The sequence below is a fragment of the Salvelinus alpinus genome, chromosome 19 (genome assembly GCF_045679555.1).
Source record: "Salvelinus alpinus chromosome 19, SLU_Salpinus.1, whole genome shotgun sequence".
NCBI classification, from domain to species: Eukaryota; Metazoa; Chordata; class Actinopteri; order Salmoniformes; family Salmonidae; genus Salvelinus; species Salvelinus alpinus.
This window is the reverse complement of record NC_092104.1, coordinates 20193689-20336728: the sequence shown is the minus strand read 5'-3', so window position 1 is coordinate 20336728 and position 143040 is coordinate 20193689. Positions and strand designations below refer to the sequence as shown.

Sequence of the window (143040 nt, the reverse complement as noted above, 5' to 3'; positions counted from 1 at the left end):
AGTCATGTTATTTTCCACTTACTGTATATAGCCATGTTATTTCTACTTGTTATTTTTATTTGTTATTCATTTCAATTTTTTTAAATTTCATTTTGTATTTCTCAATCACTCAATCTTCAAGAAAAATCTAATGAATATCAATATGCAGATGGTTTATGCCCACTAGTTGACGATCATCTTACTCTACATAGACAAAATATGTGTTTGAGTCATGAGTCCCCCTACCATCTCTGTTGAGCATGTGCACAATAATAAAATGTCAAAAAATGATCATTCATTCATGGAGCATTTAATATCCTATGGTTATTTGTATGACTTATTCAAACTGTCCATGATACATAGCCTCATATAATACATTTAAAAATACAAAAGTAGGCATCAGATTTCAAATATGTGATTACACTGGCAAAATTGGGAAGAAGTGGAATAATAAAATACGTGTGGGGAATAACAGTAGTGTTCTTGCTGACAAGCACAGTAATTACCCTATATTTTAACCCATTGTTAAGAATGAGAATTGTTCCACAGATCAGACTAAATAAAGTAAATACATAAAATCTGTCCCTACACCCTAACCAAATAATTGTTATATTTATTGCCCCCCCTCTAGAATAGAACTTTTGGGTTCACAATCTCTTAGACAAAAATTATTTTCATAGTTACAAATCAGGTCACCCTACCAAACTTCCCTGCTAAAACATACAGGTCTCTGTCTGCTGCCTTTTCGTTGTCAGAGATCCCTTACATAACTAAGCCAATCATATGCTTCAATGTGTCGCGGTTCACAGTGCGGTGGCAGGACAGGACAATGATAAAGGCTCCTTTCCTGATGTTAAATTGCAGGCGCAGATGCCCCTATTTCAAAACGATATGGAGCACAATTAAAAAGTTAACGCGCGGACTAATTCGAAAAAATGTAAGCAGTAGGCTACTGTTGATGATACATTTACTAGAAGAGTGAGACCAAGTTGAGATGCTGGACCAGGTGGATAAGGTATGATATAAGGCAGTTTATTAAAGTGTAAAGATATCTGAAATAGCGTGCACGGTCTCTTTCATCAAGCTCAAATGGAACTATCTGAAAGACGCCCAGATAACAGAGTGCATATACATTTTATACAAAGATAGAAAGTAGGTTGAGTCTGGAAGTTCTTGTCCTCTGGTTGGTCCTGATGAGTTGGGCGAGGTCCCCTTCAGGCTAGTATCACTGTCTCATTGGCTCTGAGTAGATTTCTTTGTCTTCAGAAATGTTCAGCTAAAACAGGAGATTAGGTGTGTGCGTAGATGTTCCTATTTTGACATTTCTGTGTGTCTCTGTAAAATGTTCAGACTGAAGAGGAGATTTTGTGTGTGCGTAGATGTTCCTGTCTTATCAGTGTTTATGAAAGGTTTACGTCAGCCCTCTGTCCTTGGGTATGTGTGTGTCTCAGTTTCTGTGATATGCAGTACCAGGCAACCTTTTCTTATCAGTTTTTATGAAAAGGCCTGTGTCAGCCATCTGTCTCTGGGTGTGTGTGGGTCTCCGTATCTGCTTTTGAGTTTGTGAGAAACCCTGTTTGGAAAGAAGTTAGTTATAACAATGTAATAGCAAATATGCTTGTGTTATAATAAATGATATTTATTACACTACTTTTCAATGCGTGAAATAAGAGGTGTGCCGTGAGAGCTTGAGAAGAGGGTCAAATTGTTGTGCCTCACGGCTAATGCATGAGAGTTCACAGCTCTGGGCTAATCTTTTGAATACATGTAGTAAAAAATAAATTACAGCAACAACATATAACATTAGCTAGATATATAAGGTTAGCAAGCTAGCTAGCTAGATAATGCTAGCAGCATGCTAGCTAGCTACACTGACAACTATTAGTGCCCTATATGTTGATGTTGATTAAATCCACATGGAAATAAACTGGGAAATTCCCACACACAATTCGTGCCGAGTCAAAACAACTCGGAACATTTATTTTCAGTTGTTTTGAACGCGGCATTAAATGCAGAAATATAAGTAGCCTTCGTCGTTCTTCGGAGGTGGAACCTAAAAGTGCATTTCCTCTTGTTGAAATAGTGACGGCAACTTGACGCTAATAAAACTATGACGCTCATATTTGTGTAAATTCTTTGGAATTGTAAACTGTGGTTGTCACTGAGTAGGCTGCCCATTTCATGGGTGCACACTCCATAGATAAGACTATACAGTCCAATATTAATATTCAATACGCACAATAGAAGAGCTAATGTGGCTCATTTCACAGTGTTTGCTGTCCTGCAATAAGAGTTATAAGAGGTATGACGCTCATATTGGTGCAAACTACATAGTTCTGTTCTGTGGGTGTCAATAGGTAGACTGATAGCCCACTCCATGAGTGCACACTCCATAGGTAAGGCTTTACAGTCCTATATGAATGTTCAATACGCACAATAGCAAAAGTTACCGGTAACATTCTGTTAAAGGTCCCCAAAGCACATACATCCCTGGGTCAATCCTCTTTTCAGTTCACTGCAGCTAGTGACTGGAATGAGCTGCAACAAACACACAAACTGGACAGTTTTATCTCAATCTCTTCATTCAAAGACTCAATCATGGACACTCTTACTGACACTTGTGGCTGCTTTGTGTGATGTATTGTTGTCTCAACCTTCTTGCCCTTTGTGCTGTGCCCAATTATGTTTGTACCATGTTTTGTGCTGCTACCATGTTGTGTTGCTACCATGTTGTTGTTGTGTTGCTACCATGCTGTGCTGTGTTGCTGCCTTGCTATGTTGTTGTCTTAGGTCTCTCTTTATGTAGTGTTGTGTCTCTCTTGTCGTGATGTGTTTTGTCCTATATTTAAACATTTTACATTTTTAATCCCAGCCCCCGTCCCCACAGGAGGCCTTTTGGTAGGCCGTCATTGTAAATTAGAATTTGTTCTTAAGTAACTTGCCTAGTTAAATAAAGGTTAAATAAATAAAAATATTAAAATAAAATAGCTTGACTGGTGAGCTGTGGCTCATTTCACAGTGGTTTCAGAGTCGTGCAATAAGAACTATGATGATAATATTTGTGTAAACTCTACATAGTTGTGTGCTGTGGGTGTCACTGAGTAGGCTGGTACCCCATTTCATGGGTGCACACTCTATAGCAGTGGAGGCTGGTGGGAGGAGCTATAGGATGAGCGGAGTCAAATGTGATTTCCATGTGTTTGATATCATTCCATTAATTCCACTCCAGCCATTACAATGAGCTCGTCCTCCTGTAGCTCCTCCCACCAGCCACCACTGCTCTCTATAGTTAAGGCTGTACAATGCATATGCCCCAATGCAAGTATGCAGTCTATTACAGCCACAGTGGGATCTGAACAGTTTGTTTACTATTTATTGTCAAATAAATACATTATTGTATTTATTATTAAGTTATGTAACAACATTTCAACCTTGTTTAGCATTATCTAATCCAAATATGGAATTATTCCCCTATTTGTTGCCGTTTGGATCAGTTTCAATTATGGACTTTTATTTTGAAAGCGAACCGCAAATTCCACTATTGTGGCTAATCCCTATTGTGGTTAGCTTCACACATAGTCGTATGAGTTCTACAATAGGGAAGGGCATGGTAACATGGACTGGAGTTTGACAGGTAAGATCCACCACGCCGGGCTGAATATCGGGAACCAAACTTTGTAATTGTCCGGCCAGGTCTGGACAATTTGCAGACAGTTTTTTGTCAAGCGATTTGGTTTAGTTGTGTCCAATAGCCTACTCTGTTTATAATTGGCTATTGATGTTGAAATGAATTGAGCGTCTCCGGTTGAGGTTTTTCGTGACGAGCGTATATGTTGCGCAATCTCAAGTTGGTGAAGTTTATTTTAAATGGAGTTTACCATCGTCAGCCTAGATAGATTTGTATTAGCCTATAATCAAATGCTGGGCTTCTTTCTGTCGCGTTTGAACTTGTCATTTCAGACATGCGCCATGGATTTGTTGATAGTAGTCCTACTTAGCCCATTATTATACTGAACAAAAATATTAACGCAACATGTAACAATTAACGATTTTACTGTTACAGGTCATATAAGGAAATCAGTCCATTTAAATACATTTATTAGGCCCTAATCTATGGATCTCACACGACTGGGCAGGTGTGCAGCCATGGGAGGGCATAGGCCCACCCACTGGGGAACCAGGTCCAGCCAATCAGAATTATTTTTTCCCCACAAAAGGGCTTTATTACAGACATAAATACTCCTCAGTTTCATCAGCTGTCCGGGTGGCTGGTCTCCGGTGATCCCGCAGGTGAAGAAGCCGGATGTGGAGGTCCTGGGCTGGCATGGTTACACGTGGTTGTAAAGCCGGTTGGATGTACTGCCAAATTCTTTTAAATGAGGTTGGCGCTAGTTTATCGTAGAGAAATTAACATTTAATTCACTGGCAACAGCTCTGGGGGACATTCCTGCAGTCAGCATGTCAATTGCATGCTCCCTCAACTTGAGACATCTGTGGCATTGTTGTGTGACAAAACTGCACATTTTAGAGTGGACTTTTATTGTCCCCATCACAAGGTACACCTGTGTAATGATCATGCTATTTAATCTGCTTCTTGATATGCAACACCTGTCAGGTGGATGGATTATCTTGGCAAAGGAGAAATGCTCACTAACAGGGATTGTAAAGAAATTTGTGCGCAACATTTGAGAGAAGCATTTTGTGCACATGGAACATTCTTGGAATCTTTGATTTCACTTCATGAAACATGGGACCAACACTTTACATGTTGCATTTATATTTTAGTTCAGTATAGTAGGCCTATTTCAGCTTCCCTTGTGTTTTTGATCTAATAGATTGCACATTCTATGTTATTCATATATATTTGTTTCATTCTGCTTTACATAGTCACACACCTACCTGATTTGTAGCTATGTTTTGTGTTTGTCCTGAAATCTGAGTGGTATCATTTTCCACCCTCTCTAGCCTATAGTTAAAGGGATAGTTCACCCAAATAACAAAATTATCCAAATGTTTTCCTTACCCTGTAAGCAGTCTATGAAAATGGTATGACAGAGATCCATGCTTTGGTTTTCTTTACCTGGCTACTGTCTCCAAAAGCTAAATTTTCTTTCTTTAAGGAATTTGTGGAACAAATCCAATGCAAGTCAATATCACTGATATTAGCATTTTTCACATGTCATATGCAAAGCATCATATTATTGATCAAAGCATGGATTTAATTTGCTGTCTCACCTTGTCCATAGACTGCTTACATGGTAAGGAAACCAATATGTAATTTGGGTGAACTATATATTTAACTGTAGCAAATGACGTAGTACTGTCAGATATTGAACCAACAACACCCTGAGCTTCTGTGCCATAAAAGTCCAGGCTTCATGACAGACTTGGCTCTTACATACAGAGAGGCTATTCTGACACCCTTCAATGTTGGTTCAATGTGTGTGTTTATGTCCCTATCTCCCATAGCCTACACATAAGCTTGCTATGCTATTACTGCTATCAATCTCCTGTTGTTGTTTCTGCAGGGTGGCATACTGTAGAGAGGTCTGTAGCGATGGAGGATTTCTGGGTGGTGTTTCTGGCAGGGCTGAAGGTGTGGGTCTACCTCATTGTTGCTCTTCTCATGGTGCCTGCCATGTTTGGCTTCTCCCTGGGCATCTCTGAGACATACATGAAGATCCTGGTCAAAACCCTTGAGGTAAACTGCCTCTGTTCAGAAGTAGGCAACCAACAAACTTCCACAGACTTGGGGTGGGTGGGGGTACAACAACATGGGAAAGAGGAAACACAATACTTACACACTCTGTAAAGTCTGGTAGACTGCATCACTCAGACAACGTGATGGGCACAGCTTCATGTGTCTATAGTTGTCTTAAATGGTATCTATTCATCATGTCCTAAATATAAGACTTGTGTCCTTAATGTATGTATTTCTACTACACTCATTAGTGAGGGAGAAAAAAATCGATACAGTTTCATATCGCAATATTATTTTGAGCTGGTGGGCTGTACCTGCACCAAAACTCCAGTAATTTCCCTTCATAGCATGTTCTCATCTTCTTAAATATGGAGCCAATTTGTTTTCAGCACTTTTATTTCCATGACTGATCAAAACTCGTTTTCTCATGGCTCTTGTCCCTCTGCAGCAGACATATGGTGAGCAATATGTTTGGAACATTGAATCGCAATAAATGTATAGAACTGACATGATTTTTGACAGAAAAGCACGTATGTTCTCTACCCTGCACTTTTCCATCTGAACATCCTGTAACCTTGTGGCCTCCTGAAAAAAAAACATTCAAACGCTGTCCAGGGGCTTATCTGGGGTGAGAGTTCAGGGGTGAATATGTGTATGTCCTTTCTCTCCTGTCCTGCTGTGGGTCATGGGGTGAGATGTCAAAGGCTAAAAATGTTTCTCATCTCTCCTGTTCTCCAGTGGGCCACGTTGAGGATTCAGACAGTCAACAAAGAGCAGCATATAATCGAATCCTCCTCATCCAACGGTGAGTCAACGAGCAGAGCTCATTGGATTAATTTGCTTGATCGATTGATAGGATGAATGAATGGATAGAGAGATGTATTTTCTCATTGGTCTCTGATAAGGAAATGATTGTGGGGATTCCCTAAAGTTGCATGGTTGATATTGTAGGCTTACAAGTCTGGCCAATGTGTGGGAAAGAGAAACCTCAACGTTTTCAGTCAGTCCCTTTGCCTTTGAGAAACTCATAAAGAAACATATACAGTATGTTTCTGTTCAGTCTGTTTCTCCTCTCTCTCAACAACACTGGTTCCAAAAGCCACTGTTGTTTATCTGCTGTGTTCAGAAGCTAATTTACATGTATTTAGAACAAATCCTGTATGTTAGTGTACCATAGTAGTTAAACAGGTTTTCCTCTGAGTGCATTGAAAATATCATGTCAGGACTGATTTCAGTCAGCTGTCAATGGTTGAAATAGGTTGTATTTATAATATAGATATTTTCAATGTGCTCAAGGCACGTTAGATGGGATGGGGTAACCTATATGAAATTATAAAATGGATGGTTCAAGCCCTGAATGATGATTGGCTGACAGTATGACAATACTTACATTTTTACTGCATAATTACGTTGGTAACCACTTTATAAAAGCAATAAGGCACCACTGGGGTTTGTTGTATATGACCAATATACCACGGCTAAGGGCTGTATCCAGGCACTCCGCGTTGCATCACTCAAGAACAGCCCTTAGTCGTGGTATATTGGCCATATACCACACCCCCTCGGGCCTTATTGCTTAATTATACCACTGAGAACCTAGAGACAGTGTAAACCTGATTTAAAAAATATATATTTTTTTTTTATAGTGCTTGGCAGTGGCTTGCAGTTGAGAAGGCTTGGAGCAGTCTCTGTTAATTAGCAGACTGTGATCGTGAGCATTTACAATGTTCTGTGCTGAATGATGTGGCTCTGTGCTGGCTGCCTATCTATCCACAATCACTTCACAATCAGCAGTCTTATAGGTTTGTCAGGGGGCAATTCAATCAAACTCACAGCGCTGTGTTCACTAACCAGCACAGCACATCAAGATGCTCTTTTAATTTGTTATATATAAACTCACAGGATGGTTTCTGTATTGTACTCCCCTCACTGTAGATGCTGGTTGTAGTTTTCAAAGAAAACAAATGGGTCACAGCATAAACATTGCTTTAGCAGGATTGATTGAATTCAGCATAAAGTCAGTCACTGTCTCTCTCTCCTGAACTTTGCCTCGTGCGTCATCAGATTGAGTGTCCTCAGCTGATTTCACTGCCTTCAGACCTCTAGGAGGAACGGATACACTGTGGTGGGGTAATCTGATCCTAGACCTGTGATTACCTCAAGATGACAGACACACAAAGGGCCGTTTACTACGTTTGATGGCCTGTCATTTCTTATGGATTCTGTAGGAAAATGGTATTGGTGATTTAACCTGATTAGGGTTGTGGTTAGTGATTCTTCCACTCAGCTATCAGCCCAAGATATCTCTATTTCTCAATATGGTGCAACAGTGTGAGTTAGTTGGTGACACTCTCTTAAATGTGTTGCAGTTCTGTGACTCATTTCCTTCCTCGACAGCTCCTAACATGTCCATGGTTGTTTGACATATTTGTCATTCAAAATTAATAAACTTATTGGACTTTGAAGCTCTTTGTTCGTGACTCTGTGAATGTTGTCTGTATTGATGGTAAAATATAAAACGAATTCATCTTTATCAACTACAGATAGCGGTACGATATGATCACATCTGAAAATGATATAGGGTTGACTAGGTGATATCTTTGTGTGTGTGGATTTCCAGGCCTCATCCAGAGGGATGATGGTTCTATGGAGGAGGAGCTGGGGGAGTTGAGACGCAGTCGCCCCAAACCACCAGTGGGAGGGGACTTCACACTCAGCGACTGTTTCTACTTCTACAGACGAGGCATCGAGGACATCGTAGAGGATGAGGTGAGATCACAACTAGAATAAGATTGCTGCCTAATTCCAAATGTACCCCTAATGCTAGATATTCCATGATGGCCCCTGATAGATCTGAGCTATACAGTAATGCCTAACCGTCTGGTAGGATAGATGAGTAACATGAGTTTCCTATTTATTGCCTTTACTGCACACATTCATATTCATATATATTCACACATTCATATCAACGAAGGGGCATCAGGAAGTGTTTAGGGCCAGGGGTTGATTCAGGATTGGGAAAAACAGTACAACATCTATTCAAAGTCCAGACATTCTTTCTGTACCGGTAGGCCTACATTATTTGTGATGTTCTTCTGATTTCAAGGTGACCCAGCGGTTTTCATCAGAGGAGCTGGTGTCGTGGAACCTGCTAACTCGGACCAACAATGTCTTCCAGTACATCAGCCTCAAACTGACTATGGTCTGGGGGCTGGGCGTTTTCATACGCTACTGCATCTTGGCTCCACTCAGGTAACACCTGGGAGTGTGAAATCATTCATAATCACTGTTCCCCAATAGCAAGGCCTCAGTTCTCCTACAGTTCACATCCCTGAACCAAACATACATGCCATACACCAGTAATATTAAATGCAGTGCTTACCACAAATAATCCAGCTAGTGGCTGAATAGACAGGATGCACAACCACAGATATCAATAAAGTGTGGAGCACAGGTGGGTGCTGAGGGGAAAATGGCTTATAATAATGTCTGGAACAGCGCGAATGGCATCAAACACCTGGAAGCCATGTGTTTGGTGTATTAGTTACCATTCCACTGATTGCGCTCCAGTCATTACCACGAGCTTGTCCTCCCCAATTAAGGTGCCACCAACCTCCTGTGGTGTGGAGTGTTGGCTCATGACCAGCATAATGTGTTGTAGTGTCATGTATGTTCCTGAGTGAGAATGTTTTCTTTCAGGATCACGCTGGCATCTATAGGCCTGACCTGGCTGGTGATAGGAACCACTGCTGTAGGATTCCTCCCTAACTGGAGGTACACTTACACAGCTTTGAATCTACAAGTTCACACAGGATTGTTTTAAAGACTGAGACATTCCTCTCGTCATTGTATTTTAGTCATCTTTAAGGTAGCATCTTGTGTGTCCGTGTGGCCGTCCGTCTGTGTGTTCTGTAGGCTGAAGTCCTGGCTGAGCGATTGGGTCCATGTGATGTGCTACAGGATCTGTGCCCGAGGCCTCTCCTGCACCATCCACTACTATAACAAGTCAGTTAACTGACCTCCCCTCTCACACATCTCTACTCAGCAAGCTATTACACACCATCCTGTCCCCAAGTGACCCTACTGTTGGTCCTCATGATGTGTGCAGAGATTATCATTTTTTTACTTTAACGTGTGTGTGTGTGTGTGGTCTCGCTTGTTTTACAGAGAAAACAGACCCAGAAAAGGAGGAATCTGTGTGGCCAATCACACCTCCCCGATTGATATCGTAATTCTCTGCAACGACGGGTGTTACGCCATGGTACGTGAAATATAGCTGACGTCAAGCCTCGCTTGAAATGGCTGAACTGTGTGAAATTTGTTGATTGACGCTCAATTGACTGCTTTCTCTCTGTGTAGCCTATTTTTATTTTGTACACCATTTTATACATGTTTGTGTACCTTACATGTATCTGGCAATTTACTACTTTATACTTCTTTAATCCTAATCAGATGAATTGTCTGTGAAAGGAATTCTGAGGACTTTATCGTTTGATTTGATCTGATGTGTTTTAGGTGGGCCAGTCACATGGTGGTCTGATGGGAGTGCTGCAGAGGGCCATGGCCAGGTCCTGTCCTCACATCTGGTTTGAGAGAGCTGATATGAAAGATCGCCACCTGGTGGCCAAGAGGTGAGCTTACCTGTTCACTGTTATTCCTATCTCTACCTACAATGTTCAGACAAGCAATGACATGCCCATTGAAAATGGCTACAGACAAATAATCAGTCATATCTCATCATATTTCCTCATCCAGATAATATACTCCTGCCAGACAGCTTACTTACAGTATGTTCTCTGCTTTATAAGTGCTTGTCAGTAAAACCAAACTCTAGCACATTCATGCACAAATGTATTAGTCACAAGTCATTGCCATTGACAATTAGGGATATAATTTAACACTGACATTTTCTGATAAGGACATACATTATAGTTCCAGTTGGAGCTATGTTCATACTCCTCCCAGATATAAAGTTTGGTTTTCTAACTGTTATTAATGTTTACAGGTTGACGGATCACGTGAATGACAACACAAAGCTTCCTATATTGATCTTTCCAGAAGGTGGGTTCTATTTGATTTGGATAGTCAGTCCATCTGTAGATGCTCTACAATCTACTAACCCTAGCTCTAACTTTAACCCTAAGCTTAACCCTCACCCTTATTCTACCCCTAACCCTAGCAAGCAGTTGCTTATCAACAGATGGTCATGCTAACAACAAACTATCTGTAGAGCATCTACAGATGGAAAATCCGGACTATCCGAATAAAGTGTGACCGGTAAGTGCTACATTGGCCCAAATGGATTAGCATTAAGTTGCCCTTAGACACTGATTTAAGCCAGTGCCTTGGTTAGGTAGGGTAAGCTGATCCTACACCTACAAATATGCATATGCTGTATACCAGGTATTCCCAAACTGAAATAATTTTCTTCACATTTTCAAACAGTACATTTGTATTGTCCAACGGGGCTATACATTTGGGTGAGTTTATTTTCTCGCCTGAGTAGCCTCGTTTCACTGCCAAAAATAAATTTAAACCATCTAGTGTTCAGCGAAATAACAACACAATGTCAAATACAGGTAGCCTAGTCAAATAATTAACATCCAATCACATTAACCGTTACTCTCTCGTGGGAAACCTTCACTCTTGCGCAGACATTTAGAAACGAAACATGACCATTTGAAAAATAAGCCACAGGAGTTTTTTTAGCAAAAATAAAGACGTTTGAGTAGTAAGACATGTATAAAAGCAACAGGTACCATTAATAAGAAGGGACTAGAAGCGTCTTATATGGTGAGCTACTGAGTGGCTAGGACAGGCAAGCCCCATACTATTGTGGAGGACTTAATTCTTCCTGCTGCCTCTGATATGGCTGGGACAATGCTGGGGGAAAAGGCCCAAAAAACTATACAGACAATGCCTTCATCAAACAACACTGTTTCACGACACATCAGTGACATGGCAGGAGATGTTTTGAAACAATTGCTATGCGTTTCAGCTGGATGAGTCAACAGATGTGGCGGGCCTGGCACACCTCCTGGTATATGTCTGTTACATTTATGGGGGGTAAATTAAGGAAGACATCCTCTTCTGGAAACCAGGACAACATGAGAGAATATTTTTAAAGTACTGGACAGCTTTGTGAAATCAAATTGAATTTGGTGGTCAAGATGTTGGTATCTGTACTGATGGTGCAAAAGCCATGACAGGGAGACATAGTGGAGTGGTAACACGCGTGCAAGCAGTTGCTCCCGACGCCACTTGGGTACACTGCAGCATCCACCGAGAGGCTCTTGCTGCCAAGGGAAATCCTGACAGCTTGAAAGACATTTTGGACACTACAGTGAAAATGGTTAACTTTGTTAAAGCAAGGCCCCTGAACTCTTGTATATTTTCTACATTATGCAATGATATGGGCAGCGACCATGTAACGCTTTTACAACATACTGAAGTGCGCTGGTTATCAAGTGGCAAAGTATTGACACATTTTCTTTTATTGAGAGACGAGCTTAAAGTTTTCTTTACTGACCATCATTTTCACTTGTCTGACCGCTTGCATGATGACGAGTTTCTCACACGACTGGCCTATCTGGGTGATGTCTTTTCTCGCCTGAATGATCTGAATCTAGGATTACATGGACTCTCCACAACTATATTCAATGTGCGGGACAAAACTGAGGCTATGATTAAGAAGTTGGAGCTCTTTTCTGTCTGCATTAACAAGGACAACACGCAGGTCTTTCCATCATTGTATGATTTTTTTTGTGTGCAAATGAATTCAAGGTTACGGACAATGTCAAATGTGATATATCGAAGCACCTGATTAAGCTGGATGCGCAATTATGCAGATACTTTCCTGAAACAGACGACACATACCACTGGATTCTTTATCCCTTTCATGCCCTGCCTCTAGTCCACTTACCGATATCTGAAAAAGAGAGCCTGTGAAAATCTTCTGTGAAAATTAAATTTAATCAGAAGCCACTGCCAGATTTCTGGATACTACGCTCAGAGTTTCTTGCCTTGGCAAATTGCACTGTTAATTAAGACATGTACCTATGTGAGAGTGGATTCTCGGCCGTCACTAGCATGAAAACTAAATACAGGCACAGACTGTGTGTGGAAAATGAAGTAAGACTGAGACTCCAATACAACCCAACATTGCAGAGTTATGTGCATCCTTTCAAGCACACCCTTCTCATTAACCTGTGGTGAGTTATTCACCATTTTCTGAACAAATAAGGTTTTATATGTAAGATGGCTAAATAAAGAGAAAAAGTTATTGATTATTGCTATATTATTTGTGCCCTGGTCCTATAAGAGCTCTTTGAAACTTCCCACAAGCTGGGTTATGACAGAAACTCACACTCATTCTTATGTTTAATAAATGTATCTTATAGTGTGTGTGGCAGGCTTACAATGATGGCAAAAACAACATTTGAGAGTGTGCTGACCCTGGTGCTAGAGGGGGTACGCAGCTGGAGGTTGAATGTTTGAAGGAGTACGGGACTATAGAAAGTTTGGGAACCACTGCTGTATACAGTATATGCAAGTCACGTGTGTGTGTGTGTGTTATATATATATATATATATATATCTCATATACAGGGCCTTGCAGTTTTCACCCTTTTCTGTCATTTTGGAGAGCATTGTTATCATAGGATCTTTATACTGTATGTTTGTGGAGGTTGTGGCTTATCTCCAGTCCATATTTCTGGTGTCCTCAGGGACCTGTATCAACAACACATCTGTCATGATGTTCAAAAAGGGAAGTTTTGAAATTGGAGGAACAATATATCCAGTAGCCATAAAGGTGAGGCATCAATATCACTGCGTCTGTTCAGTACTTTTCCCTAAATCACACAAAGATGGCATTTGGAAAGTTGCAAGAAAATGTCAGCACATCTTTGAAGAGGTGTTCTGTCAACTGTGGAACCATCTCCCTCCCGCAGTATGACCCTCAGTTTGGGGATGCGTTCTGGAACAGTGCCAAGTACAACATGGTGAGCTACCTGCTGAGGATGATGACCAGCTGGGCTATAGTCTGCAACGTCTGGTACCTGCCAGCCATGACCCAACAGGTGTGTGTATACAACACACACACACAGACACACACACAACCTGCCAGCCATGACCCAACAGGTGTGTGTATACAACACAGACACACACACAACCTGCCAGCCATGACCCAAGTGCCACTGATCTATTTCCTCTTTTCACAGGAAGGGGAGGATGCTGTCCAGTTTGCCAACAGAGTCAAGTCTGCCATCGCACATCGGGGGGGACTAGTGGACTTGTCCTGGTAAGAATATCCTTCCGTCCTTCTATAAGGATTTTCTGATACATCTGAGGCATAAACATTTGACAGCCTAACTGCCTCGTACTGGACTGTCTTTGACCTAGGCAGTGAAGGCATTGGGGACCTCTTTGCTGAGGAATGGGATTGTTTCTCTTGAGTGTGTTTTGTCATCTTGTAAATGTGTATAATGTTTTATTTGTAAATTGTGTATTTGCTCCTGAGTGGCGCAGCGGTCTAAGGCACTGCATCTCAGTGCTTGAGGCGTCACTACAGACACCCTGGTTCGAATCCAGGCTGTATCACAATCGCCGTGATTGGGAGTCTCATAGGGCAGAGCACAATTGGCCCAGCGTCGTCCGGGTTTGGCCGATGTAGGCCGTCATTGTAAATAAGAATTTGTTCTTAACTGACTTGCCTAGTTAAATAAACAATAAATATGCAGGGCTCCCCTGTAAAAGAGACCTTGGTCTCAATGGGTCTCCTTGCTAAAATAAAGGTGAAACAAAAAAGGCACACATAATTGCTGTAGATTCGCTTGAGCACAGATACGTTTGTTTCTTAGAAAATGTGTCTCATGTGGCTCAGTTGGTAGAGTATGGCGCTTGCAACACCAGAGTTGTGGGTTCAATTCCCACGGGGAACCAGTTTGGAAAAAGTATGAAATGTACAAAAGTGTCTGCTAAATTACAAATGTAAATGTTTCTTACGTGTGTTTGTTCCTGTGTAGGGATGGGGGCCTGAAGAGAGCCAAGGTGAAGGATATGTTTAAAGAGGAGCAGCAGAAGATGTACAGCAGCATGGTGGTTGGGAGTGAGGAGGACAACAGCAGTCACAGTGACTGACACCCTCCACTACCACATGAAAGGGGGAGTATGGACATCCCTGCCTGACGACTGACTGACTAATACCGATGACCACGGACTAGACTGCCATCGTGTGGATGAACCATTCAGTGATGTAACATTTACAGTGTCTTGCAGACTGTATGATAACTGATAAGCCAATGGCATTACAATGGAAAGACTGCGTCAACACTAGTGCAATGGAACTGTAAAGGAGATGAGGTGACCGGTCTGATTGGAATAGCTCTTTATTGTGCTGCTATAAAAAATGGTTCTGCTAGAAAATCACTATGAAATCCTGTTTGGCATTTGAATAAATGAATAACCTTGCAAATAGTCCATTTATGACCGTATAACTTTTTTTGTTGTTTAATCCCAAAGTTCTGAATGTCAAAGTTTTGTTATGCATATACAATGACTGTTTATTTTTTGTCCAAATGTTTTTTCCGTAGTTTTTCTTCTGTTTGTTGAGCCCAGTAGATCAATCAATGCTGCTAATTGTTTGAAAATAAACATTAGTCTACAGCTGTTCCCTCTTTTAGTGGTGTGTTTATTAACAAGCTCAGCTACTACAACAAGGTAGTCAGAATCAGTAAAACACTGTCAATTGATGATTTTAAATGTTTTATAAACCGTACTGTGACTAGTTTTGCATGGTACCACGATTTGATATCACGGTAGTGGTGATTTTAGCATGTAAATCTTGGTGGGGCAAAAAAATATAAAGTGGAATGCATTCCAGCAAAGCCACTACACAACACGAAACAATACATTAATTGCACTCAAACGGTGCCCACAAACTGTTAGGACCTACATAAAGCTGTCCTAACATCTTACCACTGCCTACACCTGGCTATCAGCGGAGCCTTTTCTGGCAGCAGAACAGTTCATTCAGCCTCTTTTACTGCCTTGTAAAAAACATGGCTGACTTACTTGAACAAATGTGGTTTGTAATGACAATTAAGATGTACAAACTATGGCATAGGGGGACGACAAGCAGATAGGAAGCAATCCGTCATTTCGATTAAGACAATGAGCGAGCTAGGACAGATGTAACGTTAGTCAATATAAATATTTGTTTAGCACTTTTAAAACATACAGCGACAGAATTCAGAACATGGGCTGTTCTTACAGTGCTCTCCCTGTACACCAAGTTAGAACCGTAGGATAAATACATTATTCAATGATTAAATTGCTCTAAAACAGGTTATAGGCTACAGTAGAACAGTCAAAAATAGGCAAAGTTAAGAGGTGTAAATAGACAATTATTAGGGTGATGCACATGGGCTACTGACATCTTACTACACAACATACTTAGTATTACTTTCTTAGTTACAGTATACATATCTCCCTGGCATATTACATCATTTATGAAGCAGCATACAATACATTTTTGGACTAGCATTGTTGTGCTCGGCTCACTTGAACAGGAAGGTGGCGCGGCGGTCCTCCGAGTTAAGTTGTTTTGAGCGCGGCACAAATCATGCTTCATTGATTGACAGCATGGCCAATGTTGAATGTTTATAATTTTAAATGTAGACAAGAGCCCCTTAATCCTAGATTTGGGACCACACAGCCACTGTTACTGATTCCTTCCAAACCACTTGTTGAATTTGCGATTTGCAACTTGTGTTGGATGACCGATGAGCACCGATACATTTTATCTGTAATTTATTTTCATAATTTCTCTTCCTATGACAAGGATTAAAAATGATTTGCCAGTAGATTGTTGACATGATTCATGATGATGACTGCTAGCTGAGATTGTGAAAGTATGACGTTGACATGATCAGTCCAATCAAAGCTACTGTACATATAACGTGATTTGACGTCATTTTATCTGTGGCCAATGACCTTGAGCCTTCTTGGATGGGCACTTCTAATGCAACTCTATGGCAGCACCCAAGGGGCTAGAATTTTCAAAGTCTACCCTTAGACTTGGCGGTGACGTAGTGTCCCCATGAGAGACAGAACACTGAGCCAATCACGGTGCAATGCTCCATATTTTCTGTTGGCTTGCCCCACCACCACAGAAAGCACTGAGCTAGGCTGAAACACCTGCATTTTGGAGCTGCCTTACTCAAGAAAACAAAAAAGAGACCACGTTTGTATGCAGCCTTGTTAACTCAATGACATATATTATTTTTAACATAATTTTCAAACTGATATGTGACACGGATTAATCCCAAAATAACATGCAAAACAGGCAAGCTCCCCCAAAATATATATATTTTGCAAAAAATGTGGGGCTCAAAACCCCACCTGCCCTGAATGACGGGTTGCACTGTATGTATCATGGTACCAAAACATACATTTATACCAACATTTTAGAATACCCTAGTACCGTCATATGATATTACCGACTTGTTCAGTCCTACCGTTCTAAAGAACCTGGTAGAGCCTGTTATAAAATGTTTATAAAGTCTGTTTTTATAAATTAAGTTGAATTTAAGCAACAGCCACTAGTCTCTTGCATGAGCAGGTCATATCACGTGTGGCAGCTGTAATCAACCAGCTCTTCGCGTCTATTCTTCCGTCAGTATAAAACATATATATGATTTAGCGGGGATGCTGACCCAGACCCTGATGAGTCTTCTGTTAGATTTTTACATTTGTTACAATGGAGCAACCAAGACCACGACCAGTCTGGGTAGACTTTGCAAGTTCACTGTCATGCAGCCTCTGAGTGTCAGAGAGGGAAAATTGCGCACAGCTTCGCGACAGGCAAGCTCGCAGCTTTACAGCAAATAAAGCGTATCGTCTCTAGGCTAAACGGTTAAAACAATATGACCCATGTTACCGGATGTGCCTTTTTTAAAATTTCTATCGTGACTCGCGCGCATTTGATATAATTTCACAAACCATGTCGCGGGCCGTTTTAAACCTATCCCAAATAGCTAATTATGATGTGCTTCAAAATTTATGATTTATATAGGCGTAATGTCAGCCAAAACAATGTAAAAAGTCTTATTTCTGGTGCCTAACGTTTTAAAAGTTGTGTATGAGGGAGACAGAGAGAATGTGTGTGTTAAGGTTGCATGCAGAGTTTTCCCTTTACTGCCACAGACCATTATGCAGATCATTATGCATGTATATCACAGGAGGTTGCTGGCACCTTAATTGGGGAGTAGGGGTTCGTGGTAATGTCTGGAGCGGAATCAGTGGGATGGTATCAATCATGATTTCTATGTGTTTGATGCCATTCAATATGTGCCGTTCCAGCCGTTATTATGAGCCGTCCTCCCTTCAGCAGCCTCCACGATGTACAGTTTATTCCTTCCTCCCATTCCTCCAGCCAAATCACAGCTAGGCCTGTGCAAATATGAGCAATCAGCCATTCTATGCAGTATTATATTATACACTGAACAGTTTGAAGTTAAATTAAATGTGTTGTATTGAGTAGAAGTGTGATTTCAGTGACCAGGTTTTTGGAGAACGTTTAGAAAACGTAAACAAGCGTCCGGGGCGAACAGGATGATATGCCACATATTTTTTCCCACAGTGGTATCACTGTACTACTTGGTATCGTCATTCTTGGCCTGGTATCGTATAGTTTGTAAAATGTATCATGACAAGCCTAACTGTGACATTATTCAACATTCTTATGGTTATGAAAGGGAGCCAAACAGTACAATCAATAACACTGTATTATTTTGTATTAAAATTGTTCAATAGACAAAGTGATAGGCATTGATTGCAGTGACACAGTCATTCCCAAATGAAAGATATTCTCCCTATTCCCATGCAGTTTTTATGATTCATCACAATAACAGGCAAGGAAGAGAACTTGGTGATCATAAAGACTACAATGTGATTATATGGCACTTTAAGTAAAACATGATGGTGTTCAGCATCAATGCACCAAGTATGTGAAGTCCATTCATAGGTTTATGACTCTAAAGAAGGGTACATGTTTTAGATTGTTTCAAGCTCTCTTCCTTGGGTTCTTTTCCTGTGATGTTGCTGTCACCATCACTGCCTCCGTTCCTCTGTTGTGTGTTAGGATCCCTACTCACACCTGGAAGAGTTGAGCCAATTTAAGTCATTAATATTTAGGTAAAACTTATAACACTAGCATATAAGGTGCATAAAATGTCCTCTTCCTTACAAACGTACCTGGTGACGACGTGTCCATGTTCTCTCCATCTGGACCAGCAAGGTGTTGATTGGCATTCTGTTTATAAAATTAAGCAAACTTTATTTAATCATATGAAAACACAGGACAAAATCTTGTTGATTCATTGTATCAGTTCAGTTAATTGTATCATTATAACACTGATGACACGTACTCCCAAAATGTTGCTATTGTGCTTTTTCTTCCTTGCATTGTTTTCCTGATACCTGTTAATATAATGTAAGGATAGAGCAGACTTATTAAGTATCTTGTATTACAGAGTAAGTGTACTGTAGCTACCTTGCAGTCCAACCAAGGTGCACAAATTAAATAACAAACTTTATATGCAAGAGATGTTCTACCATTGTCTGAGGAAAATAGAGCTTGACCAGAGATATTCTACCATTGTCTGAGGAAAATAGAGTTTGACCAGAGATATTCTACCATTGTCTGAGGAAAATAGAGCTTGACCAGAGATATTCTACCATTGTCTGAGGAAATTAGAGCTTGACCAGAGATATTCTACCATTGTCTGAGGAAAATAGAGTTTGACCAGAGATATTCTACCATTGTCTGAGGAAATTAGAGCTTGACCAGAGATATTCTACCATTGTCTGAGGAAATTAGAGCTTGACCAGAGATATTCTACCATTGTCTGAGGAAAATAGAGCTTGACCAGTTGAAAAATGAATGAGCCTTTTTAGTGCTTTTAAGACATTCCCATCTCCTCCTGCATAGTTACCTTGAAACAGAGGGTTCTGTTGGATGCACAGGGAGAGGCAGCACTAAAACAGCTTATATTGACCAGCAATAACATGCCTCAGATGAAAACAGGAAAGTTGTTTTTGCTTGACACATCCACAAAACCATGCTTTCGATGGAAAACATCCATAGATGCTGTTAGAAATAAATAGCCTAAAATGGTGTGAGGCATGGTTTTATTAAATAGTTGTATTATTGTTAAATGTTAATTGACCATTTTAGCAGAGAGAACTTGATGCATTGCAAAAATTGCCAGATATCCACACACATGGAAATCCAAAAATATGTTTTGCTTCATCAGGATGCAACATTTGTTTTAAACAAGATGTCTCCTTTAATTCAATAGAGTAAACATCATTTCACCCACCTTCTCAGATAGGAATCACAGTTCTTGACAGGTTTTGCCTCTTTCTTCACGCCATCTGGTGCCAATGCTATGGATATATCTATCCCCACATATACTCTGCCTGCAGCTCCAGAAGATATAGGCATCTCTGCTTCTTCTAAAATGACTACATCTCACACTGCAAAAACTAAAACATCGTACAAACACCTGTCTAGGGACTTAGAAGAGTATAGCTGCCTTGTGTACAAATTTGTCCGTCCAGTTCTGCATCTTTTTTTGACCAGGAGAATGTGGTGGCTGTCTGGCAGTGGATTTTACAAAATGGTTTGTTGTTGTATCCACGACAACCAAGGCCTAAATGACTGGAGCCAGAGTCACATATAAATATATGTATAAATATATGTCTCTGACTGGAACTACACAGCCTCGTTGAAGTGTGGCCCTTTCTCCTGAATGGGCCTAAAAAAAAGTCCTATTTGGGGTATTAATCTAAATCTTGCACTGTTTGAGGGGGATATGGATGTGGGGGATTAAATATGTTGAATTGAGTATGTTTTGCTTTATTTTGTAGTGTTCAGGTGTAGTTTGTGAGTTTTGTTTACGGTTCCGTGTCAGACAGCTGTCAGAAACAAGAGTTTGTACGACTATAACGATGACAACGCTTTCATTGAACTGCAACATCTAAATGTGACCTGGACTTCCTAACGGGTCGCCCCCAGGTGGTAAGGGTAGGCAACAACACGACTGCCACGCTGATCCTCAACACTGGGGCCCCTCAGGGGTGTATGCTTAGTCCCCTCCTGTACTCCCTTTTCACCTGTGACTACATGGCCAAACACGACTCCAACACCATCATTAAGTTTGCTGATGACACAACAATGGTAGGCCTGATCACCGACAACGATGAGACAGCCTATAGGGAGGAGGTCAGAGAACTGGCAGTGTGGTGGCAGAACAAGAACCTCACCCTCTATGTGAGCAAGACAAAGGAAATGATTGTGGACTACAGGAAAAGAAGGGCCGAACAGGCCCCCATTAACATCAATGGGGCTGTAGTGGAGCGGGTCGAAAGTTTCAAGTTTCTTGGTGTCCACATCACCAACGACCTATCATGGTCCAAACACACCAAGACAGTCGTGAAGAGGGCACGACAAAACCTTTTCCACCTCAGGAGACTGAAAAGATTTGGCATGGGTCCCCAGATCCTCAAAAACTTCTACAGCTGCACCATCGAGAGCATCCTGACCTGTTGCATCACCGCCTGGTATGGCAACTGCTCAGCATCTGACCGTAAGGTGCTACAGAGGGTTGTGCGTATAGCCCAGTACCTCACTGGGGCCAAGCTTCCTGCCATCCAGGACCTCTATACCAGGCAGTGTCAGAGGAAAGCCCATAAAATTGTCAGAGACTCCAGTCACCCAAGTCATAGACTGTTTTCTCTGCTACTGCACGGCAAACGGTACCGGAGCGCCAAGTCTAGGACCAAAAGGCTCCTTAACATTTTCTAACCCCAAGCCATAAGACTACTGAACAATTAATCAAATGGCCACCGGACTATATACATTGACCCCCCCCCCCCCCAACCTCCATTTGTTTGTAACACTGCTGCTACTCGCTGTTTATTATCTGTTCATAGTCACTTCACCCCTACCTATATGTACAAATTACCTCAACTAACCTGTACCCCGCACACTGACTCGGTACCGGTACCCCCTGTATATAGCCTCATTATTGTTATGTTATTGTGTTACTTTTTATAATTTTCTACTTTAGTTCATTTGGTAAATTTGGTAAATTTTCTTAACTCTTCTTGAACTGCACTTTTGATGCAGGACTTGTAAGTACGGTAAGGTCTACACCTGTTGTATTCGGCGCATGTGACAAATAAAGTTTGATTTGATTTGAAACAAGCATAAACATTTCACAGACAGGTGTTGATTTTTGAAAATTTCTTTAGTGTATTGGCAAAAGACGAGCACAGAGGAGATTCCAGTTCTGCCCTATCAGGTGTCAGAAGGTCTTTAGGACTCCTCCTTCTCGTCTCCGTGTGTGATGATGTAACACAGTGACTTGTAGTCGATGTTGCCGGCCACGTCAATTGGAGCCACAGAGAAGGCCTGATCCACCTGAGGATTTCATCAGGGGAGGACAGTGGGGTTAGGCAACTCATTGGGAACAGATCAAAATAAATGTGCACAGATATTGATTCTACTGTCCATGTAGGACTGCACTACTGATTGAATGATTGATCCCTCTCTTTCTCTAGTAATTTGTCAACTGTGTGATTTTTAAAATGTATTATTCTTGTTAAAGAGGTAAGAAGGAGTTAGACATTACCAACCTCATCTGCTGTGAATTTATCAGCCTGGTTCATCAGTAATCGTCTAAACCTAAAAAAAATAAAAATAAAAGACAGAACAAATTGAATAAACTAACATTATACTCTACGTCATTGTACAGTTTGGCAACCTATGAAGAGATTCAAATGATACTGACTCATCCTTGTTGACGAAGCCTGTGCCGTTTGGGTCAAAGAGCTTGAAGGCAGCGAGGATGGTGTCCTCAGGGTCTGTGCCTGTAGGGGGAGAGTTACGGTATATTCCACAGTTCAGCTAACACGGACAAGCCAGCCACACACACACACACACACACACCATCCAGCCTACTAACCAACAGTGTAACCCACATTAAATTACATAATATCATAACATTGATATCACAACATTCATACAGAGGAAACACTGATGAATGACTGTCCCTATGGCAAGATTAAAAGAGTCTCAGCCTTCTAATTGTGAAGTAGATTGTGTGAGATGCGGAGGGATGTGGTCTCACCATTGAGTTTCTCCCCAAACAAAGAGAGGAAAACGGTGAAGTTGATGGGACCCTTCCCCTCGTTCAACATCTCATCCAGCTCCTCATCCTTTACGTTCAGCTTTCCTGGGAAACAAAAAACCAAATAAATATACCAACATATGCACATGAACGCATGCACGCACACACACAGACATACACACATTTGTAAAGAGACTGAATACCTAGCTGTCCATAGGTTTCCCTCAGATCCTGTTTTTTGATGACACCATCTCTGTCTTGGTCAATACAGCCGAAAGCCTGGAGACAGACACAGTACAGCCATAAGTTAGTAACAGTGGTGTAAAGTAACTAGTACAAATACTTTGAAGTGCTACTTAAGTACTTGACTATTTATATTTTTGAGAACTTTTACTTTTACTCCTATAAATTATCCCTGACATCCAAAAGTACTTGTTACGTTTCGATAGCAATATAATCCAATTCACGCACCTATCAATATATCAAGTTATGTAGCACTATATATGGATAACTCCAATATGGTATCCTTCCACACAGCAGCATACATTCCGAGTAAGGAATGCAGATTATTCCTGTGTACCGGGTAGTGCTGAGGCTGACCCTCTTAAATAGCTGCCGCCGCACTACTTCCACCTCTTCCTTTTTTCAGCTCATTCCAGAGTGGATTCGCTTGGTAAGAGCTCTATGTTAGAGTGTATAGGGGCAGAAGTATACCCATAGCTATTCAATAGCTTGGAGCAGCTAGCTAGCTAGCCTCTCCATCTGGGTGCTCTACTGCCCCCGAGGCTCGAGGCTGTAATCGCTGACAAAGGTGCTTCAACAAAGTACTGAGTGAAGAGTCTGAGTACTTTTGTAAATGTGATATTTCCGTTTTTTTGTATAAATTTGCAAATTTTTTAAAATCAATTTTAGAATAAGGCTGTGATGTAATAAAACGTAGATAAAGTCAAGGGGTCTGAATACTTTCTGAATGCACTGTATGTATAGAGAAATGCTTGTGTTCCTAGCTCCAAAAGTGCAGTAATATCTAACAAAACACACAAATCTAAAAGTGAAAGAATGGAATTAAGAAATATATATATACACATACTCTGGACTCCGACATTGCTCGTCCTAATATTTCTCTATTTCTTAATTCCATTCTTTCAATTTTAGATGTGTGTGTATTGTTAGATATTGTTTGATATTGTTTGATATTACTGCACTTTGCTTTTACTCAAGTATGACAATTGAGTACTTTTTTCACCAGTGGTTAGTAATATTGCTTTTTTTTGTTTGGTTTTATCTTCATCATAAAACAAGTAATTATTATGCAAATGTACTTTAGAGCAGTTTCCTCTGATGTCTAATGTCTATGAACCAGCAATCCAAACTACCAATATGGCACTTTTATGAATTAGACAGTGAAAGTGTAACTATACCTCCTTAAACTCCTGTATCTGGGACTGTTCGAACATGGAGAAGACATTGGAGCAGCTCTTCTGGGCTCCCCTCTGTCTCTTATTAGCAGCCTTCTTACTGGCCTGAGACACCAGGAAAAATAGACAGACAGTTACACATGATCTTTACTGTCACTCAGTCTGACCAGAGTGAGAGGAGAGAGGGAGTCTAACAAAAGCAGTTACATCAACATGTAATAATTGAACCATGTATTCTACGTGAAAGAATAATGAGTGATAAATTCAAACATGTCACATATACATTTTAGCCTCTTCTTCTTACACTAAAACATCCTAGTTTTACTTGACCAAGGTCATCCAAAGTCGGTATGATTTAAATTAAAATCAGCATGATTTACTTTCTAAGGACTTATATTTGTAATTAAAATAGCAGTATATTATAAAAGCGCTTTCAACACTGTAAAAGCAGTTCCAATAGAAACCTAACACCAGATTTACTCTCTACATAGTCAAAAACGCTTCTAATATTGTATCACAACAATTAACTCAATTCCAGATCAATATTACAGAGATATATTGCTCATAAGAAAAGTTAGATGGCAAACGATGAATAATATGGAGAATGTCATTTTTCTACTCACCATGTCTGTGTGTGGTGCGATGTCTCTCTTGGTCCAGGACTATGTGTGATTAGTGGGGAGGGTTTATATGTATGGCCCATGTTATCTTCTGCTCTCCTATAATAAGCCTGCAGTGGGTACCATAGTCCCTTACATGGCCATCTCTAACCTCTCTCTCTCTGTGGGAACACGATAAGGACCCAAGGACCAGGATTCCACTGGGGTGGAATTAGGAGATAGGGAGAGATATAGTGCAGGGGGAGGAGGGGTGATACAATGAGAGAAGAGAAGGGAGAGAGAGAGAGAGAGGGGAGGTGGATGTGCAGAGATACGGTGAGAGAGCGGAGATGGCGGAATATGGCAAACGAGGAGGTGGGATTTAGAGGATTGTGGGTATTATGTGATGCAATGTGAGTATAGTCAGTAAAATCTCTACCGATGAAAAGTTGAGATGTTACCCATTTGTATGGCTGTTGTTTATACTCTTATTTCAGTTGTGTTGGGTGTTTGCCTGATTTTGTGTTACTCACCTACTCTTAGGCTTTGCTGAACAGAAACTTTACAGTTTTTTATGACACCAAAGTGTGTGGTCATGTACAGCAAAAGCTTAAATGTTTTATGATGATAGACACACCAAAAATAAATTTTAAAAATGTTATGTTATAGCAACTTTATTTACAACAAACAAAGCACATTCTCATTCTTAGATATACATATTAGCAATTAAGACCTAAACTCATCATACATACTTTTATAAAGAAGCATTTCATTTCCCCCTAACAGTAAGTGAAAGACTAAACTGCAATACATTTGAAACGTATAATTCTTTACTTTTGAGTTACTGTATCTAAGGCAACATCTCTGGATTGTACGGACATCAGCAAACTAAAAACATACAGATGTCATAAATCAATGTCAATGCTTTTCACATGAACGTTATATTACAGTACTAACCAGGCTTCAAACACCTGCAATTAGTGGTAGCTTGAGAACATGTTATAACAACGGTTCAGTACTTGCTGTGACACACCACCTGTGCATTGTGGGTACTCCAGGAAATGTACAGAGACTCTGTGTAATACTGTACACTAGGAAAAATACTGATTTAACCTGCCTCTTTGTTTTCCATATTGTGTGTGCTGTGTGGTAGGGTTATATGTCAGTACAATGAGTTCTCCACACATACATATATTCCCTCTCTCACCAGTGAGGAGGCATGCTTTACTCTGTGAGAGCCTCGAGAAAAGGCCAGAGTTGGGTGACCTTAGATGGGGGGGATTCTTAATTGGACAACAGTCCGTCCTCTCCTCGACTCCTCTGTCCTCCTCTTCTCTGTGACTTGGAAACCGATAAGTGGTCAAGGAGAGAGTTCATTTGTTTGTAGGCGAACAGAGGAGTGTCCTCCTCACTTCTATAGCTTCCTCTCGCGAAGGATACTGAAGTGCGTCCTCCGCGCCAGAGTTTTGAAATCTGCCCCTTTTGATTCAGCTGTTGTTCACTTGGAGGAGAAAAGCATGCACATATTTCAAAACAATACTTGTAGTTTTATCTATAAAATGTCTAGCACAACGAGCTACATTAGTTTTTACTACTTTACACCCCTGTAAACGTAATTTGTATGATGACGCGCTAGTGAAGAAGGAGAGACTCATTTCATACAAATGCATTTGTTTCCATGTTTCCTGGATGCGAGTTGAGCAAAACCAATTGAGATTCTCCAGAGGAGTCATTTACTGTAGGGGTTCAGTTCAGCCTGGTTCACCTGCATCACCCCCTATAGGTGGGAGGCTGTTACGACCCTCTCACTGTGTCAGCATGCACGCTGCCATCTTACAGGCTACTGCAGAGATAAGTGCTGCCCCCCGTCCACTCCCTTCCTCTGATTGGATGAAGGTGATGTCACAGTGAGGCGTCAGCTCACGTACAACTTTGTGGAACCTGTCTTGGAAACTGTGGAGGGAGATCAACATCAGGGTTAGAATAAAATCCATGACATTTTCACTAGATATGACGAGCATCGTTTGTATGTTACAGACTTAGTGACCCTCTCTGTCTCTCTCTCTCTGCATCTCCCTCCCCCTCCTCACCAGGGGTGGAGTTTGTAGACGGAGCCATCGATGCCCACGGTGATCTTCAGCACCTCCTGGCTGCGGCGTTCTCTCATGCGATTGATTACGGCGGCTAACCCCGCTCCACACATGTGTGCTGCCCGCGTGGACACGCTCTCACACGCCAGACGCACTATGTCACAGTCCATCTCCGAGGGCAACACGCCCAGCGTGGACAGGATGTTGTAGATCTGCTTCCTGTCACCAGAGTCACTGAGAAACACACCGGGAGAGAATACACACTTAACACTTACTAAGGAACCAAGACTTACTGAGCGTAGCTTTACTGCCTCACTCCGAAGACAATCACTGACACAAACTGTGTTGCTGTAATTCTAATAGTGTTGACAGATGTTATTGTCATTTCACGGTTGTGTCTTGACCCCTCACCTCTCTATCTGGGAGACGTAGCGCGTCTCCAAGCTACCGCGAGTCTTCAGCAGGTCAGAGGCTTCCCCGTTAAACAGCAGCTCTTCATTCACCAGCTTCAACAATACCAGCCTCACCAGCTCTCCCATGTACTTCCCACTGATCAACTTCTCATAGCTACAGACAGATGGAGGGGAGGGGGGCAGAGCGAGGGGGGAGAGGAAGGTGGACAGAGGCAAGAGAAGAGACAGTAGAGGGAAGCCGCAGGGCAGAGGAGGTGGATGGAGACAGAGAGTCGTGCGTCACATAACACGTGAACCTATATATCCCTGTCATCATCATTTCCCAGCTAGGCTGAAGAATAAGAAGGATTGCAAAGCAGGAGAGCGATCTCTCCATCTCTCTGTCTGTGTGAGTGGAGAGAGAGATAAAGTGCTAGGGTGAGTGAGGCTCAGCTCCTCGGTTGCCTGTGTGAAGAGACTGTCAGAGCAAACGGTAAACAGCCATTAGCCTGGTTGAGCACTGGACAGGAACTCATTAATCTGACCCTGACGTATATGGGCTTGCCACTGGCCACAGCCAGGAAAACAACCTGGTTACCTAGCGACCACACAGGCTGCAGGTCAGTCAGGTGAGCGTCATAGACAGGTGAGGGAGAGAACAAGAGAGAGAGAGAGAGAGAGAGAGAGAGAGGCACGTTTCCACCTGTGCTTATCCTCAGGCTGCATGTGCAGTGTGTCACAGAAACATGTGCAGTGTGTCACAGAAACATGTGCAATGTGTCACAGAAACATGTGCAGCTCTCAGAAACTCATTGGACTCTTACTTACTTTGAGCTTCTAAGAATGGGCACGTCTGGATACACGTGCAGTATTAGCTGGAACTACTGGTAAAAATATAGTGAAAGCAGGTGCTTCCACAAAGGTGTTTCCTTGGTTAATTAAGCAATTAAAACATCCCATCATGCTTAGGGTCATGTATAAAAATGCCCAGTTGCCCGTTATTTTGTCTACCATGGCTAGAAGAAGAGATCTCAGTGACTTTGAAAGAGGGGTCTCAAAGGACCATAGGGGGTTTAAAGGGTGTGTATGTGCGTGTGTGTGTAGGCGTGCGTGTGTCTCAGTCACCAGATCTCAACCCAATTAAACACTTATGTGAGATTATGGAGTGGCGCCTGAGACAGCGTTTTCCACCACCATCAACAAAACACCAAAAGATGGAATGTCTCGTGGAAGAATGGTGTCGCATCCCTCCAATAGAGTTCCAGACACTTATGCCAAGGTGCATTGAAGCTGTTCTGGTGGCTTGTGGTGGACCAACGCCCTATGAAAACACTTTATGTTGGTGTTTCCTTTATTTTGGCAGTTACCTCTAGGTACTACTTTCAAGAATCGATTCATTTAGCCACTTTTATGTCCATGAAAGGTTTTATCACCAGTGGAGATTGGAACACCCCCTAAACTTAGAAGGGCCTGGTTGATTCTTTGTGAAACAGACAGCTCTCCAGTACTCACAGTTGTTGTCCAGGGTTGAGTGATGTCTCATCCACCACCCTGTCGTACTCCAGTCTGAATTCCTCCAGCTCTCCGTTGGCACCGAAGGCCCCCCACTCTGTGTTCACACACATCCTCCCCTCTTCTCCCTCCACCAGCTCCACTGTCCGCATCTCCTCCATGTAGCACGCGTTACACCCAGTACCTGGGGACAGGACAATGCTCATATTACACTTGATTTGTGTGTTGTATTACAGACAAACACAAACATAGTTGGCTTTAAAGAGGGGTAGGGAAGGTGGTAGGTAACAGGAGATTAGTGGATGAGCAATCAATTTGTGTGTGTGTGTGTGTGTGTGTGTGTGTGTGTGTGTGTGTGTGTGTGTGTACTCACCCACAATCATTCCCACTTCGCAGCTGCGGTCCTCATAGTAGCAAGATATCATGGTAGCAACTGTATCGTTCACCATGGCAACTATGTCCATCTCAAAGTCCTGAAGAGTAAAGGAACATTTCAGTACGGCTCTACTTACATGAATCTACTGCGCATGTTTTACAAATGTCTCATAGCATGTCTATCATAACATATCTATAATTGTGTGTATCGTAAACATAGAATCCTTATCCTGTAGTAAAAACCCTACCCCTCTCCTCTTGATGGCATCTCTCAGTAGTCCCACCACGTTGTTACCCTCGGCTCCAGACGCCTTGAACCCTTTGGTCCAGTTCAGTAGGATGCCCTGGGAGGAAAACACAGGGTTAGAGTTAGGGGTAGGGTTGGTAGCAGAGCTCAGAGGATGCTGGTAGGCAGAGCTATAGGATGACAGGCTTATTGTAATGTCTGGAATTGAGTAAATGGAACGGAGTCAACCTTGTGGTTTCCATATGTTTGATGTGTTTCATACCATTCCATGAGCCCGTCCACTTATAGTTCCTCCCACCAGCCTCCTCTGACAGACACTAACTCAGACAATCAGATAGTCACTGAGGTCAACTCTCTAATCTGAAGTCTCTAAACCTGTGTGGATCTTTTACTTAGTCCACGTCATACCTTGTCTATGTCCTCATGTCGTACGGGGAAGGAGAAGGTGAAACCCAGAGGAAGCTTCCTGTGTTTGATGTGATGTCTGTCCAGGAAGTCTGATATACACTCTGCAATGTAGTCAAAGAGCTGAGAAGAGAGAGGGAGGAGGGAAAAGGAGAAAGAGGGGAAGACGGAGAAATGGAAAGACAGGATTAATGGGCACTAATTACACTGGTCAGCACAGTGCACTTCTGAGTGAACACTTCTAGGTACACTAGTGCTGCACGCTCACCATCTCAGCCGTGCCTGTCATTGCGTCTTCAGGGATGGAGTACATCTGGTATTTGGTCTCCACCTTCCACCCCCTCTCCTCATCCTCCCCCACCTTCACCAACATCACACGGAAGTTAGTCCCCCCCAGGTCCAGGGCCAGGAAATCCCCCACCTCTGACACAGCGCAGCATAGAGAAGGTTGTCATAAAGGATCAAACACACACTCACACATCCAGTTTTTTTTGGAATACAGTCTTATTGTGGAATATGGTATTTCAAAAAGCCCTAGACACTGAATGTAAACTAGATCTAATAAGAAATGTAATGTTATTTCATGTTCCAGCTCTCAAGACATTACCATTCGGTACAAATAGACTAGCTATCATGAATTTACATTGTTATTTCACAAGAAGGCATTGAATAAATGGGTTTTTGAACCAAATCGGTGCCTTATGCGAAGTATAACTTGGTAAAAAAAACTTCATAACTTCACAAACTTCATAAAAAACATGTTTTCCAATCTCAAGAGGTAAAAAACAATCAAGTTTACCAAAGTAAGTGCCTATAAAGAGCCAAATAAAGTAACAGTGTTGACTGTAACAGGTTTGACTGTAACAGGTTTGACTGTAACAGGGTTGGTGATTTCATCTTAAATCAGCCTTAAATACACTTGTGACAGGGAGAATGGAAGCTTGTTGTGTGCAACAGTGAGGGGCAATTGAATGCAAGCTTATTTTTTTTAGGGGAAATTGTTCAAACCTTTCTAGCCTGTATGGACGTGTTATGCCTGACCCGCTCAGTTTTCCACCACAAGACACCAGAAAATGGCCCAAATGTTTAAAACCCGCTCACTTTTTTTTACACTATGATTTTACTATTAGATGTTACATTTCTATAGATTTTTTTTTTTAAAGGAATAATTTCACCATATTAAAACAAGAGTTCAGTTCACGTAACAGGGTTGACCTTAAAATGAGGGACCGATGTGAATTAATCAGTAATCACATGAAATAATTTATAATCTTCAGAAATGACTGTCAAAGCAACAAAATAACTAGAGTTTTACATTGATGGTGAAAACTTTGAGAAATGTTGTGGGTAAGTGGGTTAAAACCTTCCTAGAAGTCACAGAGGATGTGACTTCTATTTCATATTGAAATTCAGATAAGTTGAATTCTCCTTGTAGTCTATATTAAAGGGAACTTCATTTAACCTCCACGGGATCGGTGTCCCTATACCGGGACGGTTGCACTAATGTGTGCTAATGTGATTAACATGACAGTTGTAAGTAACAGCAAACTTTCCAGGACATAGTCATGTCTTATATGGGCAGAAAGCTTACATTCTTGTTAATCTAACTGCACTGTACACTTTACAGTAGCTATTACAGTGAAGAATACCATGCTATTGTTTGAGGATAGTGCACAACAACAACAAAAACGTATCATGGCAACCGGTTTGATACATTCACCTCTGAAGGTAAATAATGCACTTACATTCTGTAATCTTGCTCTGATTTCCCAGAGATAAAATGTAGCGTAGTTTTGTTTAATAAAATACATTTTTATATTCAAATGTAGGAACTGGGTTCTACAGTTTGAAGCCCTGCTGTCTCTGGCTCCACACCCACCCCGCCTGGCCATCTAGATGTGTGAAAGTTAGTGTATAAGCTAATGATCCATCATGTAGAACATTCCTGGGAGTGTGTAAACTTACACTTTGTATTACCATATAATTTTTGTATGTTCTCTATAGTTATGTACTTGAAAATGTATCAATTGACCAATTCGGCACATTTGGGCAGACTTGATACAAAATATTGTCCAGTATTGCAATGCTTCACTGGATCAATCTGAAACTTTGCACACACACTGCTGCCATCTAGTGGCCAAAATCTAAGTTGCGCCTAAACTGCAATATTATATTATGGCCTTTCTCTTGCATTTCAAAGATGATGAATTTTTTGTTTTATAGAAAAGTATGTTTTTTTGTTTGTATTATCTTTAACCAGATCTAATGTGTTATATTCTCCTACATTAATTTCACATTTCCACAAACTTCAAAGTGTTTCCTTTCAAATGGTATCAAGAATATGAATATCCTTGCTTCAGGTCCTGAGCTACAGGCAGTTAGATTTGGGTATGTCATTTTAGGCGAAAATGGAAAAAGAGGGTCCGATCCTTTAATATAACAAGCTTTTAAAAATGCAATATTGATGCACAATTTCTACTTAAAATATGAAAGATATGCAAAAGGCACTCATTTCGTTGAGCGACCCAAATGAGGTAAATGTCTCTACCTGATCCCTCAGGAGTGGAGTAGACGTAGGTGGGCAGCATTTTGACGCTGGACTCCTGGTGCGTCTCTACACGCAGTCCCCGGTCCATCTCCCTCATCATCCTCTTCATCACCTCCTTCAACTGTTCCTTCTTCAGCCTGAACTCTGACAGGATCTGCTCCACCTGGGGAGGGAGGAACGAACAGGGTCAGAGCAGGTCTCATTCATAAAATACCTTTAGAATAGAATAACATGATTTCCCCCCAAGGGAACGTCAGGTGTGGCATTTCTCAAGCCCAAGGACACTTTACATACATACGTCACAAATAAAGTACAGCAGGGGTTCCCAAACTTTTGTAATCAACGGTCAATGTTTACTTTTTAAGTTGAGTCTATTACAGTCTATTACAAATCAGTCTGATAGTACTTTTGACGGTATTTCAATCTGAAGTAAGTATGGTTTGAAGGGACTGAAATGCATCAGAAAGGTATTGAAAAGTTCAGAAGATCATCAGGCTATAATGTTCTATAAACGTCTGTGTAGAAAAGAACATTATCATTGATGATGTTCTTTTCCCCCCAGTCTGATTTAGTGCCTGGTCTCATCCACTTTGTTCTAATGTGTCCTACGCGGCTTGTGGGATTGTAGAGGGAAACTGAAGACACATACGTGTTCCTTCTCTTTCAGTGATGGGGGTCATAATATTTTGTAACTTAAACCGTTCAAAAGAGTGAGCCACATTTGTAGGAAGAAAACAGACACCGCTCTGTTATTACAACCGCATCTAGCGGCTACCGGAGGTTACTGACATAACCCCGGTTCTATGAACCAAGCACATTTTTTTACATTTGATTTCAGAGTTTCTCTCGCAAACCCATTTTAAATCAGGTGACCCCACATGGGTCGTGAACCCTAGTTTGGGAAACGATGGAGTACATCATTTATAGCACAATAAAGCAAATTGTGGAAAAAAAAGTGTTGTGAAGGAGAGTAAGGGATAATGAAGATGTATTTAATATTTCACTTCAGCCCTTTCTCTCCATTTTTATTCATCTAAAATGTGACCTGCTGAAACACAAACATTGAAGACAAATAAAATAATGTAATCGGTTGAAAGTCAAAGAAGTTGCTATTTGCAGTATGCCCTGTTTGATGGTTGCTCTGAAAAACATCACCACCAAGATACACAGAATTTCATCCAGCTATTTCACAAAGAGGACAAAGTAGTGAACTGAACATCTGACAAAGCTTCTCACCCATAATTTCTTCTCAAACAACACGGGGCAGTCTGTGTGTGAAGACGAGTTAATTCAGACAACATTCATGCAGAACAGTATGAGTAATAATAGTAGAGTTGAAAGTCAAATTATAACATTATTAAGTCAATAATGTACAAATTATTTGAAAATCAATTCAAGTAACTCAATCCAAAGTAAACTATTCTGACGTTAAAACCTAGACTGGATACCAAAATTAGTTCTCATCTAAACTCTTCAGAAATGTGTGTCTTACCATGAGGGCAGTCTCTAGCACAGAGCTGAGGCTACAAGGCATCTTCCCCATCTGGCCCGTGTAGGAGCTGACACACGGCATCTTTTCTAGCCTTACAAATGACTCTGCGTGTGTATCTAGGTGTATGGTGTGTGTGTGTCTGCAGAGCCAGTGGACTGTAAATACAGTTGAATGAGGACCTCAGCTGTTTTTATGCTCTGGTAAAAGGGGCTGGCCTGAGAAGATGGTGGCCTCTGTACACACACAAACGCCCACACCCTAATGCCTCATCCCATCTGGCCAAGGACATGTGGTCAGATGAAATATCTATGACCTGATTTCAGGAGAGCTATAGACTGAGTGTACAAGACTGACTAGGTGAATCCAGGTGAACGCTATGATCCCTTATTGATGTCACTTGTTAAATGCACTTCAATCATTTTAGATGAACGTTAAAGAATGATTTTTAAGCATTGAGACAATTTAGACATGGATTCAGACAAAAGATTTAAGTGCCTTTGAACAGGGGTTGATAGTAGGTGTCAGGCGCACCAGTTTGAGTGTGTCAAGTACTGCAACGCTGCTGGGTTTTTCACGCTCAACAGTTTCCGTGTGTATCAAGAATGGCCTGTGTGTATCAAAAATCTAGCCAACTTGACACAACTGTGGGAAGCATTGGAGTCAACATGGGCCAGCATCCCTGTGGAACGCTTTTGACACCTTGTAGAGTCCAGGGCCCGACGAATTGAGGCTGTTCTGAAGGCAAAAGGGCTGCAACTCAAGGAAGGTGTTCTTAATGTTTTGTACACTCAGTGTATATTATGCCTTTCTATTATCATCACAGGTCAATTTGAACAGCAAAGTCTGGCTGTGACTAAATCTGTCACATGTGTAATGACCAACAAGATCTCACTGTTTTACCAATTTGACTTGGTAATGACTGGTAATGACAAACCCCAAAAGCAGGCAAACTAAATAAACGCCTCAGACAGAGGTAAATGTTGATCTAAACTAAAAGGCACTGAAAATACATATAGCTAAACTATTTTTGTTGCTTTTCAACAGAATTTTTTATTCCATTAAGTTCATTTCCAATCTGTATCTATGCGATGACCTGACTTTTATTTAGTAGAATAGATAACGTAATTTGACCTAGAAATAGTTGAAATGCAGATTATTGTCTTTGCTTTGAAAACGTGGCAAAGATGTGACCTATGTCAGCGGGTTTAAGAGTAGCCTTTGTCATTGGGTTCAACATGCACATGATTTGTGCCTGTATACGTGTACCTAGGCAGATCAGATACTGGTAGATGCAGGTTAATTTTGCGTTACTCAAAGTCTATCATTATTTAACTAGATAAATATACATCTAAATTTAGCACACTGCAAAGTTGAATGGCCCATAAAATCAATAATGGAGCGTTGTAGGCAAAGGGCTCCTGTGCTTATCACTCAAAGGTTATCAAAAACTGCTCCAAAAATAGCTGTGGTGACCCTTTCCTCGGTGCCATGACCTCCTGGTTTCAGAGTAAATGCAACAATAATCCAGACAAACAAGTTGACACACACTGGGTCCACTACAGTTCTTCTTATCAGGAGACTGTTTAAGAATGTCTGAATTTAGTTTATTCAAACATTCTTTATTCTCTAACAGTATAAACTTGTGTAATAATTAATAAATCATTCAAGTTTGATTGACCACACACACACACACACACACACACACACACACACACACACACACACACACACACACACACACACACACACACACACACACACACACACACACACACACACACACACACACACACACACACACACACACACACACACACACACACACACACACACACGCATGCTGCTGTTTGAGAAATCCAGCCATGTTTGATTTGTGTCAGGTCCTTTTATGGATGGAACTTGAACGTGTGCCAAGTGCTTCTCCATAGCTGATTATGCCAGCTTATTGAACCCAGTTAGAGCTCTCCAGCTAGTTTGTTTGCTGAGATGGCCTGATGGGCGAGGCTTCCATCCACCTGCCTCACTCATCAGATAAGACCACTGACTTAAAAATAAAACAAATATGTTCTATATTCAGAATATGGTGAAAGTAATCACTTAGAAGTAAAGCTAATATAGAACTAATTGTATAATGACGCATTTAGAATGCTGAAGACAAGTTAAATATCCAGAACATATATCCAAATACCTGCTAATTCAATTGCTCATAACCCCATTATCTGTTACACTGTTTCATGCTTTCGTGGACTTTTGCAGTGATTTATTCTTAAACTTCTGGAAACTCAGTTTGCTAGATAAGTAAAGTTTTCCATTGCCCTGGGAGGAGGTGAGATTTCTGAGACAATTTTAAAGGGCACTTTAGGGAATTTTCCATTAATGGATTAGATTATCACAATGACAATTTGTAACATTAAAAGCACATGGTAATAGTTTTCTGTTTTTACCTTGTCCATCGTATGGGGGTCCATATCATACATTTCCTGCCGGTCATGGGTGCTGTCTGCTGTGGAATAGTAAAGTGTTGTCCAGGTGGGCGACAGGAGCAGGTTAAACATTAGCGGTTCGTTTTAAAGGTGCTACATGAAGAACGCAGAAAACGTAAAGATAAATAACAAACTTAGAAAGGATTGGTCTTCATCTGTAAATACATACATGTTTTTTTATTATTCTTTTTAAACTATTTATTTAACATGTGTTGAACAGATGTCCAGTCATTTATGTCCAACCAATTCCTCCCTGCTGAACATTTTGTCTGCTATTAGGCTAGTTATTTTGTAAAATAATCATTTCAAACAATAGCTAATTCAGTTAAAAGTGTTCACTCAAAGGCCTGGAAACTATTTTTCTTAATTCGTGTGCTTTTGCAGTTAATGATCCATCCACTGCGGCCATTAATATAAGTGTACTGGCCAAAAGCAAACTATTCAACGTCAGGTTAAATCAAGTCCTTCTCACCTTGGTCCTCAGATCGTAATTTTCAACCAAATATGAATCTCAATGTGTATCCAAAAAATTAATGTTTTATTGCTTTTCCATTTGAGAAAACAGTTGCGTACGGTTACGGTATACAGCTCCAAAGCTACGTCTCATTGACTAGGCAGGGCTATTTTTTCCTGAATATCTATGGCAACCAAAACTATCCTATTCAAGGGGGGGAAAACTCCCCTCATCCTGCCACAACCACCCCGTCAACAGATGCTTCCAAGAACTCTCTTTCACAGTCTACATGCTCAATGTTTTTAATCCGTTGCCCTGGAAATCAATTTATCTGGACACTTCTGGTATGGAAAACACTTAGCACTGAGGAAAGTGGCCAAGTCTGAATTGTTAAATGGAGCAAAATTACTTAGGGAAACAAAGACTGGGGGTGCTGAGAAATGACAGTACCCTAGGCGAGGCTTAGGTCATCATGGCCTGTCCTGTTGTTGACATTTTACCAGTGTTGGGAAAGCTACTCTGAAAATATAGTTTACCAAACTACTACCCCCTGGGCACACCACGTCATATCAACGTGGACCACTGGATAATATTTAATTGAGACATTGACCAATGAGATTACAACCTACACTGAGTGTACAAAACATTAGGAACAGCCTTAATTCGCATGGATTCTACAAGGTGTCAAAAGCATTCCATGGAGATGCTGGCCCATGTAGACTTCAATGCTTCCCACGGTTGTGTCAAGTTGGCTCTAGATGACCTTTGGGTGGTGGACCATTTTTCTTACACACGGAAAACTGTTGAGCATGAAAAACCCAGCAGTGCTGCAGTTCTTGACACACTCAAACCGGTGCACCAACTACCATACCCTGTTCAAAGGCACTTAAATCTTGTGTCTTGTCCATTCACCCTCTGAATTGCACACATACACAATCCATGTCCCAATTGTCTCAAGGCTTAAAAATCATTCTTTAACCTGCTCCTCCTCTTCATCCTCACTGATTGAAGTGGATTTAACAAGTTGGATTAAAGCTTTCACCTGAATTCACCTGGTCAGTCTATGTCATGGAAACAGCACGAGTTCCTAATATTTTGTACACTTGGTTTATATTCACCCTTTCAAAAAGACAGCCAAACATATTCTGAATTCCGAATGTGTTGTCAATACGCTGTCAACCATCTGAAAGCACAACCAAATTCCAATGAAAAACAATGTCAGATTTTTGGGTTAGTTGTCACCTAAATGTGCTATCATTGCAATTTCAGGCATTTAAAAGCACAACAAAGTTCAAATAGGAATACGAAGTCAGATAATTTGTTTATTTATACAACAACTTAATGTGTTATCACTGTGCTTCATCTAATAGCACCACCAAATGTCATGGATTGCAGTTCAGATTACATAAAACGTACATCAATGCTGTTCGAGATTCTATGCAGATTATTATAGCAATTGTGAAGATCTCCACAGATCTGTGACTTTGCATGCTATCTTGAACATGCACACATTCTATGATTACATTAGAGGACAAATATAGTTACGTTAACCTCAATGTGGCCATGGATGGTCAAATAAATAATGTTATGTTAGTTGGTAAGAAAACCTTAACTTTAGGCTATTTACTATACTACAAAAGTAATATTGAATTGTGTTTGGTTGTCAACACATCCAAATATCAACATTTGAAGAACATGCATCTTCTGCTTGGATAGTTACATCTGTGCCACTGATTTAGTTGCTTTAATTTCAGATTGTCTACAAATAAAAATTGACCAGTTGGATTCACGTCTCCATCTCAACCGAAAATAAAAATGTAGGAATAGGACTAAATCATGATTTGACATGGGGGAAACAGAGGGAACATATACAACATGTAATTAGGGAATTGAAACCAGGTGAGTGTGAAAACAAGACATTTATATTTACATTTAAGTCATTTAGCAGACGCTCTTATCCAGAGCGACTTACAAACAAAACAAATGGAACATGAAAAATGGATCGGGGATGGCTAGAAGACCGGTGACGTCGACCGCCGAACACCGCCCGAACAAGGAGAGGAACCGACTTCGGCAGAAGTTGTGACAACAATAGCACATTGGTAATAGTCTGTGACAAATATCAAAGCTAAGCAGGGCTTAGTTAAAACCTTGGATAGGAGACCAAAGGGATAGCTGTAGGTAGATCAATTATCCAGTAGGAGGTGCTACCCATCATTATTCTTTCTGGTAGTGGACATAACATTGAAGATCTGACGTTGTTTCAGAGGCACAAATTGAAATTCTATGTTGAATATTTGTAACCATGATGACAACTTTTAGCAAATCCAACGTATTTTACATATAGATTCCACGTCACAATATGTTGACAAATTATGTTGAAACCAGGGGCGTCATGCACCAATTATTTTGAAAGGGGCATGAAGTAGATGAGGATCGAGGGGGGTGCTACGAATTTATTTGAATCTTACATTTTTAAAACACTGGAAACAAATCTTTCCTGCAATCTAGAGCCATAATCATTATGCCTAATTCTATGTACAAATCTGTATATTTTTCTACATAGGTTATCTAAGCATACTGTATATTTATAGAGAAAGACCGAACAGGCTACAAAGCTTGACCAAATTAATTTACAAACATAAAAGCCTGGGTTTTCTGCACGTTAACACTAGAAGTTTATTACCTCAAATTGATCAATTGAAAGTGTGGGTCCACAACTCCAATCCAGATGTGTTGGTCATTACTGAGACGTGGTTAAGTAAGAGTGTTTTGAAAACTGATGTTAACCTTTCTGGTTGTAACCTTTTTCGGCAAACAGATCTTCCTAAAGTCCTAAAGCAACGGGACTCCCTCAATCTTTCTCAGATTATTACCAATTCCACAAGGTTTGAGTCCAAACATCCGGAAAAGGCTACTCTCCTTGATGTTATCCTCACAAATAATCCTGATAGGTATCAGTCTGGTGTTTTCTTTACAGCCTGCGTTCGTAATGGTTGCTCAGTTAAATGACCTGTCCTGATTTGTCATAGACGCTTGCTAAAAAACTTTAATGAGCAAACCTTACTTCAAGACCTGGCCTCTGTAAATTGGTATAGAGTCAGCTTGATCCTCTGTCAAAGACGCTTGAACCTTCTTTTTTGATATTTTCAGTGGTATTGTTATTAACAAGAAAATTACAATTAAAATGAGAATTAAAAATAGGTTCAGACCCTGGTTTGACCGTGATCTGGCTGAGTTACTCCACCTCAAGAATTGCATTTGGCGAAATGCTCGGCACACTCATACTCAGGCTAACTGGCTCTCGTTCAGGCAAATGAGAAATAAGTGCACCCAGGCTATCCGGAAGGCCAAAGTTAGTTACTTTAAGGAGCAGTTCTCTCTCTGTGGGTCTAACCCAAGACGTTCTGGAAAACAGATAAAGACCTGGAGAATAAACCCTCCTCCTCACAGCTGCCCATGTCCCTTAATTTGGATGATGTGGTTATGACTGACAAGGAGCACATGGCTAAGCTCTTTAACCACCACTTCATTAAGTCATGATTCCTATTTGACTCAGCAGTGCCTCCATGCCCATCCAAAATGTCCTCATCTCCCACCCCTTCTAATGTGACTAGCCCAGATGCTCCTCCCTCTTTTTCCCCTGCCCCGCTACAAAGTTTCTCCCTGCAGGCAGTCACTGAGTCTGAGGTGCTAAAGGAGCTTCTTAAACTTGACCCCCAAAAAACATCTGGATCAGATAGTTTAGATCCTTTCTTCTTAAAGGTTGCAGCCCATATCATCGCCGAGCCTATCTCTGACCTTTTTAACCTGTCTCTCCTCTCTGGGGAGGTTCCCATTGCTTGGAAGGCAGCCAGTGCATCGTTTATTTAATTGGCCTAACTATCATAGGCCAATTTCTATTTTGCCCTTTTTATCAAAAGTGTTGGAAAAACTTGTCAATAAACAACTGACTGGCTTTCTTGATGTCTATAGTATTCTCTCTGATATGCAGTCCAGAATCCACTGAGGTTTCTTTTTTTGAATTTAACTAAGTAAGTCAGTTAAGAACAAATTCTTAATTACAATGACGGCCTAGGAACAGTGGGTTAACTGCCTTGTTCAGGGGCAGAACAACATATTTTTACCTTGTCAGCCTCTGTGGCCTCTCAAAGAATGCAGTGTATAAAGTCAGAACATCTGCTGTCTTAACCACTGCCTGTCACAAAGGCAATACCCAAATGCTCAATCCTGACCGTCCTACCCATGCTAGATTACAGAGGCGTAATTTATAGATCGTCAGGTAAGGGTGCTCTCGAGCGGCTAGATGTTCTTTACTATTCGGCCATCTTATAGGACCCATCACTGCACTCTATACTCCTCTTTAAACTGGTAATTTCTGTAAACCCATCGCAAGAACCACTGGTTGATGCTTATTTCTAAAACTATTTAGGCCTCACCCCCCCCATCTGAGATACCTACTGCAGCCCTCATCCTCCACATACAACATGTTTTTGCTGTGTGTTGCTGCCATGCTGTGTTGTTGTCTTAGGTCTCTCTTTATGTAGTGTTGTGGTGTCTCTCTTGTCGTGATGTCTGTTTTGTCCTACATATTTATTTTTAATCCCAGCCCACTTTTGGAAGGCAGTCATTGTAAATAAGGATTTGTTCTTAACTGACTTGCCTAGTTAAATAAAGGTTCAATAAAAAAACATAAAAAAGGGATATTCAACGTCTGTTTTTTTACTCATCTACCAATAAGTGTACTTCTTTGCGAAGCATTGGAAAACCTCCCTGGTCTTTGTTGTTTAATCTGTGTTAGAAATTCACTGCTCGACTGAGGGACTTTACAGATAATTGTATGTGTGGGGTAGAGAGATGAGGTCGTCATTCAGAAATCATGTTAAACACTTATTGCACACAGAGTCAGTCCATGGAACTTATTATGTGACTAGTTAAGCATATTTTTACTCCTGAACTTATTTAGGCTTGCCATAACAAAGGGGTTGAATATTGACTCAAGACATTTCAGATTTTCATTGTAATTATTTTTTTTTATTCTAAAACTCTAATTCCACTTTGACATTATGGAGTATTGTGTGTAGGCCAGTGACAAATACATCTCAATGTAATCCATTTTAAATTCAGGCTGTAACACAACAAAATGTGGAAAAAGTCAAGGGGTATCAATACTTTATGATGGCACTGTATAACCCAAAGTATACAAGGATGTACCCTTATTCTCTCGGGACATTCATTTGGGACTTCTTCATCTGCAGACAGGGTTTCACAGCTCTCTGTATCTGATATGTTGAAACCCTACATCCCAACTGGAGCACTCCGTTCTGTCACCTACGGTCTCTTGGCCCCCCAACCCTACTGGAGGGCAGCTCCCGCTCAGCCCAGTCAAAGCTCTTCTCAGTCCTGGCACCCCAATGGTGGTACAAGCTTCCCCCTAGCCCTTGATCATGACTCTCAGTTCCATTACATTACACATAAGAGTCATTCGATAAAGATGTCTTTTGTACGGGGGAGTTTTGTTAAGAGCCCCGATGCTCGGTCTGAACATTAACACACATCACTTGTGGTACGGTTTTGGAAGCATAAGGACCTTATCTTTTGAATCAGCGAGAATTTTTTTTAAACACAAGGTTGATATGCACCTTTATAGGGTTAGGGTTCCCACATGGCCATATTTCCATGTTACTGCGCTTGTTTACACAAAACAGCCTGAAGACTGAATGTACTATCTGTTTTAATTAGCTATCTGCGTCTCCGAACACCAGTGTGTAAAAGGAAGATGGATGCCACAAACGTGTTGTCACTGAAAAATACTGTTGACTGCAACTATGTTAAAACTGGTTAAGGATTAGCCCCTTTTTTCAATTTTCGTCTAAAATGACATACCCAAATCTCACTGCCTTCAGCTCAGGCTCTCAAGCAAGGATATGCATATTCTTGGTACCATTTGAAAGGAAACACTTTGAAGGTTATGGAAATGTGAAAGGAATGTAGTAGAATATAACACAATAGATCTGGTAAAAGATAATACAAAGACAAACCAACTGCTCTTTTGTATTTTTTTTTGTGCCATCATCTTTGAAATGCAAGAGAAAGGCCATAATGTATTATTCCAGCCCAGGTGCAATTAGGTTTTGGCCACTAGATGGCACAAGTATATGTGTAAAGTTTTAGACTGATCCAATGAACCATTTCATTTCTGTTCAAAAGTTTGTATCAAGACTGCCTAAATGTGGCTAATTTGTTTATTAATAACTTTTCGTGTTCAAAATTGTGCACTCTCCTCAAACAATAGCATGGTATTCTTTCACTATAATAGTTACTGTAAATTGGACAGTGCAGTTAGATTAACAAGAATGTAAGCTTTCTGCCAATATCAGATATGTTTATGTCCTTGGAAATGTTCTTGTTACTTACAACCTCATGCTAATCACATTAGCCTACGTTAGCTCAACCGTCCTGTGGAAGGGACACCAATCTCAAAGAAGTTTTAAAACAGTGTACAGTTGTGTATTTTGTGTTTGTGAAATTATTTTGTTGTGATATGAAAGTAGAGGGATCTAGGTTTCTAGAACTGTACCCGCAATTGAGAATCGATTCACAATAAGATGGAGTATTTGGATGTTTTGGCTTCCAGAGCCAATTCGCCTTTAAACAGAACATGAAAGGTCCTTGGACTATAAGGAGTAATATTAGGCTCCTTTAGTCCATTATTGGGCTAGCTTCCCTCTAAAGTCAGAACAGCAGAGTCCCTGCCCATCTTTCAAAAACTTCTGAAACCCTACCTCTTTGACGTGTAGTCTCACGGCGCACCTGACCCCCCCCCCCTGCCACCCCTCCCCCCCAAAAAGGCACTTCTCATTCCCCACTTGCACTTACTTTGCTGATAAATACTTTTTTAAGGGAAAATGTTCTTGAATAAGATTGTGATGTGTTGTCCCACCTAGCTATCTTAAGATGAATGGACTAATTGTATGTCGCTCTGGATAAAATTTGAAAATGTAAAATGTAGGACAGAAAACATCACAAAGAGACAGACTTGATTATACTCAAATGAGACAGGACTGAATATGGTGTTGCCATATCTCTCTGTTCTCATAGTTATCCTTGCTGACTAGAACTGGAAAATATTTTCACATAGGTACCTGCCCTATCCAGAGTAATGTTAGCCTACCCTACTCTCTCCCTTCTCTGACAGCTGAAGCTGCTAATCTTTTCACCCTCTTCCATGGTTGTCAATTAGCTAGCTGCAAATGCATTTGGGGTTCGTGTTTTTAGTTTACAATGATATATACATCAAGATAGCTAGCTAATATGAAGCTAGCTAGCTGGTGATATTTAATTCACTAAAAGGTGGGACACCTAGAATTTCTATGAAATCCTCCCCTGTGTGGAAGCTAGGTGAATTTCAACAGCAGTAGGCTGCATTCAAAACCAATCTCCCCCTCCCCCACATCCCATTTCCCTGTAATATGGCCAATACTCCCACTTGAGCCTTTAACTTTAATTTTTGTCCACCAGCTTCAAACAGCTGTAAAAACAATGTTTTATGTTTTTGAAAATATATTTCACAGCGACTTAGATGTCACAATAATTCCCTACACTATTCAATGCTTGTTTTTCACCTTAAACTGAAATAGAGCGAGCAGTGTAGAATTGTATCAACCAGGAAATGATGGAGCGATTTCTACATTGGCCACCTGACCCGATTTCCACTAGATAAATAAAATACAATTGTATTTGTCACATGCACCTGTCGTGGAAATTCTTACATCATGCTCTGATCCAAACAGAGCATGATATCAATTGCACATCACAAATAGCCTACTAATCAGCACTTTGGACAAAACTTTTTCAATACCTGGTTTGCCTACACATTGTTGCCTTAGTTAGCATTTACTGGTAGATATCATAAGTTGAAAGTCTTTCCTACTCTACCAGCTACCGATGTCATTCTTATGTGAGCTGCTCCATGCCAAAACCAGTTGAGAGCTGCATACTCTTGCTGCCTGCAGATGATATTCAGCTGAAACTAGGCTGTGTGTGCGATATTTCACGTGCTTTGCGATTATGTAGGCTACTTTGTGTATGATTTCTCTATTGTACTACATAATTGATAAATCGTACACCACAACTACACTACTTTGATACACATCAGTAGGGATTGAGAAGTGAGTATAAGCAATGCCTGCATATACCCTCCACTACACCACTGGCCCTTTGGGTTTTACAAAAAGTGCACTCTCCTACTTGCGCCAGGATTACGGTTTCTGTCCTTTCAGACTCACAAACATGTCACACACTGAAGGCCTATAGATTCGCCACTGCGCAAAATAAAATATAAAGGCTGTTAAGATAGTCATGTTTCAAGAAAGGAGTGTATATATTTGGTCTGGCTAAGCAGTTTTATGCGTGGACTGAATGGAAGCTAATAATTATACTGTAATGACCTGACAAGATCATAAAGGAACAATTGTCCAGACAGAGGGTTGAGTTTACGAATTGACGGTTTATTAACCCAACTTTACACAGGCTGCTGTTTGGCCGTAGCCCACGCCAAATAAATGAAAGATACCCCACAAGCCAACCGTGACCTTCTCTTGTGAAGCCCAGACGTAAGAGAGAGAACAATGGCTAAACCTGGTCTTAACTTCCAATGCTCCATCCCCCTGCCCAACCCCCCTCCACCCCACTCCGCCAAACACCAGGATGCCCGGCATCAGAACATTCCAGGCATCCCCGTGATTGGCAGATAGCAGATTGATTGGCATGTCGGACCCCGCGAACACTAGTAAGTACAACACAACCCACTAATAGCCTACCACATAACACACCGCTGTCTGTGCGGGTAGCTACACAGCCCCCCTACCACAAAGTCCCTCGTCCCTGAGGGAACAAACAAAGTCTCTGAAGCGACCCGGAGGTCTCCTTTGCCTGCGTGGCCGTGATGGTCGCGGAGTGTCCAGATATGAAACAGGGGGCTCCATCCGTGGCAGGGAGCTGCCTCTCTGGGACCCAGGGGATGAAGGAAGGGATATGAGGGACAAGGAAGCGGGAACAGGGAATACAGTCCGTGGCTCCGGGGAACCACGCAGTGACACAGGGAGGGAGACAGGGGGAGTGGGCTATCTGGAGCCTTCTCTGCGGCACCTGGGGTTGGGTGCCTGGAGAATGTCATTGCCAGAGAGTGGAATTGTGGGGGTCCCTGGGGTTTGGGGAGCAGAGGCCCCTCTGTATGGGGCTAACCTGTCCCGGTGCAGTGCCACATTTCTCCCCCTGGGAGGAAGCTGCACCCGGTAAACAACCTCCCCTACCCTCTCCAGGACGCTGCAGGGTCCCACCCAGTGACTGTCCAACTTGGGGCATCTGCCTTTTTTCCTTAGGGGGCTGTAGACCCAGACCAGCTCCCCAGCCACAAAGTGCCTTCCCCGGGTGTGCACGTCATAGTTCATTTTCTGCCTCACACCTGCATTCACCAGCTGCTCTCTGGCGAAGGTGTGGGCTGTCTCCAGGCGGTCCTGGAGTCTCCGGGCATACTCCGGCCCTGGGGGAACATGAGGGTTATCCAGGGGCCGACCAAGCGCCATCTCCGCAGGGGTGCGGATCTCTCTCCCCAGCATGAGAAGGGCAGGCGTGCAGGAGGTGGAGTCTTGGACGGCGGAGCGGCATGCCATGAGGACCATAGGCAGGTGTTTGGCAGAGACGATGGCCAGCTGCTGTCCAAGCATTTTGTTGAAGCTCTCCACAAGGCCATTACTTTGAGGATGGAGAGGAGTAGTGCGGGTCTTGTGTATACCCAGCCTCTCACACATGGTGGCGAACACACGGGACTCAAAGTTTCTGCCTTGGTCGCTGTGGATGGACTCCGCAGCTCCAAACCTGCTGAACATCCCCGCTGTCAGGGCGTCGACGATGGTCTCTGCCTCCTGGTCAGGCAGAGCATAGGCCTCGGGCCATTTTGTGAAATAGTCCATGGCTGTGAGCACCCAGCGGTTTCCACTGTCTGAGGTGGGGAACGGCCCAACTACATCCACTCCCACCCTCTCCATGGGAGCCCCCACTGGGAACTGTTGGAGCTGAGCATGAGAGCGGCCTGGGGGGCCCTTTCTCGCTGTGCAGTTGTCACAGCGGAGGCAAAAGTCCTCCACACCCCTCTTGTGCTGCCCCCAGTAAAAGCCCTGACGGAGGCGGCGCAGTGTTTTTGTGACCCCAAAGTGTCCAGTCCCCACCCCCCCATGAGTACTCTGGAGCACAGCCTCCCGCAATGCTTTTGGGACCACCACCTGCCACCTCTCCTCTCCCGTAGCTGACTCCTTCCATGCCCGCTGTAGCACGCCATCAGCCAGCCGCAGTCGCTCAAACTTTGACCACAACCCTTTGGTCGCGAGTGAGAGCGTTGTCACCTCTTCCCATGGTGGCCTCACCTGCGCCTCTACCCACTGTAGCACTGGCTGTAGGTCTGTGTCCCGTCCCTGCTGCTGCCCCCATTTAGCCACGTCGACAGTCTGCAGCTCACAGCAGACAGGCCCGCTCGCCCGACACACACAGACCCCCTCCTCTGCACACAGCTCTCTCCCGTCCCTCTTTCCGCTCACAGTGGCGGCAGCCGTCAGCAGTACAGAGCCGACGGGACATGGCGTCGGCGTTGCAGTGGCGTGCCCCTGCCCTGTGCACCACTGTGAAGTCATACGGCTGAAGCTCCTCCAACCAGCGTGCCACCTGCCCCTCTGGCTCTCTGAAAGACATGAGCCACTGGAGAGCAGAGTGGTCAGTCCTTACAGCAAAGGGCAGGCCACCCAGGTAGTACTTGAAGTGTTTGACGGAAGCCACAACAGCCAAGAGCTCCCGCCGGGTGACACAGTAGCGGCGCTCATGTTTGTCAAATGTTTTGCTGAAGTACGCCACCAGTCTCTCCCCCTCTGGCCCCACCTGGGCCAGCACCCCACCCATGCCCACATTGCTCGCGTCTGTGTCCAGGATAAAGGGCAAGGTGAGGTCAGGGGGGGCGAGCACGGGGGCCTCGATCAGTGCACGTTTGAGGGTGTTGAAGGCCTCCTCACACTCCACTGTCCAAGTGAAAGCCTTGTCCTTCGGCAGCAGGCGGTTCAGGGGAGCAGCGACGCTTGAGAGGCACCGTACAAACCTCCTGTAGTACGAGGCCAGGCCCAGGAAGCTCTTCAGCTGACGCTGGTCGGTGGGGGTGGGCCAGTCTCGGACAGCCCCCACCTTGTCCTCCATGGTGCTGATCCCCTCCTTCCCCACTCGGTGGCCCAAGAAGGACACCTCTCTCCTCATGAAGTGGCACTTCTCGGGGTGGAGCTTCAGACCTGCGGCAGCCACCTGCTCCAGCACACGCCGTAGCGCCACCAGGGCTGCCTGGAAGGAGCTGCCATGGGCCAGGATGTCATCGAGGTATACCAGACACTGCTGTTGGGGGATGCCATCCAGCACCCTGTCCATCAAATGCTCAAAAGTAGCTGGAGCGTTGCACAGGCCGAAGCACAGGACCTTGAACTGCCAGTGTCCTCTGTTAGTGGAGAACGCAGTTTTGGCTCTGGCCTCTGGGGAGAAGGGCACCTGCCAGTAGCCACTGTGGATGTCTAGTGAGGAGAACCATGAGGACCTCCTAACCAGGTCCAGCGACTCATCGATACGTGGTATGGGGTATGAGTCCTTCCTGGTTACCTCATTCAGCCGCCTGTAGTCCGCACAGAACCTCAGCTTGCCCCCTTTCTTCGGAACCATGACGACTGGCGCCACCCAGGGGCTGTCTGAGGGCTCAATGAAGTCTGCCCGCTGCATCTCCAACACAGCCTTGTCTGCCGCCTCCTGGCGTGCCAGCGGGATACGGCGGGGACGCATCTTGATGGGTCGAGCATCACCTGTGTCGATCTCATGCTGCACCAGATGAGTCTGACCCACCTCTTCCTCACTCAGCGCAAAGCTGTCTCTGAATTCAAACAGCAACTGCCACAACCGTTCCTGCTGCTCGGGGTCAAGACCAACACAGTTCCTCCCCCATATCTCCCTCACTGCAGACAGTGTCCTCTCCTCTCCCATCTGGGGTAGCTGGGGGGGCGCGGCCCGGGCTCACAGAGGGCTGTGTAGTGGAGGTAGCTGGGGGAATGTAACACACAGCCGTATGTGACAGGGGGGCTGGGGAAAAGTCACACACAGACGTGGGGGAGGGGGGGCAGCCATGAGTCTCTGCTGCTTTAACTGTTGGAGTAAAGGGTTTGTTGGGTTGAGTGAATGTGACATTAGGGGGGGCCATGGTGAATGCCGGCCCTCCCTGGAAGCTCAGTGTGCCCCCATTTAGGTCTAACTGGCAGCCTGTGCTCCTAAGAAAGTCCAACCCCAGTATACAAGGATCCTGCACATCCACCACCCACACAGGATGACGCACAGACCTGCCCCCTACTGTCAGAGTCATTATTCCCTTCCCTTTCATGGGTGCCAGCTCACCTGTGACTGTGCGGAGCTGCACAGTTGTGGGCTCACACTGAGTCCAACCTTGCACAATATCTGGCCTCACCAGGGTTACTGTGGACCCAGTGTCCACCAGGGCAGAGCAGGGCACCCCCTCCACAGTGACAGGGACATGACAAAAGTCCCCAACACAGGCCCGGCCCACCACAACAACAGGCTCCATCCGCTTGCCCTCGTCTGCTTCTGGGGGAAGTGGAGCCTTGCTTTCTTGTCTGTGCCGGTGGGCTCCTCCTGAAGAAGATGGTGGCTGGGATAGAAAGCCAGGGGTCCGCACTACCCGGTCTATGCGGACCCGAGCCGTTTCTCGGCGCAGATGGCCTGGCTGGCCACAACCCCAGCAGACCCTGGGACCAGGGCGTGTGTTTTGTGCCGCCTGTAGCGACACGGCATGAATGAGTTCTGTCATTTCAGCCACCCATGCAGGCTTTTCCGGCTCCGGGCTGCTCTGCCCCCCAGCTCGCACAGAGGGTCTGTCTCCCTGCACCCCCACCAAAGTCGCAGCTGAAGCCCCAGCCCAATCCAGCTCCCTCTCCAAAGCCATCTCCAAGGCTATCTGCAATGACTCAGGATGGGCCAGCTGGGTCTGTATGCGCAGCTCCGTAGGAGAGAGCGCCTGTATGAACTGGATCCGTGTTAGCTCGCTCTGCACGGAGGGGGGCATGTGAGCATATGCCCGCCGAGAGAGGCTCTCAATGTCATTTTTATTTCTTTTTTATTTTATTTCACCTTTATTTAACCAGGTAAGTAAGTTGAGAACAAGTTCTCATTTACAATTGCGACCTGGCCAAGATAAAGCAAAGCATTTCGACACATACAACACAAAGTTACACATGGAGTAAAACAAACATACAGTCATTAATACAATAGAAAAAATAAGTATATACAACGTGAGCAAATGAGGTGAGATAAGAGAGGTAAAGGCAAAAAAGGCCATGGTGGCGAAATAATTACAATATAGCAGGTAAAACACTGGAATGGTCGATTTGCAGTGGAAGAATGTGCAAAGTAAAGTTAGAAATAATGGGGTGCAAAGGAGCAAAATAAATAAATAAATACAGTAGGGGGAGAGGTAGTTGTTTGGGCTAAATTATAGATGGGCTATGTACAGGTGCAATAATCTGTGAGCTGCTCTGACAGCTGGTGCTTAAAGCTAGTGAGGGAGATAAGTGTTTCCAGTTTCAGGGATTTTTGTAGTTCATTCCAGTCATTGGCAGCAGAGAACTGGAAGGAGAGGCGGCCAAAGGAAGAATTGGTTTTGGGGTGACCAGAGAGATATACCTGCTGGAGCGCATGCTACAGGTGGGTGCTGCTATGGTGACCAGCGAGCTGAGATAAGGGGGGACTTTACCTAGCAGGGTCTTGTAGATGACCTGGAGCCAGTGGGTTTGGCGACGAGTATGAAGCGAGGGCCAGCCAACGAGAGCGTACAGGTCGCAGTGGTGGGTAGTATATGGGGCTTTGGTGACAAAACGGATGGCACTGTGATAGACTGCATCCAATTTATTGAGTAGGGTATTTGAGGCTATTTTGTAAATGACATCGCCGAAGTCGAGGATCGGTAGGATGGTCAGTTTTACAAGGGTATGTTTTGCAGCATGAGTGAAGGATGCTTTGTTGCGAAATAGGAAGCCAATTCTAGATTTAACTTTGGATTGGAGACGTTTGATGTGAGTCTGGAAGGAGAGTTTACAGTCTAACCAGACACCTAGGTATTTGTAGTTGTCCACATATTCTAAGTCAGAACCGTCCAGAGTAGTGATGTTGGACGGGCGGTCAGGTGCAGGCAGCGATCGGTTGAAGAGCATGCATTTAGTTTTACTTGTATTTAAGAGCAATTGGAGGCCACGGAAGGAGAGTTGTATGGCATTGAATCTCGTCTGGAGGTTAGTTAACACAGTCTCCAAAGAAGGGCCAGAAGTATACAGAATGGTGTCGTCTGCGTAGAGGTGGATCAGAGAATCACCAGCAGCAAAAGCGACATCATTGATGTATACAGAGAAGAGAGTCGGCCCGAGAATTGAACCCTGTGGCACCCCCATAGAGACTGCCAGAGGTCCGGACAACAGGCCCTCCAATTTGACACACTGAACTCTATCAGAGAAGTAGTTGGTGAACCATGCGAGGCAGTCATTTGAGAAACCAAGGCTGTTTAGTCTGCCAATAAGAATGTGGTGATTGACAGAGTCGAAAGCCTTGGCCAGGTCGATGAATACGGCTGCACAGTAATGTCTCTTATCGATGGCGGTTATGATGTCGTTTAGGACCTTGAGTGTGGCTGAGGTGCACCCATGACCAGCTCGGAAACCAGATTGCATAGCGGAGAAGGTACGGTGGGATTCGAAATGGTCGGTAATCTGTTTGTTAACTTGGCTTTCGAAGACCTTAGAAAGACAGGGTAGGATGGATATAGGTCTGTAGCAGTTTGGGTCTAGAGTGTCTCCCCCTTTGAGGTGGGGGATGATCGCTGCAGCTTTCCAATCTTTGGGAATCTCAGACGATATGAAAGAGAGGTTGAATAGGCTAGTAATAGGGGTTGCAACAATTTTGACAGATAATTTTAGAAAGAAAGAGAGGGTCCAGATTATCTAGCCCGGCTGATTTGTAGGGGTCCCGATTTTGCAGCTCTTTCAGAACATCAGCTATCTGGATTTGGGTGAAGGAGAAATGGGGGAGGCTTGGGCAAGTTGCTGTGGTGGGTGCCAGGCAGTTGACCGGGGTAGGGGTAGCCAGATGGAAAGCATGGCCAGCCGTAGAAAAATGCTTATTAAAATTCTCAATTATAGTAGATTTATCGGTGGTGACAGTGTTTCCTAGCCTCAGTGCAGTGGGCAGCTGGGAGGAGGTGCTCTTATTCTCAATGGATTTTACAGTGTCTCAGAACTTTTTTGAGTTCGTGCTACAGGATGCAAATTTCTGTTTGAAAAAGCTAGCCTTAGCTTTCCTAACTGCCTGTGTATATTTGTTCCTAACTTCCCTGAAAAGTTGCATATCACAGGGGCAATTCGATGCTAATGCAGTACGCCATAGGATGTTTTTGTGCTGGTCAAGGGCAGTCAGGTCTGGAGAGAACCGAGGGCTATATCTGTTCCTGGTTCTACATTTTTTGAATTGAGCATGCTTATTTAAGATGGTGAGGAAGGCATTTTTAAAGAATAATAAGAATGTTTGCTGCCAAGATACTTTGTGTATTAAAAAGGTGGATTTTGTTGCGTTCTTTGCCACAGTTATAAACTGTACGACACACGTCTCAAAGAAGTCTAAGAAACTGGACGTTATTGTGGCTGCGGCAGAAAGGTTTTTGGGACCTAAGGATTTTACATCTGAAGACTTGCAAGGGGTACTGACGCCGGAGGACCCGTCCTACCAGGTTCCCCTTGAGCCTGTGTAGGGACCAGATGTTTTATTTTTTAACAGAAAAGTTGTTTAATTTAAAAATGTATATATTTTTGGTAGTTTGTTCAGTTTTTTGGGAATCCTGATTCCATCTCGCACAGTAGGTGGCAGGATGCACATTAATTTGTGCGATCGGCAATATACCATAGAAGAATAAGATGAGGCGGTAGAGCAATCACTCCATTGATGTTCTTCTCATGGTACCACCTTACCAGGCTTAAATCTCTGATTTACGCATGTGCGAAAAAAGTGCGCATTTTTCTAACAGGAAGAAGATGGATCAGCATTGCAGGTGACCGATTGTTTGACCACAAGTGAGAGTTGTTTGATATCTTGAAACTTGTTTTGTTATTGCAGAAATGTGGTAAGAGGTTATTAATGGGAAATGAAGGCGAGTAGTGTGGACGAAATGGAGGAAATGGAGAACAAGTTTGAGAAGCAACAGCTGTGCTGGAATGCGAACAATATGGGTGTCAGTTCTGATGGTATGGAGCGGGAGGATGAGGGTCAAGGGCCGGAATGGTCGGTTGTGGAAAGACATAGGAAGAAGAGAGATCATGATACAGAAAGCAGTGGAGCGTCTAGTAAAGAAAGCATAAAGAGGCAAAGGTGGGAAGCAAGAGTAGTGATGTGTTGGAGTGGAAAGTGGTGATAGTGTTGGATGAGACCACAGGTCCTCACTTACACCCTGTCCAACTAACTAATGCCTGAGAGAAAGAGGTAGGTGAAGTGAAATTAGCAGTCCTCCATAGGAATGATTGAAATTCTACAGTATTTCAATTACATTTTTCAAGGACAAAGTTACATATATTTAAATATGTTTTTGTTGTAACATTAGTCATCTCCAAAAAATTCTACTGGAAGGAAAACATTTTATTTTTCATTTTTTTTTTTTTTATGTTTAGCTCACATAATATAATTTAAAAGTATGCATTTAAGGTGTCTGTAGTAGAATACATGTGTAAAAAAACAAATGTAGACATTAATAAATGCATTTCTATAGAAATGACACTTTGAATGAATAAAGTTGACTTCATAGGTTTTATTGGTAAGGTTATCAATATAACTGTGGTTGTGGAAAGCAGAAATGACAGGTTGAAGGTTATTGTGGAGACTCCAAAAGAGATATTGGGGGTAACAGATGTTACTGTTGAAATGGTTGTTGACATACTGAACAATCCTACAGGTGGAGTGTTTCAACATGATATAGATCTAGTTCTATGGGGTTGGGGAGGGTGTGGTAGAAGTTAGGGATTTATTTGGTTTTGAATTTTATTTTCATGGTAGTACAGAATTGGGCAGATCATTCCAGCACAGTAGGTGGCGGCACGCACTTTAACGATTGTTTGCGGACCGCCATGATATCCTAGAAGAAGAAGATGAGGCGGCGTTGCATTCCGGAACTATTATCCTGTGGGACATTGCTTATATCGTGACGTGGTTGGAGTGGCTAGAAATAAACTACATTAGTGAACGTTCTGTAGTTATGGACTAATTCAGTTGATATTGTATTCTCAACATATGTCAAACAGTGCAGTCTTATCTGGTAAGTAAGTACGAGAAATTAACTTTAGCTAACTCCGTCGTCGAAAGAACATAAGTTGTTGTTGTAACGTTAGCCAGCTCTCTATGAAGTGGGATCGCATTTCGATTCATTCATCCACTGTCAAATTGCTCCTCATCTCGCCAGGAAACTAAAATAAATAATTTAGCTATCTAGCTAGCAATCGGTGTGAGCTAACTAACTAACCAGCTATATTGATGAAGATACAGTATATGACGAAGCGGTGCATGTCGACTTATTTCAAAGATATGATTAACTAACCCTTGTTCCGTCTGTGATTCTATCGTGGTAATGTTAACTAGTTTAGCAGTCGTTTAGGTTGTAGAATATGTGGCACTGTGTGTAGTAGGCTATCTTACAGAGCATGTCCTTTGTGGCTATATGCTTGGTTTGCTTTGGCTCATGTGATTTGAATTGTTTCCTTTTCTTGGCAGGCAGGCATTGAGACCTCTTGGCATTGTGGTTGTTGTTGTTTTGAGGCTTCTGCGCGGGGACACGCCTATCATCCCTAGCCCTGTGACTCTCTGTCCCTGCGTCATCATGAAGCTGTACAGCCTCAGCGTCCTCCACAAAGGAGCGACTAAATCCAACCTCCTTAAATCTGCCTATGACCTATCCTCCTTTAGCTTCTTCCAACGCTCCAGGTGGGTCTTCCTCTTGGCACCTGGGTGCATTTTAATAGTCTAAAGGGGATTCCTTCCCTCAATCTCCACTGATCTGAAGACAAGATATTTGAAAGCAATGTGCGATGGACTCTGACTGGGAATATTCTGTCACCTGTCCAGTTCTTGTACATCAGTGCAGATGAAGGAGAAGATGACTTCCCTGTCATTAATAGTATCCTATCTTAAACCTGTCATGGTTTAACAGAATTCATTAGAATTGACAAGAACACCAACACTGTTTTCACCATTGTCTGTGTGTTTGGTTTTGGCAGTGTGCAAGAGTTCATGACCTTCACCAGCGCATTGATTGTGGAGCGTTCTGCACACGGCAGCCGAGCCTCAGTCAAAGAACAAGGTGAACTCCTTACACACTGGGTCATAACATTTGGCGGTGTTCTGATTATTATAATTTTTAACCTTTATTTAACTAGGCAAGTCAGTTAAGAACAAATTCTTATTTACAATGATGGTCTACCAAAAGGCAAAAGGCCTCCTTCCGGGGATGGGGGCTGGGATTGAAAATAAAATAAAAAATATTGGACAAAACACACACCACTACAAGAGAGACAACACAACACTGCATAAAGAGAGACCTAAGGCAGCAACACATGACAACACAGCATGGTAGCAACACAACATGGCAGCAGCACAACATGGTAGCAGCACAAAACAGGGTACAAACATTGTTGGGTACAGACAACAGCGCAATGGGCAAGAAGGTAGAGACAACAATACATCACACAAAGCAGCCACAACTGTCAGTAAGAGTGTCCATGACTGAGTCTTTGAATGAAGAGATGGAGATAAAACTGACCAGTTAGAAGTTTCTTCTACTTGTTGCTGAAGCGATTGTCCTGTTCTGCACTTGTGCTGTGGGAGAACACCGCGTCTATGTTATAAGCTAAGAAAGATGTAAAAGCGAGTGACGGTGGAGTCTGGAGAAAGACGTGCTGTCTTCGACCTGCTAACAGGAGGTTATTCCTATAATTCCTACCCTCTCCCTCCAGAGTACCTGTGCCACGTGTATGTGAGGAATGACAGTCTGAGTGCAGTGGTGATAGCAGACAGCGAGTACCCTCAAAGGGTCGCCTTCACACTACTAGACAAGGTGGGTAGAGATGATGTGCAGAGAGATACATTATTCCCTTAGCAACAAGTGGAGAATATTACTCTGGTCTGGGTCTTGTTCGTCTCAAGTTTTCTTCCAGAGTTATTGCTCCTCACCATGCCCTTTCGGTATCTGTTTCAGCATTTAATGCAGGGGTCCTCCAAATTAAGAAGAAATGGTGTATGATTATAGATGTATTCTCATAATTTGCAACCCACCTCTCACATGACCAGGACCCACTTTGGGTCTCGACCCATAGTTTATGAAATCCTGATTTAACGGTTTGATGTTTGATCATGCAGGTGCTAGAGGAGTTCTCCAGACAAGTGGACAGCATAGACTGGCCATCTGGAAACCCCGAAACCATCAACTACAAAGCTCTGGACATCCACCTGGCCAAGTACCAGGTACACATGACATCCTGTCTCTAAAATGACACACAACAGACATTACACATTCAATTAAATAACTTTGAAGAACACTTGAATATCCATAATTGTGATAGTTTGACGGAGTCTGTTTTCTCCTCAGAACCCCAGAGAGGCAGATGCTATGACCAAAGTGCAGGCTGAACTGGACGAGACAAAGATCATTCTGGTAAGTCTCTTCAGTCGACACTCCCTGACATAACCACATCTCTGAGAATCTCTCACATAATGGGCAAACTTGAGATAAGCTCATATAATTGCCTCTAGCGTAAATCAACTGTTTGTCAGTTGGAGATTTGTGTGAAAAACTGGCTCTACTCTGGATTCTCAACCTTACTTTCTTTTGCTATGGACTCTAACATGATTTTCCCCATATAGGAAGCTGAAACTTGCACTACTGCATGTCTAACACTGCTAGTGCTTGTGGTTGGTGTGATGCTGTATATGAAGTGTGGTGTGATTGTCTCTGCAGCACAACACCATGGAGTCTCTGTTGGAAAGAGGGGAGAAGCTGGATGATCTGGTGCAGAAGTCTGAACACCTGGGGAACCAGTCTAAAGCCTTTTATAAGACTGTAAGTACTGTAGTGACTGTGGACTGAGCTCTCCGGTTCAAACTGTCATTGCATGTTATATGAAACTTGGGCTACTTTTAGTGCAACTTTCATTTGCAAGGCTTTATATAAACGGAGTGGCTGCTGATCCGACTTTTCTTCTTGACAGTTTAGAAGCTTCTGCAATGTGAAGGATTCTCTACTTTACTTTCTACTGCTCCATTCGTTCGGTAGCTCAGAGAACAGGCTACTCTAGCGAATGGTGAATGGTGCTCTGTTAGTTATATCAAAGCTGAATAAATGTCTGCAAGATCACATAATGATAGTATCCTACATAACAGAACCAAATATAATTGCATAGTATAATGTTACTGTAACAACACCTAATTTCTTTAGATTTTAGGATGATTGTGCGAATCGTTGCATTTTTCTCTCGTGGCCAAAAACTCAGCAGCGCGTGTCACTAGGCAAAGTATGTGCGTTGATTGAAACTAAACACAGGTATGCTACAGTTGAACACCATTTGCTATTATATTTGCTCACTGTACATAGTTCAAAACAACAATGTAGGCTACTTTGAAACAACACTGTGGAACTCAAGATCTAAATGCATTTCCTGATGAAACTGATTGAGATCAAATAGTTGGTGTGCAGATGCTGCATGGATGTTTCACCTGTAAAACTTGAAGAATTATAGTTCCAGATCGACAGTTAGAAATGTGAAGGGAGGGTGACCACAAATGTGTGTGTAAAGAACGTGATTCGGATCTTCAGCTCTGATGAAAAGGGATCCGTGACGGGGCGGTTACTTACAGATCATCTGCCTTTTTAAAACTCTTTATTACGACTCATTTTCATCACCGAGGTAGCCTCCTCAGTGTGCAATTGATATAGTAATTGCTAATCAATCACTCTGTTTTCTATCCCACAGGCACGGAAGCAGAACTCATGCTGCGAGGTCATGTAATGACTGTGAACCGTCCTCTTAGACACATCTCTTGGCCTTTCTGCTCATCCTACAACTCCCATCATGCCCCAGCCTCCAGGAGATAGAATGGCCTCTGCTCAGTCACTGGGAGGGCACAGAGGCAGTTGGGGGGGGGGGGGGGTTGGCAGAGGAAAATTATTAATTATTATATTTATTTGCTTCATTATAACCTCTCAAAAGGCATTTTGAGGTGGTTCATAGCCAGCCAGGGCGTGGTCAATAATCAATAACGTGTTTGTATCTTTGGTGGTTTGTTCTTTGAAAAAAGTCTTTAAGCGTTTCCTGATTTTCAGACTGTATCAGAATCTTACGTTTTGAAGGAGGAGAGATTAAGTTCTCATGCTTGGCTTTAAAGCAACCCTGACAATCTTGCTTTGTTCTATGTAGTAACTCACAGCTAACGTTAAACAAGAGACTTCTGGAACCCAAGATCTGCTGGTGTTCTCGTAAAGGTCTTGTAGTGTCGTCGTATTTTATTTTCCCACTAGATGGTGCTGTTTCCTCACATTCGTAGTTCAGGTATATTCAGTTACATATTTAAAGGGCCTCTGTATCCTGGAGGAATTATATTCTATGTAATGTGATTTGGGTGAGCAGTGGCTGTTTGTAACTGGGTCTGAGACATCAGAACTCCGTGATCAAATTGCTCATTTCCACAGAATGGTTTAGGGTAGTGATTTAATCGTATTAAATCATGTTGTTTTTTTGTGGAGGCAAGTGAAAACTTTGAAACATTTCCAGGTTTTTGATTGGTATTGCTCGTGCGGATGGGCTTGTTAAACTAAATTGGGTAGCCTGTACTTAGAAAGCAGTGTGTAGTGATGTCTATGGACTCGTCTTGAGATACTAAGCCTTATTGAATTATGGGTTACATTGAAGTCTTGCTGTGTATGAGTATGTGGTATGAAAGGCAGGTCTTGCAGTGTCCTACTGGAGTTGCGCTGTAATCCCTCCAAAGCTTTTTTAAATTTTGTTTTTCACAAAGTTAGCTAAACAAACCAGTGTTTCTTGTCTGGACCAATGATGTATACAAAAACTGGATTGTTGACGCTATGTATTGGCTATTGAGAGGCTTTGAAGCCACTGGTTGGCCATATTGGTACTCCCCAGTAGGAGCAGTCCTCCATAGGAATGATTGAAATTCTACAGTATTTCAATTACATTTTTCAAGGACAAAGTTACATATATTTAAATATTGTTTTGTTGTAACATTAGTAATCTCTAAAAAATTATACTGTAAGGAAAAACATTTTATTTTTTTCATTTTGTATTTTTATGTTTAGCTCACATAATTTAAAAGTATGCATTTAAGGTGTCTGTAGTAGAATAAATGTGTAAAAAAACAAATGTAGACATTAATAAATGCATTTCTATAGATTCCAAAATATTTTTTATACTGCTGGGGAGCGCCAAGATGGAGACATGCTGGCTTCAACACAGCGCCCCCTATCAGTCATGTAGTGTTTATCTAAATCATTGGTCTGTCTGGATGCAGTCTTAAGACATGGTTCTCACAATGAATCAGCCATCACCCACCCACCAATGGGTTCTGATCATAGAGATAGATATAGGACTCCTCTTTATAGCTGTTTCATTATAGCGTCTGTCACAGCATGGGCAGCGCCATTGAGGCTGCAACCCGTAGGAATCCCCACCCAGTTGACTACTTTAAAATGGCAGTAGTATGGTGGAAGCCCTCAATGGCATTGCCAATGCTAAAATGGCATTTTGGCCACTAGAGGCCTTTATCATTCTCAATGGTTATGATCCACCATAAAAGGCGATTTATGCTTGATCAGAAAGTGTGGTCGGAAACTCCGTATGGAGGGTGTGACATAATTGCAGAGCATCCGGAGGCACACTGAGGCCACATTGAGTTCCGTACCGCATTGCTGTGGGCCTCCCAAATTTTGAAACAATGCGAAGGGCACTGAGGTGGCAGGTAGCCTAGTGGTTAGAGCGTTGGACCAGTAACCGAAAGGTTGCTAGATCGAATCCCCGAGCTGACAAGGTAAGAATCTGTCGTTCTGCCCCCTAACAAGGCAGTTCCTAGGCCGTCATTGAAAATAAGAATTTGTTCTTAACTGACTTGCCTAGTTAAATAAAGGTTAAATAAAAATATCTCTGCATTGACATGATTGGTTGATGCTAGGTAGTGGCGGGAAGTCCTGTAAAAAACACAAACTCACTTCCGCAAGTATGAATTGCCTGATTTCTGCAGAGGCCGTAAATGCTGCATGGCCATTGCAGATGACGGATTGACCATGCAGCGCCGTTTAAGCTCTGACCCGTCATGGACGTGCTTGCTCAGCTGTTACATTGTTGCAACTTGATTGACGAGGGACTATTTGTAAAGAACAGTATAGAACAGACAAGATTCCCCTTTCAGCATAACACTGAATCAGGTGTGTTCGACAAACATTTCTATCAAAGCATTCTGTTTCATTTAACTGGCTCAGCTTTGTGTGAAAAACACACTCCTCACAGGCCAACATCCCAGATAGCACTCCTTATAATCAGTACCGTAACACACTCATTTGGCTTTGGATGGTTTTTCATTGTGTTCCCAGACTCCAGAGGACGAGTTGTTGAACAATGTGAGATGGAGAGAGGCCTTTGATATTTTAGATGTCGTTTATCTTGCTGCTTTATTTTGTGTCTTATGACCTGAGTGTGTGTGCGTGTGTTTGTGAACGTCTGTGTGCAAATACATAATTAGTCTGTGACCTGAACTGCTCTTATTGCTTTATGGCAAAACTTCTGTGCAATAGTAGGCTGACTACACTCCCCATAATGTTGGATCTTAACCTGCTTCTCAGTTGAGTGGGGCAAACCGATAGTTAACTTGACACCAGTGTTTCCAATGAAGGACACTTTGATGACTCTTGTACACTTATGATCAACTCCCCAAATGAAGTCAGCCAAGGGTGAACAAAAAACATTTGCTCTGAGGAATTTTGTTCTGTAAACGTCTAAGTTGTGCTGAAAACTTAAATACTGTTACAAATGCTGTTAAAGTTAAGCTGTAGCTATTTAGTGATTTGTTTCTCCACTTTAAATATCATGTCTTAATTGGGAGAGAGATGTTCTGTAATTTATTTAGTTAAATAGCACATCATGGAATTGGAAGCAAACATTGAAGATGTTGTATTAACAAATATTTTGGACATTTATTTTGCTAAAACACTGTTTACAGAATATTGCCTAGATAAAATACAAAAGGCCTTGAACAGATGTGTCCTGTAAATTCATTGTTTTAAAATGTAGTGTTATAACCAACCTGTGGGAATCATTTTGTAATAAACCAATCAAGCAAACCAACTAGGCAAGTTATAACAACTAATAGTAATGGTAATCATGATAGTATATTTAAAACCAAATACTTTTTGACTTTACTCAAGTAGTATTTTATTGGGTGACTTTCACTTTCACTTTTACTCAAGTATGAAAATTGGGTAGTTTTTTCCACCTGTGTGGATAGGGTAAGCCTATTAATACAACAACTAGAGAAACAGCATCAATCTGATTACATTATTTGTATACATCACAATAGGTATTTTTATCAGAAGAATCAAGGCTGTACGTCCCATGAACCCAACTCCCTCCGCCCTCCTGAAGATCGCAGTCAGCTGATGAAAAGTGTTTTGAGAAAGTTCGCTGGCGGAGCAAAACTACGAAGCGACAGAGGGTTTCCTGGTGAGCTCGCAACCAACCAGCGGCAAACGAGCGTCATCACTCCCTTTAATTTCACAACACGCGTGCAAAAATGTGGACGGAGGTGAAAAACCAGACCAAAATTGTATTTAGCGATGGAAACACATCGGAGGTAAGAGTTAGACAAACTCATCGTAGGCGAATAAACAAATAAAAACAGGTAGGTCATCCAGTATATTTACATTCGATATTTTTAAAGAGACATTTGTAGCCTGCATGTTTTCGTGGACGTGCTTGCTCAGCTGTTACATTGTTGCACCTTGATTGACGAGGGAATATTTGTAAAGAATTAAAGTAATTTACTGAATCTATTTTTTTTTCCTACGATGAGTATCCCTGCATATATTAACGTGTTTTATATTGGTCTGCAAACTGCCTATGCGATTATTCGTATTTCTTGATGGGAGACTTTCATGCAGGCTGTGAAAAACCCTACAGATGTTTTGGAAACTGTCGCTGGCTCAGTTCTTATCTTGGACAAACAATCATGGCGCGCCATAGGCCTACTTTAATTTTCCATTCTGCAAGACTTCCTCCAATGTTTTTGCTGAAACCCAATTTTATGTGTTTACAGTGTCTTTTTAAAAAGTGGCCAAGGGCAGTTTTTATCATTTTTCTCCAGAGAAGGGTGAATGCAAGCTGACTTAAAATCACACTTTTTTTTGTGTTGCCTGAGTTGAAGTAGACCTCTGAGTTGGATCGGAGTGCAACTGTCAACGGGAGATGAGTCTGACTACATGCACAGACAAGCAGATGCTACTGAACTTTTGTCTCCACTCTCCAGCACAGGAGGCCGCTGAGGGGGGGATGGCTCATAATAATGGCCAGAACAGTGCAAATGGAATGGCATCAAACATATGGAAACCATGTATTTGATACCATTCCACTGATTCCGCTCCAGTCATTGTCTGGAGCCCGTTCTCCACAATTAAGGTGCCACCAACCTCCTGTGCGCACCAGTACTGTGTTTTCGTTGGGATTGTGTGTGTGTCCTGTATTTTTTCAGTCTGTCTCTGTCTTTCAGAGAGCTGTTCCAATGCACACATGGGTCCTCACTACATATGAGCAGCGCAATGGTGAGTGTGTATCAGTCAGGTTTGGGGTCAATTTCATTAAAATTCCAGTCAATTCAGAAAGTAAACCACATTTAAATTCACATTTTTCCTAATTGAAAAGCTTTGACGATAATTGGAATTTCAGTGTACTTCCTGAATTGACTGGAATTGGGCCCAGGTGTGGTGTCAATCTCCAACACACACAGTAGAAATGTGCATGCCCCGCCCACTTCGGGAACTGTCCCTTTCAGCTATCTATTTCCTGTGTTTGAGGGGTCCACAAAATCCACTTGTCACTTAAATATTGTTGGCTTGATTGCTCACATTTTACTCCTGCGACTCATTCCTACTCTTGCTTGTGTCTAATTCTTTTATGTTATGAATGCGTGAATGTTTGTAGTGACCTGTCAAACACCCTGGTAATGGCTGAAATGGGCTCAATGGAAAACATTGGCTTTCCATTGCATCTATAAAAACGCTAAAGCTTCGTCTGGGATTTAACACATCTCCTCGACACTTAAATGACAAGAAAGATAACTTTATTTTGTTGGGTGTTCATTTTTTTGTGGAATTTAAAAAAGTAATTTCATACATTTTGAAATGTTTACAAATTAGGTGCGCTGAAATGAAAGCAACTTCCGAAAAATAAACACTTGGATTATATTGATATGTCTGATCACACAAATAATGTATAGATGGGTATAATCTAGAGCCAAGGGTGTTGATTTTAAATCTGAGGTTCTCCTGCTATTGAAACACTTGTTGAATTATGCAAGAGGACGGGACAACAGTAATTTGAGGCAGTCAAGACGGCACAGGTGAGAGCAGATGGGCCTAGAAGACAGCAGGTGGGCAGACAGCAAGTTTTTGGTGGTTACAGCCCTGTTCCACCCATTTATGTTAATATATTCATATATGCAAACTCATTTAGCCATATGCAAATTAGGCACACCAAAATTTTAACACATGACATTTTAAGCTGAATAACTGAATTCCCACAAATCCCTGAATTCATGATTTGTCCGTGCCAGTAAAATGTTTAATGTGCTATAATTCTGTCTATCTAAGGGATTTTAACAATTCTAAAAGTTTGGAGAATCTTCATCTCTTGTCCAACTGTTGCATTTATTAGAAACAGACTATCTTTTAACATTTTTGATGACTGTTACTACACACAGCAAATCTCATTCAAGCGTTTTTTTTTAAGAGTCAACGGCCATCCCTCGTCCCTCACATACAGAAGGCCCCCAGGCCAGAGGCAGTGGCATCATCCCAGGTGAGACTCATCACTTGTTTGCATTGACAAAGGCTAGTCTGTTACCTTGGTGCATTGATGTGTCAGGCAGATTAAACAAGCTGTAGCTCAGTTCACCTCTCCCTTCATCTCATCTTCTTTGGACAGTCAGTAAGTCTATCTGGATCCATCTAGACATAGACGATCCAGATAAATGCTGACCAAATGTAAACCTCTGACCAGTCAAGTAAAGACCAGGCTGAGGTGACCTCATTGTGTCACCATGGCTCCTGGCTTTTTAAGTGTGCTTTTAGTCTAAATTGGGGAACGTTTAGCATTCCTCTCTCTCTTTGCCTTTTTTGTTGTTGAGAAAAACAGTGTTTGGGGTGGGTCATGACATCGCTCTCTTGCTATCCTCTTATCTGATTTTAGGGTTTCAGTTGGAACATGCTCAATATTTCCCTGGTGGAAAATAAAGACACTTAATCAGACACGTGTCAGGTGGTCAGACCCAGGCAGGCCAGAGGTTTGAAGACAGCGTGACATTCCGCTAGCCACGGTAATGGTCAGTAATAGTTAATGGTCAGCCAAGGGGCAGTGCAGTTGGCATTGCACTGCTAAGTGTCGTCTATGTACTGCTGCAAACAGTTACATGTCCTGTAGATGAGTTTGATTTGCTCTGTTAAGACGCCTTTTCCATTTCATGTTGCAGGACGTGACCGGGTAGTGTGAGGGTAGCATATTGTATGTGATGGAATTTCACTGAATTTTTCTTTTTTTTTCTTCTTTTTGACACTCAAAGCCATCTGTGACAATGTATACTTCCTAAATGTGTGAACATAGATTTCTCTCTGTAAATCTGTCTGTGTGTAGGAGCCATTGCAGCAGCAGTGTTCATTGGTTTCGTACTGGGTCTCTATGCAGTTCTGTGGAAGTGTATGGTCTCACCACCCCAAAGGTAAGGAACAAGAAACCAATCTGAGCATTCTCATGTGACATTGGTTTGAAAAGGAATACTTGTCCAGGCTTGATAGGATAACAGTGGCATCGCAATCTTATCTCCAGTGGGTCAGGTTTTGGATCTAGTCAGACATTGCCACCATAATAATCTTTATTTCTCAAATAGTAACCAGTAATGTGAGTTTATTTGAAGTGAACTCTAATTACTGTCTGATGTAATCATCTCTGTTTAAACACAGAATTGTTCATTTACTTATTTGGACACCATAGTTTAAGATTAAAGTGGATCATTTTACCCAAAATGAAGAAAGAAATAATAATCTCAAGGGATTCAGAAATGATTAACATTTTATATTTAACCTATAGCGCATTATGAGTTAGTCACTAAGTAACAGCTGAACACTCAACATAGGAAGAAGAGGAGGGTGAGGGTTCGAGACAAGAGGAGCCAAGTATGCTGACTGACCATCAGGATCTCATCTAGGCCATCTGGCCAGAGGATCCAATGGATCCAACTCATGCATCAAACCCCGGCCAGTCAAACGGACCCGAAAAGATCCACTCATACTGACTTGAGTCTCTCATCAGGATGTTCCTGGACATCAGAGAGGAAATGGAGATTCAGAAACATTTGCATAGAGCTAGAGGATGGCATATTATGGATCTAGCATATCATGGTCAGAGGATGGACCGGATTCTAAGGATCCGGTCAAATGGATCTAAAAGGATCTTCTAAATTGCCTTACGAGGATCCACTCAAATGGCTAAAGGATCCAACTGAAGTGCATCAGAGAGCATGAACAAACAATCTAAATCAGTTAAGCTGGGGTCTGCAGACCCATCAAATGTAAACATTTTTGTATGTAATTAAAAAAAATATATATATATATGAATATTACTAACAGGTTAAACATATTTTTGCAAGGGATCTGTTGAATTAGTTTAGAGTGTAATACAATAAAATGTCATATTATTAATATACAATTTATGTTAAACCCTAGACGACATGGGCCTGGGAGGCTCACAGGGATATTGGCATCTACAGTACTCCACCAATTATACATTTTTCAGCTCAATAACCCAAAGTGTGTGTATATATATTTTAAACTGCAGTTTTCTTTCTGCCTCGTGGGAAAATGTGTAGAATTGCAGAATATTAGTTTTAAAGCTGCAACAACACAAACTCTTTGCCCCATGACAAAATATGTAGCAATATAGGAAATGTCAAGAGGCTGGTCTTTTTAAAATGTTCCTTCCCAGGACCGAGCCTTGGTTCATCCGGCCATACACTGCCGAAGTCATAGTAAAACACCTTGTATGCTATTTTTCTCACTCAAGTTGTTCTGATTGAGGGCGTCCCTTATATATTTGCTATCACAAAAGGTGTCCCCGGACCCCAATAGTTTGAGAGCCTGGTCTAAATGATTCTAGGATCCGCTGTATGCCACAGTGCTATGCCTCCGTGAGATGCTGACTTTAACTGAAGCGTAGTTACACTGTTAAGTGTATACTGTTGTGTCTGCGGGTCACTGACAGTTGACAGTGAAATCTGTACTACTGAGGGAGGCAGCACAGGTCACTGTTCTTCCTATCGTCAACAAGCGTGTGTGTGTAGCTTTTGATTAGGGTTGACTACATGTGTTGCAAAAGAAAGTGTCTATGAATGGGAAATTTGCTAATACTTTTTATATTTGGTTGTGCATGTGATATGAGGGCTTTAGGTGAATGATTGAGCTGGAGTTTTAGTGTATTTGAAATTCTTTGATTTGATTGAATGGTCTTATGATATCCAGGTTTTGTCATGTTACATTTCCTCAGGATGTGACTTACTGTTCCTTTCATTAAACTGTGATTTGTGTTCTTGCACTTTTACAGTTTTCCCTTTACTTTTATCAGAGTTAAATCTGAATTTACACATGAATTACTACTTAGTGTTGGGATGAATGTACATTCACTGATTAACAAACAATGCAAATTATGCAACAGAATACTAGGAAAGGAGAGTTTAAATGAGTCAGCTCAAAATTAGCTCTATCAAATAGTGTTACTGGGAGGTCCTGAAGTCATACAAAACTAGATGAATCTAAGGAATTCAAGTCTTAAGTCCTTTGGGTTTTATGTAAATAATAAATGTGTAAAATTTTCAAACGGTCCTGTTGTAATTTTAATGGAGCCTGGCCCTCAACCACAAAAAGGTTTGTTTGGTCTCTGCTGTGTTTAGCACAGTGGGTGCACGGGGTGAGAGGTTCCTGCAGGGCAGTGGGGGATTTATCGTGGTCTGGTGTGGATCTTAAAGTGGTGTGGGGTGTTCTTGTTGCTCCCTCCTGTCCATCCAGACTCCGCTCCACTGCATCCAGCGTGGAGAAACTAAACTTCTAGAACATACTGATAAAGAACAGGAAAAGCTCTATCTGGCCAGGCACACATGCTTACCTAGGGATGACACACACCCTCTTTAGGTGAGGTTAAGATTACTTGCAGAGAAGACCATACATGCATCCCGCATACTAAAGTGTCCGTCGGCATCCAGAAAGTGTTGTGGGTTGAAGATGTCTGGTGTCTCCCATTCAGCCTGATCAAACAGCACTGAGTTCAGGTTAAGCAACAACGTTGAGCTCTAGAAGCAAAAATATATGAACACTAACACACAACTGCCCTACACACACACCTTTGGTATGAGGTACCATCCAGCATAGTGTCTCTCTAGGCCATCCAGGGTGCGTTGAGAGATATAATGTTGCTCATCCTCTGGATTGCTGGATGACATCTTCCGTGTAGGGAATACTGGCTCTGGTAGACATGTTAGGCCAGCCCAACACTTTCTATCTAAGCCTGGACCTTGTGTCTGTGTGTCACAACAGAGGGCTTAACACTAATCGTCAACAGGTCCAATAATTGTTAATATTAACTCATCTTTCATGAGGGAGGCACATACTAGTTTTAAAATGCCAATTCAAGTAGTCACATGCTCACCCTGGTATGTGTGTGTGTGTGATTATGCAGAGCAGGGCTCAGAGCAGGGTGGTGGAGGTGGTCTCAGAGCAGGGAGGTGGAGGTGGTCTCCGAGCAGGTCTCAGAGCGTGGAGATGGTCTCAGAGCAGGGCTCAGAGCAGGGTGGTGGAGGTGGTCTCAGAGCAGGGTGGTGGGAGGTGGTCTCAGAGCAGGTCTCAGAGCAGGTCTCAGAGAGTGGAGGTGGTCTCAGAGCAGGTCTCAGAGCAGGGTGGTGGAGGTGGTCTCAGAGCAGGTCTCAGAGCAGGGTGGTGGAGGTAGTCTCAGAGCAGGTCTCAGAGCAGGGAGGTGGAGGTGGTCTCAGAGCAGGTCTCAGAGCAGGGAGGTGGAGGTGGTCTCAGAGCAGATCTCAGAGCAAGGTGGTGGAGGTGGTCTCAGAGCAAGGTGGTGGAGGTGGTCTCAGAGCAGGGAGGTGGTGGTCTCAGAGCAGGTCTCAGAGCAGGGTGGTGGTGGTCTCAGAGCAGGTCTCAGAGCATGGAGGTGGAGGTGGTCTCAGAGCAGGGTGGTGGTCTCAGAGCAGGGCTCAGAGCAGGGTGGTGGAGGTGGTCTCAGAGCAGGGCTCAGAGCAGGGTGGTGGAGGTGGTCTCAGAGCAGGTCTCAGAGCATGGAGGTGGAGGTGGTCTCAGAGCAGGGCTCAGAGCAGGGTGGTGGAGGTGGTCTCAGAGCAGGTCTCAGAGCATGGAGGTGGAGGTGGTCTCAGAGCAGGGAGGTGGAGGTGGTCTCCGAGCAGGTCTCAGAGCACGGTGGCGGAGGTGGTCTCAGAGCAGGGAGGTGGAGATGGTCTCAGAGCAGGTCTCAGAGCAGGGAGGTGGTCTCAGAGCAGGGTGGTGGAGGTGGTCTCAGAGCAGGGTGGTGGAGGTGGTCTCAGAGCAGGGTGGTGGAGGTGGTCTCCGAGCAGGTCTCAGAGCGTGGAGATGGTCTCAGAGCAGGTCTCAGAGCAGGGTGGTGGAGGTGGTCTCAGAGCAGGGAGGTGGTCTCCGAGCAGGTCTCAGAGCACGGTGGCGGAGGTGGTCTCAGAGCAGGGAGGTGGAGATGGTCTCAGAGCAGGTCTCAGAGCAGGGTGGTGGGAGGTGGTCTCAGAGCAGATCTCAGAGCAAGGTGGTGGAGGTGGTCTCAGAGCAAGGTGGTGGAGGTGGTCTCAGAGCAGGGAGGTGGTGGTCTCAGAGCATGGAGGTGGAGGTGGTCTCAGAGCAGGTCTCAGAGCATGGAGGTGGAGGTGGTCTCAGAGCAGGGAGGTGGAGGTGGTCTCCGAGCAGGGTGGTGGAGGTCTCAGAGCAGGGAGGTGGTCTCAGAGCAGGGTGGTGGAGGTGGTCTCAGAGCATGGAGGTGGTGGAGGTGGTCTCAGAGCAGGGTGGTGGAGAGGGTCTCAGAGCAGGGTGGTGGAGGTGGTCTCAGAGCAGGGTGGTGGAGGTGGTCTCAGAGAACACAGCACCAGGTTGGCCAGGTCAAACCCTGTGCTGTCAGGAGAGGGGTTCATCAATCCCAAATGAACATTTTCAAAATTCATCATCGGGGGTAAATAACGTCAGAGTAACAGAAAGAGCCGCTTAAATTCTCTGTCTCTATGAGGAAGGTGTCTATGTAGTCTTGTGGTGCCTGGGGTCCAGGTCCCGCCTGTGTCCCTCCACCTCCTCCCTGATGAAGGCTGCCATGGCCTGGTAGTGGCTGAAGACGGCATTGTGAGGTCCTTGGAGGTGCTTCATCACGCCAGGGATTGTCTCATACAGCTACAGGGATTAAACATGGAGCTTCAGTGGGTTTGTACTACAGGTGTCATGCTGCTGGTGTTCTACTGCTGGTGTCCTCCTGCTGGTGTCTTCCTCCTGGTGTCTTACCTGGGTCTATAGGGATTCCTCTATCAGCATGGCCTCAGACAAGTAGCTCAACAGGGTCTGGAAGCTGGGGTCGCTATAGTCAAAGCGGCTCCCAAACATCAGCTGGCAGATGATATTAAACAGAGCGTTGTTCAGGAGATGCAGATGCACAAGCGAGAGCATCCTGTCGGGCTGTATCACAGCCTGGTACGGCAACTGCACCGCCCTCAAACGCAAGGCTCTCCAGAGGGTGGTGCGGTCTGCACAACGCATCACGGGGGCAAAGTATCTGCCCTCCATGACACCTACAGCCCCCGATGTCACAGGAAGGCCAAAAAGATCATCAAGGAGATCAACCACCCGAGCCACCGCCTGTTCACGCCACTACCATCCAGAAGGCCAGGCCAGTACAGGTGCATCAAAGCTGGGACCGAGAGACGGAAAACCATATTAAGGCCATCAGACTTGTTAAATAGCCATCTCTAGCCAGGCTCCACCCAGTACTCTGCCCTGAACTTAGTCGCTGTCACTAGCCGGCTACCACCTGGTTGTTCATCCCTGCACCTTAGAGGCTGCTACTATATGTACATAGACATGGAACACTAGTCACTTTAATAATGTTTACATACTGTTTTACAGTTGAAGTCGGACGTTTACATACACCTTAGCCAAATACATTTAAACTCAGTTCTTCACAATTCCTGACATTTAATCCTAGTAAACATTCCCTGTCAGTTAGGATCACCACTTTATTTTAAATATGTGAAATGTCAGAATAATAGTAGAGAGTGATTTATTTCAGCTTTTATTTATTTCATCACATTCCCAGTGGGTCAGAAGTTTACACACACTCAATTAGTATTTGGTAGCATTGCCTTGAAATTGTTTAACTTGGGTCAAACGTTTTGGGTAGCCTTCCACATGCTTCCCACAATAAGTTGGGTGAATTTTGGCCAATTCCTCCTGACAGAGCTGGTGTAACTGAGTCAGGTTTGTAGGCCTCCTTGCTCGCACACGCTTTTTCAGTTCAGCCCACAAAGTTTCTATAGGATTGAGGTCAGGGCTTTATGATGGCGACTCCAATACCTTGACTTTGTTGTCCTTAAGCCATTTTGCCACAACTTTGGCAGTTTGCTTGGGGTCATTGTCGATTTGAAAGACCCATTTGCGACCAACCTGTAACTTCCTGACTGATGTCTTGAGATGTTGCTTCAATATATCCACATAATTTCCATCCTCATGATGCCATCTATTTTGTGAAGTGCACCAGTCCCTCCTGCAGCAAAGCACCCCCACAACATGATGCTGCCACCCCATGCTTCACGGTTTGGATGGTGTTCTTCGGCTTGCAAGCTTCCCCCTTTTTCCTCCAAACATAACAATGGTCATTATGGCCAAACAGTTCTATTTTTGTTTCATCAGGCCAGAGGACATTTCACCAAAAAGTACAATCTTTGTCCCCATGTGCAGTTGCAAACCGTAGTCTGGCTTTTTTTATGGCGGTTTTGGAGCAGTGGCTTCTTCCTTGCTGAGCGGCCTTTCAGGTTATGTCGACATAGGACTCGTTTTACTGTGTATATAGATACTTTTGTACCTGTTTCCTCCAGCATCTTCACAAGGTCCTTTGCTGTTGTTCTGGGATTGATTTGCACTTTTTGCAGCAAAGTACATTCATCTCTAGGAGACAGAACGCGTCTCCTTCCTGAGCGGTATGACAGGTGCGTTGTCCCATGGTGTTTATACTTGCGTACTATTGTTTGTACAGATGAACGTGGTACCTTCAGGCCTTTGGAAATTGCTCCCAAGGATGAACCAGACTTGTGGAGGTCCACCATTTGTTTCTGAGGTCTTGGCTGATTTCTTTTGATCTTCCCAAGATTTCAAGCAAAGAGGCACTGAGTTTGAAGGTAGGCCTTGAAATACATCCACAGGTACACCTCCAATTGACTCAAATGATGTCAATTAGCCTATCAAAAACTTCTAAAGCCATGACATCATTTTTTGGAATTTTCAAAGCTCTTTAAAGGCACAGTCAACTCAGTGTATGTAAACTTCTGACCCACTGGAATTGTGATACAGTGAATTATTCGTTTTGGCAAGTCGGTTAGGACATTTACTTTGCATGACACAAGTCATTTTTCCAACAATTGTTTACATACAGATTATTTCACTTATAATTAACTGTATCACAATTCCAGTGGGTCAGAAGTTTACATACACTGACTCCCGCCGCAATCAGACACATCGACGGCCCTGAAAGAACTTCATTTGACTATGTAAACTGGAAACCACATATCCTGAGGCTGCATTTATTGTAGCTGGGGATTTTAACAAGGCTAATCTGAAAACAAGGCTCCCTAAATTTGATCAGCATATCGAATGCGCGACCCGGGCTGGCAAAACCCTGGATCATTGTTATTCTAACTTCCGCGACGCATATAAAGCCCTGCCCTCCTTTCGGAAAAATCTGACCACGACTCCATTTTGTTGCTCCCAGGCTATAGACAGAAACTAAAACAGGAAGCGCCCGTGCTCAGGTCTGTTCAACGCTGGTCCAAACAATCGGATTCCACGCTTCAAGATTGCTTCGATCACGTGGACTGGGATATGTTCCGCATAGTGTCGGACAATAACATTGATGAATACGCTGATTCGGTGAGCGAGTTTATTAGCAAGTGCATCGATGATGTTGTACCCACAGCGTCTATTAAAACATTCCCCAACCAGAAACCGTGGATTGATGGCAGCATTCGCACAAAACTGAAAGTGCGAACCACTGCTTTTAATCAGGGCAAAGTGACCGGAAACATGACCGAATACAAACAGTGTAGCTATTCCCTCCGCAAGGCAATCAAACAAGCTAAGCGTCAGTATAGAGACAAAGTAGAGTCGCAATTCAATGGCTCAGACATGAGAGGTATGTGGCAGGGTCTACAGTCAATCACGGACTACAAAAGGAAAAGCAGCCCCCTCGCGGACCACAATGTCTTGCTCCCAGACAAACTAAACATCTTCTTTGCTCGCTTTGAGGACAACACAGTGCCACTGACACGGCCCGCTACCAAAACCTGCGGGCTCTCCTTCACTGCTGCCAACGTGAGTAAAACATTTAAACGTGTTAACCCTCGCAAGGCTGCCGGCCCAGACGGCATCCCCAGCCGCGTCCTCAGAGTATGCGCAGACCAGCTGGCTGGTGTGTTTACAGACATATTCAATCAATCCTTATCCCAGTCTGCGGTTCCCACATGCTTCAAGAGAGCCACCATTGTTCCTGTTCCCAAGAAAGCGAAGGTAACTGAGCTAAATGACTATCGCCCCGTAGCACTCAATTCCGTCATCATGAATTGTTTTGAGAGACTAGTCAAGGACCATATCACCTCCACCCTACCTGACACCCTAGACCCACTCCAATTTGCTTACCGCCCCAATAGGTCCACAGACGACGCAATTGCAATCACACTGAACACTGCCCTAACCCATCTGGACAAGAGGAATACCTACAGTGGGGAGAACAAGTATTTGATACACTGCCGATTTTGCAGGTTGTCCTACTTACAAAGCATGTAGAGGTCTGTAATTTGTATCATAGGTACACTTCAACTGTGAGAGACGTAATCTAAAACAAAAATCCAGAAAATCACATTGTATGATTTTTAAGTAATTAATTTGCATTTTATTGCATGACATAAGTATTTGATCACTTACCAACCAGTAAGAATTCCGGCTCTCACAGACCTGTTAGTTTTTCTTTAAGAAGCCCTCCTGTTCTCCACTCATTACCTGTATTAACTGCACCTGTTTGAACTCGTTACCTGTATAAAAGACACCTGTCCACACACTCAAACAGACTCCAACCTCTCCACAATGGCCAAGACCAGAGAGCTGTGTAGGGACATCAAGGATAAAATTGTAGACCTGCACAAGGCTGGGATGGGCTACAGGACAATAGGGAAGCAGCTTGGTGAGAAGGCAACAACTGTTGGCGCAATTATTAGAAAATGGAAGAAGTTCAAGATGATGGTCAATCACCCTCGGTCTGGGGCTCCATGCAAGATCTCACCTCGTGGGGCATCAATGATCATGAGGAAGGTGAGGGATCAGCCCAGAACTACACGGCAGGACCTGGTCAATGACCTGAAGAGAGCTGGGACCACAGTCTCAAAGAAAACCATTAGTAACACACTACGCCGTCATGGATTAAAATCCTGCAGCGCACGCAAGGTCCCCCTGCTCAAGCCAGCGCATGTCCAGGCTCGTCTGAAGTTTGCCAATGACCATCTGGATGATCCAGAGGAGGAATGGGAGAAGGTCATGTGGTCTGATGAGACAAAAATAGAGCTTTTTGGTCTAAACTCCACTCGCAGTGTTTGGAGGAAGAAGAAGGATGAGTACAACCCCAAGAACACCATCCCAACCGTGAAGCATGGAGATGGAAACATCATTCTTTGGGGATGCTTTTCTGCAAAGGGGACAGGACGACTACACCGTATTGAGGGGAGGGTGGATGGGGCCATGTATCGCAAGATCTTGGCCAACAGCCTCCTTCCCTCAGTAAGAGCATTGAAGATGGGTCGTGGCTGGGTCTTCCAGCATGACAACGACCCAAAACACACAGCCAGGGCAACTAAGGAGTGGCTCCGTAAGAAGCATCTCAAGGTCCTGGAGTGGCCTAGCCAGTCTCCAGACCTGAACCCAATAGAAAATCTTTGGAGGGAGCTGAAAGTCCGTATTGCCCAGCGACAGCCCCGAAACCTGAAGGATCTGGAGAAGGTCTGTATGGAGGAGTGGGCCAAAATCCCTGCTGCAGTGTGTGCAAACCTGGTCAAGAACTACAGAAAACGTATGATCTCTGTAATTGCAAACAAAGGTTTCTGTACCAAATATTAAGTTCTGCTTTTCTGATGTATCAAATACTTATGTCATGCAATAAAATGCAAATTAATTACTTAAAAATCATACAATGTGATTTTCTGGATTTTTGTTTTAGATTCCGTCTCTCACAGTTGAAGTGTACCTATGATAAAAATGACAGACCTCTCCATGCTTTGTAAGTAGGACAACCTGAAAAATCGGCAGTGTATCAAATACTTGTTCTCCCCACTGTATGTAAGAATGCTGTTCATCGACTACAGCGCAGCATTTAACACCATGGTACCCTCCAAACTCGTCTGAGTCTCGACCCCGCCCTGTGCAACTGGGTCCTGGACTTCCTGACGGGCCGCCCCCAGGTGGTGAGGGTAGGTAACATCATCTCCACCCCGCTGATCCTCAACACTGGGGCCCCAAAAGGGTGCGTTCTCAGCCCTCTCCTGTACTCCCTGTTCACCCATGACTGCGTGGCCATGCACGCCTCCAACTCAATCATCAAGTTTGCAGAAGACACTACAGTGGTAGGCTTGATTACCAACAACGACGAGATGGCCTACAGGGAGGAGGTGAGGGCCTTCGGAGTGTGGTGTCAGGAAAAGAACCTCACACTCAATGTCAACAAAACAAAGGAGATGATCGTGTACTACAGGAAACAGCAGAGGGAGCAGCCCCCTATCCACATCAACGAGACAGTAGTGGAAAAGGTGGAAAGTTTTAAGTTCCTCGGCATACACATCACGGACAAACTGAAATAGTCCACCCACACAGACAGCGTGGTGAAGGAGACGCAGCAGCGCCTCTTCAACCTCAGGAGGCTGAAGAAATTCGGCTTGTCACCAAAAACACTCACAAACTTTTACAGATGCACAATCGAGAGCATCCTGTCGAGCTGTATCACTGCCTGGTACGGCAACTGCTTCGCCCACAACTGTAAGGCTCTCCAGAGGGTAGTGAGGTCTGCACAACGCATCACTGGGGGCAAACTACCTGCCCTCCAGGACACCTACACCACCCGATGTCACAGGAAGGCCAAAAAGATAATCAAGGACAACAACCACCCGAGCCACTGCCTGTTCATCCAGAAGGCGAGGTCAGTACAGGTGCATCAAAGCGGGGACCGAGAGATTGAAAAACAGCTTCTATCTCAAGGCCATCAGACTGTTAAACATCCATCACTAACATTGAGTGGCTGCTGCCAACATACTGACTCATCTCTAGCCACTTTAATAATGAAAAATGTATGTAATAGATGTATCACTAGCCACTTTAAACAATGCCACTTTATATAATGTTTACATACCCTACATTACTCATCTCATATGTATATACTGTACTCTATACCATCTACTGCATCTTGCCTATGCCGTTCGGCCATCGCTCATTCATATATTTTTATGTACATATTCTTATTCATTCCTTTACATTCCTTTGTGTGTAAGGTAGTTGTTGTGAAATTGTTAGGTTAGATTACTTGTTAGATATTACTGCATGGTCAGAACTAGAAGCACAAGCATTTCGCTACACTCACATTAACATCTGCTAACCATGTGTATGTAACAAATAAAATTAGATTTGGGAGTACCACAGGGTTAAATTATCGGGCTGACTTTTTCTCTGTATACATCAATGATGTTGCTCTTGCTGCTGGTGATTCTCTGATCTACCTCTATGCAGACGACACTATTCTGTATACTTCTGGCCCTTCTTTGGACACTGTGTTAACACACCTCCAGATGAGCTTCAATGCCATACAACACTCCTTCCGTGGCCTCCAACTGCTCTTAAATGCAAGTAAAACACTGTCGCACGCTTTATCTTGGCCAGATCTCAGTTGTAAATGAGAACTTGTTCTCAACTGGCCTACCTGGTTAAATAAAGGTGAAACAAAATAAAAACAAAATTGGATCAGGAAGTAACATTTTTGGCTATTATGGCATTATCATGAATAATACTTCATTTATTACTGTATACAGTAATGTATGGGATTAGCAAATTAGAAAAATAACCATTATTGAGAAGAAAAAGAACAGACAATGAGGGCATGACAAACACACACACACAGGTGTGATTGTGACACCTTGTGATATGCTGAATCATGTTTTTTATTGACATGATGTGGATAACTGCCCTCAATGTCATACACACACCTACCAACTGCTTATTCTATTCACTCAATGGGTATGCTTCTTCTCTGGTCAAAACGTGTTGTGTGTGGGTGTGCCATATTCTGATAGATGCATAGCCGCAGGAAGTAGTTTGGGGGTGCTGAGAGTTTTCTGGGACTGCTAATACAGAACTAGTAAAGGCTTTTGTGTTTTTTTTATTTTTACTTCCCGCTGCTATGGATAGATGCACTCATTCCCTCTATTAACTTAACATAATCACTCCTCCTTACCATAGCAATGGCCCACTGCCAGTGGGCATACATTCAGAAGGAAGTGAGCTGAATAGTTTAGAGCAGGGCTCTCCAACCCTGTTCCTAGAGAGCTACCCTCCTGTAGGTTTTCACTCCAACCCCCAGTAGTAACTAACCTGGCTCAGCTTATCAACCAGCTAATTATTAGAATCAGGTGTGATAGATTAGGGTTGGAGTGAACACCTACAGGACGGTAGCTACAGGAACAGGGTTGGAGAGCCCTGGTTTAAAGGACGTATAATAAGACGTTCAAGAACTCAACTCAGTTTTGACCTTACAAACATGTCTGAATGTTTTGTCTGTTACGTAAGACGTTGTGCAACGTCGACGCACGCACCGGGTAACAGTCACATTTAGCGGGAGATATCTATGCTATGGTCTTTTGAAAGAACAAACTCCTCTCCACAAGTAAACGTGCATTTCAACAAAATCGCATTTTTGTCACGAATAAAAGGCCAATAAAGGTAATGTAAATACTTTATTTAACGCATTGACGTTTTTCTGTTTTCGCAGGACACTGCTTTTGTTGGCAACAACAAGACGTTAGCAGCTAGCTTAGGTAGCTAACTAACGGAAGCTAAAGTATTAGCGAGCTAACGTTAATAACCACACTCACATTTGCAGATCAGGTTACAATCATTGTAACAATGTAACTATTCTTGAGTTGAGTTTTAGCTAGCAGTTGTGGAGATGGCATATGGACTGTGTTTAAGCCCTGTTCAAACTACCACAACTAGCAAGGATACCGTGCTCATTACAGCTGCAATGCAAGATCCCATATCATGTGTAACTTAATAACTGTCTCCCAGGCAGCCATGTTCTCTGAGGTAAGCGCCCCTCAGGAGGGTTCCTGTTCTCTTCTGTTGTGTCGTCCTGGCTCCGAGGACCAGGAGCCCTCTGTGTTTGACAGGGTCAAGCCGGCATACTCACCCTGCTCTGAGCGTTTCAAGCTGGGGGAGCGCAGCTTCAACCGCCAGTATGCGCACATTTACGCCACACGACTCATGCAGATGAGCCCCCTGCTCACGGAGAGGGCCCAGCAGAAATGGGGTAAGTGCAGGGTTGACACCTAGCTCTCCAATTTGCTGCAACAGTTCATACACCAATACCTTGCTGAGAGTTAACTCTGTCCTGACTCTCTCCCTGTCAGGTGCAGATGTACGGATCAGGAAGTTGTGTGATCTGCAGATGGGTGAGCAGTGTTGCATTGTGGGAACCCTGTTCAAGCACATGGAACTGCAGCCATCCATTCTGAAGGAAATCAGTGAGGAAGTAAGAGGTTGCTAACATAAAATCAGACTTTGATTGTCATGAAACAAACAGGATTGTTTGCCAAAGTCTGTATACTGGTTCTGGTAGTAACTCTTCAACTACATCTCTCTCTTAGCACAATCTGCTGCCCCAGCCTCCGCGCACCAGATACATCAGCGAATCAGATGAGTTGATACTGGAGGACGAGCTGCAGAGGATCAAACTAGAGGGCAATATTGACGTGGACAAGTTTGTCACAGGTTTCTGTCTCCTCTGTACCTTCTACCTATTGTATCAGGATAGACAAGCTTGTCTCAGTTCTCATGATCATGTAGTATTTATGACCGCCTCCTTTGTTTTGTTGTTTTTATTATTTGTTTCTCGCTCTCCTTTCTCTCTCTTAGGTAGTGTTATTGCTATTTATGGTGCAGAAAAGAATGATGGGAAATTCACAGTGGATGATTTCTGTACTGCTGACCTCCCCCCGCAGTCCCCCAGAACCACCCTCAACTCAGACAGGTACACACACACACACCATACCTAACCTTGTGAAATGTCAAACTTTAGTAGTGTACCAGTATCACAACACTACAAAGTAAGGAAGCAAAGGAAACTTAACAGGAAGCGGACCTAAATTCAAGAGGAAAACAGTCGTAATGTTGGATTAAACAGCCTTGTGTTGTCACCCAGAGTCGCATTTGTTTATTTTACGAGCTATAGCACACAATATTTAACAAAAGTAGGTTTTAAAGGACCAAAGCGTAGAGTCTGCTTTTTCTATTTTGCCAAGGAAAATGTGGTATTGTGACAACACTAAACTAATATATTATGTTGTGTGTAGGTTTGTGCTGCTGTTGTCAGGTTTGGGTCTGGGCGGTAGTCATGCAGACAGTATGCTGGCTTTACAGCTGCTTGTTGACATGGTAACGGGTCACCTAGGTGACCAGGGGGAGCAGAGTGGTGCATCGACAATCTCCAGGGTCCTACTGGCCGGGAACCTTCTGAGCCAAAGCACACAGGACAAGGATGCATCCACCAAGGTGAGGGAACTTATTTAGCTGTGACATCCATTCATTTCAGTTGATGAGAAAGTGAGCTATTACCGTCGCTTACACTTATCAAATCCTTATAGTAGAAATGTCTTGACTTAGAGGCTACTGGTTCATTTTGAACTGTCCAGTGTGTGTGTGATGTTTTCCTAACTGTGTGTTGTCCCTCCAGGCTAAATACTTGACTAAGAAAACCCAGGCAGGCACTGTGGATGCCATGCGTCTGCTGGATGAGATGCTGATGCAGCTGGTGGTGAGTTCCAGAGATTCCTACCACCTACACCAGGGATGTCACAGCCTGGGCAATATTTACTTAGTTTGCCATAGAATGTGCCATTCATTCAGTTATCTGAAGTGTGTCCTCCTCTCTTCTAGTCGTCAGTTCCAGTGGATGTGATGCCGGGCCAGTATGATCCTACTAACTATACCCTGCCCCAGCAGCCCCTACACCACTGTATGTTCCCCCTCTCCTCCACCTACCCCACCCTGCAGCTGGCCTCCAACCCACACCAGGCCACCCTGGACGGGGTGAGGTGAGTCTCAACAACCTTGGGGCTTCTGGACCTAGGGCTTGGAAACATTTTGTTTGTTTTGACCAACTTCACAAAGCATTTTCTGTGGAAGAGTAATGTGGTCACTGTTTTCAAATGGGATTTTGTTATGGCCATAACCTTTTACATTAATCTAGCTAATGTATTTCCTGATGCCCTTTGTACTACAGATATGTGCTAGCTAGGTTTAAGTTGGGTTGTCTGTCATGTGAAGTTGTGTGTAAGGAGCCAATGCAAAGGTCTTCCCTGTGTGCCGTAGGATCCTGGGGACGTCAGGGCAGAATGTGAAAGACATCCAGAAGTACAGCAGCATGGACAGTCACCTGGAGATACTGGAGAATACACTGAGGCTTAGACACCTCGCCCCTACTGCACCTGACACACTGGGTATGAACACACACCTCGCCCCTACTGCACCTGACACACTGGGTATGAACACACACCTTGCCCCTACTGCACCTGACACACTGGGTATGAACACACACCTCGCCCCTACTGCACCTGTCACCGGCTAGGCGTCAGGATTAACTCAGCAAGGGGGCATCAGAAATGACTAAAGGGGCACAACTATTTTGACTTGCTGATAACACAGGATGGATAATAATCCATAGTATAATTACACACAATGTATTTGCAGCCACGCATGGCTGTCTTGTTGCAGGAATACAGGCTACTGCACTGCTTTACAAACATGGACAATTCATAACCGGCTCGAGAAATTACAAGTTATGACAACGCTACACAGCTACATGCACAATACCCATCAATGCAAAACAGTAGCTAATTACTGTAATATCACTTCCCATGCCAATACAATACATTTCCAATCATGGAAAGCAAACAATAATATACAATGCATTACCACAACTTATCAGTACAATGCAGCTGGACGCAGCTACCAAGCTGTCTTCCCACAAGTGTCGTACTACGCTGCGTATGATAACAGAGCTACATCGTTACTCAACCATTGGTCATGGTCTGCCCACCCTCATCAATGTAATGCAAAGCACATCTTCTACCATATAAAACAACATTAAAAATAATCTGATTATATTACAAACCAAACATTTCCATTCACATCACAGAAATCAAGCAGTAGACTTTGCAGCAACGCCAATAAAGAAAATCATGCCTATTTCTGACATTTGCCACGCATTTCCAAAAGCTAGCAAATAACAAAATAATGCAAGCCAGGCTGTCTGTTCTTACCCAGATTCAAAAGAGTTGCAGGCGCCTCGATGCTGTGTTGAACCTCCTCAGCAGTCTCTCGTTCCGCTCCCCCCCGGAATTTGCTTGTAAGATCCTTCTCAAATGCCAGTTGAATCAGCTGCGCTTTCCTCCTGTGCAACATGCTCCGTCTGTGCTCACTGAATACATTTTTCAATGTTGAAAAATAGTTCTTGCAAGTTGCCATGGATGCTCCAAATGTTAATCCCAGCTACAATGCCATCATCACAGTAGGCATTGCTTTTAGAGTTTCCACAAAGTCTCCTGAGATTAAGTCCAGCACTGGTTTCACCATTTCCACATCCATAAAGGTTTCATTCTCTGGGTGCAAGGCACACAGGGCCTCAACAAGTTGTCTGTTTCGTTCGTTAAATCTCGCTGACATTTCTCCCAGTACAGCATCCAGAGTGCTGAAAAGCAGTCTTTTGTACTCCCTCTCATTATCCTCTTGTAGTTTTGACCACGTATTCTTTCAGATTACTACTCACTACTCTTTGCCAGTTGCTTGGAGCGGGGGTGTCCATGTGCTTGTATTTCCTTGCAGGAATATTCCAGCCACTCTCTGCCGTTGAACCACGTGCTACAAAATGCCCGTTTTCTCCCACAGTACAGGCGGTTGGTTATTTCCCCAGACAAACCTGCACTGGCTCCTCATCACCAAGGTCATCGGGCACTAACGGAGGCGTCGGTGCTTGTAGTAACCTGGCGGTGCTGCAGCTAGTTTCTGTCTTGGTGGCTGCAGGCCCCTCGGGTTGGTTACCTCCTATGTCACCAGGCAGCAAGACAGTTGCGCAGGTGCCTCTGCTGCTGGGCTCAGCGGCCTTGGCCTCTGTGATTTAGCAGCGGCTCGGCGGCCTTGGCCTCGGTGATTTAGCGTCGGCTTGGCGGCCTCGGTGATTTAGCGTCGGCTCGGCGGCCTTGGCCTCGGTGATTTAGCGGCGGCCTTGGCCTCGGTGATTTAGCGGCGGCCTTGGCCTCGGTGATTTAGCGGCGGCTCGGCGGCCTTGGCCTCGGTGATTAGCGTCGGCTCGGTGGCCTTGGCCTCGGTGATTTAGCGTCGGCTCGGCGGCCTTGTCCTCGGTGATTAGCGTCGGCTCGGCGGCCTTGGCCTCGGTGATTAGCGTCGGCTCGGCGGCCTTGGCCTCGGTGATTAGCGTCGGCTCGGCGGCCTTGGCCTCGGTGATTAGCGTCGGCTCGGCGGCCTTGGCCTCGGTGATTAGCGGCGGCCTTGGCCTCGGTGATTAGCGGCGGCTCGTCGGCCTTGGCCTCGGTGATTAGCGTCGGCTCGGCGGCCTTGGCCTCGGTGATTAGCGTCGGCTCGGTGGCCTTGGCCTCTGACAGGCTTCTCCCCCTCCCCGCTGCTTTGATCCAATCCTGCCGTTGTGCCATGGCGAAGCATGGTGGATATTATAAAGTGGCTATCAGTTACCTACCTAACTTAACATTAGCTAAATTCCATCCAGCTGCTCAGTGAAAATAGTTTATTCGTAGGACGTAACTTTGAAAGTAAACCCAAACGGTCAAATTGACCCCAACCTTCTACAGTTTTTTTCAACTGGTAAAATGTGTTTGATGTACGTGTGATGCGTGCAAGGGAGTTGCTTGAATGAAGCATACACAACAAATCGGTTGAGCGTGACAGAGGGGGCAGATTGTGGGACAGAATTAGGGATACAAACTGAGGGGGCACAATATTCCACCAAAGGAGGCATTGCCACCTCGAGCCCTGACCCACTGGGTAAGAACACACACACCTCATACCTGACCCACTGGGTAAGAACACACACACCTCATACCTGACCCACTGGGTAAGAACACACACACCTCATACCTGACCCACTGGGTAAGAACACACACACCTCATACCTGACCCACTGGGTAAGAACACACACACCTCATACCTGACCCACTGGGTAAGAACACACACACCTCATACCTGACCCACTGGGTAAGAACACACACACCTCATACCTGACCCACTGGGTAAGAACACACACACCTCATACCTGACCCACTGGGTAAGAACACACACACCTCATACCTGACCCACTGGGTAAGAACACACACACCTCATACCTGACCCACTGGGTAAGAACACACACACCTCATACCTGACCCACTGGGTAAGAACACACACACCTCATACCTGACCCACTGGGTAAGAACACACACACCTCATACCTGACCCACTGGGTAAGAACACACACACCTCATACCTGACCCACTGGGTAAGAACACACACACCTCATACCTGACCCACTGGGTAAGAACACACACACCTCATACCTGACCCACTGGGTAAGAACACACACACCTCATACCTGACCCACTGGGTAAGAACACACACACCTCATACCTGACCCACTGGGTAAGAACACACACACCTCATACCTGACCCACTGGGTAAGAACACACACACCTCATACCTGACCCACTGGGTAAGAACACACACACCTCATACCTGACCCACTGGGTAAGAACACACACACCTCATACCTGACCCACTGGGTAAGAACACACACACCTCATACCTGACCCACTGGGTAAGAACACACACTCTCTCCGGTTGTAGACTAAGGTACATGGCTTATCTGGTGTTGTTCTCTCAGGGTGTTATCCGTTCTACCTGAAGGACCCTTTCATCCTGGAGGAATGTCCTCATGTCTACTTCAGTGGCAACGCCCCCTCCTACCAGGCCAAACGCATCACAGGTGAGTCCCTACCGTTACTGGAAACCTGGCATGACTGTTTATTCACATTGGAGCATTGCACTGTGCTGGTCCAGTATTACACACTGATAGTTGACAGTTGCCAGTCCTTTCTACACTGAACAAAAATATAAATGTAACATGCAACAATTTAAAAGATTTTACTGAGTTACAGTTCATATAAGGAAATCAGTCTATTGAAATAAATTCATTAGTCCCTAATCTATGGATTTCAAATGACTGGGAATACAGATATGCATCTGTCGGTCACAGATACCTTAAAAAAAGGTAGGGGTGTGGATCAGAAAACCATTCAGTATCTGGTGTGAACACCATTTGTCTCATGGAGCCCGACACATATCCTTCACATAGAGTTGATCAGGCTGTTGATTGTGGAATGTTGTCCCACATTAGGGCTGTGGAAGTCATCAAATTTTGTCATCTGGTTATTGTCATGCGAAAGACTGCCTGTCTCTCAGTAATTTACCGTGAATTAAGATAAGCACGTTCAGCATCTCCAGGCTTCCACACATACACGCCAGCTGATGCGTGTTGAATAAAATAGTTGAATGTTCACCATCACAACAAATCCTTGATTTATTTTGGTCAGGTCTGAAGAAACATTATGATATTATTATAATTTTTTTACACTTTGGCATCCGCCAAACCCAGGTTAGTCCATCGGACTTCCAGATGGTGAAGTGTGATTTATCACTCAAACGTATTTCCACTGCTCCAGAGTCTAATGGTGTAAAGCTTTACCCCACTCCAGCCGACGCTTGGCATTGTGTATGGATGATCTTAGGCTTGTGTGTGGCTGCTCGGTAAAGGAAACCCATTTCATGAAGCTCCAGACGAACAGTTCTTGTGCTGACGTTGCTTCCAGAGGTAGTTTGGATCTCGGTAGTGAGTGTTACATCCGAGGACAGACTATTTTTACGCGCTTCTGCACTGAACCGTTGTTGCTCCTAAACGTTTCCACTTCACAATAACAGCACTTACAGTTGACCGGGGCAGAAATTTTACAAACAGACTTGTTAGAACGATGGCATCCTATAACAGTGCCACGTTGAAAGTCACTGAGCTTTTCAGTAAGGCCATTCTACTGCCAATATTTGGCTATGGAGATTGCATGGCAGTGTGCTCAATTTTATACACCTGTCAGCAACGGGTGTGGCTGAAATAGCCAAATCCACTAATTTTAAAGGGGTGTCCAAATACTTTTGTGTATTTCCGGTAAATAGAATAGGAGTTGGCCTACTCTACTGTAGGCCTATGTTATCTGGCTATGCATCATACTGTAGGCGTGTTCATTTATCTGACAATATATGTTTAAGTCCCTTGCCATTTTTGTTATATGATTTTATAGTAAGAAGAATATAATTTGAATTTAGCTGAATAAAATAGAATGGATATTTTTTTTTTCATTGCAGAGTGAGTTTGCATGTGAAGTGAAATATATTGAGCATAAAAGTGATCATTTGAAACAGGTCCTATATGCTAGATTTAGTTATTTGGCAACTTTAGTTGTGAATGATACAAACCTTAGAAATCAACATATACGGACTGCATGGTGCGACTATAGGCTATTGATTTGAGAAAGTAGAAAAAAAACCTTGCGCTCTGTTCCTTGCCTCAGGCTGCACAGTTGTTCTCTCATCAAGTGATCATATTTTCACCCATCAGACTATTCTCCAATTTAATCTTGTCTTTACCAATATTTAACATTCGTTTTAGATTAGAATGGCCCATTATCAAAATGGCAGGGGGAAAAGACATGTAATCTGTATTAGAGGTCGACCGATTATGATTTTTCAACGCCGATACCGATTATTGGAGGACCAAAAAAGACGATACCGATGAATCGGCAGTATTTAAACAATTTTTTTTTAATGTTATTTCTTTATTTGTTGTAATGACAATTACAACAATACTGAATGAACACTTATTTAACTTAATATAATACATCAATAAAATTAATTTAGCCTCAAATAAATAATGAAACAAGTTCAATTTGATTTAAATAATGCAAAAACTAAGTGTTGGGGAAGAAAGTAAAAGTACAATATGTGCCATGTAAGAAAGCTAACGTTTAAGTTCCTTGCTCAGAACATGAGAACATATGAAAGCTGGTGGTCCCTTTTAACATGAGTCTTCAATATTCCCAGGTAAGAAGTTTTAGGTTGTAGTTATTATAGGAATTATAGGACTATTTCTCCCTCTCTACGATTTGTATTTCATATACCTTTGACTATTGGATGTTCTTATAGGCACTTTAGTATTGCCAGTGTAACAGTATAGCTTCCGTCCCATTCCTCGCTCCTACCTGGGCTCGAACCAGGAACACATCGACAACAGCCACCCTCGAAGCAGCGTTACCCATGCAGAGCAAGGGGAACAACTACTCCAAGTCTCAGAGCGAGTGACGTTTGAAACGCTATTAACGCACACCCCGCTAACTAGCTAGCCATTTCACATCGGTTACACCAGCCTAATCTCGGGAGTTGATAGGCTTGAAGTCATAAACAGCGCAATGCTTGAAGCACAGCGACGAGCTGCTGGCAAAACGCACGAAAGTGCTGTTTGAATGAATGCTTACGAGCCTGCTGGTGCCTGCCATCGCTCAGTCAGACTGTTCTATCAAATCATAGACTTAGTTGTAACACACAGAAATACGAGCCTTAGGTCATTAATATGGTCGAATCCGGAAACTATCATCTCGAAAACAAAACGTTTATTCTTTCAGTGAAATACGGAACCGTTCTGTATTTTATCTAACGGGTGGCATCCTTAAGTCTAAATATTCTTGTTACATTGCACAACCTTCAATGTTATGTCATAATTACGTAAAATTCTGGCAAATTAGTTCGCAACAAGCCAGGCGGCCCAAACTGTTGCATATACCCTAACTCTGCGTGCAATGAACGCAAGAGAAGTGACACAATTTTACCTGGTAATATTGCCTGCTAACCTGGATTTCTTTTAGCTAAATATGCAGGTTTAAAAATATATACTTGTGTATTGATTTTAAGAAAGGCATTGATGTTTATGGTTAAGTACACATTGGAGCAATGACAGTCATTGATTGATTGTTTTTTATAAGATAAGTTTAATGCTAGCTAGCAATTTACCTTAGCTTACTGCATTCGCGTAACAGGCAGGCTCCTCGTGGAGTGCAATGTAATCCGGTGTTAGAGCATTGGACTAGTTAACTGTAAGGTTGCAAGATTGGATCCCCCGAGCTGACAAGGTTAAAAATCTGTCGTTCTGCCCCTGTACGAGGCAGAACGTTCCTAGGCCGTCATTGAAAATAAGAATGTGTTCTTAACTGACTTGCCTAGTTAAATAAAGATCAAATAAAGGTGTAAAAAAATAAATAAATAAAAAACCCGGCAAATCGGCGCCTAAAAATACCGATTTCCGATTTGTTATGAAAACTTGAAATCGGCCATTCCGATTAATCGGTCAACCTCTAGTTCAAACCCAGTTTCATCAGCTGTCCGGTTGGCTGGTCTCAGACGATCCCGCAGGTGAAGAAGCCATATGTGGAGGTCCTTTACTGGTGTGGTTACATGTGGTCTGTGGTTGTGAGGCCGGTTGGACATACTACCAAATTCTCTAAAACATTGGAGGTGGCTTATGGGAGAGAAAAACATTCAATTAGCAGCAGCTCTGGGGGACATTCCTGTAGTCGGAATGCCAATTACGCGCTCCCTCAAAACTTGAGATATCTGTGGCATTGTGTTGTGTGACAAAACTGTGTAATGATCATGCCATTTAATCAGCTTCTTGATACGCCACACCTGTCAGATGGATGGATTATCTTGGTAAAGGAGAAACGCTCACTAACAGGGATGTAAACACTTTGTATGCAACATTTTTTATTTCAGCTCATGAAACATGAGACCAACACTTGGTCACATGTTCTGTTAAAATGTTTTATTCAGTGTACATTGTATGGGATCTTTTGCGATCTATATATGTTTTAGCAACTGGTGTACTGTAGTTGCATGGGTGACATGGGGTGTAGTCTAATGACCAGTTACATGCCCCACCCTCCCTAGGTGCTGAAGGTCAGGAAGTCCTCCTGGTGGCTATCCCAGAGTTCAGCAGCACTCAGACAGCCTGCCTGGTCAACCTCCGGACTCTGGGGTGTGAGCCAATCCGCTTCTCTTCCTTCTCTGCTGGTGATGACGAGGAGAGTGAGATGAACATCAGCCACTGAAGGAGCAACACTCACTCAGTCCTCAGCCCCTTGCCCTGGTCCTCAAATGGAATCAGGTTGTACACTATCAAAATGTTTGTAAAGTGTCTGCTGAAGTCTCTCATTGGTTTCTCTTGATCAGCAAAGATATCAGTCATTTCATATATATATGGAGGTTCAATGATGCTGTGCAGTCATCCCAGTACTGTTTGAGTGAAAGGAAACGTGTTGCTAATGAAAGGTGTGTGTGTGGTGTGAAAATAATTGTGATGGAACGGACTGTCTAATGAAGCGCTTTGTTTGTGTGCCGGCGCCCAGACTCCTGTATTTGTCAACACATATCGTTTCCATTTTAGTACGGTAGATAATGTCATGAAGAAGAACAAAACACAAATGCTGTACGTAAATGAGCCTTTATTCATTGAAAAAATAACTTTCCTCCGCTACGTTATGAGGAACATTTCAGAAATTCTCTCGTTCTCTCAACCTTCAACTAACATTTTGTAAAGTTAACATTTTAATGTCTGTCGGTATTATGGTTTTGCTGTCATGGGTGAAAATAATGTAAATAAATCCACACTTTTCTAAGAAAAACTTTGCTTCTTTGTTTTTACTCTTCAGGGGTGGAGGTGGTAAAATATGTTTAATTTACAACCAGCACATATAGATGATCTCTGAAGTACATTCTCTAGGAAGGCCTTGAATTGGTGTAAAAGGACTTTCCCAGATATCAGTACTGACATTTATTTGTGTTGAACTTCGTATCAAAAGACCTACTCGAGCAGTTCTACAGAACACTGACATTAGCTTGTGTGCCTGACTATTCAACATCATTGTTCCTTTTGAGTTTCTGTAAATATACCTAAACGCTTCTTGTGGCCCATTTGTAGATATGAAAGAATGAATGGGTTCAGTAATATAGGAGGGGGAGAGTCAATCTATCCTACCGGAGTTATTGGAGTTTAAGCCATATTGCTTAAACATATCCAGTCTATTCAGATTTTCAAGGGGTCACTTTATTGTCCAGGAATTGAGTTAACAGTCTGGGCTTGACTGACAAATTGGTCCTGTTCAACTTCTTCCTTCCCTACCTTGATTATTTTAAGGAAGTGGGGCGGAAGGATGTATTGGAACAAGGTCTTGGTGTTACCCTTAGTAATCGTCGATCTCGTAGTTGTAATCCAAGATGGAGTCTGTGAAACCTTCTGGCGCCGATGTTTGCCCCTCTCCTATGAGCCACGAGTCGTACCAGGCAGTGGTGGGCTCCGCTTTTGTTGTTGTGGGAACCGGTGTGGTTGTCGGGGGCAAAGTCGTTGTCGATCTCATCAGTTTCTGTTGTCGTAGACGACGGAGGCGGCCGAGCCTCCGCTTTTGCTGGCGCATGCGACTCATCTCAGGTTCATTGGCGGCAGCGCCATTGTTATGCACCAAACGGCTGTTACCGTTGGAGGCGGTGTTCCGTCGTGTTCCACCGTGGCTGAGCAAGCGGATGGGCTTGTTGCCGTGCAGGGCCATGATCTGTTGATGAATTGATAGCATTTAAATAGCGCTTCATTGGCTCTCAAAGGGCTAATAGGTAACCTAATTGTAGGTGTAGCAATACCCACCTGTTTGATGCGGTCCCAGTTGGACTTGGCCAGGTTAAAGCTACAGGTAGTTGCCCCTGGCTCGTAGCCCACCACACACAGCTTGGTCAGGGGGGTGAAGCCTTCTGCCCGCACCGTCACACGGTACTCACCTGGGTTCAACAAGCGCCAGTAGTCCCCTGTTACAGCTGTGGAGGGAGGAGAGGGGTTAGACTGCACACGCAGTGAGGATAGCAGGCTCCTGGAGTGATTTTGGTTTGTTCAGGGGCAAAGGGACAGCAGGCTGTTACCAATAGTGCTCACCTGAAGTTTCATGAATCTGCCAATATGGTGGTGCATGGCTACACTGATATGTTAAGCAGTAATGCAGGAGGCAGTATGGGGTATGGCTGACATGCAGCCAGACACTGTACCCACCTGTAGTGACATCATGGTTGACCCCCTCTACAGACACTGTGGCATTAGTGATGGGGTTCCCCTCTTCGTCTTTCACCACGCCCCTGATCCCACGATGTACCTGGGTGAAGTGAAAACCAGGGGTCAAAAGGTCACGGTCACTATACAGCCACTCCATGACTAGGTGTGTTTGGTAAATTGTGTGTGTGATTACCTGCTCCATGAAGGTGAGCATGGCCTCTCTGTTCTTCTCCCACTCAATGACCAGCTCAGTCTGATGGGGGAACTTATCACAGCCCAGGAACATTGACAGCTCCAGACAGTTAGTGTGCAGGTAGCTGAAATCATTCATACCTGAGGACGGAGGAGGATAGGGGGGAGGGAGAGATGGGAAGGAGAAAGGGACGAGGGAGAGACAAAGGTAGCAATTATTGGCCACCAGAGAGTGGCATTATCCTCAAAAGAGGGTACTTTACTCTGATGACTGATTCATGTTTCATTACACGGTTTAACCTTGTTGAACTACTGAATGTAATGTTGACTATCGTAACAAATTCCTTATTGAACAGCAGACAACAATGTAATGAAAAGGGATGTTGTCGGTTTGACTATGTACTCACTTCCTGTGATGGGCTTCCACTTGGCGCGGTTGATGATTCCGACGCCGCCAGTGATGTCATCGCCGTGACAGGAGCCGTGGGAAGTGTATGTCATGGACAGGTGAGTGGAGGCGTAGGAGATAGCCAACCACCTGATGGCCCCACACACACACACATACACACACACACACACACTCAGATAGTCAGATATGTAAGATAATCTAATTGTTGACCTGTGGTTACCTTCAGGCTACACACCTGAAAAAGGAGGCGTCTGCCGTGGCCCTGGGTTCATCCTCAGGCTCTGCTTCCTGATGTCCCCCTCTGTCATCCTCCTCTTCCTCTTCCCTGTGTCCATAGCCATGCCCCCTCCACTCCTCCTCCAGCTCCTGGTATCCCCTGTTCTGCCGGTCCTCTTCCGGCTGCTGGTATCCCCTGTTCCACCGGTCCTCTTCCGGCTGCTGGTATCCCCTGTTCTGCCGGTCCTCTTCTGGTTCCTGGTATCCCCTGTTCCAACGATCCTCTTCTGGTTCCTGGTATCCCCTGTTCCACCGGTCCTCTTCTGGTTCCTGGTATCCCCTGTTCAGCCGGTCCTCTTCTGGTTCCTGGTATCCCCTGTTCCGCCGGTCCTCTTCTGGTTCCTGGTATCCCCTGTTTCTATCATCATCCTCTGGCTCCTCACGGTCGTAGCCTCTATCCCAATCTGCCCCTCTGTCATACTCATCCTCGTACCTAGAAGAATGATTTAGATTTAGTTGATAGTTTTTTTGGTTTCATGTCATTATTGCTCTGCCAAAAAGAGAGAAATCAGGAAGAGAGAGAGTGGGAGAGAGAGAGGGTGGGAGTGGGCGAGAGAGAGAGAGAGAGAGAGTAAGCGCATCGTACTGTCTCTTCTTGCGGCTGTGTGCCCTGTCTCTCTCGCTGGTGCTGGCGGCCTTGGTTAGGCGATGGTTGTCGTAGGGGTAGGCCACTACCCTCTCCCCTCCCTGGAAGTTGGCCCCCAGTACAAACGGGTGGCTCTCCATCCACGAGATGATGGCTTGAGTCTCCACAGCTATCTGCAGGACAAGAAGAACAAACAGCAGCTGTCATGTTGAGGCGATAGACAGAGAAAGAGGACTTATGTCTCTGCTCTTCACACATCTACATTTATTTTCTTCCTTTTTCTCCCTCTCCTGTCTTCATCCCCTCTCTTCCGCCCCTTCCTCTTCCACATCCCCTCTCCCTCCACACACCTTGTCGTCCCTCACTGTGTCAGCAGGGATCTTGACATGGTGATTGGGGGTCAGTTTGGGCACCATACCCTTGTCCTCTGCCTCCCACAGAACACTGTTCAGGTCAGGGAAGTTGTGGAAGATGTCATGGCCGTCCTCCGTCCAGTGGCCTGTGGTCCAACCACTCAGCTCTGAACCCTGAGGTGGCAATGGGACACAATGTTATGGAGAGAACCCGACTAAACGTCCTTACAGAACGCCTTAGGATTTGCTTGAATGTGTCTAGTCTTGTTTAAAATATCTTCTTTTAAGAAAAATAAAGTTGGGTGCCAGACTGTTCCTGCATGCAACAATACTTGCCTACAGCAAGTTGGCTAAATCAGAAACTGTCTGGCACCTAACTTTCTTTTTCTTTAAGAAAAACACATTTGCACCCTGGAAGAGTAAAGGAGGTACAGACGGTAATACCATGTATAGTGCCCAGTACTAACCGCTATGAGGGCCTTCTCCTGTCCGTCAGGATTCAGAGAGGGCACCAGGTGGGTACGTATTCCCTCCACCAGGCGGCGCACTCTGGGGTTGCCGTCTCTGTACTCCTTACAAAGGTACTGCATCAGAAGAAGAACCATCTCCCGCCCTGTCGCCTCATTTCCATGGAGACCAGCCGTGTATCGGAACTCTGGCTCACCTAAGGGGGAAAAACACAGATCGTCATAGTCTTTCCATGCTAAAGAGGACACAAGTACAGAGCTTTCTGTGAAAGACACAGTATTTGTTTCTTCCCACCTATCTCGTGTTCTGTGGGGTTGCCTGATATCACCATGGCCACGATGTCTAGTCCATTGGAGCTGCGGCCCAGGCTGTACATACTGGTGATGTTGGGACACTCCTCAGACACAGACTTCATCAGCTACAGTAGAGACACAGTGGAAAGCAGAGGTCACCAACCCTGGTTCTGAAGACCTACAGTCTGTGCAGGACTTTGTTACAGCCAAACACATCTGATTTTAACCAATCATCAGTGTCAAGACAGTGTTGAAGTCATTTGTAACATTAGACCTGAATCCAGTTCATGAAGGTGGTACTCATCACCATCTCACCGTGACCATATCTGAGTAGTTGTGATGTCTGAAGTCCAGGTACTGGACTGGAGTCACCTCATTCTGCAACCTCTGGTAGGCACTGGTGGGGTCTGAGGAGACAAACACACAGCATGAGTGTGTGTGTGTGTGTGTGTGTGTGTGTGTGTGTGTGTGTGTGTGTGACTCACCAGGCAGTGGGCATCCCAGCACCTCCAGCCTCATACAGCAACTGCCGTTCCAGCTCTGAGGGATGACTCTGATGTAGCGAGCTAGTATAGGCTCAGCTAACTGATTCAGCACTGGGGTGTCCTTATCAGAGTTACCAAAGAACAACTGGAGAGAGAGAGAGATTGAGAGAGAGATAGCAAGAGAGAGAGAGAGGAGGTAAGAGGTAAAGAGATGGAGAGAGAGAGATAGCGAGAGAGAGCAGAGGTACGAGGTAAAGAGATGGAGAGAGAGAGAAATATAGGACTCAATGGCCAGACACAGTAAACATGTACGCCCCATGAAGAGAGGATTAGATTGAACCCTGCTTGGCAGCTTGGGAGCAAAGCTGACAAAAGCCTAATTTGAAACAGTGTAGCTGTGAGGCTAACAGACTCACCCAGTCAGAGTAACCGTCATTCATGGTTGTCCATTCTCTGCTGTCATTACTGAATTGCACATAGTACGATGTCACAAAGTCACTCCTGGAACACAAAATTTAGTCACCATTTTATTTAAATCTATAGATAAAACATGCGCTGACGTGTGTGTGTGTGTCTTACTCATTGCGTGAGTCTCGCCCTTGTGTTATGATCCCAGTAAACTCTGTTGCTCTGCGAGCGTCAATCTCAAACCAGTGAATGTTGTCCTCTTGGTTAGGACACCACGCACCACCACGCATGTCCTCCTCATCCTCTGAAGCCTGGAAACCATACCGTTTTAGAGATTAGAGGATGAGGGTTTACCCCCAGGGTTAATGTGTGAGGGGTTACCCTCAGGGTTAATGTGTGAGGGGTTACCCTAAGGGTTAATGTGTGAGGGGTTACCCTCAGGGTTAATGTGTGAGAGGTTACCCTAAGGGTTAATGTGTGAGGGGTTACCCTCAGGGTTAATGTGTGAGGGGTTACCCTCAGGGTTAATGTGTGAGGGGTTACCCTAAGGGTTAATGTGTGAGAGGTTACCCTAAGGGTTAATGTGTGAGGGGTTACCCTCAGGGTTAATGTGTGAGGGGTTACCCTCAGGGTTAATGTGTGAGGGGTTACCCTCAGGGTTAATATGTGAGGGGTTACCCTCAGGGTTAATATGTGAGGGGTTACCCTCAGGGTTAATGTGTGAGAGGTTACCCTCAGGGTTAATGTGTGAGAGGTTACCCTCAGGGTTAATGTGTGAGAGGTTACCCTCAGGGTTCATGTGTGAGAGGTTACCATCAGGGTTAATGTGTGAGGGGTTACCCTCAGGGTTAATGTGTGAGAGGTTACCCTCAGGGTTAATGTGTGAGGGGTTACCCTCAGGGTTAATGTGTGAGAGGTTACCCTCAGGGTTAATGTGTGAGGGGTTACCCTCAGGGTTAATATGTGAGAGGTTACCCTCAGGGTTAATGTGTGAGGGGTTACCCTCAGGGTTAATGTGTGAGGGGTTACCCTCAGGGTTAATGTGTGAGGGGTTACCCTCAGGGTTAATGTGTGAGGGGTTACCCTCAGGGTTCATGTGTGAGAGGTTAACCTCAGGGTTAATGTGTGAGAGGTTACCCTCAGGGTTAATGTGTGAGGGGTTACCCTCAGGGTTAATATGTGAGGGGTTACCCTCAGGGTTAATGTGTGAGAGGTTACCCTCAGGGTTAATGTGTGAGAGGTTACCCTCAGGGTTAATGTGTGAGAGGTTACCCTCAGGGTTAATGTGTGAGAGGTTACCCTCAGGGTTCATGTGTGAGAGGTTACCATCAGGGTTAATGTGTGAGGGGTTACCCTCAGGGTTAATGTGTGAGAAGTTACCCTCAGGGTTAATGTGTGAGGGGTTACCCTCAGGGTTAATGTGTGAGGGGTTGCCCTCAGGGTTAATGTGTGAGAGGTTACCCTCAGGGTTAATGTGTGAGGGGTTACCCTCAGGGTTAATATGTGAGAGGTTACCCTCGGGGTTAATGTGTGAGGGGTTACCCTCAGGGTTAATGTGTGAGGGGTTACCCTCAGGGTTCATGTGTGAGAGGTTACCCTCAGGGTTAATGTGTGAGAGGTTACCCTCAGGGTTAATGTGTGAGGGGTTACCCTCAGGGTTAATGTGTGAGGGGTTACCCTCAGGGTTAGGGTTAATGTGTGAGGGGTTACCCTCAGGGTTAATGTGTGAGGGGTTACCCTCAGGGTTAATGTGTGAGGGGTTACCCTCAGGGTTAATGTGTGAGAGGTTACCCTCAGGGTTCATGTGTGAGGGGTTACCCTCAGGGTTAGGGTTAATGTGTGAGGGGTTACCCTCAGGGTTAATGTGTGAGGGGTTACCCTCGGGGTTAATGTGTGAGGGGTTACCCTCAGGGTTCATGTGTGAGAGGTTACCCTCAGGGTTAATGTGTGAGAGGTTACCCTCAGGGTTCATGTGTGAGAGGTTACCCTCAGGGTTAATGTGTGAGAGGTTACCCTCAGGGTTCATGTGTGAGAGGTTACCCTCAGGGTTCATGTGTGAGAGGTTACCATCAGGGTTAATGTGTGAGGGGTTACCCTCAGGGTTAATGTGTGAGAGGTTACCCTCAGGGTTAATGTGTGAGGGGTTACCCTCAGGGTTAATGTGTGAGAGGTTACCCTCAGGGTTAATGTGTGAGGGGTTACCCTCAGGGTTAATGTTTGAGAGGTTACCCTCAGGGTTAATGTGTGAGGGGTTACCCTCAGGGTTAATGTGTGAGGGGTTACCCTCAGGGTTCATGTGTGAGAGGTTACCCTCAGGGTTAATGTGTGAGAGGTTACCCTCAGGGTTAATGTGTGAGGGGTTACCCTCAGGGTTAATGTGTGAGGGGTTACCCTCAGGGTTAATGTGTGAGAGGTTACCCTCAGGGTTAATGTGTGAGAGGTTACCCTCAGGGTTAATGTGTGAGAGGTTACCCTCAGGGTTAATGTGTGAGAGGTTACCCTCAGGGTTCATGTGTGAGAGGTTACCCTCAGGGTTCATGTGTGAGAGGTTACCCTCAGGGTTCATGTGTGAGAGGTTACCCTCAGGGTTAATGTGTGAGGGGTTACCCTCATGGTTAATATGTGAGAGGTTACCCTCAGGGTTAATGTGTGAGGGGTTACCCTCAGGGTTAATGTGTGAGGGGTTACCCGCAGGGTTAATGTGTGAGGGGTTACCCTCAGGGTTCATGTGTGAGAGGTTACCCTCAGGGTTCATGTGTGAGGGGTTACCCTCAGGGTTAATGTGTGAGGGGTTACCCTCAGGGTTAATGTGTGAGGGGTTACCCTCAGGGTTAATGTGTGAGGGGTTACCCTCAGGGTTAATGTGTGAGGGGTTACCCTCAGGGTTAATGTGTGAGGGGTTACCCTCAGGGTTCATGTGTGAGAGGTTACCCTCAGGGTTCATGTGTGAGGGGTTACCCTCAGGGTTAGGGTTAATGTGTGAGGGGTTACCCTCAGGGTTAATGTGTGAGGGGTTACCCTCGGGGTTAATGTGTGAGGGGTTACCCTCAGGGTTCATGTGTGAGAGGTTACCCTCAGGGTTAATGTGTGAGAGGTTACCCTCAGGGTTAATGTGTGAGAGGTTACCCTCAGGGTTAATGTGTGAGAGGTTACCCTCAGGGTTAATGTGTGAGAGGTTACCCTCAGGGTTCATGTGTGAGAGGTTACCATCAGGGTTAATGTGTGAGGGGTTACCCTCAGGGTTAATGTGTGAGAGGTTACCCTCAGGGTTAATGTGTGAGGGGTTACCCTCAGGGTTAATGTGTGAGAGGTTACCCTCAGGGTTAATGTGTGATGGGTTACCCTCAGGGTTAATGTTTGAGAGGTTACCCTCAGGGTTAATGTGTGAGGGGTTACCCTCAGGGTTAATGTGTGAGGGGTTACCCTCAGGGTTCATGTGTGAGAGGTTACCCTCAGGGTTAATGTGTGAGAGGTTACCCTCAGGGTTAATGTGTGAGGGGTTACCCTCAGGGTTAATGTGTGAGGGGTTACCCTCAGGGTTAATGTGTGAGAGGTTACCCTCAGGGTTCATGTGTGAGAGGTTACCATCAGGGTTAATGTGTGAGGGGTTACCCTCAGGGTTAATGTGTGAGAGGTTACCCTCAGGGTTAATGTGTGAGGGGTTACCCTCAGGGTTAATGTGTGAGAGGTTACCCTCAGGGTTAATGTGTGAGGGGTTACCCTCAGGGTTAATATGTGAGAGGTTACCCTCAGGGTTAATGTGTGAGGGGTTACCCTCAGGGTTAATGTGTGAGGGGTTACCCTCAGGGTTAATGTGTGAGGGGTTACCCTCAGGGTTAATGTGTGAGGGGTTACCCTCAGGGTTAATGTGTGAGGGGTTACCCTCAGGGTTCATGTGTGAGAGGTTAACCTCAGGGTTAATGTGTGAGAGGTTACCCTCAGGGTTAATGTGTGAGGGGTTACCCTCAGGGTTAATATGTGAGGGGTTACCCTCAGGGTTAATGTGTGAGAGGTTACCCTCAGGGTTAATGTGTGAGAGGTTACCCTCAGGGTTAATGTGTGAGAGGTTACCCTCAGGGTTCATGTGTGAGAGGTTACCATCAGGGTTAATGTGTGAGGGGTTACCCTCAGGGTTAATGTGTGAGAAGTTACCCTCAGGGTTAATGTGTGAGGGGTTACCCTCAGGGTTAATGTGTGAGGGGTTGCCCTCAGGGTTAATGTGTGAGAGGTTACCCTCAGGGTTAATGTGTGAGGGGTTACCCTCAGGGTTAATATGTGAGAGGTTACCCTCGGGGTTAATGTGTGAGGGGTTACCCTCAGGGTTAATGTGTGAGGGGTTACCCTCAGGGTTCATGTGTGAGGGGTTACCCTCAGGGTTCATGTGTGAGAGGTTACCCTCAGGGTTAATGTGTGAGAGGTTACCCTCAGGGTTAATGTGTGAGGGGTTACCCTCAGGGTTAATGTGTGAGGGGTTACCCTCAGGGTTAGGGTTAATGTGTGAGGGGTTACCCTCAGGGTTAATGTGTGAGGGGTTACCCTCAGGGTTAATGTGTGAGGGGTTACCCTCAGGGTTAATGTGTGAGAGGTTACCCTCAGGGTTCATGTGTGAGGGGTTACCCTCAGGGTTAGGGTTAATGTGTGAGGGGTTACCCTCAGGGTTAATGTGTGAGGGGTTACCCTCGGGGTTAATGTGTGAGGGGTTACCCTCAGGGTTCATGTGTGAGAGGTTACCCTCAGGGTTAATGTGTGAGAGGTTACCCTCAGGGTTAATGTGTGAGAGGTTACCCTCAGGGTTAATGTGTGAGAGGTTACCCTCAGGGTTCATGTGTGAGAGGTTACCCTCAGGGTTCATGTGTGAGAGGTTACCATCAGGGTTAATGTGTGAGGGGTTACCCTCAGGGTTAATGTGTGAGAGGTTACCCTCAGGGTTAATGTGTGAGGGGTTACCCTCAGGGTTAATGTGTGAGAGGTTACCCTCAGGGTTAATGTGTGAGGGGTTACCCTCAGGGTTAATGTTTGAGAGGTTACCCTCAGGGTTAATGTGTGAGGGGTTACCCTCAGGGTTAATGTGTGAGGGGTTACCCTCAGGGTTCATGTGTGAGAGGTTACCCTCAGGGTTAATGTGTGAGAGGTTACCCTCAGGGTTAATGTGTGAGGGGTTACCCTCAGGGTTAATGTGTGAGGGGTTACCCTCAGGGTTAATGTGTGAGAGGTTACCCTCAGGGTTAATGTGTGAGAGGTTACCCTCAGGGTTAATGTGTGAGAGGTTACCCTCAGGGTTCATGTGTGAGAGGTTACCCTCAGGGTTCATGTGTGAGAGGTTACCCTCAGGGTTCATGTGTGAGAGGTTACCCTCAGGGTTAATGTGTGAGGGGTTACCCTCATGGTTAATATGTGAGAGGTTACCCTCAGGGTTAATGTGTGAGGGGTTACCCTCAGGGTTAATGTGTGAGGGGTTACCCGCAGGGTTAATGTGTGAGGGGTTACCCTCAGGGTTCATGTGTGAGAGGTTACCCTCAGGGTTCATGTGTGAGGGGTTACCCTCAGGGTTAATGTGTGAGGGGTTACCCTCAGGGTTAATGTGTGAGGGGTTACCCTCAGGGTTAATGTGTGAGGGGTTACCCTCAGGGTTAATGTGTGAGGGGTTACCCTCAGGGTTCATGTGTGAGAGGTTACCCTCAGGGTTAATGTGTGAGGGGTTACCCTCAGGGTTAGGGTTAATGTGTGAGGGGTTAGTGTGTATGGGTTAAGGATGAGGGTTACCTGCATGTTGAGCCGTGCCCTGCCCTGGCTGTAACGGTGGTGAGACATGGAGGAGGCCAGCAGCTGGTCTGATTCTATCCTGTGAGACTCCATACCCAGTGGAGGACACTCTGCCACCAGGGGAAAACATCTCAGTCACACACACTTCACAAACATTCATAACCACACTGGAAAACATCATAAGGTATGCTAATGGTTTCTGGAAACCGATTATCTCAAATAAATTGAAGTATTATACTAGTCAGATTACAAAAGTTGTGAATATGAAGATGACATGGAGATGATAAAGGTATTTTTGTAATTGGATGGTTGTAGTTGACTTACTTTTGGGCTCTTTGAATACGGGTGGTCTCTTCTTGGCTTTTTCCCTATCTTCCTCCTCCCTCCTCTGCTGAGCTCTCTCTGTTAAAGAGCACCCATAGTCAATCACTAACTACCATTCCAGTAATCGATTGTGTGTGTGTGTGTGTGTGTGTGTGTGTGTGTGTGTGTGTGTGTGTGTGCGTGCGTGCGTGCGTGCGTGCGTGCGTGAGCTCGTTAAGAGTGTTGGGCCAGTAATTTAAAGGTTGCTTCTTCGAATCCCCGAGCCGAAGAAGCAACCTTTCAGTTAGGTGAAAAATCTGCCCATGTGCCCTTGAGCAAGGCACATATCCCTAATTGCTCCTGTAAGTCTCTCTGGATAAGAGCGTCTGCTAAATAACTCAAATGAAAACGTGTGTGTGTGTGTGTGTGTGTGTGTGTGTGTGTGTGTGCAAATGCAGTAATGCCTCAGAGGACCCACATGCCTCTGGGTTCGTTTCTATCTCTCCAAATCCAGGAATGTGCTGATTAAATTCACATGAATACTCCATAAAGTGGCAGACAGACAGACACACTGTACAAACCCGTTTTATGACTGTTTCAGTTGAGTGATTTTAATCACAGACACTTTTAACCTCAAGGATCCTTAAAGATTATCTGTCATCCCTTTACTGGTTAATCCTACACCCTGGCTATCCCACACTGAAAACGCAGTGTATCTGTCATCCCTTTACTGGTTAATCCCACACCCTGGCTCTCCCACACTGAAAATGCAGTATATCTGTCATCCCTTTACTGGTTAATCCCACACCACGGCTATCCCACACTGAAAACGCAGTATATCTGTCATCCATTTACTGGTTAATCCCACACCCTGGCTATCCCACACTGAAAACGCAGTAGATCTGTCATCCCTTTACTGGTTAATCCCACACCACGGCTCTCCCACACTGAAAACGCAGTAGATCTGTCATCCATTTACTGGTTAATCCCACACCCTGGCTCTCCCACACTGAAAACGCAGTATATCTGTCATCCCTTTACTGGTTAATCCCACACCCTGGCTATCCCACACTGAAAATGCAGTATATCTGTCATCCCTTTACTGGTTAATCCCACACCACGGCTATCCCACATAGACAAATGTTCCATATTATGATTATACAGTTCCTGTGGTTCTAACCTGGTCACAGTGCACGAGGTACAGAAAGAGACCGGAACATGTGGCAACAGCTGTTGGTTAGATCTCCATCTCTGCCTTCCTTCTCTAACCGGGACTCTATGCTCCTCTGTTTTCATCCCTTATCTTGTTTTTTTCTCTCTTTTCATTCATCTTTCCTGTTAGTACTGTAACCTCTCTTGGCTGGCCAATCCCTCCCTCTTTCTCTGCTCCACTCCAGCTCATAAATAATTCAAACAGTACAGGTTACCACTATACCCCAGGCCTTTCTTCCCTACCATCCTTCCTTCACAACACATTTCTACGGTTGAGATTTGTCCTGTTCTGGAGAGAATTAACTTTTGTCCCTCGTCTGCAAGTCTTAGCAAGTGAAGCCCAGGCAGAGACTAACATCTGTGTTTTCGTTCTTTTGGCTTTTATTGGAACCATAAACCACATGTGACTGATAAACCTCCTGTACATGAATCTGTGAGTAACATGACATGTTCTATCTGTGGGTCATATGTTCATCTGATTGTCTGGGAGCTTTGACAGGACAACGTTTGGCATTGCAGTGTTACTACGTTTTACTTGTTGCAATGTGTGGTTGTTTTACCTCCCGTAATTGAATGCACTGATTGTTAGCCGCTCTGCATAAGAATTACCAAAAATATTTAGTCTTACGGCTAAATTACCAAAAAGTAAACGTAATGTCAAATATTACTGTATGATGGGCAGTATAGATAGATCACAGTCATTCAGAACATAATGGAAGACAGACAGACAGATCACAGATCATACCTCTATCCTCTCTCTCCTTTTCTTTCCTTTGTCTCTCCCTCTCCTCCTCCTCCTCCTGTTTTTTTGCTGTAGTAAACAAAGGAGTGAAAAACTTCAATGGGTGAATCCATGTTCCCCACCTCCCCATTACAGGTTAGAGTAAATACTGTGGGGTATATTCAGATGTGAAACATTCAAAACGTTGCAGATAGAATACCAACAGCTGTCATGATTCCCTATTCTATCTGACAGATAATCCATCACAACAGGTGTGAACAAAGCATTCTTCAACTTTTCCCCTCTTCCCTTTCTTCATGTTTGCCACATAACCATGAACATAACAGTGTTTGAAGAAAGGATCAATTCCATTACTTTGCTTATTTTGCAGTTTGTAACTTCAGCTGGCAAAGTTTCGCTAAACCCAAATTTATGAAGAAGATAACAGACCATGTAATTGAAACAGTCTGACAATTATACACGTCTCTTGTTCATTCTTGTGGGGAATGAGAGAGTGTAGGCCCATTACTTTGACTCTGTGGTAGTGGTCCAATTCTTTATTGTGTCTATGTAATCTTTAATTTACTGCAGGGTCCCAATGAAATTAAAAACTGATTTCTATTGGAGATTTGGCCATGGGTTAATGTTACAGTTCATTTCGTGTGCGTACATGTCATATTGACCTTTATTCCACACAAGCATGAGTTTAATGTGTGTGTGTGTGTGTGTGTGTGTGTGTGTGTGTGTGTGTGTGTACATACTCTCTCCACCACTATATCCGTAGTCATACTCCTCGTACCATGGGCTTTCATAGGTAGGTGGTGGTGTAATAGAATCCTCTGTATCAGGGAGAAAACACAACGTTAGAACAGTCTTAGTATTCTGTATCAGAGGGAGAAAACACAACATTAGGACAGTCTTAGTATTCTGTATCAGAGGGAGAAAACACAACATTAGGACAGTCTTAGTATTCTGTATCAGAGGGAGAAAACACAACATTAGGACAGTCTTAGTATTCTGTATCAGAGGGAGAAAACACAACGTTAGAACAGTCTTAGTATTCTGTATCAGAGGGAGAAAACACAACATTAGGACAGTCTTAGTATTCTGTATCAGGGAGAAAACACAACGTTAGAACAGTCTTAGTATTCTGTATCAGAGGGAGAAAACACAACATTAGGACAGTCTTAGTATTCTGTATCAGAGGGAGAAAACACAACATTAGGACAGTCTTAGTATTCTGTATCAGGGAGAAAACACAACGTTAGAACAGTCTTAGTATTCTGTATCAGAGGGAGAAAACACAACATTAGGACAGTCTTAGTATTCTGTATCAGAGGGAGAAAACACAACGTTAGGACAGTCTTAGTATTCTGTATCAGAGGGAGAAAACACAACGTTAGAACAGTCTTAGTATTCTGTATCAGAGGGAGAAAACACAACATTAGGACAGTCTTAGTATTCTGTATCAGAGGGAGAAAACACAACGTTAGGACAGTCTTAGTATTCTGTATCAGAGGGAGAAAACACAACGTTAGAACAGTCTTAGTATTCTGTATCAGAGGGAGAAAACACAACGTTAGAACAGTCTTAGTATTCTGTATCAGAGGGAGAAAACACAACGTTAGGACAGTCTTAGTATTCTGTATCAGAGGGAGAAAACACAACGTTAGAACAGTCTTAGTATTCTGTATCAGAGGGAGAAAGCACAATGTTAGAACAGTCTTAGTATACTGTAGCCTGGGTAACACATTGTTTCTGCATTGATTCAACAGTACTACCCCACTGGGCACAAACTGGTTGAATCAATGTTGTTTCCACGTCATTTCAACAAAACAATTATATGTGATGACGTTGAATCAACGTGTAAAAACGATTGAATTTGCAAAAAGTCATCAACAAGGAATTTTGAGAATGTTTGTCTTTTTTTCACCCAACTTTTAACCTACTATAAATCCTATGACATGGTTTTATTGATTTCACGTTGAATTAACGTTAGTTGACAACTCATTCAAATGTAAATCAAAACTAGACGTTGAACTGACGCCTGTGCACAGTGGGACATAACTGCCCTGGCAAAACCACAAGTTGGCTCAAGCAGAAACCTGTCTGGTAGTGCTGCTCTCTTTTTACTAAACAACATGACAGAGACTCTCTTTGGTTTTATGTGTGCTTTCCAAAGCTCTCTGAAGCTACAGCTATTTAACTAAAGGCCTTGATAATACAGTAATCTTCCAATACAGTCAGTGATTGTCAAATTTCTGCAGCCACAGCAGACGCTCTCTGTTTGGACCAACGTAAAGCTAGTGTAACTCACTGCCTGTTATTTGCCTAGTTAAAGGTTTAATTTACATTTACAAGGAATATAATAGAGCAGCCATCTTGTGAAAGGCTTCTCGATCAAAAACAAAACCATGAGAAGCCTTTGATTGTGTGGAACTAAACTCTCACCCACTCACTCTCATTTAAAAACAGAGCTATGATCTAGCTAGCCTGATGTGATTCCCTGGAGTTAGAGGACGGGTCATCGTATCCCACACTAAAACAGGGGTTGTCTTTCATTCTTAGAAAGGAGGAACACCAGCATACACTGTGGCTCTCTAAGCAGTGAATGACTGACTGACTGAGATACATTTACAGTATGTATTGATTGATTCATTGATTGATTTAATTATGTAAGTTACCTGTGACAGCGTAGCTTAAGTCATTTTTCTCTGTGGGGACGACCTCTTTACCGTCAGGGAAAGGAAGATTCTCGGGCACCTCATCTGTTATTGGAGAACAGAGCGAGTGAGAGAGTTAGAGAATGAGATAATGAGAGAGTGCGATAGTTAGTGAGTGAGAGAGTAAGAGATTGAGAGAGCGAGATATTGAGAGAATGAGAGCGAGAGAGAGTGCAAGTGTGAGAGAAAGAGAGAATGAAAAAGAGAAGAGAGAAAGAAAGGAGAGCAAGATTGAAGAGAGTGAGATAGAAGAGGAAGATGAGAGTCAGGAAGGAAGGAGATGGATGAAGAAGTACGAGTAGAGCGCAAGAAGAGAAATGAGAGGATGAGAACGGAGAGAGATGATGGAGTGATATGGTGAGAGAAATAGAGGATGAGAACGGAGAGAGATGATGGAGTGATATGGTGAGAGAAATAGAGGATGAGAACGGAGAGAGATGATGGAGTGATATGGTGAGAGAAATAGAGGGGTACTGGAGAGTAAGATACTGTAGGAGTGGAAATATGGAGCAATGGTAGAGTAAAACAGTAGTGGAAATATGGACACAGTAACGTAATGAAAACCTGTTGTAACTATCACACAAAGTACAGATGAGCTGAACTTAGCTATGAATGTCACTGACAGACCTTCATATGAGATGATCTTCCCATCATCTGATTAAAACTCATTGGTTAAAGCAGCATTTCTCAAACTCGGTACTCTGGACTCCAAGGGGCGGAAGTTTTGGTTTTTGCCCTAATACTACACAGCTGATTCAAATGATCAAAGCTGGATGATTAGTTTATTATTTTAATTAGCTGTGTAGTGCTGGGGCAAAAACCAAAACGTGCTCACCTTGGGGTCCGGGGACCGAGTTTTGGGAAAACCTGGGTTAAAGACTCCAGGTGGTTTGATATAGAGAGGAGCTGGAGAAGAAATGTACAAGTCCAAATTGTTCAGTATGTGCTGTTATAAACTTATAAATGAATAGCTAGTATGTAAAATACTTTACTAACTACTTGGAAATTACTATTCAAGTTATTTCAAAATTACATTTTACAGTTGTTGGTTCCTTTATCCCATTCATCCATCCATTGTCAGTCATTCAGTCAGTCATTTTAGGAAACTGAGGTTTAAACATACATTTGGCTTCCCAGTAGTCTTCATCTCCCGTATCCACCTCTCCATCCACCACAAGAGGGGGGGGTATGGCCGTCGGGTCCTCTCCCTTCCAATAGTCATCTTCTGGGTCGACCACTGGGCCTGCAGGCTCCTCTTCCTCTCCCTTCCAGTAGTCGTCCTCTGAGTCAGTCTCTGGGGTGGCTGGCTTATCATCATCAGGGTTCCAGTACTCATCCTCTGAGTCAGTCTCTGGGGTGGCTGGCTTATCATCATCAGGGTTCTGGTACTCATCCTCTGAGTCAGTCTCTGGAGTGGCTGGCTTATCATCATCAGGGTTCCAGTACTCATCCTCTGAGTCAGTCTCTGGGGTGGCTGGCTTATCATCATCAGGGTTCCAATAGTCGTCCTCTGAGTCAGTCTCTGGGGTGGCTGGCTTACCATCATCAGGGTTCCAGTAGTCATCCTCTGTCAGAGGGACACAGGACAGTAGATGTAAAATTATTATTGTGGAGAAAATCCATATACTTTTCAATGGTACAAATAAGATCAACATTTTGATTGGTATTAGAACACTGAGGCACCAGCTTCAGAGAACTGATGTGAAAACATCTGCACTCACCGCTGTCTAAATAGGGGAAGTCTGGGTAGGGGTCAGGTTCTGTGGGAGCTTCAGAGGGAACAGAGAGCACAGTCATACAAACAACTTAGCACTCACACAATACAAATAATTGTATATCTAATTTACCAATTCTAGTCTGTCTTAAAGAACCAGTGAGGTCAAAAACGTGATTTCATGTGTTTCATATATACAGTATTTACACACTATGAAGTTGGAATAATACTGTGAAATTGTGAAAATTACGATAATACCCTTTAGCGTTAGAGCTGTTTGGAAAGATTGCCTGAAATTTTAGACCTTGTTTAGGTGGGATGGAGTTTTGGCCTTCCATGGTGACATCACCAGGCTGCAAATTAGTTAATAAACCAATAAGAGTTCCAAACCTCTCTGCCAATAACAGCTAATCGTCAGTTTTCCCCTCTCCACTCAGAACACTCCCAGGCAGTCCTAGCAAAATTCTTGCTTGAGAAATTGCTCTTTACTAAGAAGCTGTTTTTTGTTTATTTTTTACAATTTTAATTGAAAATAATCACAGTAAGCTACTTAATTGTTACCCAGAAATGATTTGATACTGAGATAAAAACAGCTGCATTGGACCTTTAACTAGAGTGGTGTGTAACTAAATTACCTGGCTCTGTGTACACCTCTGTGGTAGTGGTTGGTGGTAGTGTGGTAGTGGTCGGTGGTGAAGTTGTTGGTGCTTTGCCGCGGCGGCCTCCCTTGTCCTTCAGCTTTTTGTCTGCTTTAGACTCCTTGTTCTTCTTGTCCTTCTTGCCCTTTTTTTTCTTCCCTTTGCCCTCCTCCTCCTCTGGGGCTCTCCTGACCCGGGCTTGGAGATGGACGAAGAAGCAAAGGAAAGTGAATAAACTCGATTATGTTGACCCCTGAGGGCCCAATATGAGGCCTTACAGCTCCTACCACTCCTATTGCAGACAGATATGTAAGGTGCTCTGGATGAGAGCGTCTGCTAAATTACTCAATTGTAAATGTAATGTAATGTAAATGTTGAAATTCATAGGACAATATGGCAATCAAACAACGGCTATAAATCAACACCAACTTTCTGCAATTGAAACAGAATGATGAGAGAGCGAGAGACAGAGAGAGAGAGACAGAGACAGAAAGACAGAGATCCCGGTCCAGACATGTGTACCAGGAAGTGGGTCTGCCAGACAGCATCACTAGCAGGGGGCACAGCTGAGCTAACGTCTGGCAGACAGGCTGTGTATGTGTGTGTGGCGGAGGGGAGATGACGGTGTCCTGTGCAGAAGAAAGCCTCCTCTGTTCTATCTACAAAAAAGGTTTGGGGTAGTTTTCCCCCAATTTCATGATATCCAATTGGTAGTTAGTCTTGTCTCATCGCTGAAACTTCCCTACGGACTCGGGCGAGGCAAAGGTCGAGAGCCATGCGTACTCTGAAACACAACCCTGCCAAGCCGCACTGCTTCTCGACACGTTGCTTGCTTAACCTGGAAGCCAGCCGCACCAATGTGTCGGAGGAATCACCATCCAGTTGGCGACCAAAGTCAGCTCTCAGGCGCCAGCCAAACCCTCCCCTAACCCGGACGATGCTGGGCCAATTATGCTCTGCCTCATGGGTCTCCCGGTCATAGCCAGTTGTGACACAGCCTGGGATCAAACCCGGGTCTGTAGTGACGCCTCAAGCACTGTGATGCAGTTCCTTAGACTGCTGCGCCACTCGGGAGGCCCGGTACACAAACACATACACGTACACACACACAAACCTCAAGAAGAGGAACTGTAGCGACATCATCACACTCATGGTCAAGGAGATCTGGGCTTATCTCAGTGTTACCACATTATGTCCCATTCGAATATTCCAAAATCACATACTTGGACTGTAGGTTTCTATTTGATGTGGAATGGATAATGAAGCTGTTCTTCTTTCTGGCCCTTCCTCTGAATGAACATATTTACAGAATTTTGCATGCTATGAATAATATGTGGATGTAATTATCCTCTTGTGCTGCTTATGGTGCTGCCTCAATCGCCACTCGAGGGCACTGTATTACATGGTATTGTAATGTAACATATTGGGAAGCAAAAAGTTCTGTAAATCCAGAAGTCAGTGGAGCCTCATTGGCATTGCACTATCTCTCCTCATGGCTGTCTGAATATCAGTGCCAGTGACATAACTGTGGAACGGAGGCTATGTCTTCATGGAAAACATTCCTCTCCATTAGTAAACCCAGTCAAACTGTAATGACATGCTGTCAGGGCATTATCAACATTGTCCCGTCTGACTCTGTGTGGTTGGTAATTCTCATATCTTCTCAATGGTGGACAAATAGGTATAACAGTAGTAGCAACTATTTCATAGCACACTACAAACTATGTAACAATGTATACCTATTGTACAACATACACTCAACAAAAAAATACGCAACATGTTAAGTGTTGGTCCCATGTTTCATGAGCTGAAATAACATTTTCCATACGCACAAAAAGCTTATTTCTCTAAAATGTTGTGCACACATTTGTTTACATCCCTGCTAGTAAGCAATTCTCCTTTGCCAAGATAATCCATCCACCTGACAGGTGTGGCATATTAAGAAGCTGATTAAACAGCATGATCATTACACTTGTGTAACTTGTGCTGGGGACAATAAAAGGCCACTCTAAAATGTTTTATTTTAATTTTTTTACCTTCATTTAACTTAACAATGAAAACTGAAATTTTAACCCATGGGTTAACTGCCTTGTTCAGGGGCAGAATAACAGATTTTTACCTTGTCTGCTTGGGGATCCGATCTTGCAACCTTTCAGTTACTCGTCCAACGCTCTAACCACTAGGCTACCTGCCGACCCATTTTTGTCACACAACACAATGACACAGATGTCTCAAGTTTTGCGAGAGCGTGCAATTGGCATGCTGACTGCAGGAATGTTCACCAGAGCTGTTGCCAGAGACTTGAATGTTAATGTCTCTACCATAAGCTGCCTCCAACGTCGTTTTAGACAATTTGACAGTGTGTCCAACTGCATACCACGCATTCCCAGGGCCGGTCTTGGCCATTCTGCCACCCTAGGCAAGCCCAAAAAAATTGCCTTCCCATACAAACTAGAACAGTCCCAGTAAACAAAATGACATTGAAAAGACATCTAAAATACGTATTTTCCAGACATTGAAGTTAGGTTCAATTTACGTTCTGAATGAAAGGTGAAAATACATATTTTCCGGACATGGAAATCAAATTTTTTTTGGTTCTGAATAAAAGTTGAAAAGACGTAATTTAGAGACGTCTATGTTTGGACCAAATCAAGGCCGGTCCAGACCGGACCAAATCTGAACAAAACATTGACGTCTATGTTTGGGCCAAATCATTGCCGGTCTATACCAGACAAAATCTGAACCAAACATAGATGTCTAGTCTGGACCAGACTAAAAACCAACGTCCATGGACATGGAATGCAAGGCCAGTCCGGATTGCAACAAAAAAAGACATCCAGTAGACGTCGGTGTCGGTCCGTGTTTACTGGGGTCTAGCCTATCGTGTCCATTCGCTGATTTGCCGCTGACATTCGGTAATAATAAAAATTGGTGTAATAGCCTAGAGTTTTCTTGACATTTTGTTTTAATTAGTGTGAATGGGTTATGTTTTACCCTGGCTATATCTGCTACATGATTTATGTTAGATTTCTTTTGGGGAAGGAATGTTGGTAGAGCGCTGCAGCGATGCTTCTCTCCAACAGAGAGGCGCGCTGGGAATAAACAATCAAAATATTTTGCAGCATTGCCTTTGACAAAGTGGGAGCTGCTTATCACAGGGCGACATCAGCGCTCACCTTAAAAGCCCTTATGCCACTGTTTAAGAGAAATTGACATTGTTTTTGGGCAGAATTATGTGAGATTTAATGTGTTGTTTGAGGTGCATCTTGGTCAATTTAGTTCAGAAAATGCTACCCTCGTCAATCTGCCGCCACAGGCAGCTGCCTAAATCTGCCAAATGAGCGGGCTGGCCCTGTGTTACGTCCGTTGTTGGAATGAGACCAAGGTGCAGCGTGGTAAGCGAACATCTTACTTTTATTTAAAATGAACACCAAAACCCAACAAAATACAAAAACTAACGTAAAGTTCTGCAGGCTATACAGCAACTAACAAAATCAAGATCCCACAACCTAAGGTGGGAAAAAAGGCTGCCTAAGTCTGATCCCCAATCAGAGACAACGATAGACAGCTGCCTCTGATTGGGAACCATACCAGGCCAAACAAAGAAATAGGAAAACTAGATTGCCCACCAAAATCACACCCTGACCTAACCAAATAGAGAAATAGAAAGGCTCTCTAAGGTCAGGGCGCGACACCCTGTGTATTCCCAGTTATGTGAAATCCATAGATTTATTTCAATTGATTGATTTCCTTATATGAACTGTAACTCAGTAAAATCTTCAAAATTGAGGCATGTTGCATTGTATATATTTTTTCAGTGTGGTTACACAGTACCTACTAACTAATATAATTACCATATAAATACATGGTTTTAGTGCAACCAAATTGGGAAATTGGTCTGATTCAACCAACAGATGTGTGTGCTGAAGTTCACTAGATTTTAAGCTGTGAAACTCGGAAACAAATGTACTTTATGATTAAAACTTAATCATCATCTCTGTCTCAGAGGGTGATTCCTTCCACTGTAGAGTGGGGTTCTGTGGTCACTGTTCACCCATGATTACAGCACAATCAGTGGAAAAGAAAAGTTGACTGTACAAATCTGTTTGCAAGATGCTCAGCTCAGAGCCCAGCCAGGTCTGTTACTGCAGCAGCAGACTAAATCTTCCCCAGTCCCAGTCCCAGTCTCAGGCCCAGGTATACTTTGCTCTGCTCTGGCCAAGAGACACGGTCCAGATGGGTATGACAAAAGACAAAAGGAACACCTACGTGAGAATGCTGTTCATTGACTACAGCTCAGCGTTCAACACCATAGTGCCCTCAAAGCTCATCACTAAGCTAAGGAACCTGGGATTTATTTTATTTCATTAGGATCTCTTTTAGTCCTCATTTGGACTGATCTTCCAAGAGTCCTTAAACATTAAAATACAATTTATAATATGATCATATTTTCACATATAACACACTGTTACAAACAGACATAATACCCTGACATATTGACCAGATAAATACTCTAACAGTCTAAAAAGATTGATTCTTCATCTACCATAGTCCAGCACAGGTTTCCTATGTATTATATTTAAATGGTTTTAAAGTATTGTTTGAATTTATATATTGAAAAGTTTCTTGTTTGCTCAGATAAATTATTCAATTTCTTTATTGCTCTAAATCGAAATGTTATTTTGCCTATTTCTCTTTTCTGTCTAAATAACATATAGATGGTGGACAATCTGTTCCTAGTATTTAATGAATGTCTGTCTCTTTCCAACTGAATACTGTTGTGAATAGAGTTTGGCCGTTTTAAATGGTGTATATTATGAAATAAAATAAGCATGTTTTTTTCAATTATCTTGTTGACTGATGACCAACCAAGAGCATTGAGCATGACTACAACCAAATAACCATATCTCCACCTTAAAGCAATCCTTGCTGCTTTGTTCTGTTCAATCTGCAGCCGCCAAATTTAACTTGTGGATGCATTTCCCCAGAACACAGAACAGTAGATCACCTGACTCCCAAGCATTTACTTAAGAATCTTTCCCGGTAAATATTTAGCTATCCTTCTGATCATGCATGCAGTTTTAATATTTTTTGTCCATAGATTAGTTATTTGAGACGACCATGATAACCAGTTGTCTAGCTGCACTCCTAGTAGTTTGGTTTCTGCCACTTCCTCAATTTGTACTCCCCCATACTTAATTGTATCCCATGCTGTGTTGGCCTTTTCCTAGTGGAACAGACCAAAATAACTTTTCTTAGTGTTTAAAACAAGTTTGTTCCGGCAAACCCACTCCCTGATATTTTCCAAATCTACTTGTACAGCTTGCTGTACCTGTTGAACCGATTGGAAAAAGAGGACCGAGCACGCCCCCATTCTCATCGACAGGGCTGCAGTGGAGCAGGTTGAGAGCTTCAAGTTCCTTGGTGTTCACATCATCAACAAACTAACATGGTCCAAGCACACCAAGACAGTCGTGAAGAGGGCACGACAACACTTATTCCACCTCGGGAGACTGAAAAGATTTGACATGGGTCTTCAGATCCTCAAAAGGTTCTACAGCTGCACCATCGAGAGCATCCTGACTGGTTGCATCACTGCCTGGTACGGCAACTACTCGGCCTCCGACCGCAAGGCATTACAGAGGGTAGTGCGACCGGCCCAGTACATCACCAGGGCCAAGCTTCCTGCCATCCAGGACCTCTATACCAGGCGGTGTCAGAGGAAGGCCCTAAAAATTGTTAAAGATTACAGCCACCCTAGTCATAGACTGTTCTCGTTGTTACCGCACGGCAAGCGGTACCGGAACACCAAGTCTAGGTCCAAGAAGCTTCTAAACAGCTTCTACCCCCAAGCCATAAAACTCCTGAACACCTATTCAAATGGCTACCCAAACTATTTGCATTGCCACGCCCCCCCTTATTCACCGCTGCTACTCTCTGTTGTTATCTCCTATGCATAGTCACTTTAATAACTCTACCTACATGTATATATTACCTCAACTAACTGGTGCCCCCGCACATTGACCTTGTACTGGTATCCCCCTGTATATACAGTGAGGGAAAAAAGTATTTGATCCCCTGCTGATTTTGTACGTTTGCCCACTGACAAAGAAATGATCAGTCTATAATTTTAATGGTAGGTTTATTTGAACAGTGAGAGACAGAATAACAACAAAAATATCCAGAAAAACGCATGTCAAAAATGTTATAAATTGATTTGCATTTTAATGAGGGAAATAAGTATTTGACCCCCTCTCAATCAGAAAGATTTCTGGCTCCCAGGTGTCTTTCATACAGGTAACGAGCTGAGATTAGGAGCACACTCTTAAAGGGAGTGCTCCTAATCTCAGTTTGTTACCTGTATAAAAGACACCTGTCCACAGAAGCAATCAATCAATCAGATTCCAAACTCTCCACCATGGCCAAGACCAAAGAGCTCTCCAAGGATGTCAGGGACAAGATTGTAGACCTACACAAGGCTGGAATGGGCTACAAGACCATTGCCAAGCAGCTTGGTGAGAAGGTGACAACAGTTAGTGCGATTATTCGCAAATGGAAGAAACACAAAAGAACTGTCAAACTCCCTTGGCCTGGGGCTCCATGCAAGATCTCACCTCGTGGAGTTGCAATGATCATGAGAATGGTGAGGAATCAGCCCAGAACTACACAGGAGGATCTTGTCAATGATCTCAAGGCAGCTGGGACCATAGTCACCAAGAAAACAATTGGTAACACACTACGCCGTGAAGGACTGAAATCCTGCAGCGCCCGCAAGGTCCCCCTGCTCAAGAAAGCACATATACATGCCCGTCTGAAGTTTGCCAATGAACATCTGAATGATTCAGAGGACAACTGGGTGAACGTGTTGTGGTCAGACGAGACCAAAATGGAGTTCTTTGGCATCAACCCAACTTGCCGTGTTTGGAGGAGGAGGAATGCTGCCTATGACCCCAAGAAACCATCCCCACCATCAAACATGGAGGTGGAAACATTATGCTTTGGGGGTGTTTTTCTGCTAAGGGGACAGGACAACTTCACCGCATCAACGGGACGATGGACGGGGCCATGTACCGTCAAATCTTGGGTGAAAACCTCCTTCCCTCAGCCAGGGTATTGAAAATGGGTCGTGGATGGGTATTCCAGCATGACAATGACCCAAAACACACGGCCAAGGCAACAAAGGAGTGGCTCGAGAAAAAGCACATTAAGGTCCTGGAGTGGCCTAGCCAGTCTCCAGACCTTAATCCCATAGAAAATCTGTGGAGGGAGCTGAAGGTTCGAGTTGCCAAACGTCAGCCTCGAAACCTTAATGACTTGAAGAAGATCTGCAAAGAGGAGTGGGACAAAATCCCTCCTGAGATGTGTGCAAACCTGGTGGCCAACTACAAGAAGCATCTGACCTCTGTGATTGCCAACAAGGGTTTTGCCACCAAGTACTAAGTCATGTTTTGCAGAGGGGTCAAATACTTATTTCCCTCATTAAAATGCAAATCAATTTATAAAATTTTTGACATGCGTTTTTCTGGATTTTTTTGTTGATATTCTGTCTCTCACTGTTCAAATAAACCTACCATTAAAATTACAGACTGACCATTTCAATGTCAGTGGGCAAACGAACAAAATCAGCAGGGGATCAAATACTTTTTTCCCTCACTGTAGTCTTACAAGTGTTATTTTACTGCTGCTCTTTAATTACTTGTTACTTTTATTTCCTATTCTTATCCGTATTTTTTTTAACTGCATTGTTGGTTAGGGGCTCGTAAGTAAGCGTTTGAATGTAAGGTCTACACCTGTTGTATTCGGCACATGTGACTAATACAATTAGATTTTATTTTATTTTATTGTCTTGCTGTATAAATTGTATTATCATCTGAAAATGTAGTGGTTTGAGTTTCAGATAAGGCATAAGGAAGGTTGTTGGTATATATTAAGTAAAGAAGTGGACCAAGGCAGCTGCCCTGTGGTATTCCACAGTTTAAAGCATGAGGGGAAGAAAATGAACCATTGATATAGGTGGACTGTTTCCTGTCAGTTAGATATGACTGTACCCAATTCAATGCTACCTCCTTAAAACTATAATGCAATCATTTTGTCAAAAATATTTAATGATCCACTAAATCAAATGCTGCACTAAAATCAAAAAATAGTACACCTACAAACCTGCCATTATCCATAGCATTGAGCCACTGATCAGTCATGTCAACCAATGCAGTGGTAGTGGAATGATTTTTGCGATAAGCATGCTGATTGGCTGTAATCAGATCATTATTTTCCATGTACTCCCATATTTGTCTACTCACAATACCCTCCAATATCTTACTGAGTGAAGAGAGTAGACTAATTTGTTGACTATTGGCAGGAGTAATGGGTTCTTCGCTGTCTTTCGGGATAGGACATATTTTAACATGCTTCCATACATTTGCAAACATCCCCTTTTTCAGTGACCAATTAAATATGTATTTCAGTGGAGCCTCAATCTGGGGAGCAGTAAAATGTTTTCCATAAGATGATAACCTGTAGATTTACCATCGGGTAAATTAAATTAAATTTGCTCATAATATGATTATCAATCCATTGGACAATAGCTTGTTTGGAAGAATGGGTGTTTACATTATCACTCAGTAAATACATTTTCTTTGTAAAAAAATCTGCAAAATGATTGGCAATATCAGCTGGTTTTGTTATTGTTTTCTCGTCGACCTCCACACTAGATTGGCATGATGAAATAAATGTACCAAGTAAGCCCGTAACTGTATTTCATACCTTTTTAGAATCATAAAAAAAAGAAGTAAAATAACGTTTTTTTCTTGCGATTTAATTTAACTGCATAATTACGTAGTGTTCTATAATTCTGTTCATCAATTTCTAGTTTAGATTTGGCTGCTAAGACTTTTGCCATATTTCCCAGTTCATCATCAATCCATGGTGATGGACGAGCCCCATCTGTACTCTTTCTTACTGGGGCACCATTACCTCAGTGAGCAAATCAATCATTTGCTCACTGATTAAACACCTCCCTCTGCAATTGGATACTGGACTTTCTGATGGACCGTGGTGAAGGTAGGCAACAACACAACTGCCACGCTGACCCTCAATACGGGGGTCCCTCAGAGGTGCATGCCTAGCCTCCTCCTGTACTCCCTGTTCACCCACGACTGCATGGCCACACACGTCTCCAACACCATCATTAAGTTTGCTGACGACACGACGGTGGTAGATCTGATCACCGACGACGATGAGACGGCCTACAGGGAGGAGGTCAGAGACTTGCCAGTATGGTGCCAGGATAACAACCTCTCACTCAACGTCAGCAAGACAAAGGAGCTGATCGTGGACTACAGGAAACGGAGGGCCGAGCACGCCCCCATTCACATCGACAGGGCTGTAGTGGAGAAGGTCGAGAGCTTCAAGTTCCTCGGTGTCCACATCACTAAGGACTTATGGTCCAAACACACCAACACAGTCGTGAAGAGGGCACGGTAAATGCCTCTTCCCACCCAGGAGTCTTAAAATATTTGTCATGGGCCCTCAGATCCTCAAAAAGATATACAGCTGCACCATTGAGAGCATCTGGCTGCATCACACCTTGGTATGGAAACTGCTCGGCATCTGATTGCAAGGCGTTACAAAGGGTAGTGCGTACGGCCCAGTACATCACTGGGCCGAGCTCTCTGTCATCCAGGACCTCTATATCAGGCGGTGTCAGAGGAAGGCCCTACAAATAGTCAAAGACTCCAATCACCCAAGTACCGTCTGTTCTCTCTGTTACTGCACGGCAAGCGGTACCGGAGCACCAGGTCTGGGACCAAAAGGCTCCTGAAAAGCTTCTACACCAAAGCCATAAGACTGCTGAAGAGTTAATCAAATGGCTACCCTGACTTTCTGCATTTCCCCCGTACCTACCTACATTACATGTACAGTACCTGTCAAAATGTAAACACACCTACTTATAGAACGTGAGATGCAATGGAAATGTTGCACATGGGGAGAGCGAGAGAGGGTGAAAGAGGAAGCTTGGCTCCACCCTCTCTCTATCTCTCGCCACCTGCAACATTTCCATTGCATCTCGCGCTCTACACTCATCCGTCCAATTTATGTAAATAGCTTGCCCGCTCCATAGCAAGCTTCTCTATCTGAAGTAATTTAATGTTGAGCTAAATATAAAAAAAATACACACCTACTCATTCCAGGGTTTTTCTTAATTTTTTATGATTTTCTACATTGTAAAATAATAGTGAAGACATCAAAACTATGAAATAACACATATGGAATCACGTAGTAACCAAAAAAGTTTAAAACAAATCAAAATATATTTTAGATTTTAAATTCTTCAAAGTAGCCACCCTTTGCCTTGATGACAGTTTGCACACTCTTGGCATTGAGTAGGTGTGTCCAAACTTTTGACTGGTGGTATACAGAAGATAGCCCTATTTGGTAAAAGACAAGTCCATATTATGGCAAGAACAGCTCATTAAAGCAAAGAGAAACAACAGTCCATCATTGCTTTAAGACATGAAGGTCAGTCAATCCAGAAAATTTCTAGAACTTTGAGAGTTTCTTCAAGTGCAGTCGCAAAAACCATCAAGCGCTATGATGAAACTGGCTCTCATGAGGACTGCCACAGGACAGGAAGACCCAGAGTTACCTCTGCTGCAGAGGATAAGTTCCTTAGAGTTACCAGCCTCAGAATTTGCAGACCAAATAAATGCTTCACAGAGTTCAAGTAACAAACACATCTCAACATCAACTGTTCAGAGGAGACCGTATGAATCACGCCTTCATGGCCGAATTGCTACAAAGAAACCACTACTAAAGGACACTAATAAGAAGAAGAGACTTGCTTGGGTCAAGAAGCACAAGCAATGGACTTTAAACACACCTACCGTTGGAAATCTGTCCTTTGGTCTGATGAGTCCAGATTTCAGATTTTTGGTTCCAATTGCCATGTCTTTGTGAGACGCGGAGTAGGTGAAAGGATGATCTCCGCATGTGTGGTTCCCACCGTGAAACATGGAGGAGGAGGTGTGATGGTGTGGGGGTGCTTTGCTGGTGACACTGTCTGTGATTTATTTAGAATTCAAGGCATACTTAACCAGTATGGCTACAACAGCATTCTGCAGCGATATGCCATCCCATCTGGTTTGCGCTTAGAGGGACTATAATTTGCTTTCAACAGGACAATGACCCAACACATATCCAGGCTCGAGGGTGCCAGGCTGCTTTTCATTACGCACATCTGTCACCATCATTACGGGCAGCTGCACAATATTGGACTCACCTGGACTCCATTACTTTGTTGATTACCCCTCTATATTTGTCTGCTCTTCAGTTTGTTCCCTGTGTCAGCATTGATGTCGTTATTTCTCCCCTGTCCAGACGCTGTTCCTGTTCTGTTTCATGTCTGTGTTTCATTAAATGTTCACTCCCTGTACCTGCTTCTCGTCTCCAGCGTTGATCCTCACAGTAAGGGGCAGCAGGTAGCCTAGTGGTTAGAGCGTTGGGCCAGTAACCGAAAGGTTGCTAGATTGAATCCCCGAGCTGACAAGGTAAAAATCTGTCGTTCTGCCCCTGAACAAGGCCATCATTATAAATAAGAATGTGTTCTTAACTTCTTTGGGGTAGGTGGCAGTATTTTCATGTCCGGGTGAAAAGCATGCCCAGAGTAAACGGCCTGCTACAAAGCCATAAAAGCTAGAATATGCATGTTATTAGTAGATTTGGATAGAAAACACTCTGACGTTTCTAAAACTGTTTGAATGATGTCTGTGACTATAACAGAACTCATATGGCAGGCAAAAACCTGAGAAGAAATCCAACCAGGAAGTGGGAAATCTGAGGTTGGTCGATTTTCAACTCAGCTCCTATTGAAGATACAGTGAGATATTGGTCATGTTGCACTTCCTAAGGCTTCCACTAGATGTCAACAGTCTTTAGAACCTTGTCTGATGCTTCTACTGTGAGGTGGGGGCAAAAGAGAGTGGAATGAGTCAGAGGTCTGCCAGCAGCCATGAGCTGACCATGCTCTGACCATGCACGTTCACATGAGAGTTTGCTCCCGTTCCATTTGCTTTTCTGAAGACAAAGGAATTCTCCGGTTGGAACATTATTGAAGAATTATGTTAAAAACATCCTAAAGATTGATTCAATACTTCGTTTGTCATGTTTTTACGGACTGTAATATAACTTTTTTAACTTTTCGTCCGTACTTTCCGCTGGACTTGCCCGCGCGTCGTGAGTTTGGAAAGTGTACTGAACGCTAGAACAACAAGGAGGAATTTGGACATAAATGATGGACATTATCGAACAAAACAAACATTTCTTGTGGAACTGAGATTCCTGGGAGTGCATTCTGATGAAGATCATCAAAGGTAAGTTAATGTTTATAATGTTTTTTTGTCTTCTGTTGACTGCAAAATATGGCGGATATATTTGTGTCTTGATTGGGCTCTGAGCGCCGACTCAGATTATTGCATGGTTTGCTTTTTCCGTAAAGCTTTTTTGAAACCTGACACAGCGGTTGCATTAAGGAGAAGTGCATCCAAAATTCCATGCATAACAGTTGTATCTTTTAGCAATGTTTATTATGAGTATTCCTGTAAATTGATGTGGCTCTCTGCAAAATCAAAGGATGTTTTGGAACTTCTGAACGTAAGGCACCAATGTAAACTCAGATTTTTAGATATAAATATGAACTTTACTGAACAAAACATACATGTATTGTGTAACATGAAGTCCTATGAGTGTCATCTGATGAAGATCATCAAAAGTTAGTGATTAATTGTATCTATATTTCTGCTTTTTGTGAATCCTCTCTTTGGCTGGAAAAATGTCTGTGTTATTCTGTGAATAGGCACTCACCTAACATAATCGTTTGGTTTGCTTTCGTCATAAAGCCTTTTTGAAATCGGACACTGTGGCTGGATTTACAACAAGTGTATCTTTAAAATGGTGTAAAATACATGTCTGTTTGAGGAATTTTAATTATGGGATTTCTGTTGTTTTGAATTTGGCGCCCTGCAGTTTCACTGGCTGTTGAAGAGGTGAGACGCTACCGTCTCACGTACCCTAGAGAGGTTAACTGACTTGCCTAGTTAAATATATATATATTTTTTTAAAGTACTAAAAAAAGTAAGGGCTATTTGACCAAGAAGGAGAGTGATGGAGTGCTGCATCCGATGACCTGGCCTCCACAATCACCCGACCTCAACCAATTGAGATGGTTTGAGATGATTTGGACCACAGAGTGAAGGAAAAGCAGCCAACAAGTGCTAAGCATATGTGGGAACTCCTTCAAGACTGTTGGAAAAGCATTCCAGGTGAAGCTCGTTGAGAGAATGCCAAGAGAGTGCAAAGCTGTCATCAAGGCAAAGCGTGGCTACTTTATAGAATCTAAAATATATTTTGATTTGTTTAACACTTTTTTGGTTACTACATGATTCCATATGTGTTATTTCATAGTTTTGATGTCTTCAGAAAATTGTAAAAATAAAGAAAAACCCTTGATTGAGTAGGTGTGTCCAAACGTTTGTCTGGTACTGTACATAGTAATTCAATCAATCAATCAATCACCTAACCAAACCTACATGTACATACAGTGCATTCGGAAAGTATTCAGTGTTATTGCATGTAGATTTAATCTTTAGAATAAGACTGTAACAACAAAATGTAGAAAAAGTCAATGGGTCTGAATACTATCCGAATACACTGTATTACCTCAATCAATCACCCCAACTACCTCGTACCCAAGTACACTGACTCGGTACCGGTACTCCTTGAATATAGCCTGTATATAGCCTTGTTATTGCTATTTTATTGTGTTACTATTTTCTTTTTATCTATCTACTTTTTAACCGCATTGTTGGGGAAAAGCTTGTAAGTAAGCATTTCACAGTAAAGTGTACACTTGTTGTATTCGGTGCATGTGTCAAATAAAATGTGATTTGATTTTGTGAGCTGGAGACAAACAGGTGAGAGTGGTGTGTGCAGGGTATGTGTGTGTATACTGTTGGACAGGTCATAGTGACTGAACAGTGCCTGGGTAATTCAGGAAACCGCCGGCTTCTTTTGAAACCAATGCTCTCCATTCATCTTCCTCCTCCACCTGCCATGTTCTCTGTGCCTTATCCCCTGTCCTCTGTGCCCTGTCCCCTGTCTGACGATGTAACATAATGTTCTCCAGTCCTGCTCCTGGAAGGAGGCATCTGTTCCAACCCAACAACCAGACGATGTAGATGATTTTTTCTATTAATGGTTTGATCATTAGATGATAAGATGTGTTATTGCTGGGCTGGAACAAAGTCGTGCACAGTCTCCAAGACTAGGATCCAAGAACACTAGTGTAACACAAGCCAGGGGTTCCAAAACAGTTTTCAGATTCTTCTTGAGACCCATCAAGTAGATAAAAGCATCCATGTTTCTAGCCACAACTCAGTTGGGACCTACCAGTGGGTCCCAAATCTCTTCTTAGTAACATGTATTATAATAGGTAGGTTGGCTTTGTTCTTACCTGGTATGGCTTCTTCATCTGTGGCTCTCTTTGCCTTGCCAGTCTGTCTTTGTGTCTCTGTGAGCTCCTGTTCTCTAGCCAGCTCATCCTGGGACTCCTCTCCATGTAGGGCCTCCATTCCTCCGTCCATCCCTCTCTCCTCCACAGCCTGGCCTATAGAGACTATGCCTCCTGCGCTCTCCCCTCCTCTTAGCAGTAGCACACAGCATAGGGCCAGCAGAACCAAACACACCACTGCAGTATGACCCCCCATCCTCCCTAATCTACAGTAACTACCTCAATGTTCCACAAAATTCTTCTACTTCCAGAAATTCTACCTCAGTGTTCTAAATCAGTATTCTACTAAATAATTCTACCTCACCAAAACACCTCACTGTTCTGTCTCAGTATTCTACTCCAGTGTTCCACACCTTCACTCTAGTGAGGAATATTCTGGAGCTCCACGCGCACTGCAAGCCACAGCCAAACCCACTCACTCAAAGCATGAGGCAGGGCTGAACACAGAGAGGAGGGGGGGAGGGAGGAAAAGCAGCCCAAAAACAATGGCTGAGGGAGACAGAGAAAGAATCACCTTCACCTGGCTGACGAGTTGGAACAGGTGCCAAGATCAAAAGGATATTTCAGCACAGATTGAGCAGAGCAGCTCACTGGAGAAGCCAGGAGAGGGAAGGCAGAATCCAGGCTGGCTCTATAGATTTGAAAATAGAGCTTAGTCCTGTAGCAGAGTGCTTCTACCAGCTCTTCCCTCCGCAGACTGCCACAGACAGGCACGAATGGAAAGGCTCCCAGGACACTGGATTCCAGAGGAGGAGAGGGGGAGGGGAAAAGAGTGGAAAGAGGGTGGGGGTGGACAGAATGTGTGTGTGCTAACAAAACTGAACCCCACAACATCTGTGGACTCATGGAGTGGACTTAGTTCAAAGCAAATGAAAACAATAAAGAACATATTCCACCTCAAACTGGATTTTTTTTTTTTAGGAATGTCCCGCTCTCCTTACCATCCAGATTTCAGGGGAACTGTAGCATTCTTTCCTTACGATGTAGCTTAGCAAAGTCTCCCATTAGTTTGAAGGAAAATTCATTCCCAGCCAAGGAGAAACACACACACACACACACACACACACACACACACACACACACACACACACACACACACACACACACACACACACACACACACACACACACACACACACACACACACACACACACACACACACACACACACACACACACACACACACACACACACACACACACACACACACACACAGACAGACAGACACACAGAGAAGGAATAACTATTTGAGCAGATGACAGAAGTTTGCCCTTTTCGGGGCTTTGTGTTTTCTTTGCTCTGCCCTGTCTGTGGCCTCCCCCAGAGAAGTAGTCTCCACTCCAGTACCTCGGGTTAACTGAGACGAATGAATTGGAAAACAAACTGAATTGGAAAAAGATTTGCAGCTACTGGAGGAAGCTTAAATGGAAATGTGTTTTTCAGCACTAAATTATGGTGCTGCAAACAGAAACAGACAGCCTAATAATTCAGAAGGAAAAAAAACAGTTTCAAAAATAAATCTGATTCTAAGCAGGATTGTTTAGATAGTGAGTAGTAGTAGTATCTCTTGAGATTTGGCCAAAGGGGCTTATTTTTAAATGTGTTTAGAGTTATAACTCACAAATCAAATTATAAGCATCTGGTTGGAAATGACTCAAAGTGAGTAAGAGGGCTTTGGTTTTGTCCAAAGTGCTCTGATTCAAGTCTATCTTCCCGTACGCATCACAGATTGACCTCTTTTATAGAGACAGTAGTTTTTCCATGACACACAGTTTATTACCAACAAGCTGTGATGTTGGAGGATAAGGGTAGGACAAACATTGCAAGCACATGAGGACCATACAACGCGGTAGAGGAACAATTTATATTGCTCAGATGTCATATTGACCTTTATTCCAGACAAGCATGAGTTTAATGTGTGTGTGTGTGTGCGTGTGTGGTGTGTGTTGTGTGTGTGTGCTTACGTGCGTGCGTGGATGGATGGAGATGACTGTGCTGTTACACCTGATAGATGACTAGGTGATGAGTCCAACTACTGTAGCATGTCTGAATAAACCATCTCATCTCTGCCACACACACACACACACATACCCTTACACACACTAAAACCTCTCTGCGTGATGAAGTAATTCGCTTTGCTATGGAATTGTAATAATTCTGAAAATAAATGATACTTTCAAATCTTATTGAATGTATTCAAATGTCAAGTTACAGGTTTGCGACCCTTGTTAAATCTTTCACACATTTTCTTGAGTGGGCAGCTTCAAAATTAAATTATACATTTGCGAAGTGTACTTGCAACCACGAATCTCAATGTGTGACGACAAAATCCTAAATACAAACTCATGTAGTTCTGTCACCATTATAAATCAATTTATTTACGAGTATGAATATTCTGCTGTGAACCAAAAATACACGCTGGGAGTTCTGTCACTGTTGTCATGCTAACAAGAGATTAGTACATTTGTAAAACATTTTGTAAATTTGTAGAAAGATATTTGCAGGTGGAAATGTGATTTGCGCTCTGCGAGCAGAACCTTTTACTCCTGACCAATCAGTCCCTCTGCCAAAACCACAACTGACGAACCATTGGCTTGATTGTTCCATCAATCAAATCTCAGGAATTAGCTCCCCACATGAGAAAGAGATGATGACGTAAATTAACGAAAATGATCTACTTGAAAGTAGTCGTCTCTTTTAACTGTGTTCATCGATTTTTTTTTGTGAAAGGGCATGACACTAGTTTGCTCATCATGTGAAACATAATGGTACATTGCATTGACAGCTATTGCGTTAGCTAGCTGGCCTCTGACATTCTTCCAAGTTTTACTATCAACAGGCTAGCTTTATCAGGCAACTTTAGATGCGAGGGGAAAACTAATATATGTTCTAGTTAGTTAACCATCTAATTGATGAAGTTGATTGGAAATGCCATTAGATAGTTAAATTGAAACCGCTGGGGGAAATCTAGCTAGCTAATTCCCATCATCATCACTGCAGCGTAGCTAATGTTAGCTAGGTTTCTAGAAAATATTAAATATATATTTGAAGCTATATTTGAAAGACTTGTTACTGACTTTTGAACACTTGTCGAACTACTTCATTCCACTGCTTGTTTATTGATTAATTGGTGACTGAAAAAGTTGGCAATAAAAATGCCCCTCCCAATTTCACTGCAAATAGATTAGCTAGCTAAAAGTAAACTCGTGACAACTTGATCACGCTTATGAATATGTAAAACTGTCTACAAAACTATGGTACATTAAAGGTAGTTGGGGTTCTCAGCGACTTGAACTGAAATTTGAGCATTGAGGTTAATTTCTTCCCCTTCTGCTCTTTTCCTCAGGTTGAAGCACATCCCTAACTTCCAGACAGATGTAAAGAACTTGAGAACCTCCCAGCCACCAGGAAAATCATATTTTTCTTGGAGTTTATTCACAAGTTAAGATAGAAATAGAACCACACGTTATTTTCCTTCATGCAGAATTGTCGCTAAACTTTTAACTTGGAAAGCTCATTCAATAATACAGACGTGGGTGATTTCTGTCCCAGGGGACAACTGTGTGCACATTTTTGTTCAATTTAGTCAACAATTAGTTGAATGAGGTGTTAGTGAAGTCCTGGAACAAAACTCTGTACACTCCTGTGTAAAGAACCTATGGCTGTCATGACTTCAATTGAATAAATACAGTTACCATTTTCTTTTGTTAATCTATACAGATTTGTCACGTGATTTCCAGGAGACTGGTGGAGATGGATACAACCATAACCCAATGCAGTACATTTTCCTGCATCCAGGTTTATTCATGTATAAAGGACATCACACAGGTGTGCCAACTAAAATATATATCCCAAACGAGACCGAAGAATAGGACAAATAGGCTGTGTTTAGATAGGTAGCCCATGCCTGATCTTTTTTTCACAAATTGGTCTTTTGACCAATCAGATCATCTCAGAAAAAGAGCTCATGTGAAAAGATCTGATGTAATTGGTCAAAAGAATTGGGTTGCCTACATTATCAGGTTAGAAGGTAAGACCCAGATGCAGATTGTGTCAAAGTAACCATGTTTATTACAGCAACAGGGGCAGGCAAACAACAGGTCAAGGCAGGCAGGGGTCGATAATCCAGAGTAGTGGGGCGAAGGTACAGGACAGCAGGCAGGCTCAGGTCAGGCAGAGGTTGGTAATCCAAAGGTGGGTCAAAGGTACAGAGTGGTCAGGCAGGCGGGCGAGGAAAAAGAGACTGGTACAAGCAGGCGCTGAGCCAAACCACTGGTTGATTTGACAAACAAGACGAACTGGCAACAGACAAACAGAGAACACAGGTGTAAGTACGGAAGATAGGCGACACCTGGAGGGGGGTGGAGACAAGCACAAGGACAGGCGAAACAGATCAGGACGTGACATATTGTTACGTTCCCCAGTTTCTGTGTTGTGGGTTTGTATGTGTGTGTATATTTCAGGGAATGGCTTCCTGGATTCCTGAAGCAGCTGATTGGTTTACCCCATCGCTGATTGGAGCTCTGACCCCTCCCTCTCGTCAGGGAATACAGCTGTCTCTTCATTACCAACTCCTCCAGCTTGATAACAGCCAGTGTTCCTTTGTTAGGGAAAATACCTTATTTTTTATGTTCTGTGTTGGTTGTTGTGGTGGTCAGTGAAAGTTTTGTTGATATTATTTTGTAGCTGCTCCTTCAGAGATATGTGTATGCCAATAGAACTTAGTGTTTTTGGTTAATTGAAAGTGTTCACGTAAATTATTCTGTTTAATTTGTTCCCAGGGGGTGAAGGGGAACGCACCTTGGGAGTGTTTAGGCAAGAGACCTGCGGGCAAACATAACCTGTAGTATTTAATCTGTCTATGCACACTAGGTAAGACCTGGGCGGACCACCCCCTGTATTTTGGTTAGCGCGCCAGTTGGTGCTTAAGGCTAGGTAAGAAGTGGGAAGGCAGGTGAGGTAGGAGAGGGGACTCTAACTTTTACTTTCTTTGCTTTGGTTCCGTCCTGCCCCTTTTCCCCACATTACAGGGAATTTATTATTCCTAAACACGGTAAACAGTGTTTTTCTCTGCCTCTGTCGTCCTTCCCCGCACCTACTATCACATACTTTTTTTCACTCCACGGGGAGTTGATGTAGCGGGGCGTTGCGTTCCCTCCTCCAAGAGGCGTACGTAACACATACATAGTACAGAACATTATTAGTCAAGGACTGAAATAAATACATTTTAAATGTCACACACAGCCTACATATCAGTACATACAATATCTAGGTCTAATAAATAGTGCAGTGCAAATTACAATGCAATATAAAATGGCTGTCTCTTACTCCCTCTCCACCTGAAATGCAATAACAAAAACATGAATAACATTAATCCAACTTTTTCATTCACCAATTAAATCAATAAACAGGCAGTGAAATTAAGTAGTTTGACAAGTGTTCAAAAGTCAGTAACAAGTCTTTAAAACAGCTTCAAATATATATTTATTTTCTAAAAACCTAGCTAACATTAGCTACACTGCATTGATCCAAGATGGCGTAGCAGTCAGACGTCTTTGTCGTTTGTCTTGTCACATGTATATATATTTTATATATTTTTCTTTTTTATATACACTGCTCAAAAAAAATAAAGGGAACACTTAAACAACACAATGTAACTCCAAGTCAATCACACTTCTGTGAAATCAAACTGTCCACTTAGGAAGCAACACTGATTAACAATACATTTCACATGCTGTTGTGCAAATGGAATAGACAACAGGTGGAAATTATAGGCAATTAGCAAGACACCCCCAATAAAGGAGTGGTTTTGCAGGTGGTGACCACAGACCACTTCTCAGTTCCTATGCTTCCTGGCTGATGTTTTGGTCACTTTTGAATGCTGGCGGTGCTTTCACTCTAGTGGTAGCATGAGACGGAGTCTACAACCCACACAAGTGGCTCAGGTAGTGCAGCTCATCCAGGATGGCACATCAATGCGAGCTGTGGCAAGAAGGTTTGCTGTGTCTGTCAGCGTAGTGTCCAGAGCATGGAGGCGCTACCAGGAGACAGGCCACTACATCAGGAGACGTGGAGGAGGCCGTAGGAGGGCAACAACCCAGCAGCAGGACCGCTACCTCCGCCTTTGTGCAAGGAGGACCACTGCCAGAGCCCTGCAAAATGACCTCCTGCAGGCCACAAATGTGCATGTGTCTGCTCAAACGGTCAGAAACAGACTCCATGAGGGTGGTATGAGGGTCCGACGTCCACAGGTGGGGGTTGTGCTTACAGCCCAACACCGTGCAGGACGTTTGACATTTGCCAGAGAACACCAAGATTGGCAAATTCGCCACTGGCGCCCTGTGCTCTTCACAGATGAAAGCAGGTTCACACTGAGCACATGTGACAGTCTGGAGACGCCGTGGAGAACGTTCTGCTGCCTGCAACATCCTCCAGCATGACCGGTTTGGCGGTGGGTCAGTCATGGTGTGGGGTGGCATTTCTTTGGGGGGCCTCACAGCCCTCCATGGGCTCGCCAGAGGTAGCCTGACTGCCATTAGGTACCGAGATGAGATCCTCAGACCCCTTGTGAGACCATATGCTGGTGCGGTTGGCCCTGGGTTCCTCCTAATGCAAGACAATGCTAGACCTCATGTGGCTGGAGTGTGTCAGCAGTTCCTGCAAGAGGAAGGCATTGATGCTATGGACTGGCCCGCCCGTTCCCCAGACTTGAATCCAATTGAGCACATCTGGGACATCATGTCTCGCTCCATCCACCAACGCCACGTTGCACCACAGACTGTCCAGGGGTTGGCGGATGCTTTAGTCCAGGTCTGGGAAGAGATCCCTCAGGAGACCATCCGCCACCTCATCAGGAGCATGCCCAGGCGTTGTAGGGAGGTCATACAGGCACGTGGAGGCCACACACACTACTGAGCCTCATTTTTACTTGTTTTAAGGACATTACATCAAAGTTGGTGTGGTTTTCCACTTTAGTGTGGTTTTCCACTTTAATTTTAAGTGTGATTCCAAATCCAGACCTCCATGAATTTGATTTCCATTGATAATTTTTGTGTTATTTTGTAGTCAGCACATTCAACTATGTAAAGAAAAAAGTATTTAATAAGAATAGTTCATTCATTCAGATCTAGGATGTGTTATTTTAGTATTCCCTTAATTTTTTTGAGCAGTGTATTTTTTTAAACCTCAACTTCAAAATACTTTCCTGCAACCCACCTCACCCAATGTGGTGTGGATCTGTTTTTTCTAAAGTATTTTTTATTTACCTCGGAACCGGAATCCCCCAACAGAAGCTAGCCAGCTCACTAGCTACTAGACAGCTAACCACTGCTAGCGGTCATCAGCTAACCTTTAGCTCGGAAAGCTCTCGCCAGTTTGTACAACGCGACTCAAACCAGAGAATACCGGACCTATTTTCTCTCCAAATCCCCGGATTCCTACCGCAAGCTCGGAACCTTTTCACCGGATCATCGCAGCTGGCTAGCTGCAACTTGAGTGACTACTCCTGGCTAACGTCTGTCCTGAAGCAAGCACATTTACATTTTTACATTGAAGTCATTTAGCAGACGCTCTTAACCAGAGCGACTTACAATTAGCCTGGAGCTAGCCCATGCTAGGCCCATTCTCCCGGCTAGCTGAAGAGGCCCATCAGCCACTCCTGGGCTACAATACCCGGACCCCTTCTACTGCCGGTACGGGGCACGGAACCCCACTAGCTACGGCCCGCTAGCTGCTAGCCACGGCCCGCTAGCTGTCTAGAGCATATTGGACTGTTAGCTGAATAGATCCATTGGCCAATTTTTTGGGCCACTATACCCATTTTGCCAATTGGACTTGGACCCCTCTACTACTCGGAACCCTACTAATCCATCACGACTGGTCTATCGACGTCACCGAACGCGGAGAATAAAACAGACTTTCCTCCGTCGCGACGTCCTTCTAAGGCCCTTCCGCTAGCTTGCTAGCCCCAACCCGCTAGCTGTCTGAATCGACGTGTCTCCAGCCAGCCCAAACACTCACTAGACCCCTATGATCACTCGGCTACGCATGCCTCTCTCTAATATAAATATGCATTGTCCATTACTGTCCTGGTTAGTGATTATTGTCTTATTTCACTGTAGAGCCTCTAGCCCTGCTCAATATGCCTTAACCAACCATTTAGTTCCACCTCCCACATATGCAGTGACATCACCTGGTTTAAACGTCTCTAGAGACAATATCTCATCATTACTCAATGCCTAGGTTTACCTCCAATGTACTCACATCCTACCATACCTTTGTTTGTACATTATGCCTTGAACCTATTCTATCATGCCCAGAACCCTGCTCCTTTTACTCTCTGTTCCGAACGTACTAGACGACCAGTTCTGTTAACCTTTAGCCGTACCCTTATCCTCCTCTATTCGTCTGGTGATGTAGAGGTTAATCCAGGCCCTGCAGTGCCTAGCTCCACTCCTACTCCCCAGGTGCTCTCATTTGTTGACTTCTGTAACCGTAAAAGCCTTGGTTTCATGCATGTTAACATTAGAAGCCTCCTCCCTAAGTTTGTTTTATTCACTGCTTTAGCACACTCTGACAACCCGGATGCCCTAGCCGTGTCTGAATCCTGGCTTAGGAAGACCACCAAAAACCCTGAAATTTCCATCCCTAACTATAACGTTTTCCGACAAGATAGAACTGCCAAAGGGGGCGGTGTTGCCATCTACTGCAGAGATAGTCTGCAGAGTTCTGTCTTACTATCCAGGTCTGTACCCAAACAATTCAAGATTCTACTTTTAAAAATCCACCTTTCCAGAAACAAGTCTCTCACCGTTGCCGCTTGCTATAGACCACCCTCTGTCCCCAGCTGTGCCCTGGACACCATATGTGAATTGATTGCCCCCCATCTATCTTCAGAGCTCGTGCTGCTAGGTGACCTAAACTCGGACATGCTTAACACCCTGGCCATCCTACAATCTAAGCTTGATGCCCTCAATCTCACACAAATGATCAATGAACCCACCATGTACAACCCCAAATCCGTAAACACGGGCACCCTCATAGATATCATCCTAACCAACTTGCCCTCCAAATACACTTCTGCTGTTTTCAACCAAGATCTCAGCGATCACTGCCTCATTGCCTGCATCCGTAATGGGTCTGCGGTCAAACGACCACCCCTCATCACTGTCAAACGCTCCCTAAAACACTTCAGCGAGCAGGCCTTTCTAATCGACCTGGCCCGGGTATCCTGGAAGGATATTGACCTCATTCCGTCAGTAGAGGATACCTGGTTATTCTTTAAAAGTGCCTTCCTCACCATCTTAAATAAGCATGCCCCATTCAATTTTTTTCAAAGATATAGCCCTTGGTTCTCTCCAGACCTGACTGCCCTTGACCAGCACAATAACATCCTGTGGTGTTCTGCATTAGCATCGAATAGCCCCCGTGATATGCAACTTTTCAGGGAAGTTAGGAACCAATATACACAGGCAGTTAGGAAAGCTTAGGCTAGCTTTTTTAAGCAGAAATGTTCATCCTGTAGCACAAACTCCCAAAAGTTCTGGAACACTGTAAAATCCATGGAGAATAAGAGCACCTCCTCCCAGCTGCCCACTGCACTGAGGCTAGGAAACACTGTCACCACCGATAAATCCACTATAATTGAGAATTTCAATAAGCATTTTTCTACGGCTGTCCATGCTTTCCACCTTGCTACCCCTACCCCGATCATCAGCCCTGCAACTCGCCCAAGCCTTCCCCATTTCTCCTTCACCCAAATCCAGATAGCTGATGTTCTGAAAGAGCTGCAAAATCTGGACCCCTACAAATCAGCCGGGCTAGACAATCTGGACCCTCTCTTTCTAAAATGATCTGCCGAAATTGTTGCAACCCCTATTACTAGCCTGTTCAACCTCTCTTTTGTATCGTCTGAGATTCCCAAAGATTGGAAAGCTGCCGCGGTCATCTCCCTCTTCAAAGCTGGAGACACTCTAGACCCAAACTGCTATAGACCTATATCTATCCTACCCTGCCTTTCTAAGGTCTTCGAAAGCCAAGTTAACAAACAGATTATCGACCATTTCGAATCCCACCGTACCTTCTACACTATGCAATCTGGTTTCAGAGCTGGTCATGGGTGCACCTCAGCCACGCTCAAGGTCCTAAACGATATCATAACCGCCATCGATAAGAGACATTACTGTGCAGCTGTATTCATCAACCTGGCCAAGGCTTTTGACTCTGTCAATCACCACATTCTTATCGGCAGACTCAACAGCCTTGGTTTCTCAAATGATTGCCTCGCCTGGTTCACCAACTACTTCTCTGATAGAGTTCAGTGTGTCAAATCGGAGGGCCTGTTGTCCGGGCCTCTGGCAGTCTCTATGGGGGTGCCACAGGGTTCAATTCTCGGACCGACTCTCTTCTCTCTATAAATCAATGATGTCGCTCTTGCTGCTGGTGATTCTCTGATCCACCGCTACACAGACGACACCATTCTGTATACCTCTGGCCCTACTTTGGACACTGTGTTAACTAACCTCCAGACGAGCTTCAATGCCATACAACTCTCCTTCTGTGGCTGCTCTTAAATGCAAGTAAAACTAAATGCATGCTATTGAACCGATCGCTGCCCGCAACTGCCCGCCCGTCCAGCATCAATAGTCTGGACGGTTCTGACTTAGAATATGTGGACAACTACAAATACCTCGGTGTTTGGTTAGACTGTAAACTCTCCTTCCAGACTCACATTAAGCATCTCCAATCCAAAATTAAATCTAGAATCGGCTTCCTATTTCGCAACAAAGCATCCTTCACTCATGCTGCCAAACATACGAGGGTAAAACTGACTATCCTACCAATCCTCAACTTTGGCTATTTACAAAATAGCCTCCAACACTGTACTCAACAAATTGGATGCAGTCTATCACAGTGCCATCTGTTTTGTCACCAAAGCCCCATATACTACCCACCACTGTGACCTGTACGCTCTCGTTGGCTGGCCCTCGCTTCATACTCGCCGCCAAACCCACTGGCTCCAGGTCATCTACAAGTCTCTGCTAGGTAAAGCCCCGCCTTATCTCAGCTCACTGGTCACCATAGCAGCACCCACCTGTAGCACGCGCTCCAGCAGGTATATCTCACTGGTCACCCCCAAAGCCAATTCTTCCTTTGGCCGCCTTTCCTTCCAGTTCTGTGCTGCCAATGACTGGAACGAACTGCAAAAATCACTGAAGCTGGAGACTCATATCTCCCTCACTATCTTTAAGCAGCAGCTGTCAGAGCAGCTCACAGATCACTGCACCTGTACATAGCCCATCTGTAAATAGCACATCCAACTACCTCATCCCCATACTGTATTTATTTATTTATCTTGTTCCTTTGCACCCCAGAATCTCTACTTGCACATTCATCTTCTGCACATCTACCATTCCAGTGTTTAATTGTAATTACTTCACCACCATGGCCTATTTATTGCCTTAGCTCCCTTATCCTACTGTATTATTGACTGTATGTTTGTTTATTCCATGTGTAACTTTGTGTTGTTGTATGTGTTGAACTGCTTTGCTTTATCTTGGCCAGGTCGCAGTTGTAAATGAGAACTTGTTCTCAAGTAGCCTACCTGGTTAAATAAAGGTGAAATAAAAAATAACTATCTTTCCCCCAGCAGTTTCAATTTATCTATCTAGCTAGCTAGTTGCATTTATCTCCATCAATCAGGTGGTTAACTAACCATCAAATATATTAGTTTTACCCTCACATTTAAAGCTGCCTGATAAAGCTAGCCAGTTTATAGCAAAGCTAGGAAGAACGTCAGAGGCCAGCTACTGTAGCTAACGCAATAGCGGTTGTCAATGCAATGGCTGGCAAACTACTGCAATTCCTTTTCACAAAAAATATTGAACACAGACTAAAGAGGTTATTACTTTCAAGTAGATCGTTTTCGTTTCATTTACTTCATCCTCTTTTTCTCATGTGGGGTGCTAATTCCTGAGATTTGATTGTTGGAACAATCCAGCCAATGATTAGGCTGTTGTGGTTTTGGCAGAGGGAACTGATTGGTCAGAAGTAAAAGATGCTGTCCCCACAGTGCAAAACACATTTTCACTAGCAAATATCTTTCCACAAATTTACAACAAAATATGCTAATTTACGAACAGTGACAGAACTGCAAGTGTATTTTTGATTCACAGCAGAATATTTATACTCGGAAATGGATTTGTAATAATTCTGAAAATAAATTCTACTTGCAAATCTTATTGAGTGTATTCAAATGTCAAATTACACATTTGCGAATCGGATTTACAACCACAAATCTCAATGTGCGACCAAAATACAAACTCACGTAGTTCTGTCATCATTATAATCCCATACTTTGCACGCCACTGGAGAGAAGAGCAGAGAAATATGCCAATTTGTAAATACTGAAAACCTGGCAGACAATAGATAAACATGTAATGGAAAGTTAGATTTCAGAGAGGGCTCTGCTAACTGCGGTTGTCTCTATGCTCTTGATGGAGATTCAGTCTGTGTCCAGGGATGACGTTCCAGCCAAAGAATGCTGCAGATTTCGGGTTCAGACTACATTAAACTCAAACTGAGAAGCCAGCCTATTTGTAAAACTCCAGTGATTGGAGTTTTACTAATTTCACAAGAGAGCAGAAACAAAACGTCAAACCCCAGGAAGGGTGGGCCCTAGTGAGTGTGTGGTTTTCCTATGCTCTCATGTCCTACCCATCACTGAAGGATTTCACTGGGGGCCCAATGCAGAGATTATAGATAAAAATGTAAATCAAACTATCTGAGATTGCTGAAAAAAAACCACATAAAAACTAGCTGTTCTTATTCTACCAAGGTACACACAGCATCCCATTTTCTCTCAAAACATTCCTTCCAACTTTGCAAATGGGATCATTACTGTATCTGACTCAGTGTAGTTTCCATCTCTCTGTCCCCTCACTCCCTCCCATTCTCTCTCGTCCTACTGTCTGTAAAAGCATCATGTCATGGTTTTCTTGATTTTCTCTCCAAGTGGGAGTATTGACTGCATGGCGTGATACTGATTAGACCAAAATGGGCGTGATACTGATTAGACCAAAATGGACGTCAGCCAAAAACAACTTCCACCATTATTAAACTCATTATCATAATGTGCTGAACCTGTGAAAACAGTGAATGAAGTAAACTTCCCATCGTTTGTGATGAAATATAAATTAGATAGTGGGCACTGGGCATTCAAAAATCGATTTTGCACTAAGAATAATTTTTGAACTGGAAAGAGTTTGTGGGCTGGATTGCAGTTGCAATCACTCACCCGTATAACAAGGACAAAGGGACAACATTGGGCAAAACAGCCAGACCCTGATGTGTGAAAGTGTGATGATGACTGATTAGTGTGTTTTCAAGCTGTTGAAAGATTTTGACAGATGCGTGGACTTGCGAGTCCTCATGACTCATTGAAACAACACACGACACTCCTGCAAACAGGCACTCGCTCACACACACACACAACACACTCACAACACAGTCACACACAACACACTCACAACACACTCACACACAACACACTCACACACACACACACACAACACACTCACCACAAATGAAATACACTTCTTTGTTCAACTTGCAAGTTTTTCTAAACCTAATCAGAGAATGGGACACAGACGGCCATTGTAGAGTAGCGATACCTTCCAAGCCAAGTTGGAAAAGCATATCCACCTATTCATCCTCATGTCACTACCATGGTGATCATTGCTGATTGCTGACTGACTCAGCATGTTGTCCATCACAGGATAATATGAGTTGGAATGGCTTCCTTCCGTTAGGTCTGCTCCTTGAACATGTCACTTCATCTGCACGTATGTAACACTTCTAATTCTAAAAGTATGTACAGTTGAAGTCGGAAGTTTACATACACTTAGGTTGGAGTCATTGAAACTTGTTTTTCAACCACTCCACACATTTCTTGTTAACAAACTATAGTTTTGGCAAGTCAGTTAGGACATCTACTTTGCATGACAAGTAATTTTTCCAACAATTGTTTACAGACAGATTATTTCACTTATAATTCACTGTATCACAATTCCAGTGGGTCAGAAGTTTACATACACTAAGTTGACTGTGCCTTTAAACAGCTAGGAAAATTCCAGAAAATTATGTCATGGCTTTAGATAGGCTAATTGACATCATTTGAGTCAATTGGAGGTGTACCTGTGGATGTATTTTCAAATGCCTGAAGGTACCACGTTCATCTGTACAGACAATAATATGCAAGTATAAACACCCCAGACCATGCAGCCGTCATACCGCTCAGGAAGGAGACGCGTTCTGTCCCCTAGAGATGAACGTACTTTGGTGCGAAAAGTGCAAATCAATCCCAGAACAAAAGCAAAGGACCTTGTGAAGATGCTGGAGGAAACAGGTACAAAAGTATCTATATCCACAGTAAAACGAGTCCTATTTCGACATAACCTGTAAGGCCGATCAGCAAGGAAGAAGCCACTGCTCCAAAACTGCCATAAAAAAGCCAGACTATGGTTTGCAACTGCACATGGGGACAAAGATCGTACTTTTTGGAGAAATGTCCTCTGGTCTGATAAAACAAAAATAGAACTGTTTAGCCATAATGACCATCGTTATGTTTGGAGGAAAAAGGGGGAGGCTTGCAAGCCGAAGAACACCATCCCATCCATGAAGCACGGGGGTGGCAGCATCATGTTGTGGAGGTGCATTGCTGCAGGAGGGACTGGTGCACTTCACAAAATAGATGGCATCATGAGGCAGGACAATTATGTGGATATATTGAAGCAACATCTCAAGACATCAGTCAGGAAGTTAAAGCTTGCTCGCAAATGTGTCTTCTAAATGGACAATGACCCCAAGCAAACTTCCAATTGGAGTATTGGAGTGGCCATCACAAAGCCCTGACCTCAATCCCATAGAAAATTTGTGGGCAGAACTGAAAAAGCATGTGCGAGCAAGGAGGCCTACAAACCTGACTCTGTTACACCAGCTCTGTCTGGAGGAATGGGCCAAAATTCACCCAACTTATTGTGGGAAGCTTGTGGAAGGCTACCCGAAACATTTGACCCAAGTTAAACATTTTAAAGGCAATGCTACCAAATACTAATTGAGCATATGTAAACTTCTGACCCACTGGGAATGTGATGAAAGAAATAAAAGCTGAAATAAATCATTCTCTCTACTATTATTCTGACATTCACATTCTTAAAATAAAGTGGTGATCCTAACTGACCTAAGACAGGGAATTTGTACTAGGATTAAATGTCAAGAATTGTGAAAAACTGAGTATAAATGTATTTGGCTAAGGTGTATGTAAACTTCCGACTTCAACTGTATATCTGTGGTTCTGTTGATGTATATTCCATGACGTCAACTTCTATGTCATGCTTTTGACTGCAACAGTACCTCAGCAAACAGTCCTGAGCTCAGCGTCTACAGGGGCAGGAAACAATGACATCAGGTAGAGAGAGAGGGAGAGGGAGTGAGCGTGAGAGAGGAGAGAAGATAGAGAGAGAAGGAAAAAGAGGTAAGAGAGAGAATGTGTCAGTGTGTGTGTGAGAGAGAGAGAGAGAGAGAGAGAGAGAGAGAGAGAGAGAGAGAGAGAGAGAGATGCTGTGTTCCAGAAGGCTCTCTAGGTACACATGGAAACAGATCTTTAAACTACACCCAGCTTCATGCCTTCATTCTCACGCTCTTCCTTTAGACTTGTAACATTCTGAACCCCTCCTAAACCTTCTTAGATGTCTAACATACACAGCTACAGTCTGGAAGCTAGAAAATAAATCACTTTTGCATGCTTTAAAATACTTTTATCATCTCAAATTTACAGTCGGTGGAGACTGCATTGCCATTTATTTAAAAAATGGGTATGGGTAGGCGAAAGGGGGAGGGAAAGAGGTGGAGAGACACTAAGACAGTGAGAGTAGCCTACCCAGCCTTTATTGCCCCAGGACCTCTGAAGAGTAATGCATTCCAAACAAGCTATCACAGTATGTTTTTATAAGATGCATTTCCTGTGGTCTGAGCATGTTGGTGTTGGCCAACTGTCCTATTATAATAACAGTGGAAGTCGCCTGTGTAAAGTGATTTCCCATAAGCACAATGATGACTGTGTATAGTGCAGAGTTTTAGGAGTGTTGGGAACTAGCTTTTAAACTTGAAAATATGAAATATCCTTATCATGGTACCCGAAGGAGAGGGGAATGTATGATGTTTACATTCTACCTGGATATGTTATTGTCAGACATCAGGGATCCTATGGAAGGAGAAGAGACACAGTCTGGTACGAGTCAACATGACAGCCGTGAGTTGGGGAGGAGTGAATACTTTGGGGCAGAGGTCAAGTTAGATGAAGTGAGGAAGAACATATACCACTAATCTTCTGGTTAGCAACAGGGGTGTATTGGCTGTTCAGATGTGTAGGAGGGGCTCAGCATGGGAGAAAGGGTTAAATACCAGAGCTTGTGTGAATATGTTCCTTGTCTTATGCAACTGTATGACCCAATGAGTGAATAGAGTTGGTTTAAACTATACTAATTGTCCGTGAGTTTTAATAGGTTCATTTAGAACCTAACATGTCCCATTGAAGTGGGACTTGAACCAGTGACCCTGTGGTTCTAGCAAGTGCAAACGCCTGTGCCTTAGAAGTCCAGCAGATCTCGTTTTGCATGTTCCTACAGTACATTCACTCTGTTAGGGCAGGTTGGCGCATGGATCATATTACTATCACCAGCTGCAAACAGGCTGCGATAGACATCAGGCTTAAAGAAAGTGTTCTCCTGTTCGGTCTAAAGGTAGCAAACCTGTGATATTTAGAAGATATACTACTATAGCATTTGGGAACTATGGAGTAACCCATCTGGCTTTGGTTGGCCAATGACTGCTGGAACAACCCTCTGACTTGATCTTAAAAACTGCAGTGTTAGGGTGTATGCTATGCTGTATGCACAGTTTACAAGGAGTGTGGGAGAAGTTTAAAACATTATTACTATGCAAAAGCGCCTCCAATTGCTTGTTAAGTGTAATTTGTCTACCCTTTTGAAAAGGTAAACTAATGTTCTCTGAGGACTTAGGGTTAAACATATTTTTATTTTTATTCATTTTTTTAACCTTTATTTAACTTGGCAAGTCAGTTAAGAACAAATTCTTATTTACAATGACAGCCTACCCCGGCCAAACCCGGGCAATGCTGGGCCAATTGTGCGCCGCCCTATGGGACTGAGATGCAGTGGCTTAGACCGCTGCGCCACTCGGGAGCCCACGGTTTTAATAGGGCCTGCCCCGGTCTACTCCACCCTAATAGCCCACTGCATGAGGCGAGTTCTCCTTTCAGGACTACAGACAGACAGAACTGGTGGAGGCCCAATTCTTTCCCCATAAATGAATTGCGTTTGTTACAGTACCAGTGGAATGCATATCAAGCCAAATACAGTAACAAAAAAAATACAACTCTCATTGCTTGAATATGAAGACAACACTATAAAAAATATTGATGAGAAACCATTGTGTCTGGCTCTACTGTAGATAGAAGCAACAGGTGCTGTCTGTTTGGGTCTCAGATCGGTCTTTCCTCTCTTGTCCTCCACTCTGGCTTGGCTAGAGAACGGCAAAGCCTCTTTATTAGAAAAAACAAGTGAGCGTGACGAATGGGTTGGCGCTCTCTGCATCTGTCTTTATTTTCTTTGAAAACACATCCAGACAGATCTGTTTGTACCGAAAGAGCGAGACATGGTACACCTGAAAAAAAAATGACGAAAACAACAGTCAACATTTACGTCATTTAGCAGACACTCTTATCCAGAGCAACCTACAGTCATGAGTGTATACATTTTCATACTTTTTTCGAACCCACAACTCTGGCGTTGCAAACGCAGTACCTGTGGCACAGATGGTCTTCAGCCTAACGGATGTGAACGGGCCTGATGTCAAAGGTGTTAAGGTGCTCCATAGCAGACACTCTCCCTAACCTGCCTGGCTTCTCTCCTCTACATTACCTCTCCTTCTCTGGCAGAGGAGAGGTTTGAGCCTCAGCTCCGTCTGTCTGTCTGGTCTACCCATGTGCATGACTGAGTCACATATTCCTGAACAGAAGGAAAGACACCCTCACAACAGGTCAATAAACTAGAGCGGCAGTGACATATCTGGCAAACAAGCCAATACACTGGAGTTGTGCTTAGGGATTTAACAGTGGAGGACTGGCAACACTCAGGTCTTCATACACTGTGTCCATATTTAGCCACACAGAAGCTGGTTTGGAGCTGTGAATCTGAAGTGAAGCAGAGAACCCGGCCTCCCTTCAGGGCCAGAGCGTGAAACACAAACGCTCCAAAGACACTTTTGTTGATCTGGCTCAAATATGCAGAACTGGAGGAGATATTTACTTATTTCATCACACTTTGTATAACCCACAGGCCATCACATGGAAGCCATCACATGAAGGGACAATGGGGAGGGTAAAGTAGTATGACAACAATGATATGTGTAGTAATCAGGGTTGGGTTCAAATCCATTTCACTTCCGTCAGTTCAGGAGATCATTTTGTGTGAAGGCCAAAGAGACAGGGGACAGGTCAGCTATGCGTGATTCACTGATGTGGGGTTGAAATATACACACAATGGCTAAATGTCTCATCTTTCCACTGTACAAAATGTGCAGGGTAGGGGTTAATTTAGGAACTACGCTGTTCTAGTGTGAAGAATAAATTCCAATTTAACAGACTGGAAATGAACCTGGTACCCTGAACCCTTGTACAAGCCTTCATTTCACTGTCAAAGGGCGCCCTCAAGTGGTAAAGCTATAAACCTATGAGAGAAACCCCATCACCGCTAAAGCTTTAGGGCAGGGTTCCCCAACTGGTTTAATTTGGCCCCCAACGTTTTCTGAGCAAATATAAATACAAAAGAAAAATATATATATATTTTTTTTACATTGTTGGACATGACTGTAAAAACACCAGGAAATCAGCTCCAAGTGATTTTAATTTAAGAAAATTGTTCCCAAGTATTTCCACGTATAATACAGAGACACGTGGTCATACACAAATGTAAGCAAGGTTTGAAATGATTATGTTTTAGTCAAATATTATAACCGTTTGGGATTCTTGCGGTCAATTTGCAGTCTACAAATTATTTGTATTTATGTTCCGGGCCCCCTGACCATGCGCTCAAGAAAAAAGAAAAGACAAATAATCAGGCTGTGTCTGAATTTAGTTGAATCTGCTTTAGGGGGTGTGTCTATGCGAGGACAGACATTCGCGTCCCCTAGCCGAGTCCTGCTTGGAGCAAACTGAACCTATGTATGCATGCGGACGCCTTAACAATCAATTTTTTTGTTGAAGCGTGAATAGGCCTAGAATCAGTAGTATCTCGACAAAACTGGGGAACAGTCTAGACCAGAGGTTCTTAAACCGTTTCAGCTCCAGATCCAAATGAGAAATGTACGGTCCTTGACTGACCCAAAATAAGAAGAAATAGTGTGTGATTATAAATGTTTACTCATAACTCACTATCGACCTATCACATGCTCAGGCCCATTTTGGGTCCCAACCCATAGCTTAAGAAACCCTGGTCTAGGCAGTTCACTTAAGTGTTTCTAAAAATAGCATTGAAAAAGGCAAACCGAGAATAATAAATCACAGCACAGAGAAAAAATAACAAGCAAATAGCTGTGTTTTAAATTGCATTTATTCAGGTTTCTCCATACAATACATTACTGTACATCAGCACATATTTCTGAAATAACTCATTATAAAATAGGGCTTCTACAATCAAGGTACAGTCAGAGAATGCTTTCAGGGACAAATGACGACAACAGAAACAGTACAACACCTTCATATAAAGCACAAGAGATTAAGGAAGTGATTTGTTATATTCAGTACCATGCATGCTGCCTATAGACCCGTTTTCTATTGGTTCTGAACTGAGATCTAACCGGTGAAAACAAAATAGGACCTAACGGGTGGAAACATATGCAAGGAATTCAAGCCAAAACCTTGATTTGGGAATGCAAATAAAATCTGGAGGAGCAGCACAATGTTCCTGTATGATACTGACATGGTCAAAGGTGGGAACAATCACCAATACACAGCGGAAGTGGATACTGTCGCAGCCACAAGAACATTTGCTTATCATTAACATAGTCGACATGGAGTGGATCTGCAGTCAGGCTGATATAAAGCCATGTGTCATTTCAAATAGAATACATAGCCTACCAGCTTCAGCATTAGATCACTAGTGTTTCAGGTGTGGAATACACAGGGAGTATGTGTCTCGCAACGGAAAGAGAAAAGATAAGGCCCGCAGTTATATGAAGTGAGAAGCCATTGTCCGTCGCTCTGGATAAGAGCGTCTGCTAAATGACTTAAATGTAATGTAAATGTCCTTGTCAACAGACATCCAAAGAAGAGAAAAATAAGATTTGTCTCAAGTCTTGAGGTAAGCAATGTTTTTCTTATCCTCTCTACCCAGCACAGCCAGGAGAGGACTGGCCACCCCTCAGAGCCTGGTTCCTCTCTACCCAGCACAGCCAGGAGAGGACTGGCCACCCCTCAGAGCCTGGTTCCTCTCTACCCAGCACAGCCAGGAGAGGACTGGCCACCCCTCAGAGCCTGGTTCCTCTCTACCCAGCACAGCCAGGAGAGGACTGGCCACCCCTCAGAGCCTGGTTCCTCTCTACCCAGCACAGCCAGGAGAGGACTGGCCACCCCTCAGAGCCTGGTTCCTCTCTACCCAGCACAGCCAGGAGAGGACTGGCCACCCCTCAGAGCCTGGTTCCTCTCTACCCAGCACAGCCAGGAGAAGACTGGCCACCCCTCAGAGCCTGGTTCCTCTCTACCCAGCACAGCCAGGAGAGGACTGGCCACCCCTCAGAGCCTGGTTCGTCTCTACCCAGCACAGCCAGGAGAGGACTGACCACCCCTCAGAGCCTGGTTCGTCTCTACCCAGCACAGCCAGGAGAGGACTGGTCACCCCTCAGAGCCTGGTTCCTCTCTACCCAACACAGCCAGGAGAGGACTGGTCACCCCTCAGAGCCTGGCTCCTCTCTACCCAGCACAGCCAGGAGAGGACTGGCCACCCCTCAGAGCCTGGTTCCTCTCTACCCAACACTGCCAGGAGAGGACTGGCCACCACTCAGAGCCTGGTTCCTCTCTAGGTTTCTTCCTAGGTTCCTGCCTTTCTAGTGAGTTTTTCCTAGCCACCATGCTTCTACATCTGCATTGCTTTCTGTTTGGGGTTTTAGGCTGGGTTTCTGTATAAGCACTTTGTGACATCTGCTGATGTAAAAATGTCTTTATTTATAAATAAATCTGAATGATTTCAATAGAATACCCTACTAACAATCACACAATAACAATCACCTTTTGTACTTCCTGATTCACACACTACACTGGAACAAGCACTTCTGCTAAAATAAAATAAAACAACTTTGTGTATCTTCACAATCTGAAATACAGGTTCAGTTAAATGACATTACTTTAGTAAATGTTTCAGATTAACGAGGGCTATGATGAGATTATAGCTGCAGAGATATCGAGGCCCTGTTCTTTCGAGGTCGGTTAAAAATACAACACAGACAAAGCCTAATAGTCACCTAGCAACACTCACACTGTACACACCTCCAGCATTCTAGAAGAGTGCACATTTTGCTTACTAACAAAAACCCTTACGCTTGGCAAAAAAACCAGCACGTATTCCTTTTTTGAAAATGGAGGGTATATGTGGATAGTGATGTGCTTGTAAATAACCCAATAAGACAAGATAGGCTACATATTGTAGCTGATCATG

At 43.6% G+C, this 143040-nt stretch overlaps 7 protein-coding genes, 1 long non-coding RNA gene and 1 pseudogene across 13 annotated transcripts; 4 read left to right on the top strand and 5 right to left on the bottom strand.

Annotated features, from left to right (window-relative positions):
• Positions 1-3509: 3509 nt before the first annotated feature.
• agpat9l (1-acylglycerol-3-phosphate O-acyltransferase 9, like) lies at positions 3510-15351 on the top strand. 4 transcript variants are annotated; one of them, XM_071352504.1, is made up of 14 exons: positions 3510-3613; positions 5508-5680; positions 6419-6485; positions 8301-8449; positions 8787-8932; positions 9380-9454; positions 9596-9685; positions 9848-9941; positions 10196-10311; positions 10686-10741; positions 13407-13492; positions 13632-13760; positions 13902-13981; positions 14706-15351. In XM_071352504.1, the coding sequence occupies exons 1-14, from the start codon at positions 3595-3597 to the stop codon at positions 14818-14820; spliced, it is 1395 nt and encodes a 464-aa protein (XP_071208605.1). In that variant the 5' UTR covers positions 3510-3594; the 3' UTR covers positions 14821-15351. The 4 variants fall into 4 exon arrangements, with proteins under 4 accessions (XP_071208605.1, XP_071208606.1, XP_071208609.1 ...); XM_071352505.1 differs by having other exon boundaries at positions 13632-13821; XM_071352507.1 differs by lacking the exon at positions 3510-3613 and adding an exon at positions 4242-4535.
• A 3098-nt stretch (positions 15352-18449) lies between these two features.
• On the bottom strand, positions 18450-20373 carry LOC139545106 (uncharacterized). The gene is made up of 3 exons (XR_011668996.1): positions 20064-20373; positions 18937-18994; positions 18450-18838 (listed from the first exon to the last, which is right to left on the bottom strand). It is a non-coding gene; the product is annotated as an uncharacterized lncRNA (long non-coding RNA).
• Positions 20374-21976: 1603 nt separating this feature from the next.
• Positions 21977-25236, bottom strand: myl7 (myosin, light chain 7, regulatory). Of its 2 annotated transcripts, none has more exons than XM_071352509.1 (7): positions 24919-25236; positions 24299-24400; positions 23081-23156; positions 22878-22982; positions 22539-22617; positions 22384-22432; positions 21977-22168 (listed from the first exon to the last, which is right to left on the bottom strand). In XM_071352509.1, exons 1-7 carry the CDS (start codon positions 24919-24921, stop codon positions 22064-22066), a joined length of 519 nt encoding a protein of 172 aa, XP_071208610.1. In that variant the 5' UTR covers positions 24922-25236; the 3' UTR covers positions 21977-22063. The 2 variants fall into 2 exon arrangements, with proteins under 2 accessions (XP_071208610.1, XP_071208611.1); XM_071352510.1 differs by having other exon boundaries at positions 22380-22432; positions 24919-25117.
• A 316-nt stretch (positions 25237-25552) lies between these two features.
• On the bottom strand, positions 25553-34126 carry LOC139545103 (hexokinase-4-like). The gene is made up of 10 exons (XM_071352503.1): positions 33956-34126; positions 32464-32626; positions 30184-30338; positions 29919-30038; positions 29512-29607; positions 29262-29361; positions 28889-29072; positions 27396-27551; positions 26985-27218; positions 25553-26847 (listed from the first exon to the last, which is right to left on the bottom strand). The coding sequence occupies exons 1-10, from the start codon at positions 34034-34036 to the stop codon at positions 26700-26702; spliced, it is 1437 nt and encodes a 478-aa protein (XP_071208604.1). The 5' UTR covers positions 34037-34126; the 3' UTR covers positions 25553-26699.
• Positions 34127-54137: 20011 nt separating this feature from the next.
• Positions 54138-59457, top strand: LOC139545090 (synaptobrevin homolog YKT6). The gene is made up of 8 exons (XM_071352491.1): positions 54138-54320; positions 54773-54982; positions 55276-55358; positions 56011-56111; positions 56414-56518; positions 56643-56708; positions 57012-57113; positions 58024-59457. Exons 2-8 carry the CDS (start codon positions 54879-54881, stop codon positions 58057-58059), a joined length of 597 nt encoding a protein of 198 aa, XP_071208592.1. The 5' UTR covers positions 54138-54320; positions 54773-54878; the 3' UTR covers positions 58060-59457.
• Positions 59458-61742: 2285 nt separating this feature from the next.
• Positions 61743-66909, top strand: LOC139545091 (uncharacterized). The gene is made up of 5 exons (XM_071352492.1): positions 61743-61906; positions 62819-62870; positions 64057-64125; positions 64957-65041; positions 65456-66909. Exons 1-5 carry the CDS (start codon positions 61847-61849, stop codon positions 65502-65504), a joined length of 315 nt encoding a protein of 104 aa, XP_071208593.1. The 5' UTR covers positions 61743-61846; the 3' UTR covers positions 65505-66909.
• On the bottom strand, positions 65560-68126 carry LOC139545827 (cytochrome P450 2D16-like; annotated as a pseudogene).
• A 9283-nt stretch (positions 68127-77409) lies between these two features.
• Positions 77410-88735, top strand: pold2 (polymerase (DNA directed), delta 2, regulatory subunit). Of its 2 annotated transcripts, none has more exons than XM_071352489.1 (11): positions 77410-77615; positions 77961-78201; positions 78302-78423; positions 78539-78662; positions 78807-78921; positions 79244-79442; positions 79624-79704; positions 79827-79984; positions 80262-80389; positions 83839-83940; positions 88002-88735. In XM_071352489.1, exons 2-11 carry the CDS (start codon positions 77967-77969, stop codon positions 88160-88162), a joined length of 1425 nt encoding a protein of 474 aa, XP_071208590.1. In that variant the 5' UTR covers positions 77410-77615; positions 77961-77966; the 3' UTR covers positions 88163-88735. The 2 variants fall into 2 exon arrangements, with proteins under 2 accessions (XP_071208590.1, XP_071208591.1); XM_071352490.1 differs by having other exon boundaries at positions 77417-77615; positions 77965-78201.
• Positions 88539-121968, bottom strand: LOC139545088 (inactive carboxypeptidase-like protein X2). Its single transcript, XM_071352486.1, has 23 exons — positions 121195-121968; positions 106686-106886; positions 106058-106105; positions 105460-105903; positions 104298-104381; positions 102375-102452; positions 101638-101703; positions 99702-99779; positions 99378-99487; positions 93786-93925; positions 93623-93707; positions 93207-93351; positions 93037-93128; positions 92723-92846; positions 92428-92624; positions 91958-92134; positions 91608-91780; positions 90981-91454; positions 90744-90874; positions 90338-90477; positions 90145-90244; positions 89749-89915; positions 88539-89659 (listed from the first exon to the last, which is right to left on the bottom strand). The coding sequence occupies exons 1-23, from the start codon at positions 121445-121447 to the stop codon at positions 89294-89296; spliced, it is 3873 nt and encodes a 1290-aa protein (XP_071208587.1). The 5' UTR covers positions 121448-121968; the 3' UTR covers positions 88539-89293.
• Positions 121969-143040: the final 21072 nt, after the last annotated feature.

Excerpts from the sequence above, each read along its gene's own strand:
- agpat9l (XM_071352504.1), top strand. Across the intron at positions 6,486-8,300 it reads CGAATCCTCCTCATCCAACG|GCCTCATCCAGAGGGATGAT; the intron begins GTGAGTCAACGA and ends GTGGATTTCCAG. Across the intron at positions 9,686-9,847 it reads ACCATCCACTACTATAACAA|AGAAAACAGACCCAGAAAAG; the intron begins GTCAGTTAACTG and ends CTTGTTTTACAG.
- myl7 (XM_071352509.1), bottom strand. Across the intron at positions 23,157-24,298 it reads AGATACAGGAGTTTAAGGAG|GCTTTCGGCTGTATTGACCA; the intron begins GTATAGTTACAC and ends GTCTGTCTCCAG. Across the intron at positions 22,983-23,080 it reads GGAAACCTATGGACAGCTAG|GAAAGCTGAACGTAAAGGAT; the intron begins GTATTCAGTCTC and ends TTTGTTTCCCAG.
- LOC139545103 (XM_071352503.1), bottom strand. The coding sequence starts at position 34,036 with ATGCCGTGTGTCAGCTCCTACACGGGCCAGATGGGGAAGATGCCTTGT. Across the intron at positions 32,627-33,955 it reads TGCTAGAGACTGCCCTCATG|GTGGAGCAGATCCTGTCAGA; the intron begins GTAAGACACACA and ends CTCCCTCCCCAG. Across the intron at positions 29,362-29,511 it reads ATGCCATCAAGAGGAGAGGG|GACTTTGAGATGGACATAGT; the intron begins GTAGGGTTTTTA and ends TTTACTCTTCAG.
- LOC139545090 (XM_071352491.1), top strand. The coding sequence starts at position 54,879 with ATGAAGCTGTACAGCCTCAGCGTCCTCCACAAAGGAGCGACTAAATCC. Across the intron at positions 55,359-56,010 it reads AGCCTCAGTCAAAGAACAAG|AGTACCTGTGCCACGTGTAT; the intron begins GTGAACTCCTTA and ends CTCTCCCTCCAG. Across the intron at positions 56,112-56,413 it reads CCTTCACACTACTAGACAAG|GTGCTAGAGGAGTTCTCCAG; the intron begins GTGGGTAGAGAT and ends TTGATCATGCAG.
- LOC139545091 (XM_071352492.1), top strand. The coding sequence starts at position 61,847 with ATGTGGACGGAGGTGAAAAACCAGACCAAAATTGTATTTAGCGATGGA. Across the intron at positions 61,907-62,818 it reads GCGATGGAAACACATCGGAG|AGAGCTGTTCCAATGCACAC; the intron begins GTAAGAGTTAGA and ends TCTGTCTTTCAG. Across the intron at positions 64,126-64,956 it reads AGGCAGTGGCATCATCCCAG|GAGCCATTGCAGCAGCAGTG; the intron begins GTGAGACTCATC and ends GTCTGTGTGTAG.
- pold2 (XM_071352489.1), top strand. The coding sequence starts at position 77,967 with ATGTTCTCTGAGGTAAGCGCCCCTCAGGAGGGTTCCTGTTCTCTTCTG. Across the intron at positions 78,663-78,806 it reads CGTGGACAAGTTTGTCACAG|GTAGTGTTATTGCTATTTAT; the intron begins GTTTCTGTCTCC and ends TCTCTCTCTTAG. Across the intron at positions 78,922-79,243 it reads ACCACCCTCAACTCAGACAG|GTTTGTGCTGCTGTTGTCAG; the intron begins GTACACACACAC and ends TGTTGTGTGTAG.
- LOC139545088 (XM_071352486.1), bottom strand. The coding sequence starts at position 121,447 with ATGGGGGGTCATACTGCAGTGGTGTGTTTGGTTCTGCTGGCCCTATGC. Across the intron at positions 90,875-90,980 it reads GCAGACGCCTCCTTTTTCAG|GTGGTTGGCTATCTCCTACG; the intron begins GTGTGTAGCCTG and ends TGGGGCCATCAG. Across the intron at positions 90,245-90,337 it reads TGCTCACCTTCATGGAGCAG|GTACATCGTGGGATCAGGGG; the intron begins GTAATCACACAC and ends CACTTCACCCAG.